This window comes from Entelurus aequoreus, linkage group LG24, assembly GCF_033978785.1.
Source record: "Entelurus aequoreus isolate RoL-2023_Sb linkage group LG24, RoL_Eaeq_v1.1, whole genome shotgun sequence".
NCBI lineage: Eukaryota > Metazoa > Chordata > Actinopteri > Syngnathiformes > Syngnathidae > Entelurus > Entelurus aequoreus.
Window position 1 is genome coordinate 29,000,885 of NC_084754.1, and position 142,468 is coordinate 29,143,352.

Consider the following 142,468-nt stretch of genomic DNA (forward strand, 5'->3'; position numbering starts at 1 on the left):
ATTTCATAGTTCTGGACTTAAAAATGATGTCTACAGGTAAAGTTCCCCCCAAAATAGACACAGTAATGATTTTAGGCTTGTTTTATAACGCAGTGTACTCCTACCACTGCTCTGGAGACCAGTACCTGTTCATTACACATTTGCCACCAGGCCATACAGAAACATTACATGATTTATAAACGCATTTTCTAAAATTTAACTTTCGCCTGTCCCACTATAAGCACTTGTTCATAGATGCACTGTATAATAAAACTCCTGATAGGAAGTCGTCATTTGTTATATCCTTGTTACATGGGACAATGCACATTAATGAACATATCAAATGTAAATATGCCAGATTGTAGCCAATGGCTATTTTTCCATTTGCAGTGCCGGGCAGGTTGATGGTATATAGTATATACCATCAACGCCCCCTTTCCATCGCCAGACTCAATATGCCACCTCCTCTTAGTGTGATGTCATCTACAGAACTGGAGCCCATTTCCCCACATAGACAGTGTGGATAAGGGCATATAAAACTATTACTTGAACCATTTATTTGCATGTTTTTGTCAACCTGGTCCATGATTACTTCAAAACTGATATGGTTAACATTGTGGTACATATACACAAACCCCGTTCCCATATGAGTTGGGAAATTGTGTTAGATGTAAATATAAACGGAATACAATGATTTGCAAATCATTTTCAACCCATATTCAGTTGAATATGCTACAAAGACAACATATTTGATGTTCAAACTGATAAACTTTTTTTTTTTGCAAATAATCATTAACTTTAGAGTTTGATGCCAGCAACACGTGACAAAGAAGTTGAGAAAGGTGGCAATAAATACTGATAAAGTTGAGGAATGCTCATCAAACACTTATTTGGAACATCCCACAGGTGAACAGGCAAATTGGGAACAGGTGGGTGCCATGATTGGGTATAAAAGTAGATTCCATGAAATGCTCAGTCATTCACAAACAAGGATGGGGCGAGGGTCACCACTTTGTCAACAAATGCGTGAGCAAATTGTTGAACAGTTTAAGAAAACCAGCTATTGCAAGGAATTTAGGGATTTCACCATCTACGGTCCGTAATATTATCAAAGGGTTCAGAGAATCTGGAGAAATCACTGCACGTAAGCAGCTAAGCCCGTGACCTTCAAACCCTCAGGCTGTACTGCATCAACAAGCGACATCAGTGTGTAAAGGATATCACCACATGGGCTCAGGAACACTTTAGAAACCCACTGTCAGTAACTACAGTTGGTCGCTACATCTGTAAGTGCAAGTTAAAACTCTCCTATGCAAGGCGAAAACCGTTTATCAACAACACCCAGAAACGCAGTCGGCTTTGCTGGGCCTGAGCTCATCTAAGATGGACTGATACAAAGTGGAAAAGTGTTCTGTGGTCTGACGAGTCCACATTTCAAATTGTTTTTGGAAACTGTGGACGTCGTGTCCTCCGGACCAAAGAGGAAAAGAACCATCCGGATTGTAATAGGCGCAAAGTTGAAAAGCCAGCATCTGTGATGGTATGGGGGTGTATTAGTGCCCAAGACATGGGTAACTTACACATCTGTGAAGGCACCATTAATGCTGAAAGGTACATACAGGTTTTGGAGCAACATATGTTGCCATCCAAGCAACGTTACCATGGACGCCCCTGCTTATTTCAGCAAGACAATGCCAAGCCACGTGTTACATCAACGTGGCTTCATAGTAAAAGAGTGCGGGTACTAGACTGGCCTGCCTGTAGTCCAGACCTGTCTCCCATTGAAAATGTGTGGCGCATTATGAAGCCTAAAATACCACAATGGAGACCCCCGGACTGTTGAACAACTTAAGCTGTACATCAAGCAAGAATGGGAAAGAATTCCACCTGAGAAGCTTAAAAAATGTGTCTCCTCAGTTCCCAAACGTTTACTGAGTGTTGTTAAAAGGAAAGGCCATGTAACACAGTGGTGAACATGCCCTTTCCCAACTACTTTGGCACGTGTTGCAGCCATGAAATTCTAAGTTAATTATTATTTGCAAAAAAAAAATAAAGTTTATGAGTTTGAACATCAAATATGTTATCTTTGTAGTGCATTCAATTGATTATGGGTTGAAAAGGATTTGCAAATTATTGTATTCCGTTTATATTTACATCTAACACAATTTCCCAACTCATATGGAAACGGGGTTTGTATACAAATAGTATATAATATATACATCTACATTGCAAAAACCATCTCATTGCAAACAAACAAGCTCAGGGCTCCCACTAATTCAACGGTTTGGAGAGTTGTATTTTCAACGCACTTATTGTAGCTGTATATCCGCCATAGGTGAAAGGCCACTCCGTAAAAATAATTGCCTATATTAAACTGATTCCTGGTGCAAAAAAAGGTTGGGGACGCCGGGTTTCAGCACATTTTGGAACGTCCAATTTTAGCTGCAAAATGTGGGCTGGCCTGCATCAGCCTGCTGACGTCACCTACAGAAGACTGGAGGCGATTTCATATATTTCATATTGCGTACTATGGGCCTGATTGACTAAGATCCACATACCAAACGCTATATAACGTGTGCAAAAAATAAAATGCTGTGTACTATTAGTGTGCGTGTTGCATGTGATCGACTAACACTGCGTGTGCAATTGTAAAGTGTGCAGACCGCCTTATTTAAATGAGGTTTGTGCGTGCATACGGGGCTTTTTTACCACGGAGACACTCTCACTGCACATTCATGTTTATTTTATACCTATTATTTTCTTTATGATCAATTATTACTTATTATCATTTATTATTGCTATTTCATTTGTATTTTATACTTTATACCTTTTGTTTTCGCCCTCTTTTTGTGGCCTTGTGTGCATTATCCTTTCCATCCTTTGTAACTGAGCTACTATGTGGAACAATTTCCCTTGTGGATCATTAAAGTTTGTCTAAGTCTAAGTCTAAGTCTAATGTTATCATGCTCAGACCTGTGTAAAACTTTTTCTGAATCGCAATCTAGACAACAAACATATGCACATTGACACTTTCTGACACTTTTCTTTCACTTTCACATTCAGCGTCCGGAATGACTCAAAGGCAAGAAAATGTGCTTAATGAAGACATACACTACCGTTCAAAAGTTTGGGGTCACCCAAACAATTTTGTGGAATAGCCTTCATTTCTAAGAACTAGAATAGACTGTCGAGTTTCAGATGAAAGTTCTCTTTTTCTGGACATTTTGAGCGTTTAATTGACCCCACGAATGTGATGCTCCAGAAACTCAATCTGCTCAAAGGAAGGTCAGTTTTGTAGCTTCTGTAACGAGCTAAACTGTTTTCAGATGTGTGAACATGATTGCACAAGGGTTTTCTAATCATCAATTAGCCTTCTGAGCCAATGAGCAAACACATTGTACCACTAGAACACTGGAGTGATAGTTGCTGGAAATGGGCCTCTATATACCTATGTAGATATTGCACCAAAAACCAGACATTTGCAGCTAGAATAGTCATTTACCACATTAGCAATGTATAGAGTGTATTTCTTTAAAGTTAAGACTAGTTTAAAGTTATCTTCATTGAAAAGTACAGTGCTTTTCCTTCAAAAATAAGGACATTTCAATGTGACCCCAAAATTTTGAACGGTAGTGTATATTATAGTAATCCATCCATCCATTTTCTACCGCTTGTCCCTTTTAGGGTTGAAGTGGGGCTGGAGCATATATATTTACTAAATAAATAAAAAAACAGCAGACACCAAAACGCATCAATTGATTGTGTTCTAATCAGCCCCATAAGTCATCCAGCAGCAATGACATTATAAAAGGAAATTGCTGAATAAACAACATGTCTAATATGTAGGGATGTCCGATAATGGCTTTTTGCCTATATCCGATATTCCGATATTGTCCAACTCTTAATTACCGATACCGATATCAACCGATACCGATATCAACCGATATCAACCGATACCAATATCAACCGATACCGATTTATACAGTCGTGGAATTAACACATTATTATGCCTAATTTGGACAACCAGGTATGGTAAAGATAAGGTCCTTTTTTTAAAAAATAATAAAATAAAATAAGATAAATAAATTAAAAACATTTTCTTGAATAAAAAAGAAAGTAAAACAATATAAAAACAGTTACATAGAAACTAGTAATTACTGAAAATGAGTAAAATTAACTGTTAACGGTTAGTACTATTAGTGGACCAGCAGCACGCACAATCATGTGTGCTTACGGACTGTATCCCTTGCAGACTGTATTGATATACTGTATATTGATACATAATGTAAGAACCAGAATATTAATAACAGAAAGAAACAACCCTTTTGTGTGAATGAGTGTGAATGAGCGTAAATGGGGGAGGGAGGTTTTTTGGGTTGGTGCACTAATTGTAAGTGTATCTTGTGTTTTTTATGTTGATAATTTAATAATTATTATTATCGGACATCTCTACTAATATGTTTTGTTTCTGACCGTCCAAAATGCGGTGTGTTGAACTGTCAGTTTGCATATCTTTCTGACACGTGCTAAATAAAACGCCAAATAGTGCTCGCAAAACAGTTATGAGTGTTGATAAATTACATTGCGCGTGCTAAATAATTATATTTGCATTTTCTCTTCCCTGTATTGTGGGTGTTTTGATTATTTGCGTATGTGTTGCATATTAATGAAGACAGAGACGCAAAATGGATGGCATTATTCTGCTCACTTTGCACACGTTTAGTAGATCAACTTTGCATGTGCTATCAGGTTTGCACGTGTTTTAGTACATGCAAACCTTTAGTAAATCAGGCCCTATATGTTTTGATAGCATTTTCATCCCGAATCACGTTATTTTCGGGCAGATTTTTGAAGGAAATTTTCAAGATATTTGCCAGATGCATTGTTGCAGGTTGTATCAATACAACGAAAGAAGGGGTCTGCCGGCATACATTTCCAAATGATGGGAATATGAGGAAAGTATGGATCTCTCCAGTCAAATTGACTCACACAAAATAGGACAGACCAAGCGAGAGGAGTGTCATTTGCAGCAATCATTTGAATGATTCTGACTTTGAAGAATAATGCTTTTGATCTGAGTTTGGAAGGAAAAAATGTAAACGACTCAAGTCAAATGCAATCTCGAGATTTAGTAGCACCCTCGAGGGAAGGAAGACTGAGTCAAAAAATTTGAAAAAATGGAGAAAAGAGCAGATCAAGCACTTAAAAATGAGAGGAAAACAATAAAGATGCCAGTGTTCTAGTTTTCCTCAAGATGCTTGAGGAAATGCAGAAAAATGAGGAAACACGAGCAATTGTGCCTATAGAAGAGCAGGGAAGTCCGAAAATGGGAGTTCTTTGATAGTTCTTTTTTGCTCATAATGTCAACCATATTAGTTTAAAAATAATTATGGACCAGGGCGACAAAAACATGCAATTATGGTGAATGATCAAAATAATAATTTTATATGACTTTATCCACACTGTCAGTGAAATGGGCTCCAGTTCTGTAATTGTAATATCGAGTCTGGCGATGGAAAGCGGGCGTTCCAAGTAAAGTTAGCTCTGTACTCATTACTCAAAAACGAATTGATATTATGGGAAATGACTTCCCGATTCATTTTCAGGGGCAAAACATATATAAAGAGGACTTCGTAGTGAAATTTTGATCATCTTGACGCTACGAGTTCTTTAAGTCTTATGAACTCTGCCTCGCAAACATGTGACGTAACCGGGAATAAAAATCTACTCATTGATTAAGGATGTTGTGCTAGTTTGCTGGCTTAAATATATGACATTTGGAAGATAAATTGAAAATAGAAAGTAAGTGAGAGTCGAGCAGTTTGTTAGGTGTCGCATTTAGATTTGTCTATATTCTCTCGAGTGTAGGACATACTGTACACTGTCGGTGTCTGAGGGTGTTGCAGGGTTTGCAGTGCATTTAGATTTTGTGTTTGCAAAACTCCTATGTATGTAACAAACGGTTATGTGTGTTGTACTTGTCCAGTACCTATTCCAATTGCCTTCAATTCAGCCTTTGTAGATTACACTGACCTGGATGATGAATCTACCCAAATAGACCTCCGAGACGTGCACATCATCAATAGTTAACACATTCTGTCACAACGAGGAAAAAAGGTGAGCTATTCAATAAAGATGTCTTCAGTAGGACAAGAGTAGCCAATGTGTTCTTTGTAATACTGCTGGAAGGCCTTCCTGTGAGACATACAAGAGTGCAGATATTAGACAAAACAGAGGATTCAAAGAAATATTCTGAATAATGAGTATTTGTATTGGTAAGGTACCTAGGACGTCATTATGCATGTGTACAAATGTGTCGCAATGGGGCAATTTTCTCCGGTTCAGTTCAGTAAAAAATCAATTTGAAAATGTTATACTTTGATTGAACCACAGGTTTCATTTGACCATCAATTTGTTTGCTGCAGCATATTTATCAGCCATTGTTACGGAACATATGAAAGACTTAGCAAAGTAGACCTTACCCAACTGACTTAGCCAGAGGATGTAAACTTGTATCTGCCATCATCACATGGCAGGCAAAGCGGTGTTGGTCAGGATGTTTGGTGAAGAAACCAAAATACCTGCAGCGCAATAATCAGCGTCACTTTTAGCTGGCACAGACATAAAACCAGACTTATGGGGGACCTATGAGGATTTCAATCTCAATTTAAAACACTTCATTGTGGTCTACAAAATGTACAGCAGGGGTGTCCAAACTTTTTCCACTGAGGGCGCCGCACACGGAAAAATTAAAGCATGCGGGGGCCATTTTGATATTTTTAATTTTCAAACCATAACAAAATATATGGATTTTTTTTGTTTTTTACCTTTAGGGCTTCCGGGGACCATAAAGGGTCTAAGTCATTAAAATTTTAAAAACAAGTCAAATTATAATTTTTTTATTTATATAACACTTACAGTAAATCTGTACAGTATATCAACTTCAGGTTGATATAAAGTTTAAAAAAACAAAAAGGTTTTATGCCTTTTCTGTCAAAGACAACTTAGTTTTTTATAATAAAACTGAAATATGCAGTATTTCCCCCACTGCCCAAAACATTCAGAAAGCAATGTTTGATGTGAAGTAATTAGAGCCTTAAACATATCAATAATGCAGGACACCATTGATTATTTTTGAGTAATCACAGTGAAAAGATAAATAAAATCCCATTAAATATATTTGGGATCCAAAAGGTGCCCCACTTAGAAAGTGATACATTTTTATTAGTTTTCTTTTTACTTTCAACACTTAAGTTACGAGCTCAACTTCAGATATATCTGTCGATTTTATGTTTGAACTATTATTTTGTTTGTTTTATGCTCTTTTGTCAAATAAAATGTTGATGTTTTTGTATGGTAACCACACAATATATGCAATATTTCCCACAAAAAAAACATTTTAAAGTGAAATATTTGAAATAATTGGTCAATAATTCATTATAACATTGATTTATTTTTTTTTGGAGCAATGGCAAAAAAAGAAAAAAGAAAGATAGACAAAAGGAAAAAACAGCCTGCATGGCAGCTTTGTGTCAACATTGCAACTTTTTCCAGTTAGATTTCACCTCATTCCACTTTTTTTTAATGTTTTTTAAATTTTTGCAATAGCATTTCCAGAATGTGTGGCGGGCCGGTAAACAATTAGCTGCGGGCCGCAAATGGCCCCCGGGCCGCACTTTGGACACCACTGATGTACAGTATGTATTGGATATGCTTTGGGAAACATTTGGCATAATTGTTGCTCCACTGTCACTCTTACAGCCCGATTTTGGAGTCTGTCTGCAATTCCAGATTGCAAATGAAACCACACGCCACCCTCTATAAAAGTACTATAATTAAGGATGTAACAGTATCGTAGATATCGCGGTATTGCAGTTTCGAAATCTTCACAATAATGTTGTGAAGTATGACGGTATCAAACAAAAACTTGGTGAGTGCAGTTTTTGGCAGATTCTCTCCCGGATTACAAGCCCAGCTGATCACCGCGTACTCGTATATATTGCCACGACTCGCTGCATTAACGACACTATAATTTTTACTTACATTACTTTTTTAAATAAACTATTTAAGAAGAACAAGTAAGTCTTTTATGCTACGCGTACCTTTTAGACTAAACCACGACGTAGGGACCGTAACAATAGCAAACAGACGAACACACCCTGGCGAAAAAAAACAAAAAAACTTTGACGGAGGTAATGAAGCGCGTCTCGAGCGTTCCAAGCCAAAACAGACACTCAATCAAGCACCAAGGGAATATGTATTTGAAGCCAGCGAGGCTACACATTAATTTCTGAGGTATTTACATTATTAAAAGTTAAATTGTGAGTTAACTTTGCTGAGAAACTGCATTTTCCATACTGATATAAAAACATGTCAACAATTTCTTAAAAAGTAAAATTTGAAAGACATCGAATTGTTTTACACTGCATGTTTACCCTGTCAATTTAATGACACTCAACTGTAGGTAATTTTTATTATTTTCTTGTAACATTGGATGTTCCTGCACTACTCTTTGTACTTAAAAATACATGTTTGAGGTAATAAATATGATTAGAACATTTGAGCATTATGTTTACGTTCAATTACAGTAAGTGTGTTTATCCTAAAATTCCTGCCACTTCAATTTACACACTAAGGCATTTTTAAGTCCTTTTTTGGGGGGGACATATACCACAATAATATCGTACCGTGACATTTTGATACAGTGATATCCCTAATCCTAATGTATCTTTTGAAAATGTACACTGTTTAAATATAGATTCACTTAGTCACAATATTAGGTATGAAGACCTGCATAGAAAAGGTGTTTCAGCAACATTTATATCACTGCATGCGCATACCAACATTATATGAAAATAATACTTTACCTTTTCTTCTGTTTCCTCACAGCCTGAAGCAGGAGCTCCTCCCCCTCTGGCTGAGAGCTTGACTTAAATTCTAAATAAGTACATCTACGTCCTTGTGACATCACCAATGTGGCCAGACTGCACACCTCCACGAACAGAGGCATCTAAAACCGCATGCAAGTTCACGCCAAAATGCATGAACCTCATGATTTGATGCGTCAGCATAGTTAAAACGACGATCCAACATTGTAACAACATTTATAAGTCAGAAAAGGCTACATTCATCATAGGTCCCCTCTAACAGACAGTGAGAGTAAGTAATACCATAACAAAAGTATGGGACATTAACTTACTTGCTGTGTTTTGGATGGCAGCCACAGAAGGAGATGTTCTTCAAATGGAAAAAATGGAAACACTGTTCTCCCTGACAGAGACCAAACAAATATGTAAATGATTATAGGGGGTCGCTCTGTGCTTCAAATTGAGGCTGTCACTTTTTTCCCATTCAAGCCGTATACTATGTGGTACACTAAAAACATAAGGTGTCTCATTTTATCCCATTGGGTTGAGTTTTTTCTTGCCCTGATGTGGGATCTGAGCCGAGGATGTCGTTGTGGCTTGTGCAGCCCTTTGAGACACTTGTGATTAAGGGCTATATAAATAAACTCTGATTGATTGATTGTATAGTTTAAGCTTCGGTGCTCCATGGGCTTTAAATCAGACCTATACCACGGTTACTGAGACTGAACAGTAAGTAGCATAATATTGCCAACATTTTATACATTATTGACCAACTATTTTCTAACTCTTATCCTGTTTATGGGTCAATATGTACACTTACCCTGTGAGCAGAGTGACACTGGTCCTGGACACTGATTTTCACACCCCTCACACTGACCTCGAGCACACAGGCTGTGGGAGGCTGTCCTGCTAACCGCCTGTTGTATGCAACCTGTCGGCACAGGAGTTCAATTGTCACATAATCCTTCACTCAACCTGTCTAACAACAATGAGCAGGAGCATAAACACTGTCGACTGAAATCTTATTATTCTGATATTTACTTACAAAATCACTTACAAAATGCATACACTAAGAAGATCCACTGCATGAGCTGAAATGTGCTGTATCAGAAATTAGCGGCTAACCAGAATAAATACAATCTAATCATCAGGAGACGTCACAATGTGTAATACTGATATTAGAACAATGGGTTATTCCTTCTAACATTTACACAAAAAGTTGAGAAGCACAATAAAATCATCCCTTCCAAAGTTAGTTAAGCCTGTTGCATGCATAATGAACAGCTTTAAACGCAAACAAATATATCTGCACAAATCCAAAGCTTTCCAGCTGTATAATCACGTGCCATAGAGCAATAGATGATATTTGTCTATTGCCTAACCGCTTCTATGTTAGCTACTTTTCTTTGTTTATAATGCATATTTTCTGCTGGATATACTCTTTATTTTATGCTGCAGCTGTTACATATACTGTAATATTGTACATGGTAATTGGGATTCGTCATATATTGTACATATTATATAATAATATAATATAATATAATAATATATCACATATATTACATATATGTTATATTTTATATTGCTACTATGATACATTTAAATTCTACTTTATACCTTTTGTTTTCGCCCTCTTTTTGTGTCCTTGTGTCACACCTGGGTGAAGTCTTGTCTGGGTTTCGTCTGGTTTCATGTTGTCTTGTCATTTCCTGTTTTATTTTGAAAGGTTAACTCTCCCTCTCGTTTCAGATCACTTGCCCTTCCTCCTGTTTCACTGGTCTGATGTCTCTCCTGATTGCCTGATTGTGCCCACCAGTGTCACCCTCCCTCATGTGTATAAATGTCTCATCCTCCTCTTGTCCTGTGCCAGAGTATATCGTCTTGTCATGTACAGTACCTCCAGCCGTCGTCCACAGTCTTGACCCAAGTTGTTAAGTATTGCCTCGTCTTATTTATTGATTTCTTTGTACCCTCTGAGGAAGAGTGATTTTGATTTGTTAAAGTTTATTGTAGTGATGGGTTGATGAGGCCTTAAGAAGCGTTTCGACACATTACAAAACTGTATTGATACTGTGTCGATACTGTGTCACTAAATACTAGTGATGGGTTGATGAGGCCTCAAGAAGCGTTTCGACACATTGCAAAACTGTATTGATACTGTGTCGATACTGTGTCACTAAATACTGACATCTGCTGGACATTAAAAATCCCTACAGGCAACCTATGGACCGACTCAACTGACACTGATTTTATGACCTAGTATATACAATAATATAAACCAAGTCATTGTATTTCATTTAGGATTATTTCATATCTTTATTTAAATAAAAATATATTTTTATCTTTTTTAGATACAGTCAATAAATAATGTGAACGTGTATCGTGACTAGGATGGTAGAAGGTGGGGATTGAACCCCGGTAACCAGCAACCCCCCGATTGCTGGCACGGCCACTCTACCAACTTCGCCACGCCGTCATTCCTGTACCTTCTCTAGTAACAGTAGTGATGGGTCCTGCAACACAGATGCATCGGCGCATGCGTCGAGCTCATAGAGCGAAACCCTGTGTCGGTGCGCGTACCGCTTTTAGAAAGTCACGTGACAGATCATGAGCTGCTTTGGTCACGTGACCGATACGCGAACTGTATCGCACTAACACCTCCTCTGCGCCCTGTGAGCAACGTTCCCTCTAAGGTGCGCGCCTGCGCAATTGCGCAGTGCTCAAGCGTCCTCCGCGCACACCGTGCGCCGCACAGCCAATTTATGCCGCGCACCAAATCAAACCCATCTGAATTCTAAACAAAATAAACACATTTATTCTGTGTAATTTTGAAATGCAACTTTGAGTGACAGTGACAACAAGCGGCCTTAACGGTGTTCGTCAACAACACGCATTGCGCCGCTTCCTAATAAACACAGTTTGGCGCGCAGGCGTCAGTGCGATACAGTTCGCGTATCGGTCACGTGACCAGAACAGCTCATGAGCGGTCACGTGACCAAAACAGCTCGTGTTCGGTCACGTGACTTTCTAAAAGCGATACGTGCATCGACACAGGGTATCGCTCTATGAGCTCGACGCATGCGCCGATGCATCGGTGTTGCCGGACCCATCACTAGTTTATTGGTCTTTTTTTTTTTAGCTAATTTCATAGTGCTTTGCCTTCCTTTTTTCCTCCTCTTGGAGCGCTTTAGTTTGTAGTTTTCTTAGCTCTTCATAGCGTACTTTCTGTTTATAGCTTCTTGTCTCCTCAGCATGAGCGATTTTCCTTTTGTGTAGTTTATCATAGATTGTTGTTTTTTCGTTATTAGATCAGTTTAGAATTGAGCTATTGCCTTTTTTCCTCCCTATGGAGTGATTTTCCGTTTATTGTTATATGCCTTATGCTACGTATCTTTTGTTACTCTAGTGCAAAAAGTATAGAGTTTGTAGCCATTGTGTTTGAATCACTCTGTCTAAAGAGAGATCAAAGAAACTGCTGAAATAAAGCCTGTGTCAATCGTCCCCCTTCTGCTCCTGAGTCCTCATTCTCGCCAAGGCTTAACACCTTGTGTGCATTATCCTTTCCATCCTTATGTCCATCCTTTGTAACTGAGCTACTGTGTGGAACAATTTCCCTTGTGGATCAATAAAGTTTGTCTAAGTCTCCAACCCTGTGTAATAAAGTCCTTCATTAGGATTGACAAAAGGTATAGCTTTCTAAATACAAATACATTTTGCAAATCCCACTGTTTTATTCCACAATGTCCCTTTTTGATAACCTACAGACTCTAAAACAATTTGGAAGTGGAATTGGAATTATGATCAGATCATCCAACCATTTTCTATACTGCTCATCCTCATTCTGGTCATGGGTGAGCTGGAAAAAAGTTATTCGCACAATGAGCAATTGGTAAACTACCAAGTACAATACCTAAGCGCTACAGCTGCTTACAATGGACATAGGTATTATTTGTTGCTATTTTTACTTTATTTTGATCTACATTCATCCCTTGTTTAAATTACTTTCTACAAAGTAGGATTATTATTGATAAATCAAATATTTTTGTAGTTAGACCACAAACAAATGGTTGACAAATGGCGCAGCCATCTTCTTAATGTAACTGCACATTGTCCTTCAAATAAACAAATACAAACAAACCTTATTAGAGCCCTCTAAACATTAAATAACACCCATATAGTCACCTTTACACTCGTTTCACCCAATATAGTAGCCTTGAGTGTGTTCCATTGTAGATTACAGGACTCACCAATAGCTCAGAGGATCCTCCAAGTTTCATTGCTATGATCGTCACCCAGCCACGACATGGAAATACTTCGCCACATTCTAGATAATTCCTCTAAGTTAGAACTGGGCTTTGAGTGCTAAAACCACAGGCGTGTGTTGTTCTACAAAAACTTGGTCAACTTGACAGTCGCAGTTACAACTATTTGATTCATTGTTAACCTTCCGCGTTGTTAGCAATACGTGTCTGCATTGTCATTCCACATCGCTCACGCCAAAACTGTGTTATTGATATCAAAGATTACATACACCAAAATAGTTAATCTCCACATTGGTCATGGAGCTGCTGATTGAAGTGCTGCGTCAAATCTGAAGCTACGTCCCGCTGTTTTGTGGAAATGTGTTATTGATGAGGCAGGAGTTGAAGATAAAGTCCAACAAAAAGCACCAAGCTGTTTTTGTTTTTACCTGGCCAAGCTTAGCCACCTGTTGTTATTAGTATTGTCACCCTTAAATCAGAAATGGAAGTCCCGCTTAGTGAATAGCTTTATCAATCCCCACAACATAATATTAGAAGATAAGACAAATACTGCACTACAATACATTTAATACTTAAATAAAACTTACTTTAACATTTAATTTAGGCCAAAAACATGTAGAATATGCTTTAAAAAAGTCCACAATGTAGTGAAGCGATATTTGAAGCGCAATATAGCGAAGGACGACTGTTATTCAACATTAATGAGCGTAATACTGACACATAGACTTGAGGTGGGATTACAGTGTTTGGTACTGTGTTTATTTACCTTCCTCATAGCAGCACACAGCACATTGTTGCCTTTTTGGATGGGAACTTGAACGGAACCCAAGAATCGCACCAGGAACTGTTCAATCCAACCATCCTTTTGCCCTGTGAAGAGACAGGTAAAGAAAAATTATAAGCCCAACCAAAAAAATGCCAAGTTTTCCTGTCTCCTTTTATGACTGTATAAGTCACAGTCATGTTCACATTCCATGGTTATGAATTATGAAGCTGCAATTACAGTCAGCCTGGAAAAACGCAAAACATATAACCCTTCTTGCTGTGAGGCATTGGACAACTGATGGCACCTATTTGGGGTCGGCGGATCGATCCAAATATCGGTCGTATCAATACCAAGGATAGTATCAGTAGCCACATGTACATGGACAATATTTATTTAATGTGATCATCATTCGGGTTAGAATGTTAATGTGTACATAGGCTAGAGGTGTGGGAAAAAATCGATTCGATTTCGAATCGTGATTCTCATGTTGTGCGATTCAGAATCGATTCTCATTTTTAAAAAATCGATAGCATGATTTAAATTAACTTGAAAAAAGACCCCAATATTTGGATACAAATGCAATCTTATTGTCAGAATGTCATACAGGAACTTTTTTTTTAAATTGGGGACGGCGTGGCGAAGTTGGTAGAGTGGCCATGCCAGCAATCGGAGGGTTGCTGGTTACTGGGGTTCAATCCCCACCTTCTACCATCCTAGTCACGTCCGTTGTGTCCTTGGGCAAGACACTTCACCCTTGCTCCTGATGGGTGCTGGTAGCGCCTTGCATGGCAGCTCCCGCCATCAGTGTGTGTGAATGTGTGTGTGAATGGGTGAATGTGGAAATACTGCTTTGAGTACCTTGAAGGTAAAAAAGCACTATACAAGTATAACCTATTTATCATTTATTTACTTGAATGCACATCATTTATTTGCTCAAAACGTGTTAACAGTTGTATCTAAAGTCCAGTCAGGGTGTATTTTGAAGTGACATTTGCCAGCCAGCACACCAGTCACAGTCTCCTCACTCCTCACTCATTTTTGCACTGATGTATGCATTTATCCGATCACTGACCATATAGCAAACAGTGCCGCCTTTCAGGTAACCATTCGCATAAATTGTGTGATTAATATGAGTATCTATATGATTAATGTGATATTTTTGTGATTAATCACATGAGGACTAACAGCCCTACTAAAAAGTATCGGTATCTGCAATACTGGCCATGTATTTACTTCGAATTAATCCCAAAATGTGACTGATCTACTGACCATGCTGGTCAATGTGCTCTTGATATTTCTTGAAAAAAAACTTATCATCCTATCAATCTGAATTTGTTTACCTTTGGTAGTATTTTTGGCCACCCTGACGGCGTAGAAAGCAGGGAAGATTCCAGTAGCCCCTGTCCTCATGTTGTAACCCTGACACCACAGATCCTCAGACTGCTTGAGAATTAAGACCGGGTCATCTGTCTCCAGGTACAGCTCATCAGCATGGCGGGGGACAAACCTAAACACAGGTAAAGAACTACATTTCAGTCTTGGTTGACACCAGTCAGCAGTTCCATTGTAAACCTGTTTAAATGTGTTAACCTGTATGCAGCCTTATGGCTCTGCTGCCTCTCCACTCCATCCAACACACAGGAAAACATGCTAAATGAGCCTGCACCTGAAAAATATGGATCAGTCACTCTCTGTATTCCTAGATCTATCCTTCTAAAAGAAACCACATACAGTTTTTGTGTGACTGTTAAGACTCAAGCATTTGTACCATTGTATTTCCTTTACAAATTTAGAAAAACATTTTTTTTTATTAGAATCACATAAATCAAAGAACAACATGCTGTTACTACAACTCCTGGAAAAATGGAATCACCAGACTTGGAGGATGTTCATTCAGTTGTTTAAATTTGACCAAAAAAAAGCACAGAGCAGATATGACACAAAACTATAGTCATTTCAAATACCTACTTTATGGCTTTAAGAAACAATAAAATAAATCAAGAAAATATATAGTGGTAGTCGGTAACAGTTTCCTTTTTACATCAAGCAGAGTGAAAAAAATAATGAAACAACTTAATTCTGAGTAAAACATTATTGGCTCACCCTGTAAATATCACCAGTTTCTGCCCATTGTTCTTCATTTGTTTTGCTTTACATTTTCTTTTTTCAATACATATGGCTTTAACTTTTCTGTGTTGACTGTATGTTTGCCTTTTACAACCTTCCCATGTTGTTTGTACTTGGTACAGATTTTAGACACAGCTGACTGTGAACAATCAACATATTTTGCAACATTGTGTGATTATTTACCTTCTTGAAGAAGTTTGATAATTCTCTCATTTGTTTCAATTCACATCTCCTGTGTTAGAGCAGTGATTCATGTCTGTCCACCTGGTGCAACAGCTCTCTGGGGTGTGAACACTGCTTTTTAACTGCAGACTAATAAACAGATGTAATCTGGTGCAGGTGTTAGCTTTGGAAATGAACATTTACAGGGTCATTCCATATTTTCCACAGAACTGAGTGATTCCATAACTTTTTCACTCTGCTTGATCCAAAAATGTATCTGTTATTGACTATCACAATTTATATTCTTGATTTATTTTTGTGTTTCTTAAAGGCAGAACGTTGGCATTTATACTGACTATAGTTCGTTTGTGTCATGTACGTTATCTGCTTTTTTCCAACAAAATCCAACAATTCAATGAACATATCTGAGTCTGGTGATTCCACAATTTGTGCCGGATGTTGCATACTATGTTACTATACTTTGTAAGGATTACTTAAATACAAGAGTGACAAACCAGTGGAACTGTAGTCCTTGTCAGTAGAAAACAGGTTTAAAAACTTCTTGCTTCTGGGTGCGCTTGCTTTTCCTCCATTAGATTCCTCTTCCTCTGCTGTTTTGGCTGATATTGCCTTGGGGTGCTTGCAGACCCTCGTCACCACTTCCCTCCTTCTTTTCACCTCCTCCTCCCTTCTCCTCCTCAAGTCTTCTTTCATCTTCTCCTCCTTTCTTCTCATTTCTTCCTCTTTCCTGCACCCTTGAAGCAAAAACAAAACAAAATGGGACTTTCACTTTTAGTCTTGACTCAACAAAAATTAAGGAACTACTTTTCTGTTCACCGTTAACAGGGGAGGACTACACTAAGGATGGGTACCTTTCACTTTTGAATCAAAACAGCACTAATTTACAGTACATGGGAATTGATACCGGTACTCAAAGTACATATTTTCGGTACTTCTGTGTGTTCATGTGTTAATAAATGTTAGTTTGTTTAATGATAAAATCTAATGTTTTATTTAACATTTACTATTTAACATTACTAAGTCCCGCCTTAAAGTTAATTTATATACACTAGCTTTTAGATAGATACATTTTTAGACCAGTTGATCTGCCAATTTTCTGCTCTGTCGGAAGAGGATACCAGGTGGCTGTGGATAATTTCTGGAGAGGTACCTGAAAGGTGGGTCCCGACATCTGCGACCACTTCTCAAGGTTTCTTCTTTTTCCCCAGCTGGGTTCTTTTGAGGTTTTTTTGCCTGCATGTGGGTTTCGATCAGGGAATGTCGTTGTAAGTTTGTGAAGCCCTTTTTTGACACTTTTGATTAAGGGTTGTATAAATAAACGTTGATTGATTAATTCATTGATTGATTATTTTTATTACAAAATTTGGAGGTGTTGAAATCGGCATGAAAAATCGCTATTTTTAATCAGCAGCATGTCTATGGCAAATCTAATGTAAATTAGCATTGAGCAAGCGCATTTTGAATTACACTTTCCATCATTGTAACTGAGCTACTGTGTTGAACAATTTCCCTTGTGGATCATTAAAGTTTGTCTAAGTCTAAGTCTAAGTCTTGAACAGCATTTTAAGTTAGAGTGTTTTCTGTCAGGCTTATTTGATTTGTTTGCATGGAAAATTGTAGTCTGTTTGAATTCGCTCTGAGTGCCAGCTGAGTCTGCCACCGGACGTGACATTACATGCCACAAATATGGCACCATTTGATACCCAATAGTACCATTGGAATTCAGTCGGTGCTGATCAAAGTACCAAATTTGGTACCCTTTTTCAAAGTATCCCACCCTCAGGATTTTGTGATCTGCTTTGTAACTGGAAATTTTTTTTTTCTACGTGAACTTTTGTTTTTTTTGCAGGAAAAATAGTCTAACCTTGCTTTTTGGCGTCCTCTTTTTTCTTCCTCTCTTCCTTATACTCCGGGTCTTCCTCCTCATTGGCTGACTGATAGACGGTCTCTTCATCGCTATCTTCATTGTGTCCGCTCTTACTGTGCAAGCAGTCCTTGAGGCTGACCAGCTCCAAATGAGCGTGCTCGTCAACCACCAGCGTGGGTTTAATAGAGTCATAATTTAACGCCGCAGAAGCTTCGCTCTTTGGTTTAGTCTGAGGAGCTGCAGGATCGCCCAGACAAACAGATTTGGTGCTCTCAGTTTCACTCTTATTATCACACTTTCCTCCTCTTGGGTCCCCCTCTGATTGGATACAGTCTGTCTCTGACTTTGTGTCACCTTCGGGTAAAGATTCTGGACTCTCATGGTCTTTCCCAGTGGAAAATAACGCTCCTTCACCCTCTTCTTCTCTGATGTCAGGGTTAGCTCGATGGGAAAGAGGGGGCTGCAGGGGTTCTGGTGGGGGTCCCTCTGTGTCTGAGCTGAGGGACATTCTGTTGGACCCCCCATCACTACTGGATTGGGAACGACTTTTCCTGTCATGGTTTTGGCCTACAAACACAAACAAATAGAAGTATTAGTTAATGCATGTCACACTTTTGTAATGGAAACAGAAGCTTACAATAGAGATGCTCAGAGACAAAAATGTGTGATAACAAAGTGGCATTATTGGCAAAATTGACATAACATAACAATGAGGTCATATCATATGACCCAATCAAACTGCTCAGTGCTTCACAGAACAAGCTTGTGAGCCCAGTGGGTCTATTATCCATCCACCCATTTTTTATCGCACATCCCTCTCGGGGTCGCGGGGGTGACTGGAGCCTATCCCAGCTGCATTCGGGCGGGAGGCGGTGTACACCCTGGACAAGTCCCCACCTCATCGCAGGGCCAACACCGATAGACAGACAACATTTACACTCACATTCCCACACTAGGGCCAATTAAGTGTTGCTATTTATGTTTATATTGTAACTGATTATTGAAAATAGTGTATTGAATTGAATTGTTGTTGTGAATGAGGTATTTTTGTTTATTGTTCATACATGATTATTTATTGTAAATACAAATCCTTCACATAACTTGTAATTTCTTAATATCTAATTACGGTACACACATATTTGAACTTCCCTTTGTTGGGTGTGTCTTTTATGCACACACTGAGGCTCCCAATCTACTTCTATGTTAAGGTAACGTGCGGAGTCCCCCAGGGTTCGGTTCTTGGCCCTGCACTCTTTAGTATTTACATGCTGCCGCTAGGTGACATCATACGCAAATACGGTGTTAGCTTTCACTGTTATGCTGATGACACCCAACTCTACATGCCCCTAAAGCTGACCAACACGGCGGATTGTAGTCAGCTGGAGGCGTGTCTTAATGAAATTAAACAATGGATGTCCGCTAACTTTTTGCAACTCAACACTAAGAAAACGGAAATGCTGATTATCGGTCCTGCTCAACACCGACATCTATTTAATAATACCACCTTAACATTTGACAACTAAACAATTACACAAGGCTATTCGGTAAAGAATCTGGGTATTATTTTCGACCCAACTCTCTCGTTTGAGTCACACATTAAGAGTGTTACTAAAACGTCCTTCTTTCATCTCCGCAATATCGCTAAAATTCGTTCCATTTTGTCCACTAGCGACGCTGAGATCATTATTCATGCGTTCGTTACGTCTCGTCTCGATTACTGTAACGTATTATTTTCGGGTCTCCCTATGTCTAGCATTAAAAGATTACAGTTGGTACAAAATGCGGCTGCTAGACTCTTGACAAGAACAAGAAAGTTTGATCATATTACGCCTATACTGGCTCACCTGCACTGGCTTCCTGTGCACTTAAAGGCCTACTGAAACCCACTACTACCGACCACGCAGTCTGATAGTTTATACATCAATGATGAAATCTTAACATTGCAACACATGCCAATACGGCATGGTTAACTTATAAAGTGCAATTTTAAATTTCCCGCCACACTTCCGCTTGAAAACGTCTCGGTATGATGACGTATGCGTGTGACGTAGCCAGTTTAACAGAGGTATGGCTTCCCCATTGAAGCCAATACGAAATAGCTCTGTTTTCATCTCATTATTCCACAGTATTCTGGACATCTGTGTTGGTGAATCTGTTGCAATTTGTTCATTGCATTATGGATAAAGAAGCTGAGCAAGCAAAGAAGAAAGTTGTCGGTGCGAAGGGGATATTTTGCGATGGAAGTCAGCAACACAACACAGCCGGTGTTTCATTGTTTACATTCCCGAAAGATGCAGTCAAGATCAAAGAACTCGGACAACAGAGACTCTAACCAGGAGGACTTTGATTTGGATAAACAGACGCGATACCGTGAGTACATAGCTGCGCTTCCAAACATTTGATCGCTTGCTATAACTAGCTCGAGCTAGTAGCTAGGAGCTAGGAGCTAGCATAACAAACACCTAGGTGTTTGTTATGCGGGATTAATTTGTGGCATATTAAATATAAGCCTGGTTGTGTTGTGGCTAATAGAGTATATATATATGTCTTGTGTTTATTTACTGTTGTAGTCATTCCCAGCTGAATATCAGGTCCCACCCGCGCGCTTCCAAACATTTGATCGCTTGCCCGTACGTGCGTGTCACGTACGTAACTTTGGTTAAATATATAAGCTTTATGAACCTTGGGTTAGGTGAACAGTCCTTTGGGCTGAGTGAGTGTGTGTGTTGTGCAGGTGTTTGAATTGTATTGGCGGGTTATATAGACGGGATCCCGTCTATATAACCCGCTCGAGCTATAACTAGCTCGAGCTAGTAGCTAGTAGCTAGCATAACAAACACCTATGTGTTTGTTATGCGGGATTAATTTGTGGCATATTAAATATAAGCCTGGTTGTGTTGTGGCTAATAGAGTATATATATGTCTTGTGTTTATTTACTGTTGTAGTCATTCCCAGCTGAATATCAGGTCCCACCCGCGTGCTTCCAAACATTTGATTGCTTGCCCGTACGTGCGTGTCATGTACGTAACTTTGGTTAAATATATAAGCTTTATGAACCTTGGGTTAGGTGAACGGTTCTTTGGGCTGAGTGAGTGTGTGTGTTGTGCAGGTGTTTGAATTGTATTGGCGGGTTATATAGACGGGATCCCGTCTATATAACCCGTTCGAGCTATAACTAGCTCGAGCTAGTAGCTAGGAGCTAGCATAACAAACACCTAGGTGTTTTTATGTGGGATTAATTTGTGGCATATTAAATATAAGCCTGGTTGTGTTGTGGCTAATAGAGTATATATATGTCTTGTGTTTATTTACTGTTGTAGTCATTCCCAGCTGAATATCAGGTCACCCCCGGCTCTCACAGCATCTTCCCTATCTGAATCGCTTCCACTCCCCACTAGTCCTTCACTTGCATTTTCCTCATCCACAAATCTTTCATCCTCGCTCAAATTAATGGGGAAATCGTCGCTTTCTCGGTCCGAATCTCTCTCACTTCTGGCGGCCGTCATTGTAAACAATAGGGAACTTTGCGGATATGTTCAATTGACTACGTCACGCTACTTCCGGTAGGGGCAAGCCTTTTTTTTATCAGATACCAAAAGTTGCGATCTTTATCGTCGTTGTTTTATACTAAATCCTTTCAGCAAAAATATGGCAATATCGCGAAATGATCAAGTATGACACATAGAATAGATCTGCTATCCCCGTTTAAATAAAAAAAATTCATTTCAGTAGGCCTTTAAAGGCCTACTGAAAGCCACTACTACCGACCACGCAGTCTGATAGTTTATATATCAATGATGAAATCTTAACATTGCAACACATGCCAATACGGCCGGGTTAACTTATAAAGTGCAATTTTAAATTTCCCGCTAAACTTCCGGTTCGAAACGCCTCTGAGGGTTGACGTATGCGCGTGACGTCAATCATTGAAACGGAAGTATTCGGACACCATTGAAGTCAATACGAAATAGCTCTGTTTTCATCTCATTATTCCACAGTATTCTGGACATCTGTGTTGGTGAATCTGTTGCAATTTGTTCATTGCATTATGGAGAAAGAAGCTGAGCAAGCAAAGAAGAAAGTTGTCCGTGCGAAGTTTCTATTTTGCGAGGGAAGTCAGCAACAACACGTACACAGCCGGCGCTTCTTTGTTTACATTCCCGAAAGATGCAGTCAAGATGGAAGAACTCGGACAACAGAGACTCTTACCAGGAGGACTTTGATTTGGATACACAGTTGCGATAACGTGAGTACACAGCTGCGCTTCCAAACATTTGATCGCTTGCTATAACTAGCTCGAGCTAGTAGCTAGGAGCTAGGAGCTAGCATTAGGATTAATTTGTGGCATATTAATATTATTAATTATTAATATTGTGTTGTGGCTAATAGAGTATATATATGTCTTGTGTTTATTTATTGTTGTAGTCATTCCCAGCTGAATATCAGGTCCCACCCGCGCGCTTCCAAACATTTGATTGCTTGCCCGTACGTGCGTGTCATGTACGTAACTTTGATTAAATATATAAGCTTTATGAACCTTGGGTTAGGTGAACGGTTGTTTGGGCTGAGTGAGTGTGTGTGTTATGCAGGTGTTTGAATTGTATTGGCGGGTTATATATACGGGATCCCGTCCATATTACCCGCTCGAGCTATAACTAGCTCGAGCTAGTAGCTAGTAGCTAGGAGCTAGGAGCTAGCATAACAAACACCTAGGTGTTTTTATGCGGGATTAATTTGTGGCATATTAAATATAAGCCTGGTTGTGTTGTGGCTAATAGAGTATATATATGTCTTGTGTTTATTTACTGTTGTAGTCATTCCCAGCTGAATATCAGGTCCCACCCGCGCGCTTCCAAACATTTGATTGCTTGCCAGTACGTGCGTGTCATGTACGTAACTTTGATTAAATATATAAGCTTTATGAACCTTGGGTTAGGTGAACGGTTGTTTGGGCTGAGTGAGTGTGTGTGTTGTGCAGGTGTTTGAATTGTATTGGCGGGTTATATATACAGGATCCCGTCCATATTACCCGCTCGAGCTATAACTAGCTCGAGCTAGTAGTTAGGAGCTAGCATAACAAACACCTAGGTGTTTTTATGCGGGATTAATTTGTGGCATATTAAATATAAGCCTGGTTGTGTTGTGGCTAATAGAGTATATATATATGTCTTGTGTTTATTTACTGTTGTAGTCATTCCCAGCTGAATATCAGGTCACAGCATCTTCCCTATCTGAATCGCTTCCACTCCCCACTAGTCCTTCACTTGCATTTTCCTCATCCACAAATCTTTCATCCTCGCTCAAATTAATGGGGAAATCGTCGCTTTCTCTGTCCGAATCTCTCTCACTTCTGGCGGCCATCATTGTAAACAATAGGGAACTTTGCGGATATGTTCAATTGACTATGTCACGCTACTTCCGGTAGGGGCAAGCCTTTTTTTTATCAGATACCAAAAGTTGCGATCTTTATCGTCGTTGTTTTATACTAAATCCTTTCAGCAAAAATATGGCAATATCGCGAAATGATCAAGTATGACACATAGAATAGATCTGCTATCCCCGTTTAAATAAAAAAATGTCATTTCAGTAGGCCTTTAAGATGTGACTTTAAAGTTTTACTACTTACGTATAAAATACTACACGGTCTAGCTCTATCCTATCTTGCTGACTGTATTGTACCATATGTCCCGGGAAGAAATCTGTGTTCAAAGAACTCCGGCTTATTAGTGATTCCCAGAACCCAAAAAAAGTCTGCGGGCCACAGAGCGTTTTCTGTTCGGGCTCCAGTACTATGGAATGCCCTCCCGGTAACAGTTAGAGATGCTACCTCAATAGAAGCATTTAAGTCCCATCTTAAAACTCATTTGTATACTCTAGCCTTTAAATAGACCCCCCTATTTTTAGACCAGTTAATCTGCCGTTTTCCTTTCTCCTTTGCCCCCTCGCCGGGTTATTCTGGTTTCGGTGACCATGGATGAGGTGTTGGCTGTCCATCGCCTGTGCATCGGTTGGGGACGTCTCTGCGCTACTGACCTGTTTCCGCTCGGGATGGTCTATTGCTAGCACCACTATGGACTGGACTCTCACTGTTATGTTGCATCCACTAGGGACTGTACTTAGAGGGGGGGTTACCCACATATGCGATCCTCCCCAAGGTTTCTCATAGTCATTCACATCGACGTCCCTTGTGTGGGCTCTGTGCCGAGGATGTCGTTGTGGCTTGTGCAGCCCTTTGAGACTTTTGTGATTTAGGGCTGTATAAATAAACATTGATTGATTGATTGATTGATTTACAAGTTGCAAACTTCAAAGCGTGATGTGGCAAGGGATGACTGTATTGCAATACTCACTAAGCTTACAGCCCCTAGCGTGTTACACCAGTAATATTAAAGACCAAAATGGGGCAACAAACAAAATCTTGTTTAAGGCCACAATAGGGCTATGGCCAGCCCTGGGCGTCGTCCTTAAATAATTCTAATCACAATTCACACCTTGGAAAGAATCACTGAGAGTCACTTGCAGGTTTTATGCTGCAAAATAATGAGAAGAAACAACAGATGGTACTGACAAAAACTACCCAGATAAACCTGGTTTATAATTTCACTGATTGTATCAGTCCACACTTTCATATTTTGCACCTTACTTTGTTCTTATATGGATGTTTGTGCCACAAATAAATGTGCAGTTTTCCCAATTGTGTAGTTGTCAGCCTTATCTAAATCGATTCGTATTGGGGACTTTATTTAAATACTAACCTCTCTTACTTGTTGATAGTAAGAGAACATGTTATTTTAGTTTACTTTGGTCATGATTTGTGTGCTACTGTCAATTTGACGTAGATACACTCTAAACTTGTAGCACTAACCCAGCGTATAAAAATGCTATAACGGTTTTCTGTGTTTGACAGCAATTAACAGCATCATTGATCATATTAGCAACTACATTCAATTAAGGCATTCCTAAGACTCGTTATTATAAAACATGCCTGTCCAACAATGCTTTGTCTCTTCCAGTCTTGTCCTGTTTTTTCTCTATCAACCTCTGGTGTCCTGAACATAATACTGTGTAAGTATAATTCATTACTAGTGTTATTAAAATACTTTTAATGAAAATATCTACAAAAAATCAAGTGTCAGGGTCTGTTTACACAGCAATCTAGCAAAAACAATAGTTCCTTTTTTTTTTTTTTAAGTTCACTGTACAGTCGGCCTTGTGTCAACAGCCCATGGTTCAAGGACACTTCAGCCAAGCAGATCCCTACTTTAAAGCTCAGTTTTCTACCATTGAGCCTACACTTAAAAGTAGTTCATTACCTTGAACCTTGCTCTTGTCCCCTTTTCTTGGTGCTACAGGTGTGCGTGGGACCACCATGGCTGTTAAGTAAACCTGGTTGGACAGTGAGTGGTTGAGTTTCCCCTTCCCTCCTTTGTTTTCCCCTTTAGCACATAGTTTCCCTTTTCCATCTGCCGCCGAGCTTTTTGGTCGATTTGATTCTTTAGGTCTGTAGTTGATGGTTTTCTCTTTCTCCTTGCCTTTGGACTCATCACACAGTCTTCCTCCTCTTCTTTCTTCCTTCGCTGATGTCGCTCCATCCTTTCCTCTGATGTCCCCCAAGTTTCTCCCTTCTCCTCTTCCTCTGCCTCCTCCCACTGCTCCCCCTCTCCGTTGGCTGCTTGGCGCTATGAATGACTTAGTGTGCATGGCCCCTGGCGGCTCTCTTTCCCGTGGACGGACATGTGTGCCGCCAGCTGCAGCTTGAGTGCTGGCTCTGCCATTGGATGTGCTGCCGGTTGGCGGTTTAGGGGCAGGGCGGCGGGTGCAAGGTCTGACTTTGTCCTCTGCTTTTGGTTGATCGCTTTGTGTTCGAGCCCCTTAAAAAAAAAGCAAAGTATTAGATAATGTACAAAGAAAACTGGTTTTGAACTAGAGACACTAAACCTCTGAAAAGAGGTGGCAAATACTTAGAGTTTCACCCATTTTTAAAGTTAAAAGTTAAAGTACCAGTGATAGTCACACACACTAGGTGTGGTGAAATTACCCTCTGCATTTGACCCATCACCTTGTTCCACCCCCTGGGAGTTGAGGGGAGCAATGAGCAGCAGCAGTGAGCAGCAGCAGTGGCCGCGCTCGGGAATCATTTTGGTGATTTAACCCCAACTCCAACCCTTGATGCTGAGTGCCAAGCAGGGAGGTAATGGGTCCCATTTTAATAGTCTTTGGTATGACTCGGCCGTGGTTTGAACTCACGACCTGCCGATCTCAGGACGGACACTCTAACCACCATCAGTTTTTGGTATGTTAATAGAAACTGTACTGATGAATGAAAATGAACTAAACTTTAAATAATAATCATAATTGTTCAGTGCTGGCCCTAACATGCTAACAAAAAACAATATTTGCCTTCTTTTTCTGTGCTTGCCTTAACATTTACAGTAGTGTACAAATACATGCTGATGTTATATTGCCACCTATGGGTAACACTTTTTCCAGGACTTATCATTACAAACATGTACTGTATGCTATATCATTGTGCTGTACGTGCTATGCTTTATGTCTTTGTCAAAAGGCCCCTGTAATGCTGAAAACATTGGCACTTATTTCATAGTTCCTGACCTAAAAATTATGTCTACAGGTTTTAGGCTTGTTTTCAAACACATTTTAGCACATTTTAGAAGGCTCACTTTGCCTGCTGATGTCACTAAACTGGAGGCAATTTATTATTGTCTAGTATGGGCCTGAGCTACTAAAATTCAAATACCAAGCACTAAACAGTGTGTGCGATCAATAAAATTGCATGTATAATTAATGGCCGTGTTGCGTGTGATCCAGTGTACTGAGACTGCGTGTACAATTGAAAAGCGGTGCAGACAGCCTTATTTAAATGAGGTTTTTGCCTGTACTATGCAGCTTTCACCACGGAGACACTACATCATTTACTAGTCCTGTTATCGTGTGGTGTTTTGCAATTTTTTCAAATAAAAAGCATGGACCACTTTTTCCTGGGTGTTCTAGAAACAGTCCTGCAATGGATCCCACTTCTTTCTTTCTTTTTGCGCGCTAAAGGTGCATTAATAAGAGAGGCTGGCACTCACTGCGAGTGTGCGCTCCAGTGTCCAGATGCAGAAAAGTACATATTGCAAGAGGTTTTTCTCAGATAGGCGATATGTTATAATATATCTTCTATATGAAAAAACAAACGTTATTAAAACGCCAGCAGACACCAAAACGCATCAATTAAATTAGTTTTAATCAGCTGCTATACAATTATAAAATTATATTATACAATGTGTCTAACATTTTTTAAAATTTTTGACAGCCCATATATGTTGACAAGCGTACGTAAAATGGAGCTGCAGCGCAATCGCCTCCTGTGCCAGTTTGCGCACTAAATAAGAGGCAAAGAGCGCCCGCAGTTGAGTTTTATTCGTAATAAATCCCACTGCGTGTGCTAAATAATTACATTTACATTCTCTCCTACCAGTATTGTAGGCGTATTGATGATCATCATATATTCTGCATATTCATGAAGACAGATACTCCCTATTCTGCTCACTAAAAAGACGCAATCCTCCGCACATAATTTTAGCAGATCAGCTTTGCATGTGCTATCAAGTTTGCACGTGATTAATACACGCAAACCTTTATTAGATCGGGCCCTATATGTTTTAGTAGCATCAAGAACACTTCAGCTATTTCAGCGCAAAATTTGAAGGAATTATCAAATATGTCTGCCCGATGCATTGTTGCAGGTTGTAGCAAAAAAAAAACTAAAGAAGTGATCAGCCTGCATGCATTTCCAAACGATGGGAATATGAGAAAACTAAGGACCTCTTCAGTCAAATTGACCCACGCAAAATGGGACGGACCAAGCCAAAGGAGTGTAATTTGTAGCGATCATTTGAATTATTCTTACTTTTTGGTAAGAGTTCACAGGGAATAATATCTGAACTCAAGCCAAAAAAAGTCTCAAGCCAGATGGGATCTTGAAAATTAGGAGAAAGACTGAGTCAGAACCAGCTGAAAAACGAAAGAAGAAGAGCAGACTCTGCGCTCAAAAACGAGAGAAAAAGAAGGTAAGCTGCTAGTATTCTACAGTATTTTGCATCCTCTTTTACTGTTGTTTTCCTTAACATGCTTGAGGATATACTGAAACAGCACGAGGAAACACAGGAGGACGAGCTGGAAGAGTGGGGAAGTCAGGAAATGGCAATTTTATATTTATTTTTTTATCATAATGTAAATCTTATCAGTTTTGAAGTGATCGTTGACCAGGGTGACAAAAACATGATGTTGATCAATCAATCAATCAAATGATCAAAAACAAAAGTTTTACATGCCTTTATCCACACTTTCCATGCAGGGAAATGGGCTCCAGTTCTGTAGATGACGTCACACCAATAGAGAGCGGGGTTCCAAGCACAGTAATCTATCGATTACTCAAAAACTAATTAATTTTATGGGAAATTGCTGCCAGATTCATTCAAACTGTAAGCATGCATTTAAGATTTTACTTTGTTTATATAAGTAGAAAAAAAAACACTCAGCGCTTTGAGTACCTTAAAGGTAGAAAAGCGGGTTATACAAGTATAACCCATTTAAGACACTGGGTGAAATATGACGGAAAAAAACAATTGTACTGAAATGATTAAAAACACAATAGAATAAAAAATATCATTAATGTAACATTAATAAGAACACAATTTACTGGATTACATATTGAGTATATTTTACTGTATATCCTGGGAGGCACGTGATAGTATAGGACTATGACAGTACTATGTATAATTTCCTGCAAAATTATGAGACATAATTGTAAATTACACATTTTATATACTCTTACTAGATAAGGAACTAGAGTATTTGAAGAGGTAATGCAAAATATCATTCCAATCAAATGTTCATCACAATGACATGAACATACTGATTATTTAGCACCATTCAAGTAATCGGATCCTATTGTCTAATGCTCAATATTGTTTTTACTTTTACACACATTGTGTCCATATACCTGTAATGTGTGAGGATGAAGACCTGGAGCCCTTCCAGCTGTCTTTCTTCCCCGAAGAGTTGTTGTTTATTGTGTCCTGGGGGGAGATGCGTGACAGAAAATTGTGAGAGTGAAAAAATGACTAAGTCGATGTTAATGTATTCATCACACATGGTTTACAAATATGCAGAATGTAGCAAAAAAAATAATCCCTTGATATTACAGCACAATTGCACAGCGCACATGTGATTTGTATCTATGCTATGTTTTTCAACTAGAAGCACATTTTGTCATATTGTCAGACTCACTGCTTTCACCGCTCATAATTTGCAGATTCAGATGCACGTATTTATGCTCTCAGACCCTAAAGAAGTCAGTATTAAAATTGTGTTAAGTGCTCATGCATGTGATCTGGCTAATGCAGGTCCTGGGGTGAATCCAGCTGGCTATGTGCTAAGTAAGTTGGAGAGTAAACAAGGTTACAGCAGCCAGTCAAACGTCTTGACCATGCAGGAAGATGATGTATGAAAATGACCTGATAAAACCTTTATTTGGTTAAATATAAACATTTTAGGCATGAATGAGCCTATGCATGTCAGCATTCTTTTCTTTCTTTCAAATATGCATTTCACCTTTAAAAGGGAACCGTGCTTCAATTAGGAAATAAGCACATTTGTCTCGAATCCTAGTAGAATCAGAAAAGAAAGGTTCAATTATAATATCAATCTGGATCCTAATATGTGTTATTTAAATATTGTAATCGTTAGATAGGGTAAGTACAGCACATATTCATTTAGTCAACACCATGCTGAATGCAGTTAGCAATCCATATTGAAACAAAGGCTCTATTGATTTGGAATGACACAATGATGCCTGAGGTAGCTAAGGTCACAGATCAACTCAGATATTTCTCATACACTGCCATTGACAATTCTCAACTGATATTTTAAAACTAAACTTTTAGATCTCTTAGCTTGTTCTATTCAGTGCAAGAACCATATTGATTTTCGATGACATCAACCCATGAACCAAAGATATATGATCCAAGTACCTTAAAATAGCTGAAGATTTTTGGTTTGTCAGCAGTAAACCAGCTTCAGTTTTCATTCAATATTCTTTGCGGGGACTTGACATATTCTATTTGTTCTGCAACTGTACCAGATTATTGCTTTTGTCCTTTTATTTCATTTTATTTATTATTTTGATGTAATAAGTTTAGGATGAATTACCAGTCACAGCCAAGATGCTTTGCAAAAGTACATGCCGTGTCATCCAATTCAGTGGTACCTCAACTTAAGAGTTCCCCAAGTTAGGGGGGTTTTGAGATAAGAGCTGTCTCTCAGCTAATTTTCATGCTTACAGTGGCAAGCAAAAATTTTAGTAACAAGCATTCCCGCGTAGCAAATGTCACAATGAACCCCGTAAGATCCGACCAAAACATCTAGTTTTACTCGCTGGCATTAGCTTATAGTTCGAGAACAACATTACTTTTTTCCAAAGCATGCAAGAAAGAAAGTGAGTGTAAAGGAGAGCGATGAGAAAAACAAGCAAATTATATTCATTTATTACAAAAATAAATAATCAAAAACATCACCGAGCATGTTGCCATCTTGGCGAGGCAATTAGAGCATATCAATGCTAGTCTGCAACATAAGGAAGCAGAATGAGTCTAATGCCAGCCAAGGATGTTTAAATTATATCTAAAAGGGCGTATATTCATCCATGTAAATATGAAAGAGCTGCTGATGGTGTGTTTGATGGAGAAGCAGGAGATACCGTATAAATTCATTCTCCACGGTTAATGGTGTACATGTTTATTACATTACTTCATAAAACTACTGTAGTTGTTAGTAAATACATTCTATTGGATTGGATTGGATTCTATTTTTTTCATGCAATATACACTACTGTTCAAAAGTTTGGGGTCACATTAAAATGTCCTTATTTTTGAAGGAAAAGCACTGTACTTTTCAATGAAGATAACTTTAAACTAGTCTTAACTTTAAAGAAATACACTCTATACATTGCTAATGTGGTAAATGACTACTCTAGTTGCAAATGTCTGGTTTTTGATGCAATATCTACATAGGTGTATAGAGGCCCATTTCCAGCAACTATCACTCCAGTGTTCTAATGGTACAATGTGTTTGCTCATTGGCTCAGAAAGCTAATTGATGATTAGAAAACCCTTGTGCAATCATGTTCACACGTCTGAAAACAGTTTAGCTCGTTACAGAAGCTACAAAACTGACCTTCCTTTGAGCAGATTGAGTTTCTGGAGCATCACATTTGTGGGGTCAATTAAACGCTCAAAATGGCCAGAAAAAGAGAACTTTCATCTGAAACTCGACAGTCTATTCTTGTTCTTAGAAATGAAGGCTATTCCACAAAATTGTTTGGGTGACCCCAAACTTTTGAACGGTAGTGTATGTTATCTAAAAAGTATGTTTTCTTTCTAAAAGGCATGTTACATATTAAAATTGTACTGTTTTGGGGGTGTCAAGCTCCATCCATCCATCCATCCATTTTCTACCGCTTATTCCCTTTGGGGTCACGGGGGGCGCTGGAGCCTATCTCAGCTACAATCGGGCGGAAGGCGGGGTACACCCTGGACAAGTCGCCACCTCATCGCAGGGCCGACACAGATAGACAGACAACACTCACACTCACATTCACACACTAGGGCCAATTTAGTGTTGCCAATCAACCTATCCCCAGGTGCATGTCTTTGGAAGTGGGAGGAAGCCGGAGTTTCAATTAAATTGATTTAAATTTGTTTCAGTTGCAGACATTGTTTTGAAATATAGGTGTTTTGGGTTCAGAGCTTCGTCACAGAACCAATTCGTAAGTTGAGGTACTACTGTATCACCAATTTCAAGCGAGATCATTGCGTGTATAGTGAATACACTAGGCTAACATTAATACACTCAAATCATCAACAAACAACAATGAACCTGTTCCACAAACAGCCAGACATGCTAGGGATCATGCTGGTTCTTTTGTTCTTTGCAGATTAGCCTTGTTATTAGTGAGATACAATTTGACCTTGGTTTAACTTGTCTAAAAGGTTCCACAAGTTATCCTGCACTACCATGGGTTTATGTAACGAAATTTTGTTCTTATCTGTGCTGTAAAGTTCAAATTTGAATGACAATAAAAAGGAAGTCTAAGTCTAAGTCTAAGTTGAGAATACTGTATGTGTGTCACATTGCTATACCATACTTATATGAAACATCTCTAATTTAGCTTCTGACGTATGCGGTAACGTATTGCATAATTTCTGGTTGTATTATTTTGTCAAAACTATTATTAATCTACTTGCTAATTTACTGTTAATATCTGATTACTGTTTTGTAACGTGGTTCTATCTACAATTCTGTTAAAATATAATAAGCACTTTTTCTTCTGTTTTTTGATACTTTACATTAGTTTTTGGTAATACTACACATTTTGGTATCGCTCCAATACCAAGTAGTTACAGGGGCAGTACTAGCCATACCGTTGCTGATTTTGATATTTCAAATTGTCAAGATCATTGAATCATTACATTCTTTATCATGATAAAAATCAGACAAAAACACAGGATTCTAAAGGGGTTGCCACAAGGATGAGGGGGAAAAAACATTAAAAGAGGGTTATTAAAGCTAGAACCACCACTATGTAAATATTATGTTTGAAATGATGCTTACTTACACAAAGCCAAGCAGACAACATGAGCAACGTTTTTAATCACATATGTGTGTTAAGAGTCGCAAGTGCGTTCTGTAGTTAAATAAGGTTTGATTACGTAAGTCGCACATTTCTTATGACACAAACCAAAAAGCTCTGTTTTACCTGTCCTTACACAAACACCGAAGCTGCATTTTTTGAAAATTCGAAAGGGACAAAAACCTATCTCTAAGTTTGGACGAAAAATCCTTGCCTTTGGAATATCTGTGTTGGTGTGACACATTGTAAACATGCAAGGGTCCACCTATACATAGAAAATGGCAAACACTGCATGTAATCAACACTTTTTAGTCTTTAACTGTTGACTTAATAACGGCCTGTCAGTGTCAGGTTTAGGCCATGTGATCTCAGACAAGTCTTAACAGACTAAGCTACCGTATATACTAGGGGTGTAACGATGGATCGATACCTATCTCCCGGAAGGCAAACTTGCCGAGCATAGATTTTTGAATTTTAGGAATATAACTCGATTTATCGACATATCAATCAATCGTTTTAAAAGGTAATCGATTGATTTTATCGATACTAGAACAAGGAAAACATTGGATTTAAGAACAGCAGACTATAAAAAGTTGAGCACTTTTAAAGTAAGGACTTTAAACATTAAGTCTGTGTTGTCAACACAACAAAAATGGCGCATAGCTAAAGTTGTCAAGAATGGTCATACCAAATGCAAACGCCACAAGACAATATCAATAATTACAACACAAAAGCTTTCGGTCACAGCACGATTACAAAAGCCCCAACAAAGACAAACGACACAACACAATAATAAAAAATGCAACACAACTTTAAGCCACAAAGACAACTCACGAAACACAAGATGAAGAGACAACAACAGCCAAGGAAAAGTAATTTAATCAGAAACAAACAAATAGAAGAGATGGATCCAGGAGGCTAAGGAAATTCGGATGCCAGGGACCAACACCATTAACAGGAATTAGGGAGCATACATGCTTCCGCATACTTCAGACACTGTCCGTCATCAGCTTCTTTTTTTTTAGCAGGTAAATCTACTGTTAAAATGTTGGTTAGTGTAGTGTTATTGAAAGTTGCTTGAATGTTTATTCAAATAAAATGTGATTGGTCAATAATTGTTGTTTACTTGCTTGTTTGTATCCACAATTCATTTATACCTAATTACCTTACAAGCATTAATAGGAGAATAGAAAACTTCACCCACAGTGTCTAGTATCCAGTATTTATTTCACAGTCACACGGGTTTTTTTTTTTTGCTAAAAAGTTACTGAATCGACTTCAACTCACTTAATCGTTTCGTATTGTATCATTCTGGACAAATTAGATTGTCCCTGAATCATATTGGCAACCACAAATATTGGGTCGAATCGAATCGTTGCTAAACAAAATCGTTAAACTTTTAATATATACAGTATACCCATACAGGCCTCAAATGTTCCCTTTTCAAGGTCAAGGCAAGTGTTGCCTTGAAGGAGGGCTCATATTTTAGGGCACCAAGGCAAGTTGGAAGGGCACCGAGGCAAACATTATTTTCTTTCGAGGCAGGGGCTCCAAAGCATGCATGCATATATATATATATATATATATATATATATACATATATATTTATATATATATATATATATAAACTGTATTTTTATTCATTATTAATATCAACTTGTCAGCTTTTTGTCATTACATGTTGCCTTTATCTCTATTTTTACATTTTGATAGAGGAAGGTATTTTTTAAAATTATTTATTTATAGAGATGTCCGATAATATCGGCCTGCCGATATTATCGGCCGATAAATGCTTTAAATTGTAATATCGGAAATTATCGGTGTGTTTTTTTTTATTATCGGTATCGTTTTTTTTGTTTTTTTTAATTAAATCAACATAAAAAACACAAGATACACTTACAATTAGTGCACCAACCCAAAAAACCTCCCTCCCCCATTTACACTCATTCACACAAAAGGGTTGTTTCTTTCTGTTATTAATATTCTGGTTCCTACATTATATATCAATATATATCAATACAGTCTGCAAGGGATACAGTCCGTAAGCACACATGATTGTGCGTGCTGCTCGTCCACTAATAGTACTAACCTTTAACAGTTAATTTTACTCATTTTCATTAATTACTAGTTTGTATGTAACTGTTTTTATATTGTTTTACTTTCTTTATTATTCAAAACATTATTTTATTTTATAATTTTTTTTAAAAAGGACCTTATCTTCACCATACCTGGTTGTCAAAATTAGGCATAATAATGTGTTAATTCCACGACTGTATATATCAGTATCGGTTGATATCGGTATCGGTCGATATCAGTATCGGTAATTAAAGAGTTGGACAATATCGGAATATTGGACATCTGCAAAAAGCCATAATCGGTCATCCCTATTTATTTATTTATGTTTTTAAGTACATTTATATGTACATGTAGATTCTGTATCGGGACAGATCCATTAAGCGTTTGAGCATAAATATGCCGTATAGGAATTGATGGAACCAGATCTTTTCCATATATCCATATTTAAGTGTTACTTTTTTACTTCCATAGTCATATTACAAAATAGCTAGTATTCTTCCTTCTTTCTCTCTCATAGTAATGTGTGTCGGCCTTCTAGCAGTGGAATGTAAGGTGTAGAGATAACTCAGTGAGTAGACAAAACAAGGAGGTGGAAGAGTACAGGGAAGGGAAAGCAAGGGCAGACGGGATAGACGCACGCATTGGGATAGATTATGCAAGGCTGGTCTCATTATTGTCAAAGCTTTGAGAATAAACCACAAAATACCAACTACTGCTTTTGGTGATCAATTTAAACTCCAGCTTGTTTGCCATTAAAAGAACTTGGGAGTGGACAGCAGCTTAAAATCCCTGGGAGGAAGAGCTGGCTATGCAACAGAACTAACTCTACACAATAAAACATTAACAAAATGATGTGTCACATGAATGGTTTTTGAAGTAACACCTTTGTGACATGAAAAAAAACACAAGAAATGTAAAAAAAAAACATGGCGTTTACTTTTTGATATTAATATAAAACTCAAAGCAGTTTGGCTAATGATGGTGAAGTCTAATAAACAAGCTTTGTTCTTCTCCAACAACGCCTCCTTGTAGTTCAGTGCCTGACTTCGTGATGCCTAAAATGCATTAATAAATGACGGTTTTTCGGTAATTAAAAAATTACACGGTATTACAAACCGTTGGGAATTTTATCGCAAATTATCATTATACCGTTTACCGTTACATCCCTTGTCCATTAACGAGTAAAAAGTCAAAGGGGGGTCACGGCATGTTCTTGCCGTCGATGTCGGTCAATTTTTTAGGGCATTACGGCAAGTCACAAGGGCGGTTGACGTGTTTAAAGGCCTACTGAAATGATTTTTTTTAATTTAAACGGGGTAAGCAGATCCATTCTATGTGTCAAACTTGATCATTTCGCGATATTGCCATATTTTTGCTGAAAGGATTTAGTAGAGAACATGGACGATAAAGTTCACAACTTTTGGTCGCTGATAAAAAAAGCCTTGCCTGTACCGGAAGTAGCGTGACGTCGCAGGTTGAAAGGCTCCTCACAATTCCCCATTGTCTACACCAGCAGCGAGAGCGATTCGGACCGAGAAAGTGACGATTACCCCATTAATTTGAGCGAGGATGAAAGATTTGTGGATGAGGTACGTGAGAGTGAAGGACTAGAGTGCAGTGCAGGACGTATCTTTTTTCGCTCTGACCGTAACTTAGGTACAAGGGCTCATTGGATTCCACACTTTCTCCTTTTTCTATTGTGGATCACGGATTTGTATTTTAAACCACCTCGGATACTATATCCTCTTGAAAATGAGAGTCGAGAACGCGAAATGGACATTCACAGTGACTTTTATCTCCACGACAATACATCGGCGAAGCACTTTAGCTATGGAGCTAACGTGATAGCATCGGGCTTAACTGCAGATAGAAACAAAAGAAATAAACCCCTGACTGGAAGGATAGACAGAAAATCAACAATACTATTAAACCATGGACCTGTAACTACACGGTTAATGCTTTCCAGCCTGGGGAAGCTTAACAATGCTGTTGCTAACGATGCCATTGAAGCTAACTTAGCTACGGGACCTCACAGAGCTATGCTAAAAACATTAGCTATCCACCTACGCCAGCCAGCTCTCATCTGCTCATCAACACCCGTGCTCACCTGCGTTCCAGCGATCGACGGAACGACGAAGGACTTCACCCGATCATCGATGCGGTCGGCAGCTAGCGTCGGATAGCGTCGGATAGCGCGTCTGCTATCCAAGTCAAAGTCCTCCTGGTTGTGTTGCTGCAGCCAGCCGCTAATACACCGATCCCACCTACAACTTTCTTCTTTGCAGTCTTCATTGTTCATTAAACAAATTGCAAAAGATTCACCAACACAGATGTCCAGAATACTGTGGAATTTTGCGATGAAAACAGAGCTTTTTGTATTGGATACAATGGTGTCCGAATACTTCCGTTTCAACCATTGACATCACGCGCATACGTCATCATACATAGACGTTTTCAACCGGAAGTTTCGCTGGAAATTTAAAATTGCACTTTATAAGTTAACCTGGCCGGTTGGCATGTGTTGCAATGTTAAGATTTCATCATTGATATATAAACTATCAGACTGCGTGGTCGGTAGTAGTGGGTTTCAGTAGGCCTTTAAATTTGAGCCCTGCCCATATTTCACATTAACGATACAATCTGAAATCATAGTTAGTCGAGTATTATCATTATTATACATAATATTTCAATCTGTTAAGTGATTTAAAAATGGATGCTAAAGGTAAGCTGCGGTTCATATGACATGACTTGCTGATAGGAACTGACACAGTAAACAGGATGCAGCTCATTTAAAGGGATACCACCACTAGGTTCAACTTATCGTTAAAAACTGCCAAATACCACATTGAGGGCCAAGGAAACAACGTTCAGAAACATAAACAGAAGGCCGCCCGGCCTGACTTACATGCATAGAGTGTGCTGAGGATGAGCGAACGTCACGGTCAGTATTACAGTAAACCCTACTTGAGAAGCATCCGATCTACTCTTCATGTACCAGACAACATGGGATGCATTTATGTATGTTTATATAATTTATATAAACACATGGAAAAGAGGGTGTGATGTCAGCACTGCTATTACATGTTGTATGCTTTTCAGAAACCGCAGACATACACACAACTGCAAAAACAGACAAACACACATTGCTGTATCATGCTGAAAGCAGGTTCTCACACACACACACACGCACACGCACGCACACGCACTGATGGGGCTAATGCTGCCTGTTTCTAATCACAGGAGCCACCCATACACACACACACAAACACACACACACACACACACACACACACACACGCACACGTATACTGTAAACATTATTTACTCAGCTCATTTCAATAACACAACAACATACCAATCGCCAGGGTGGACCCATCCCTGCTTCCTACCTGGGTGCCAGCTCGGTGTGGTATAAGAGCTAGCGTGGTGGGTCTCTTTGGTCGATATTTGTCCATGACAGCACGGATTAAACCCCCGTTGAGAGGTGACAGCCTCCACCCGCCCTCCTCCTCCTCCTCTTCTCCTCCTTTTTTTTCAAGCCGGTGAAGATGGTCCTTGTCCTCTGCCTCCCTTTTCTCCTCCTCCTCTGACTCCTCAATTAGCCCCCAAGCTAGTGGTGTAGCCACGCCCCTTGTGCGCCCTTCAGGCCTGATGATTGGTCAGCCTCGTTGTCACATCATCATCGTCACCATCGTCTTCGTGGCAGGAGCAGAGCAGAGAGGGGAGACGGAGAGACGATGATGGAGATAACGTAAAGGATGAGGTGAAAAGGGATGGACAGCTAGAAGAAGACAAACAGGAGGGAAGAGGGGGGGGGGGGGCTGAGAGGAAGTCATCATCGACCAATCACCGCGAGGCATGACGTCACAAGCTCCTCTGCTGATGCTGTATCCTGTAACTAGTGAGCAATTCAACAAATCATTCTGCCCCATACAAAAAAAAAAAAATATCATTTTACAAAAAAAGATGCTATTTCAATCCCTGGCTAAAATGATGGAATTACCAGACCTGGACGATGTTCATTCCGTTGAAAATTTTGTAGAAAAAAACAGATAACAGATATGACACTAGGGCTGGGCGATATGGCCTTTTTTTAATATCTCGATATTTTTAGGCCATATCGCGATACACGATATATATCTCGATATTTTGCCTTAGCCTTGAATGAACACTTGATAGAAAGTCAACAACTTCACTATAAAAGTGGGTGACATTGTATCACCAGGAAAGATGAGGTCACCTACCTAGGTTCCATTCTAGAGGCTAATCTTTCCTGTGATAAAATGGCAACCAAGGTAATCACAAAAGTCAACCAACGAATGAGATTTCTCTATAGAATCTCCTCTCTGGTCAACAAAAGCACCAAGAGGATTCTGGCGGGAACTCTCGTTCAACCCTTTTTCGATTACGCATGCACCTCCTGGTACCCTAGCACCTCCAAAACCCTCAAATCTAAACTCCAAACATCCCAGAACAAGCTAGTCAGGTTACTTCTAGACCTCCACCCCAGATCCCACCTCACTCCTACCCACTTCTCCAAAGTGGGCTGGCTCAGGGTGGAGGACAGAGTAAAACAATTTGCACTGAGCCTAGTCTATAAAATCCGCTACACCTCCCTGATACCGAAGTACATGTCAAACTACTTCCTTAACGTAAATGACCGCCATAACCACAACACCAGGGGGAGCTCCACTAACCACGTTAAACCCAGATTCCGAACTAACAAAGGTCTTAACTCATTCTCTTTCTATGCCACATCAATGTGGAATGCGCTCCCAACAGGTATAAAAGAAAGGGCATCTCTATCCTCCTTCAAAACCGCAATAAAAGTTCACCTCCAGGCAGCTACAACCCTAAACTAACACCCTCCCCGGATTGCTAATAATCAAATGTAAACAATCAAATGCAGATACTTTTTCTTATGCCTTCTGGTCTCTCTCTCTCTCTCTCTCTCTCTCTCTCTCTCTCTCTCTCTCTCTCTCTCTCTCTCTCTCTCTCTCTCTCTCTCTCTGTCCACTACTTGCTGTCCATATCCTACCAAGTCAGACCTACACTGTTCCAATATCCATTTCTCTGTTCTCAATTGTTGATGACTGATGATAACAACCAAACCTAAACCCCCCCCCCCCCCCCCCCCCACACCCCCACACCCCGGATTGTAAATAATGTAAATAATTCAATGTGATTATCTTGTGTGGTGACTGTATTATGATGATAGTATATATCTGATAGTATATATCTGCATCATGAATCAATTTAAGTGTACCCCGAATTAAACAAGTTGAAAAACGTATTCGGGTGTTACCATTTAGTGGTCAATTGTACGGAATATGTACTTCACTGTGCAACCTACTAATAAAAGTCTCAATCAATCAATCAATCAATACATACAGTATAATCACAGCAGTATGATGATTATGTGTATACATTAAAACATTCTTGTTCATACTGCATTAATATATGCTACTTTTAAACTTTCATACAGAGAGGGAAATCACAACTAAGTCAATTTACCAAAACTGTATTTATTAAACAGTTATTAGCAGTGGCACAAACATTCATGTAATTTCCAAAACAGAAAGTGCAAAATTGTCAGTCATTTTAAAACAAGCTATTAGTGCACTTTTGTGCATGATGTCTCGAAGATGACAAATCAAAACAACACTAAATTAAAGTGCACTTTTTGTACAGAATGCCACTACAATAGTTTAAAAAAAATAAAGTGCACTTTTGTGCATGATGTCACACAAGATATTTCAATAAGTGTCAAATAAAAATTAGCTGCTTAATAGGAAATCAAACTGTGTACGTCCTTCGCTATGTGGTAGGTTCCGGCGGACGTTATCTCTTTTGTTGTTGACTATTTTTTTCATACTGTGTTGATCTGGAAATGTTTGCCTCGGCATTTTGATGGTGTGGGCGTGTGGCACCGAACGGAGATGTTGACATGCGGAGTAAGCACTCTACATTCTCTAGCAGGTGACTTTTCAAATGATGCTACATATTAGCAGTAATGCTACTTTTTGTAGCAATGCTTTTCCCCCACACTTGACAAATTACGGTTATCTGTTCGACATATTCCCACTTGAAGCCAAACCACCGCCAGACGATGGACCCCCTGTTGTTTTTCTTGTGAATTAATTCTTCCTTCATTCTCTCGTATTACCACACACACCACAGCTAACTTTAGCCATGCTGCTACCTCTCTGCTGCGCGAGGGCGTATACGTATGTGACGTATGACGTGACAGTATATGACGTGTGTAAGAAGGTGCGCTCGCTGTCTGTGAGAAGGAGGGACAAGAAAGAGTGAGAAGAGCCTGCAGTGTAATGTCCGCAGCTAAAAGCAACTGCGTGAGAACGTATACTCGAATATCAAGATATACTCATTTTCTATATCGCACAGAGACAAACCCCCATATATCGATATATCGCCCAGCCCTATATGACACACAACTATAGTCATTTCAAATTGAAAGAAACTCTAATAAAAAATCACGACAATAAAATGTGGTTGTCAGTAACTGTTTCCTTTTAAGATCAAGCGCAGCGAAAAAATTATGTAGTCACTTAATCCATCCATCCATTTTCTACCGCTTGTCCCTTTCGGGGTCGCGGGGGGTGCTGGAGCCTAGCTCAGCTGCATTCGGGCGGAAGGCGGGGTACACCCTGGACAGGGCCAACACAGATAGACAGACAACATTCACACACTAGGGTCAATTTAGAGTTGCCAATCAACTAGGGCTGCAACTAACGATTTATTTGATAATCGATTAATCTGTCAATTATTACTTCGATTAATCGATTAATAATCAGATAAAAGAGAAAAACTACATTTCAATCAATCAATCAATCAATCAATGTTTATTTATATAGCCCTAAATCACAAGTGTCTCAAAGGGCTGTACAAGCCACAACGACATCCTCGGTACAGAGCCCACATACGGGCAAGGAAAAACTCACCCCAGTGGGACGTCGGTGAATGACTATGAGAAACCTTGGAGAGGACCGCATATGTGGGTAACCCCCCCCCTCTCCTTTCCAGTATTTTATTGAAAAAAAACAGCATACTGGCACCATACTTATTTTGATTATTGTTTCTCAGCTGTTTGTACATGTTGCAGTTTATAAATAAAGGTTTATAAAAATTTTTTAAAAAGGCCTCTGCGCATGCGCACAGCATACATCCAACGAATCGATGACTAAATTAATTGCTAACTATTTTTATAATCGATTTTAATCGATTTGTTGTTGCAGCCCTACAATCAACCTATCCCCAGGTGCATGTCATTGGAGGTGGGAGGAAGCCGGAGTACCCAGAGGAAACCCACGCAGTCACGGGGAGAACATGCAAACTCCACACACAAAGATCCTGAGCCCAGGATCGAACCCAGGACCATCGTATTGTGAGGCACATGCACTAACCCCTGTACCACCGTGCTGCCTAGTCACTTCCATCCTTCCATCCATTTTCTACAGTTTGTCCCTTTCGGAGTCACAGGGGGCGCTGGAGCCTATCTCAGCTGCACTCGGGCGGAAGGCGGGGTACACCCTGGACAAGTCGCCACCTCATCGCAGGGCCAACACAGATAGACAGACAACATTCACACTCACATTCACACACTAGGGCCAATTTTAGTGCTGCCAATCAACCTATCCCCAAGTGCATGTCTTTGGAGGTGGGAGGAAGCCGGAGTACCCGGAGGGAACCCACGCAGTCACGGGGAGAACATGTAAACCCCACACAGAAAGATCCCGAGCCCAGGATCGAACCCAAGACTTTCGCATTGTGAGGCACTTGCACTAACCTCTGTACCGCCGTGCTGCCTAGTCACTTAATTTGGAAAAAAAAAATGTAATCACCCTGTAAATTTTCCTTTCCAAAGCTGCTTTACATTAAATCACTTCATTAGTCTGCAGTTTAAAAAGGAGTGTTGACGCTTTGGAGAACTGTTGCAGCAGATGCACTGACATGAATCATAACTCCAACGCAACACATGTCAATCGAAACAGATGGGAGGATTGTCAAACTTCTTCAAGAAGGTAAATCATCACACAGTGTTGCAAAAGATGTTGATTGTTCTCAGTCAGCTGTGTCTAAAATCTGGACCACATACAAACAACATGGGAAGGTTGTAAAAGGCAACTAAGGAAAACATCAAAACGTCAAGAAAGAAAACTTAAATCAATATGCCCTAAAAACAGAAAATTCAAAACATAACAAATAAAGAACAAATGAAACTAGAGCCACTGTTTGCGACCAAACTGTTAGAAACCTCCTTGAGGAAATGGGATTCGGGTACAAAAATGCTCAACAAAAGCCATAGTTAACACACGAACATAAAAAAACTAGGTTACAATGGGCTGAGGAAAAGCACTCATGGACTACGGATGACTGAATGGAAGTCATATTCAGTAATGATTCGCAAATCTGCATTAGGCAAGGTGGTGATGCTGGAACTTGTGCTTGGTGCCGTTCAAATGAGATTTGATGAAGATTTGATGAAGACCACTGCCTGAAGAAAACATACACACATTTCCACAGTCATTGATGATATGGGGCTGCATGTGGTAATGACACTGAGCAGATGGCTGTCAATACATCTTCAATAAATGCACTGGAAAAAAAATTTTTTTTTTTTTTTCAGAATAAATTTTTCATTAAAAAAAAAACAACAAGCTTTTTAGGCAATCTCCACATCATACATCAGCAACCAAAGGGTGAAAAGGTTTTATTATAATTTTAAACCAAATAATCAGGGCTGTCAAAAATCACCTGCGATGAGCTGGCAACTTGTCCAGGATGTACCCTGCTTTCCGCTGGAGTGCAGCTGGGATAGGCTCCAGGCCCCCCGTGACCCCGAGAGGGACAAGCGGTAGAAAATAGATAGATGGATGGACTATTTATAGACAATGTTGTTAGTTCCAGACTTTAAGTGCCCTCCACATGGTCACCTCATCACTAACCTGCACCCATTGCCTGCTGTCACACAATTCCAAAATAACATTACTCCTACAGCAAGGGTGTCCATTAGTTTTCCACAGAGGGCTGCAAAGAAAAATGAAGGATGCTGAGGCCACTTTGATGCAATTTGTACAATAAAAATGCTATAACTAGCTCAATGTAGGTCAAAGTATAGTGAGTTATCTAAACAAAACATCCACAGCTTTTTGTTTTAGATGACAAAGTTAGTGTAATATCGAATATAGCTCAATAATGCATTTTTATTTGTAAATATTTTTCAACCAATCAAATATGCAGAGGACCATAAAAAGTGAGTTGAAGGGCAGAAAATAGCACTAAAAACTGGTGCAATGGGGAGAAATGTCAGGGTATGATTTTAGGAAAACATGTGTCAGTTACAAAGAGAACATAAACATTGACTTCTGTTGAATGAAGGGCTTTTTACTTTAACTTGAAATGCTCCAATTACATGTATGCCATTTCCATCCATCCATCCATCCATCTTCAACCGCTTATCCGGAATCGGGTCACGGGGACAACAGCTCCAGCAGAGACCCCCAGACTTCCCTCTCCAGAGCAACATTTGCGACTTCCTCCTGGGGAACCCCGAAGCGTTCCCAGGCCAGAGAGGAGATATAATCCCCCCATCTGGTCCTTGGCCTGCCGCGGGGTCTCCTCCCAGTGGAGTGTATGCCATAATTAAAAAACTGTTGCACAATATGCTCTGGATCCCATATGGTACTCATTCAAATCATTGACAAATGCAATACTGTATTGGTGTTTCAGTGGCAGAAATCGTAAGACTTAAGCATGTTCACAACAAAAGGATGGACTACTGTATGACAAAGGCCAAACTGTCCATTTAGGAAGATTTATGGTTTATACTGGACATTTGACAAAGTTTGCAGTTTAATTCATAAAATGGGTGTGTCATTACAGAATACCTGGTTTGAGACTCATACCACTCTTTCACAATATATCCTTTACTCGGACATTGGGACAAATAGATATTTTGATTAGGTTATATAACACTCTTACACCACTAGAGGGCAAAGCAGGACTACAGTACTTGCTGGGGTTATGCAGACGGGTAATACAAGTACCGTAGGTTACTGTACCTACAATATGGCAACTCCATTTGGACAGAAGTTTGAGTTGCTACACTAAGCATGCAAAAGACTGGTTAATAGAATATTGATGTATGTTGAATCCTACTCAAGGAACCTTGTCCCATCCATATAAGATTTCCAGGAATCTACACCAGGTGTGGGCCGGACTGATAAAAATCATGGCAAAATAATTTAAAATGAAAGAAAACTCCAAAATGGTTTTGTCTTACTTTGGCCAAAAATAAAAAGCACATTCTGAAAATGTACACATTACAAATGATCCTTTGGCAAAACACAATTTTCTACCGCTTGTCCTTTTCGGGGTCGCTGGAGCCTATCTCAGCTGCATTCGGGCGGAAGGCGGGGTACACCCTGGAGAAGTCGCCACCTCATCACAGGGCCAACACAGATAGACAACATTCACACTCACGTTCACACACTAGGGCCATTTTAGTGTTGCCAATCAACCTATCCCCAGGTGCATGTCTTTGGAGGTGGGAGGAAGCCGGAGTACCCGGAGAGAACCCACGCAGTCACGGGGAGAACATGCAAACTCCACACAGAAAGATCCCGAGCCCAGGATTGAACTCAGGACCTTCGTATTGTGAGGCACATGCGCTAACCCCTTTTCTACTGTGCTGCAAATATTGGTGCAGTTTCAAACACCATGAAGAACACTGAATTTAGACTTTCTCAGTGTACTTACAAATCCATTAAACTTTATGCACTCTGTTTAGCATCCTCATGTTGGCAGTTTACTATTAAAGACCTTTGGAAAAGCAACCACGTGTTCCCTCAAACCACCAAATTGGTGATATCCACAATTGCCACAACACATTTTATATATCAAAAATTATAAAATAAAAAAATGCCAAAATGACAATGCCTGAAGTAAAACCAAACTTAAACTTAACCAATGTGAACATGGTAGATTTAAGCATAACACCAAATCTAGAAACTTTACCATGGAGTTCAGGGCACACATTGTGCCAGTAACCAATTGTGAGCAGCAGAGAACTGACTACAAAGACAACGGTCAAGTTGACTTAAGTCTTTGCCTGTTTCATTATTTTATCCTTTGAGTGCAAAAAAAAAAAAAAAAGGTATGTGTTGCTACAGCATTAGTCTGTAGCCAACCACAACATGAGCGGCTGATGGCTTGATCCAGCGCCGATTGGAGTAGCGGCAGCAAATAGCCAAATACATAGGGTGCTTAAAGTCAGTCATGTGTGACATGGGTTACTTGCTATTGCAACATCCAGTGGACACATTTAGAACAGGTTTCTTTTGTTAATTGCAGCTCATTTTCCTGGCAAACTCATCCTGCGGTCCAGATTAAACCCATTCACAGGCCTGTAGCAGCCTGCCGACCGTACATTACCCATCGCAAAGCCCACGCCGTAGTCAGGACTTAGTTGCTACATGAACCGGCCTAAACTATTCCAGATCCTTACATTTGGAGTCCAGTGTTAATTTAAATTCCTCTGCAAAAACACAGCATTTTTCCAAGCTCAAGGGTGACTGTTTTGTGGCCACCACACCCTTCTAAACAGGTTAGAGCTAGTTTTGTCTCAATTCAAATTAAAAACACATTCAAAATGTATATTTTAGTTTTTATTAGGATGTACTGTATTCCAAGAAAATCCTCAGAACAGAAGCTGCAGTCAGTCCTCACCAGATCTGCAGAACAAAAAACATGAGTCAATATTATAGTGATGTTAGGGCAGTTGTAAGCTTACCTGCAAAATCTTTTCAGAAGTGTCAATATTTAACAGGATTCTTCCAATAGGTTTTGCGGACATTTCTGGATGCTGGCCAAAAGGGAAACTTGGGCTCCCCAGGGACGTAATGCGCTTGAGCAAACACAGCTCTTCCTCGCTGATATCTTGAGCGAGAGTCAAAAGCATAGACTGGCGTCAGACCAGAGACATCACTGAAGACTGGATTGGAGACCTCATCATTGGTACTCTGACCAGCAGCAACATGCCATGGTTTCTCCACGGAAGGTTGCACAAACCCATTGGAGTGATGCCACACATGACCATCTGAACCATCATTGCTACCAGCTGGAACGCCATTGTACCCACTAGAGTGAGCAGGATGCCCTTCCCACAAACCAGCATTGCCACTTTGAAACTGGTTTGCGTCATACATGTTTTGGCTTCCATGACTGCTAGGATGAGCATGAAACTGGTTTGCATCATACATGTTTTGGCTTCCATGACTGCTAGGAAAAGCATGAAACTGGTTTGCGTCATACATGTTTTGGCTTCCATGACTGCTAGGAAAAGCATGAAACTGGTTTGCGTCATACATGTTTTGGCTTCCTTGACTGCTAGGATGAGCATGAAACTGATGTGGAGCAGAAGAGCCTTCTCGCCAATATCCCGAGGAAGACTGGTAGGGTACTGGGACAGCAGCAGCATAGGAGCCATAATCTGGAACAGACAGTATTTAGTACAAGGAAGCAACCATGTTTTAAAGACTTAGACAGCATACCTTTTTGTAAGAGATTACAGAACATGCTTCCAAGCAGCAAACAAGAAATCCACATCCTGTGTAGACAAAGGGAAAAAAATGCATTCAGGCAAATTTTAAACATGATATTCATCGTAGCAGCAGAGTTACTCACATTTTGGTTCAGTAGATGTTTTCTGGATATGCCTGCAAACAGAAAACATACCCTCTAAAACTTCCAGTTTCCATACTACTGTATTACTGCAATTTCTCCAATTTAGTGATAGAATTCCAATTAGTTGGAGTATGTATGCAATGGGCAGATATACATTTGCAAACTGCACAATTCCATTAAACAGATTACAGACAGCTGTACAGTAGACAATGCTGTGTTTTTTTCCTTTCAAATAAATTGTTGATTTAATCAAAAAGTTGTCAGCCATTAAAACTTGAGTGATTAGTCATACAATTGCTCATCTAACTTGTGCACAATCTGAACACAATACCCTGGCCAATCTCCTATAATCATGTCAAAGTGCTCTTAATGTCAGATGTTAGACATGATAGCACACCATGTCATTTAATTTTCTGCAACTGTTCCTCACATTTAAAAAATGAAAGCCCCCGCCCACCGCCTGCCACAATAGAACTAACAATTTAAAACTATGAACAGAAATGAACCACAAAGTTCAGGAAGTTACAGTAATACAGAGCAACACAATGAAGAAATTGCATGTAGAACAAGCAGTGTATGCATGGATTCTCTTACCTGCTGCACAACCACCAAGAAACTTCCACAGGAGCCTGTCTGCAGTACTGTTGCAAACCCAGAGATCTCCCTTTTAAGGGACTCTTGCACCTCCTAATTGATTGTAAACTAACAACAGCTGGTGTCAATCACCATGGAGGGGCCTCCATAGTGTTTTTTTAATTCTGTTCCTCTGTCTAGCCAGCCGTGTTTTAGCTGTGTTTGTTTGTACATTGATTTTGATGTTTTTTTTAACATGTGGAGCACTTTACGAGACATAATTTAAGTTTGATTTGAATAAAATATTTTTTGTAATACTTAAGGGGATTTGATTGACTTGTCCAGAATATACCCTGACTTCCGCCCAAGTGCAGCTGGGATAGGCTCCACCCCCCGACCCCACCACCACGACCCTAAAAAAGGACAAGTGGTAGAAAATAGATGAACGAATGAAGGGGATTTGATCAGATTGTTTTCCCACGAAGGAAGGAAGTTTGCAGGAGCCCACTTTCCTTGACATTCACCACCTTTACTTATTTAGATAGATAGGATAGATAGGTCTTTATATATTGTCATTGCACAAGTACAACAAAACTTTGTTTTCAGCACAAATTTTACACACTAAAACCAAATAAATGACTTGGACTTAGACTTAGACAAACTTTATTGATCTACAAGGGAAATTGTTCCACACAGTAGCTCAGTTACAAAGGATGGAAAGGGTAAGGATGGAAAGGATAATGCAGGTATAAAGTAGACTAAAAATGTACCATAATAGCAATATAAAATACAACATATGTGTAATATTTACATATTATATATACAGTATATAATATATACTGATATATTATATTATATTATATTTTTTTACAATATACACAATATATAACAAATCCCAATTACCGTGTACAATATTACAGTATATGTAACAGCTGCAGCAAAAAAAAAGGGCAGCATAAAATAGAGAGTGGATCCAGCAGAAAATATACATTATAAACAAAGAGAGGTAGCTAACATAGAAGCGGTCAGGTAATAGAAATATATCATCTATTGCTGTATGGCTAAAAAAAATCTGGAGGCACACCACCAGAAGAAAACGTTAAAAAATGTAACTCCACCAGGTCGTCGTGCCTTATTTTGAGTGTGTTAGTGTCTTCCTACATGTGTGTAGTGCTTTAGTTCTTGTCTTGCGCTGTTATTTTGGTGGCCCTTCCTGTTTTGTCTGTGTTTTCCTGTAGCAGCTTCATGTCTTCCTTTGAGCGCAATTCCGCGCACCTGCTTTGTGTTAGCAAGCAAGGCTATTTACATTGTTGCTATCCTTCTTTGTGTGGACATTGTTGATTGTCATGTCACGTACGGATGTACTTTGTGGATGCCGTAAGTTTTTGCTGTCATCCAGCATTCTGTCTCTGTTTACTTTGTAGCCAGTTCAGTTTGACTTTCGTTTTGCATAGCCTTTTCCTTTCCCTTTCGTTCATTTTGGGTTTTGGGGTCGCGGGGGTTTATTCAAATGCCATGGGTAAATAAATAATGTGCTGCGACCGAAAATTACCCCTTTGCCAGACTTTGGTTACACTTGACATTGGGGGCTATACGGTATTCATTGACTTTCTACCGCTTGTCCCTTTCGGGGTCACGGGCGGTGTTGGAGCCTATCTCCGCTGAATTCAGGCGGAAGGCGGGGTGTTAATCTGGGAAGACAAAAGGCCAGGGGAGCACACCCTGAGAAAAAAGCAAGAGCCGGTAGGCGCACCATAGGCGGTCCTCCGACAGACCTCCTGCAGCTGTGAGGAGGTGCCGATCGTCCTGGGTTTCCCTTGCCACCGGATACAGCTCCCCACAGCGAAGAAGTGACGTTGGAGTCTGCACATCTCCCTCGTCGAAAAAGACCTCAACGGCGGAGTGGGCGGATGATGGCTGCATAGAAGCTCCACAACGGTCACAAAGGCGGAAGAAGGCTGCAGCAAAGATGGGCCCCCAATTGTCTTGGTCTCCATGCCATTGGACCCTGGCCTTCTCTTTGCCAAGGACAGTGTGCACCAGTCTCCCCACTTTAAAAGATTCCACGCACAGGCGTTCTCCTGAAGGCAATCACACCAACAGGAGGACAATCATCATACTTGCCAACCCCCCCGGATTTTCCGGGAGACTCCCGAAATCCAGCGCCTCTCCCGAAAACCTCCAGGGACAAATTTTCTCCCGAAAATCTCCCGAAATTCAGGCGGAGCTGGAGGCCACATCCCCTCCAGCTCCATGCGGACCTGAGTGAGGACAGCCTGTTTTCACGTCCGCTTTCCCACAATATAAACAGCGTGCCTGCCCAATCACGTTATAACTGTAGAATGATCGAGGGCGAGTTCTTGGTTTCTTATGTGGGTTTATTGTTAGGCAGTTTCATTGACGTCCTCCCAGCGCGGTAACAACACACAACAACAGCAGTCACGTTTTCGTCTACCGTAAAGCAGTTCGTCTGCCGTAAACAGCAATGTTGTGACACTCTTAAATAGGACAATACTGCCATCTACTGTACATGCATATGTGACAATAACATCTACGGCTTTTATAGCGTGCACAACTGCGCACACAACAAGGAGACGAAGCAGAAGAACGAGGAAGATACAGCCGTGGCGACGCCGACGACGAGTAAGATGGAGAAATACGCTTGTAAGTTCCAAGCTGCAGCTGGGATTGAACCTGGATAGCCTCCGGGAAGAAGTAGTGGAGTACCAAGTGCTTGGCAGTGAAGATCTTCCTCAGGAAGCAAAGATTGACCGGTTTTGGGCCATGCTAGGGAGAGATGGAAGATTCCAGACTCTAGTGCATTTGATGAAAGCACTTTTGTGCGTGCCACACAGCAATGCATCATCAGAGAGGGTGTTCAGCATGGTTAGAAAAATAGTGACAGAGAATAGAACAAGGATGGACAATTCAACCCTTAACTCAACAATGAGTAGATGAGTGTTATGTGTGTGTATATGTGTAAATAAATGAACACTGAATTTCAAGTATTTATTTTATATATATATATATATATATATATATATATATATATATATATATATATATATATATATATATATATATATATATATATATATATATATATATATATATATATATACACATTTATATATATATAACCCCGAAGGGAATAAGCGGTAGCAAATGATGGATGGATATATATATATATATATATATATATATATATATATATATATATATATATATATATATATATATATATATATATATATATATATATATATATATATATATATATATATATATATATATATATATATATATATATATATCTAGGATTCACTGAAAGTCAAGTATTTCTTATATATATATATATATATATATATACAGTGTATATATATATATATATATATATATATATATATATATATATATATATATATATATATATATGAAATACTTGACTTGGTGAATTCTAGCTGTAAATATACTCCTCCCCTCTTAACCGCGCCCCAAACCAGGCCCTCCCCCCACCCCACCTCCCGAAATCGGAGGTCTCAAGGTTGGCAAGTATGACTCATTTCGAGTTATTGCCGACGACACCCTGGACAAGTCGCCACCTCATCACAGGGCCAACACAGATAGACAGACAACATGCACACTCACATTCACACACTAGGGCCAATTTAGTGTTGCCAATCAACCTATCCCCAGGTGCATATGTCTTTGGAGTTGGGAGCTAGCCGGAGTACCCGGAGGGAACACACACAGTCACGGGGAAAACATGCAAACTCCACACAGAAAGACCCTAAACCCGGGGATCGAACCCAGGACCTTCGTATTGTGAGGCACATGCACTAACAGAATGTCTTCTTTACATAAGGACCGTCAGCTGTAGAAAAAAAAAATAACAGGCTAATTTATTCAAAATCAAACCAAAGTATGCATTTCGCTATAGATGGCCACAAGTGCTGTAGTATGTGTAAATGGAATATATGGTCAGTGTTGTGAACATTTCCGACATTTTATAACATGTCACTGGTCTTTTTCCACCAGTCCACCGATGTATTCCCGCAAACCAATCAAATTTTGACTTTCTTGTTGATGATTTATCGACAGCCAATCAGCGAAGCTGGGAGCGACCATGCCCCTCCTACATGGTCTTGTCCCCGCCTCCTTCAAAGTCGCTTCTATTTTGACAGCTAGTAAACTTTAAGGGTCTCGCGTCGGATTTATCCCCTTTCCACCCTTTTTCCGGTATCGTTTTCACCGTCCACCGTGGATTTGACCCCTAGGATGGAGTGAAAAGCAATAATGGTGGTGAATTCGGTGCACTGGTTTCGCAAATGTCTTCGTTTACACGATAATCCGGCCTTGCAAGAGGCCCTCAACGGAGCGGATACCGTGCGTTGTGTTTATATCTTGGACCCCTGGTTCGCCGGCGCCGCTAACGTGGGAATCAACCGATGGAGGTTTGCAACACTCAAGTTTTTCTTCTGAATGTTACATTTGTTGATTGCAACGCTTATATTCACACAAACACGGAATTTTTATGATTGCATACGTTATAGCTATGCTGCATCTGGAGTTTAGGGTGTAGGCCTGTTAATGGTCAGTTAGATAGCTAATGCTAGCCTGGACTGGAGAGCGGATATAAAAGTATGATGTTGTCTGTTTCAATCGACTATTCATTTGTGATTTGAAAATATTTATTCATTAAATTCTTACTTTTGCCCCCTCTGACCTGAATTATATAATAATGTTTTGAAAAAGCTTATTGTTAAAATGTGCCGCTATATGATATCGGACTGATTCTTAACACTCAATTTGTTTAGATTGACGCAATACTTCCGATATCGGCATGTTTTCTTATCGATTCTATACTGAAATATGTCCAACCGAATGCGTTATATAACGTTATAAAGCTATAAATAAATGGGTTATACTTGTATAGCGCTTTTCTACCTTCAAGGTACTCAAAGCGCTTTGACAGTATTTCCACATTCACCCATTCACACACACATTCACATGTGTGTGATGGAGGGAGCTGCCATGCAAGGCGCTACCAGCACCCATCAGGAGCAAGGGTGAAGTGTCTTGCCCAAGGACACAACGGACGTGACTAGGATGGTAGAAGGTGGGGATTGAACCCCAGTAACCAGCAACCCTCCGATTGCTGGCACGGCCACTCTACCAACTTCACCACGCCGTCCTATGACCAGTAGGGTTGTAATAGAGTACCTTGCTGACAAGTATTCCACCAGTAGAGAAGATATGAATTAATTGATGAGCCTCTAGGCGTTGTTGTTGCACAATCGCCCAGAAAGCATTTAAACGTCATACGAGGTGGCGACTTGTCCAGTGTGTACCCCGCTTTCCGGCCGAATGCAGCTGAGATAGGCTCCAGCAGCCCCCACGACCCCGAAGGGGACAAGCGGTAGAAAATGGATGGATGGATTTCATGGTTTCGTTGTTTTGGAAGGCGTTGGCAATGATGCTTTCTAATTGGACAATTTGTTTTATTACTTCTCTGTAAAATATACGCATAAAAGTGTGATATGTAAGTTCATCCATCCATCTTCAACCGGGACAACAGCTCCAGCAGAGACCCCCAGACTTCCCTCTCCAGAGCAACATTAGCAACTTCCTCCTGGGGGATCCTGAAGCGTTCCCAGGCCAGAGAGGAGATATAACCCACCCCCCATCTGGTCCTTGGCCGGTCTCCTCCCAGTGGGACGTGCAACCAGGACCTCCCTAGGGAGACGCTCTTGAGGCATCCGCACGAAATGCCCGAACCACGTAAGCTGACTCCTTTCCAAGTGAAGGAGCAGCGGCTGTACTCCAAGTCTCTCTCTGGGTGACTGAACTTCTCACCCTATCTTTAAGGGAGGTGCCAGCCACCCTTCTGAGGTAACTCATTTCGGCCGCTTGTATCCGCGATCTTATTCTTTCGGTCATGACCCACACTACATGACCATAGGTGAGAGTAGGAATGTAGATATGTAATGATATGATAGGTAAGTTTGTATCTCAAAACATTGGACGCCTGCCATTATTTCAAGAACAGCGTAATTATTTTCACATTTATTTAAAGTTAAAGTACCAATGATTGTCACACACACACGAGGTGTGGCGAAATGATTCTCTGCATTTGACCCATCACCCTTGATCACCCCTGGGAGGTGAAGGGAGCAGTGAGCAGCAGCGGTGGCCATGCCCAGGAATTATTTTTGGTGATTTAACCCCCAATTCCAACCCTTGATGCTGAGGTAATGGGAGGTAATGGGTCCCATTTTTATAGTCTTTGGTATGACTCAGCCGGGTTTTGAACTCACGACCTACCGAGCTCAGGGCGGACACTCTAACCACTAGGCCTAAACTATTGTTTAGGGAACAGATTGTTTCCTTAGTTGTTATTCGTTTAGAAATGTTTGCCATAGTGTCTTTTAGGGCTGCAACTAACAACTACTTTGATAATCGATTAATCTGTCGATTATTACTTCGATTAATCGATTAATAATCGGATAAAAGAGACAAACTACATTTCTATCCTTTCCAGTATTTTATTGGAAAAATCAGCATACTGGCACCATACTGGCAACATACTTATTTTTATTATTGTTTCTCAGCTGTTTGTAAATGTTGCAGTTTATAAATAAAGGTTTATAAAAAATAAATAAAAAATAGCCTCTGCGCATGCGCATAGCATAGATCCAACGAATCGATGACTATATTAATCGTCAACTATTTTTATAATCGATTTTAATCGATTTAATAGATTAGTTGTTGCAGCCCTAGTGTCTTTGGATTTCTTGAGATGACACTCATATAAAGTAAAAACAGGTAAATAGTCAGTGATATCACATATAAATAGGCCACTGGTGATTTGATTTCCCATAATGTTAGTAAAAATGTTGTCGATGATTGTGGCACTATGTGTTGTTATTCTGCTTGGTTTGGTTATGGTTGGATATAGAGACAAGCTGTACATTGTGTCAATGAAGTCATCATGTTTTTGCTTGGTTGAGTTTAACAAATCAATGTTAAAATCACCACAGATAAATATGGTTGTATGGTTCACATAGGAAAATAGTTTACCCATCCACTCATTGAAAGTTTCTATGCTTGAACCAGGTGCCCGGTATACACAACTCATGAAGATATTTGTCTTTTTGTCATTTAGGATTTCCACTGTTAAACATTCAAATAATCCAATTCAAATAATAAACTTAGACTTTGTCTCAGTGTATTTTACAAAGCCAGGATTACACCTTAAATCACAGCCTATCTGGGATTGAACAAAATACACAATAAATAGATGGAAACTTGTGTAGGTATCAAAAACATCACTTGTCATGTCCACATATTAATTTTGTGCTAACTCAACAAACCATAAGAAACGGATGTAGAACAAGAGGGTTGAGTTACATTCTGCGTTGACTTTTCTCATTTTTGACAGAGACATTTTGGGCCAATGAGGTTGCCAAATAACAATGTGTTTAAAACCTGCCGTTTTACCTTTCGATTGGGTTGGAGGGAGAAGAGCCGCAGCCACACTTTACTGTGTACCTCTTGCTTGGCCCTGGTATGAACCGTGTGCTTGCCTAACAGAATTGCTATTGTGACATCCAGTGGACACATAAAACAGCAGTTTCTTTAATAAAAAAAAAATCAGCTAATTTTTAAACTTATCACGTGGGCCGAGGTCCAGATAAAACCAGTTTGTGGGTCTGATTCGACCCGCGGGCGATATGTTTGACACCCTTGGTCTATATAGACAGTGAAAGTGTAAACTGCACCAATATTTTTTATAATCATTAAATTACAGACAGCAGTAATTCTCACAGTGAAAATGCTTCAAAAAATTTAAAACATAAACAAACTCTAGCATTTCACTTTTTAACAGTAGACATTTCATAGTTGGATTCAGTAGAATTAAAGCAGTATTGAATCACTGAAACAACTACATTGTATTACCATGATATTAAGCAGTGATGGGATGGAGATTCGTACAGCTGGAGTTACCATTTAAAGCTTATGAGCTGCTTGTTTCCCACCAATAAACAACTGAGTTTTTGCTTTAAGACTTAATGCAGCAATAAATCATTACAATTTAAGGAGCATAGTAAGTATAAAAATGTACGCGCAATGCAAGGTAGTTGAAGCACCAAACTACAGTACATATAGTGCAACCAATGACTGTATTCACTCTGTCACTACTCTTCTGCATAATAGCACAATTATCTCTAAAGCACAGTTCTTCTGTGACGGTTTACTTCTTTCCCTGCAGGTTTCTGCTGCAGGCGCTGGAGGACTTGGACTGCAGTCTGAAGACGCTCAACTCCAGATTGTTTGTAGTCCGAGGGCAGCCTGCTGAGGTTTTTCCCAGGCTGTTTAAGGTCTGTATTGGTGGTTACCTCATTATGTTTGAATATGCAGCTCACAGCATGTCACAACACATTTAGTCTGAGCATGACATGTTTCCATTACTTGGTGGCAATCTTGAAATTCAAGGATTCAAAGAACTTTACTGCCATATAAGCCCACATGAGATGGCACAAAATTTAGTGCCCGAGCTCACAAATTTAGCCCAATGAGTACCACAAGAACAATAGTGTGTACATAATAAGTTAAATTTGAAGTGTTATTTATAATTTGTCTATGCTATGAATGGAGTTTATTATAAATAGCACAGGTTAGTAGTAATGTATTGTATATAAAATGCCCTCTAGTCCTTCACTCTCACTTTCCTCATCCACAAATCTTTCATCCTCGCTCAAATTAATGGGGAAATCGTCGCTTTCTCGGTCCGAATCGCTCTCACTGCTGGTGGCCATGATTGTAAACAATGTGCAGATGTGAGGAGCTCCACAACCGGTGACGTCACGCGCATATCGTCTGCTACTTCCGGTACAGACAAGGCTTTTTTTATCAGCGACCAAAAGTTGCGAACTTTATCGTCGATGTTCTCTACTAAATCCTTTCAGCAAAAATATGGCAATATCGCGAAATGATCAAGTATGACACATAGATTGGATCTGCTATCCCCGTTTAAATAAGAAAATCGCATTTCAGTAGGCCTTTAAATCATTTATCATCACCAAGAGGTTACTGCTCGCGTGACCTCACTTTGTTTGACCCTCATGTTATTTAGAGAAGAAAAGATTGGAGACACATCATAGTTTTACTTTTGGAGGGGTCCACAAATTAAACATTAATCCATAAAAGACAAGTTGGACTTATTCGTGCATCGCTAAGTAACGTACTTGATTGACATAAGGAGTGCCGTGCTGCTCTGATCGTGATGCCAATGAGAAAAAGGATAAGTTTGTTTGCCGTTGATTTTCTGCAACGAATATTAGTCTGTCATCTTCAATTAATGTCTGCAGTTGTTTTATGGTGTGAAGTTCATATATGTATATATAACTTTGTGGTTTTATTATTGGCTGATGTTGACATTTAGTTTTTTTTCTCATTGTGTTTCTTGCTGTTTTCCCAAATTTTGCAGGTGTTTTTTTGTAATGTGCCTATAGGGCCAATGACAAAGGAGTCACAGGCCACAGATGGCCCCTGTGCATTTTGAGCACCCCTGCTGTAGAAGCTAACTTTTTATGGCAACTGTAGGCCTAGTGCTGTTCTATATTTGTTCATGCTATAGTCACATATGGGACACTAGTCAGGTTACGTCAGCACCAGAAATAGTCAAATCAGCTGTTCACCTGGCAGGTTTTTACCTTTTGAGAGGGGATAAACGGGGAAGTCCTTCTTTAGCTGTCACTTTGTTTCATCATATATTACTGCCTTAGCACATGTCAGTGTTTACTTTAGTATATAAATCAACACAAAACCCGTACTATGGAGAAATGTTTACAGACTCTATTATTTGGCTTGTGAGCTTCCTGTTGCACTCGAGCGTTGATGATGATGATGGTGGGCTCTGTGATCGATGAAAGCGGGCCTCGATCGGCCCGACGGCGGCGCGTCCCGACGGGCTGCTCGCCTTTACAGAACCTTACAGTTTGTGGAAGACGTGGCAGAACTTCCAGCAGAGCACCACCATTGCTGGAGAGAGGAAGCCGGTTTATTGCTGCCCAGAAAGTGTGGGCGCCTTTTTAATAATGCGTCCCCAAAATGCAATTCCTCGCATGCAGAAGATGCTAGAAAATGTTCGATACGTTGCAACAGTGAGCCTTAATGCATTGTTGCAACTCAATGATTTTTGAGGACGTCATAAAATGCGCGTTTGCGAGACGAGCAGGTGAAGTGTGCCGCTATGCTAGTGGGGTGTGGCAACGGTGTCGAGAGCGGAGGATGTGAGGCTGAAGAGCGTTCCTTTTTGGGGGTCTGTTATTCACTCTTTGGGTGGGGGTGTCACAGATGTCATATTAATGCGTTTTTTTTTTCTTTCTAATATTTTCGCGATCGACCGGTAGGGTCCCAAAGATCAACTGGTCGATTGCGATCGACGGGTTGGCGACCCCTGTTCTACAGCAATGAATGGGAAATACTTTTCACCCTTTCAAATCATCACCCTTTTCCATCAGGTCCTATTTGTTAGTTAATGCCTTTTTTTAATACAAATGTTTAATACATTAGGGTCAATCAAGGAGTTTGACCCTAATTTTGTCGTAAGCAAATGAACTGCAGCTTCACAGAACCCGGTTTATTAGCCTGTCAGAAGATATTATAAGAATTTTGTCATGCATGTACAGTTTTGGTCAGGTCAGAAGTATATTTTTGCTGGGCCCTAATGAATTAACTTTTTTTCCACATCGATATAATAATTTCAAGAATTATCTTTTTTGTACAACTGTTGTTTTGAACATGAATGTCTATACAACAATGATTCTCAAACTGTGATACGTGTACCACTTTTGGTATGCAGGCTTAATTAAAGTACAGTGTTTTATTTCCCTGTAAAATGGATGGATGGATAAACAGTGTTACTGTTCAAACTGTGTCTAATGTTACAGTGACCAAAAATATTAAATATGCTTGTTAAATAAACCTCCTTCATCCATCCATTCTTTCATTCTCAAAAATAATCTTACTTATCATATGAAATATAACTTACTTCACCAATTGGAAGTAAGTTGGGACGGCGTGGCGAAGTTGATAGAGTGGCTGTGCCAGCAGTCGGAGTGTTGCTGGTTACTGGGGTTCAATTCCCACCTTCTACCTTCCTAGTCACGTCCGTTGTGTCCTTGGGCAAGACACTTCACCCTTTGCCTCTGATGGCTGCTGGTTAGCGCCTTGCATGGCAGCTCCCGCCATCAGTGTGTGAATGTGTGTGTGAATGGGTAAATGTGGAAATACTGTCAAAGCGCTTTGAGTACCTTGAAGGTAGAAAAGCGCTATACAAGTACAACCCATTTATCATTTATTATTTATCAATTATTATTTATTTATTTATTTTTTATTGTGATTACTTATGGAGTATATTGTGAATAAATTGAGAACAGGAAGTGAACAAAAGTTTTAGCAACTGTTATGTAAAAGAAAAGGGGTAGGATTAAATAATCTCTGCTTCTTCCTACTCCTTTTTGAACATGTTGAAAAGAGAAGCTGGAAATTGTGACGTATCATGTTGTATGTTCGAAATAAACTAAAACTCAACTCAACAACTCAACTCAACCTCTACCTTGTTTTTAATGAATACTAGGCCTACTATGCTGCTGTATTTTATAGTTGGTCATTATGACGGTACTTGGAGAGCCAAGTTTTTTCTGAGGTGGTACTTTATGAAAAATTATTGAGAACCACTGATATATGACACAAAAACAACAGCAGCCAAGGTAAATACATTCAAGCCTCTTTACATTAAATGTACACCTGAAACAAAATGTATTTACATTCAGCACACTGGTTCTTGTGGAGAAATATAAGTCAGTGTGTGCACCTATATTAATGACATTCATAACAAAATGTTTTAATTTCAGTTGATAATGTAAATCTTCTGGTCCCTCTTTAGGAATGGAAAATGACGAGGTTGACGTTTGAGTACGATCCAGAGCCGTATGGGAAGGAGCGGGACAATGCCATTATCAAAATGGCCCAAGAATTTGGCGTGGAGACTGTTGTCAGGAACTCTCATACCCTCTATAACCTTGAAAGGTGCGTGACACACACACATTCACAAACACAAACACAGATAGACTGAATAATTTTAGACTGAATAATTCTGGACATGGAAGTTTTTGTTAAAATATTTTTAAAAAATTTAAATATCGAAATTTGAAAAATCTTCTAACACAATGTCTTTTTAGTCTTTTGTCCCTTTCTTGTGCCATTTCCAAATACATAAAAAAAACAGTCACTAAATACAATTCAACTATTATTTGGTTTTTGCAAGATTATCATAATTACTAGGGATGTGTAGGTACCTTTTAATTTTTTAATCTGGGAATCATACTCAACGGTACCAATTTTCTGTACTTTTGTGTGTTAATGTTTTAATAAATTTTTAATTTGTTTAGTAATAAAATAGATTTTTTCAATTCAACATCTAACACTGTTTTGATAATGATAACCATGCTACCCATTTGTTTTATTTAGTTTTCTTACAGTTCTGACTGTCATTTGCAATTATGCGTTCATTTCAGTTTGACCTAGGCGTGTTGCTGTAGTCGGGAAGTAGTCTATTGACAATAAGTTGAATGTACCAGTCTTGTCTTTTGTTGAGCTGTACAAAGTGTTTATACTGTAAGTATTGTATGTATTACACACCAGCTGTTTGATTGTAACATGCTTTTTTAATGTAGTCTTCAATACCGAATTTAGATGTTGAAATTGCCATGTAAATCAGTAGCATGTAGTATAAGGCATATTCAATGTAAATTAATGGGCAAGTTAATTTTTAAAAGTGGAGCCTTATTTTTAAGTGCTTTCTATCATACATGCTTGCTTTGTTGTCATGGAAAATTGCAACGTTACCAGGCAGTCCGCTACAAATAAGCCTGTTTGCTGCCAAGTACTTGAGCCGGTGCCGAGTCTACAACCGTACATGGGGTCACATGCAACAAAGGTATCGAAATATGTTACTGTTTGATATCACATGAATCGGTACCTGGTAGTACCGACTGAATTCAGTTGGTTACCATCCCTAATAATCATACTTTCTTTTTTGTCACATCCAAGACCGAGAACACAGTTCAGGTGTTGGCTTCTGAGGTGATATAGTGCTTAAATACCAGCAAAAATTGCACCTCATGCTGCTTTTAGGTAGACCTGCTCTCCAAATGCCGGGACTAGATTATATGGAGTGTGCGGGGTAAGCAAATTACACTTATGCAAGAGCTCTCCTCATGTCTGCTCAGCTACACAGAGAGAACTCAGTTCAGTTCTCTCTTGCATAATGATACTGGGTGAGGCTGAAGGAAGCTTATCGTTTGTGTGTGCTCACTGAGTTGGAGGGTTTTACTTTGGTGCTTGTAGACATGTGCTTACTGCGTTCGCTCAGAGCTGTCACGGTGAAGTGACCAATAGGAAGCCATGTCTGCTGCAAATCCACCAACCCTGGATCCAGTGCTGGCAGATACACACTGAGGTTGTATAAGATAGAAACTAAAAATACAAAGCTTCACTATCAGCCCCAGCGGCAAGACAGAAATAAGCCAAGTATGTTGAAATGCAAACAACACCTTATATAAACCACAATTAACATTTTTTTAGAGTACAATTACACATTTTGATGCTTTGAATATTTTGTAATATTGCAAACAAAAGGACCTTCCTCAGCACAACTAGAAGTAGTTTATTTCGGACATAACAATTCCGTAAAGTAAAGATACAAAGACAAATGGTTCAGAATAAAAACATGTAAAAAATTAAAATTATTAGGTTTTTATTGTGGGGGAAGAAGTGAAACTTCTTTAGTCTGACCCCTTATTCATGAATTAATAACTATCTCGCTTTCTTGTAATCATCATCTATAAAATTATTAATTTACTGATCCTAATCTAATATTATAAAACATATGTTTATCTCACATAAACACATTTTTGGCACAACCATACATACGTGACTATACACATATACTGTATAGGCATATACAAATACGAAGTGACAGTACCGTAACACCAACAAATAATGAATACTGGTAAACATTAAAAAAAAAAAAAGATAATAATTATTTAATGAAAAAAAAAAAAAAATCTGAAATCAGAATATATGAAATAAAAGTTTAAAGAAAAAATATGTACAATATATAAAAACGATAAAATAAGTAAAATACAGGAAAACCTAAAAATTAAACATTAAAATATAGCTAAGAAACAGAAGTAATGTTCAAAAATATGTTATGTAAAATTTGGCTGATTTTAGGATCAATAGCCAAATGTATAGATCAACTTTGTTCTTTTGTCTAAGGCAGTGTTTTTAAAATAGTGGTTTGGGACTTCCTGCGATGATGTGTCAGCGGTGTTGTGAGCAGCACAGGACATTTTCATCTTTTGTGTTCACACTGTATTTTTTATGTTAGAACGATACACAAGCATGCAGCTACGTGGCAGCAATGCTCAATCTAATCAACAGGGTCCCTCTGCTACGCAGTAGAAGTAGTAAGTACACAGGGACATACAATATGTGTACTGTGCTAATGGTGGCGCAGAGATAGAGAAGTTTGTGTCATCAGCAGCATGTATAAAGAATGTAACTCACACAGTCCGTTGTGCAGATAAATAACTTCTCAACAGTAATTATATTCAGTGGGGGGGGGTCGGTTCGTGGAAAATTTCTGTCTCCCAGGGGGTCATGACAAAAAATAATTGAGAAGCACTGGTCTAAAGTGTCTAAGGTGGTTCTGTACACTTACACTCACTGTACATTGTTTGGAATTTTGCCTTTGACAAGACTGTTAAAGTGTTACATTACCTTCTATTTTCCTCCTTCCTTGCAGGATAATAGAGATGAACAACAACAGTCCTCCAATGACCTTTAAGCGTTTTCAGACCATTGTAAGCAGACTAGAGTTGCCAAGGCGACCCCTGCCTCCCATCACCCAACAGCAGATGGACAAATGTCATACTAAGATAGCTGACAACCATGATCAGCTCTACAGTATACCTTCTCTGGAAGAATTAGGTAGACAGTACTTTTACTCTAATGGCTAAATGTATTGTTCTTTTGTATTGGGCCGAGTGTAACTCACAAATCTGGTATTGCTATTAGTTGAATTATTAGAATTTTTCGTTTAGTAGGGGTGGGCAGCATGGACCTAAGGTTCTGGCTATATGACAATACCCGTTAGATATCTGTAATTCCTTCAAAATTGGAATGTGTTCAAATTAAATTTAAAACATTTGATATATGTAACAACCACTTCTTTCGAGACATTTGTTTTTTGGAAATGTGTCTTAAAAATTCTACATACCACCCAGCCCTATTGATAAGAAAGTTTTTACCATTCTTTGCACACATTGTCTTAATGTGCAAGTCTGGATCAAGCTAGTTTGAAATCATTGAGGTTTATGTGCTTCAAAATATGTAGTATTAAGGGGATACTAAAGCTCTTACCTTTTTAAGGTTGAATGTACTTTGCATGGTTAAGTGGCTATGTGTTGGAACTGATGTGTGCAACTATATGTCCAGGTTTCAGGACCGAGGGTTTGCCGCCAGCTGTGTGGCGTGGAGGAGAGTCAGAGGCATTGGACAGACTCAACAAACATCTGGACAAAAAGGTAGACTTCGACTAGATACAGTCAATTGCAATTAAATTGTTGTAATATATAGATGGCCATTCAACTAAATGTTCTTGATCAACAATGGGAAAATCTAATAAAATTAACAATAGATTTAGCTTTTTTTCATATTATTTTGAATAGGGTAGGAGAATCCTGTCTAAATGTTTTGAATTCCTAATCACTATAATTTTACCTGAAGTTAGAGCTGCCATAGTGGAAGTCTTTGTGTTCTGATGTCATATTCGCTTTTTTAGACAGCACATTACGGTAGTTGAGAATAAATTAACAGCACCTCAATACATGATTGAACTACAATCGTATTAGATGCAATCAACCAAATTTGAAATGATCAGTTAGTTGATTAATGAGTTATTATGCCCAACCATTGGCTAATGTGTGCACGTTTTTTTGTGTTTTTGTAGGTGTGGGTGGCAAATCTTGAGCACCCTCGGGGCAACATGTGCTCTCTGTATGCAAGTACAACAGGCCTCAGCCCCTATTTGCGTTTCGGCTGCTTGTCCTGTAGGGTCCTCTACTACAACCTCAGGGAGCTCTACATGAAGGTACCACCAATCGTTACTCTTGAACAAAATCTTTTGATCAAGGGAGAATTACAAGAATTCACATTTTGGGATGGTGGATTATACCCAGATTGTAAGTACTGTAGATCATAAAAATGCAACAAGAAGAAACCAGAGAAAAATACACAAAATACAGAGTAAAGAAATTATTGAAGACTGCATTTAAATTCAAACAGGCAATGCCTCAGTTGATGGCTTTGTGTTTGTTCTGCTTCAATGAAATTCACAAGTGCCCTCTCTTCTCTTTTGTGTTTACCATTAGCTCCGCAAGCGTTGCAGTCCTCCGTTGTCCTTGTTTGGACAACTCTTATGGAGGGAATTCTTCTACACTGCTGCCACAAACAATCCAAACTTTGACCGCATGGATGGAAACCCCATTTGTGTTCAGGTGGGCATAATTGTATTCTCTGAGCCTGTCATTTGATTACTATGCAATACCGTGGAAAATCCAAACTAAACACACTGGTCGACTTCCAATTTGTTCGGATTTCTTTTTATATACTGCACTCAACTGTAGTATATATTTGATGTAAACTGTACTGTACTGTAGTATATTTGAAATAATTTGTTCCAGAGCCAAAACTATGTTGTCATGAATAAAACCTTTATTAATAACCTCACAGGCAACATTTATTAAAAAGTGGATCTATGATGATTTCATTCTAAATTTTAATCACTTCCTTGTGGTCCAGATAATGTGTATTGGATATGCTTTGGTGTAAAATTTGTGAAAATGTTGCTCCATATTTAAAGTTAAAGTACCAATGATTGTCACACACACACACTAAGTGTGGGGAAATTTGTCCTCTGCATTTGACCCATCCCCTTGTTCACCCCCTGGGAGGTGAGGGGAGCAGTGAGCAGCAGCGGTGCCGCGCCCGGGAATCATTTTTGATGATTTAACCCCCAATTCCAACCCTTGATGCTGAGTGCCAAGCAGGGAGGTAATGGGTCCCTCGGCCGGGGTTTGAACTCACAACCTACCCATCTCAGGGCGGACACTCTAACCACTAGCCACAAGCAGTTTCTTTTAGTCTGTCTGCAAGCTGTCTGTTGTGGAGGTGTTTTCAGATTGCATCCTCTCCAAAAGTATAATCATTTATCTTTTGAAAATGTACACTGTTTAGATATACAAATTATATTTGTCACTGCTATTTTCTTTCCAGACATAATCGAAAATAAACATTATAAACATTATATTGATTTTCCTGGTCACTACATTAGGTACACCTACCCATACCGAACGAGAGTGTATACAAACAGCTGTTTTACCCGCATTTATGTCACTGCATGTCACAAGTCTGTGCTATTATGCGCATGTCACGGTTAGATGAAAATAATACTTTGTCTTACTTTTTTGTGTTTCCTCGTGGCTTGAAGCAGAAGCTCCTCCCCCTCCGGTTACAAATGATAATAATAAATACATTTGTCTCTAGATTCCTTGGGACCAGAATCCCAACGCACTTGCCAAATGGGCTGAGGGCCGGACTGGTTTCCCCTGGATCGATGCCATCATGACCCAGCTCAGACAGGAAGGCTGGATCCACCACCAGGCTCGGCACGCCGTGGCTTGTTTCCTCACCAGGGGAGACCTATGGATCAGCTGGGAAAGTGGCATGAAGGTAGGACAAAACAATTAAATTAATGTGTTTACCTGTTCATACAGAAGAATTAGTTCACTTCGGCATACGGGATAGTGCACTTGGAGAGACTCTTACGGCATGTGCTTCTGTTCCTTCAGGTGTTTGAGGAGCTGCTGCTAGATGCAGACTGGAGTGTAAATGCTGGCAGCTGGATGTGGCTGTCATGTAGTGCCTTCTTTCAGCAGTTCTTCCACTGCTACTGTCCTATCGGCTTTGGAAAAAGAACTGACCCTACAGGAGATTACATCAGGTCGGCATTTTTTCCATATTCAATTTCTGAAGGTTTCTTTCACAAGGCTGCATGTGTTTTAAAAATGACAAAAGCTGAATTTAACTTATGATCATCCCGTAGGCGTTATATCCCCATCTTAAAGGACTACCCAAACCGCTACATATATGAGCCCTGGAATGCCCCTGAGTCAATCCAGAAGGCGGCAAACTGTGTAGTTGGAGTGGATTATCCGAAACCAATGATCAACCACGCTGAGGGCAGCAGACTCAACATTGAGAGGATGAAACAAGTTTACCAGCAACTCTCACATTACAGAGGACTGAGTAAGTCAGCTAATAACTCAGTTACTGTCTTTAACGCACACACTCTCATTAAGACCATTCGTAAATTGATAAATACATTTTGAGTTCTCCTGCACTCCCATTTCCTTACACTTTTCAACATTGCATATAGATTTCCTCACCTTCCTAAGAATCCAACACAATACAAGAACATTACCACGCTCATTTAGTTAAGTAAGGCTACCAAAGATATGTTGAAGATAATACTACCCAGTTTGACACCATTGCAACTACAGCTATAAAGATATTGTTCTGAAATACTTCTCTGACATTTTCAATCAGATTGATACACTAGATCAAATTAGAAAGTGCATGTGTGCCTTGATCCTAAGCAGACATGTGACTACCACTCTGCATTTTACAAAAAACCTGTCAATCATCTTTATTGTCGTTTTTGTATATGAAAGGGCATTTCTCGGGTAGCTTTACAAACCATGATTTTTAAAGTGGAGTGTTTGTTTTCTCTAACAAATTTTGCACTTTTTTTGGAAACCGACTTTTACCTGCTTATGCCTAATTAACCCGTTTTTGGACAATTCTGGTCAGAGGTTTTTTACACCCATCCTGGGAATGATTTTCTCATATATTTTGGGCTCTGGACGATTTATTTGTATTGTTGGTTATATGGGATGTAACAACTAAACATTTTCAGTCATTTTAAAAAAACAAGTATTGGATGCATAAGTTTGAATTGATTTTGAATTGCTGAGATAGGCTCCAGCCACCCCGAGAGGGACAAGTGGTAGACAATGGATGGATGGATGGATGTTTACTATTGTGCAGTCGTAGGTGACTTACAATTCCAGCCCTCGATTTGCAAGTCCTTTAAAGACTGAGCACTCAGTAATAGCTTCTTTCTTCTCCTGATGGTGACTAGGCGTATACTTTTTACGTGATGGCTGCTGCCTAGAGCAACTAAATGCCTCCAGACTGTGCAAGATGTGGCTAGATAGTCCCATTTGTCTGCATCGAGGCTGCATCTCTTGAGATTATACTTCAGTTTGTCTTTATATCGCTTGCGTTGGCCGCCCTGTGTCTGTTTACCTTGGTGTAACTGGGAACAAAAAAGTTGCTTGGGCGGGCGATTATTAGGTATGCATAATAAATGCCCTGTCCCAACGCAGCCGATTTTGGACAATGATTGTCTATAGTAGTCATACAGTTGGCTTGCACTAAGATGCTGTTGTTTGTTCGTTTATCTCGCCCACTGTTGCTTAACATCTTGCGTAGAGAGCGTTGGGGATACATCTCAAGACTTTTCAGGTGGCGTCTATAGGTGGTCCATGTCTTGCTTGCATACAGCAGCATAGCCATAACGATGGATCTATACATATGAATCTTGGTATTTGTGCAAAGGCTCTTTTTTTTTAATACTCCTTATCTCAGATGTCCAAAAGCGCTGTTGGCACTGCTGAAATGGTGCTTCACTTTCGTGTCAATTTAATTGAATTTAATTGAATAGCTTTATTTGATTAGGACAATGCATATTGATCATCATATGAGCAAAGCATCACAATAAATATGCCAGAATTAGCTACAATAGTTAAATATCATCTGTTGTCCTAAGGAAGGAACCATAAAAACAGACACATTTAGCAACAATATCATACGTACATTAAAATATGACTCACAATAAATATTGACAATAAAACAAGCAACACAAAATGAACAGTTGAGCATTCACATTACACACGGGTACAAGATTGGTTTGTCTTTAACCACTGTATTACTGTTTTTTTGAAAGTTGAATAGTTGACACAGTTCCGAATATGGGCTGGTTGTGTGTTCCATGTATGTGTGCTTCCAATTGAGACAACCATTTGACTAAATTTAGTCCTACATCGTTGAATGTTACCTCACCTCTGGTTAGCGCTCTAGTATTGACTCGATTGCCAGGGCAAGGGATGTACTGATAGGAACATTTAATATCGCATTGATTATCATTATTATTGCAGTATTGTTGAATGTGCTCAAAAAATACTTATACATACATTGAAATCTCTTTTTTTAAATAACTAAAATAAATAGACCCGCTGTTAGAAAGCCCACTAGTTTGAATATTTGTGTTTCTTATGCTGCACTAGTAAGAGTATTCTAGTGGGCGTTGTGGTGTCCTTCTCTGTTTAGCGGTTCTTGAATCCACTGTAAAAACACTTCCATGTCATATTCCTCTGAGTATGTATCATCACTCTGTACTAAGAGAGCACAACTTGTAGGTTCAATGTGCACAATTGAATATCTTAGTTGCTCAGACAGCAAGGCGTTTATATACGTTTAGAATAGGGTATGTTGTTTCTTAATGGGGAAATACATTAATGTCTCTCCTGGATTCATATTAGCATTTAAGCTAGCTCCAGTCTGTCCGTGAGTTTATCAAAGTGCTGTAATAAATAACGTTTTTTCAATAATTTTAATTAAAAATAAAAATACTGACTGTTGAGAGTTTTACTGTGGTTATCATTAATACCGTTTATCGTTACCACTTACAACTCCTAGCCATGGGGATGAATTACTTCATGCATGACTTTCTATATTTGATCTTGTATGCATAAATCTGACCCTGTGTAAATTACAGGAACTTTCAAATAATTCATCTTCTTGATTTTAGAAATCACTGAAGAATCGATAAATTATACAGTATTATCATTGCATCCTGGAACAAGAACCATCCATAGATGTTCAAAAGACACTAAGTAACCCATTTCCACTGTTTGTTTTTTTAAATACTTTTCAAGTGGCCACGGCTGATTTATTACATGACAGGCAAGTTCAGTAACATGCTTATAACCTTCCAGCACAAAGTCATATTTTTAGTAGTTTGCGTATATTTGTGTTGAGAATATGAGTTGTGGGGGTGATGTGTCTCCACTTAAATGAAAATGTGTCGAACAACCGGACAATTATTAGGCTCATTATCTGGTGGCACACATACAAACATAATCCTGTTGTTATTTTCAATGTCACGTACTTGAACATGCGCATGCCCTCACAAGAATGTTTTTCAGTGTTTAAAAGATAACAGTGTTTTTAAGATCCATTTTCATGAGTTTGCAGTCCAATGTAGTGCCCTTTTGAGCCAGGAGGGAGACCACCATCTGGCATGTCATGTTAACCTTTGCAGAGAGCTGTGTTTTCCTGAGTGCTTTTGTTTGCAATGTTAAGTAAACATATGAGACCAGTAGTGAGTTTCTGTGTCTGTTAGGTCTGCTCGCATCAGTACCAACAATCCAAGAAGAGGCAGAGCCACCAATGACTGATGAGTCTCAGACCAGCAGTGGCCCTGGTGGGAGGAAACACTATTCTTTCTCATATTGAGAAAAGCTACAATGTAATCCTTATTGGTTTCATTAAACAAACACTGTGCTCATATGTTTTGCTTCTGTATTCCTAGACTCTCCCTCCAGAGTTATTGATGATGAAACAGCTGGCTGCTCTACAGCTCCTGATTCATCTACTGTCTGCGCATCTTCCACTGCTGTTCCAGACCAAGAACTGGAAAAAGATGGAATGTTTTGCCAATACCAGACAACCCCTAACTCCTTAGATTCTCACTTACAGCCTTTTGCAGCCATAACATCAACATGTGCAGGCTATTTGGCAGCTGCAGAGCCCCCTCTATCTTCAGGATTGACAACAGGTCTGAACCCCTTATCACGGTCCAAAACAACCCCGCCTTCCTCATCCTGTTTCACTTTGCCGCCATCCCCAAGTCAACCTCCAGCCCAAACTCAAATGTCTTCTTTGGGGTTAAGGAAGAAATGCTTTACCCGTAAAGTGCACCGTGGTCAGAGACAACGAGGGCGACAGAGTTGCTTTCGAGGGGTCAGAGAGGGAGCGATTGAGATAGCGAGAGGGGACGAGAAGATGGACGAAGGTGTAGAGACAGACGAGGACAGAATGGAAGAGGAGACTTATGCAGCACATCGGTAGTAATATACATTACAGAAACACCTTAATTTCTGGAGGAAACACATCAAAGCATGATATTATTGCATTTTGGATCAATCTCCCATTCTATCCATTATGTTTTTATATGATAACAAACTATATAATGCTGTTAACGGGTTTCTCTTATTGACTCGCTTGTGTGAGCAAAAGTTAGAGTGGTTGGTGTGGCAGCGTTTTCTTAGTGGCAAATATTATATTTTCCAATGTGGTTTCAGGACAAGATTCTATATTTTTATCCGGGTAAACTGGACAAATAAGCTGAAGGAGCTGTTTTCTCATTATGCAGACAATAGACACTCATTGGAAACATCGTACACATGCACAATGTCATTCTATCTCACGCAATAGCTACAGTGTGAGAGGGACGGGTTACTTGGTTGGTCACCAATGATCCTGAAAAGAATAAGGTAGAGGATAAATAAACAAGACCCATATCAAATTGTATCTCTTTACCAAGAAATGCTAAGTACATTATTTCAGTGGTAGTTTACTGTGTTGTACGTAGCGCTGCACTGTTTAATACTGGGAGCTGTTTCTTTTCTATGTATAAAATAAGGTAACCAAAATTCTATAAATTATACAGTATAAATGCATTCAACTGTCAATATGATGCACTTGTACAGATTTACACCAGTGCAAACTTCAACTGTGATAACACACCTATTCATTTTCTTTCTCATTGGCAGTCAATCAAAACTGAGCATTAGTATCTTTGAATAGAAGTATTTATTGATATTGTGTGTGTGTGTATATATATATATATATATATATATATATATATATATATATATATATATATATATATATATATATATATATATATATATATATATATATATATATATATATATATACATATATATACACACACACATACAAAAAAATGATTTGAATGAGAAATTATTCAAAAAGACAAAACAAAATGAGTCAAATCATAATTCAGGGATGGACACTTAAATGATTGACATTGCCTTGTTTAAGTTGCCCTATTAACAGAAGATGCCCTTTTTTCGCTCTCTTGCCTACATATAACTCCTGACACCACAATATAACCTGAATTATAGGTGCAATACTATTTTTATTACATAGAAAAATGACAATGTTGAGTTGACTGACAAGCTAAATCAGTGTATTTTTGTTTTGTTGTGTAATTATATTTTATACTGAAAGTTTGTAGTCTGCATTGCAACTGGGGCAAAACCCAAAACGGAGGCAGGCTAAAGGATGCTTGAGCAGCCAAATGAAATGCATTATGCTCTAATTAAGTTGAATTGTCCGTTAGTGTATAGCTTTTGGTCGCACACGTATACCCACTGTATACATGAAATAAGTATTTGACCCCTTGCTGATTTTGGAAGTCTACACCCTTACAAAAACATGACAATGTCATATTTTTATGGTAGGTTTATGTTAACAGAGAGAGTATATCAACCAACAATTCCTGAAAATGTATTTCATCCCACACCAACCAACAAGTATTCTGCCAATTAGGTTTTTGCCAACACCTGAATGCCTCAAATAAGGCTTGAGATAATGTGATGTAATCGTGTTCGCTATCCCCCCCTGTCACCCATGGAGGTGAGAAACACTGCAGCTGTTTCTCCGCCAAGGGTGAAACGTTTCGCCTCATCGAAGAGCTGATGAAAATGGCCATGTACCATAGAATCTTAGATGAAAACATCTGGGTAAAACACTAAAGATAGGTTGCAGATAGATGAGATCTAAAACGGGGAAACGAAGGGAGTGGATGAAAATGAAGACTGTTAGGATTCTGGAACGGCCCAACCAGTCTCTTGATCTCATCCCATAGAAAATATGGAGTCTTAAACTCCTTGGTACCAAGTGACAGCCTCAAAACAGTCAGGATTTGGAATGACAATGGTTTATTCACCAAATACTAAGTCATGGTTAGCTTAGGAATCAAATCAAATACATATTCTCTTTCTAACCTTAGTTTTCTTTGCTGGGATAACCCCCACCCCCTCACCCCCTCCTCCCTCCACACACACCCTACACCCACACATTCAGTCTCTGTTAAATAAACCTACTGTTAAAAAATCTGTTCATATATATAAGAGGGTACACTTAAAAATCCCCCCGCCCCCCAGGTCATACTATACAGAAGAAGTCAAGTCCATGTTTGAATATTTGCTCCAATTTTCTCTGGTGTTTGAAGATACTTCTTGTGCTCTATTGAATGTAGAGGAAAGGTGTGTTTGCCTCATATACTGTATCAGAGATTGTACTTAAAATATTTGAACCCATTAACTATATATTTTCAAGTCTTATTTTACAATTTTAATCATCCATTTTTTTGTAAATGCTCTGCATTATTTATAGCTTCTGTTTGTCAGTCTTTTCTCAGCCTCTGCATGTGGTACTCAGTGAACAAATGACAATTAAACTTTTAAGTGACCAAAAAGGTGTAACCACAATTTATGTACAGTACCTATTATATAAATCAAATAAATACACAGTATAATGTACTTTCTTCTAGAAATTGACTTGCACTCATGTATTTTTTTTTTTTTTGTCAATTTATGTATTTTTTCAAGGTTCTGAGAATTATTTTGTTTATCCATACACTAGATTTTCCAAAAATACAGAATTGAACGACAGCATCCTAAGAATAAAGACATCAGAAATCGTTGAAAAAACATTTGCAGGTGGAAACTAAGTAAGTATTGGTAACTAAGTACATAAGTAATGGAAGTTCCTACTTCCGTCAACACACCACCCACCCCTCTATTTATTAATGACATGAAACTTGCAGTTACAGTGTTATGACGCACAAATGATTGTCAAAAACGTCAAAGCAGTCCTGATTTGGAGTTATGAACAGAAATTACAGATTGTACATACCGGTAATCGTTTCTTTTTGTTACCTAATACTGAAAGCCAACCACTAATAATTGTCCCTGATACTTTCATAAAAAAGACATGATTTCACGAACATAATATACCTACATCGGTAAAGATAAACATTGATATTTTGAAGTTTCCAATCAGTTCTTGAACACAATATAGCTGCGTTTTGGCGTGTGAAACGTTTACGGAACGCCGCGGGTAACAAAACAGATACATTTGCTTATGCGGTTCATGCATCCATCCATACCGCTTGTCCCGTTCGGGGTTGCTGTCTTAACCCTAAATGTAACCGTTAAATATTATGTTGAATTGTATGTACGTAGCTATTTGCAACCATGGCTATAAAAGTGGCTTTTTAAAAATTTGTATTTGATTATTTTATTTTATTGTATTTTATTTTTTTTAACTTTTTTTTAAATGTTATAAACCTTTATGATGTTCAACATTTACAAACAAGTACAAAAACAGTACAATACAGCGTCAGAGGGTTGTAAACTCAATAACGCAACTAGAATGCAAAATATATATATGGGTTAATTTACACAAGTTCTGTAAATAGTCCCAATTTGGATCACAGCATCATAGTTTTCACAGCTTTTTGGTTGTTAGAGGTAGAAAGTGTTTTAAAGTAAAGTTCTAATTCTAGTTTAACTTCAAAGGCACAAAAAACAGGTCGGGTATTGAGAAACTTACATTTATGAATATAAAACTTAGCCAATAGTATAATGATGTTGCAAAGGTAAAATTCATTTTCAATTTTTTTCTCATACTGTTTTTTCTCAAACTGTGTATATCCAAATTAGGTGGCGACTTGTCCAGGGTGTACCCCACCTTCCGGCCGAATGCAGCTGAGATTTGGCTCCAGCACCCTCGCGACCCCGTAAGGGACAAGCGGTAGACAATGATGGATGGACATTTACAAAAGTGGGTTGTTTTTTATTTTATTGTTATTTTCTTTAGAAAAATCTTTATTTATAATGTTTAACATTTACAAACAAGCAAAGAAACAATAATAATCAAAACAAGTACAGAAACAGTACAAAAACAGAACAATACAGCGCCAGGGGCAAAAGAGAATGTTTTGTTGGTTTCCGACAAATAAAGTTGTCGCGAATGACGTCACTTCCGGTGACGCGCGGTTCTGCGATTGTCCCTAATGTGTTGCCGTAGTTTGTCCCTATGGCTTCCTCGTAGCGAAAAGCTAACACGCTTCTGACAGAAATGGCACACAAATAAGTTGTGTAATAATTAACAAGATGACTGCGGAAATAATTTCGCTTCTGAATGTGCTCACAAAACCTAGTAGTGGTAAGTGAATATCAATTTTCGCGACTTATTAAAGACACGGACACCTTTTGTGTCAACCAAACCCATCACAAGGATAGATAGAACGCACTTGTGAGGTTGGTTGCCATGGTGTTATTTTCATGGATTAAATGTGTTTTTAGTTAGCAAGGACCTCCAAAGACATGCACCTGGGGATAGGTTGATTGACAACACTAAATTGGCCCTAGTGTGTGAATGTGAGTGTGAATGTTGTCTGTCTATCTGTGTTGGCCCTGTGATGGGGTGGCGACTTGTCCAGGGTGTACCCCGCCTTCCTCCCGAATGCAGCTGAGATAGGCTCCAACACCCCCGCGACCTCGAAAGGGACAAGCGGTAGGAAATGGATGGATGGATGGAAGAAGGTGGACCTTAAATTTTAGTTGCCATTTTAACACAATGAGCAAGGCCAGCCTACTGGATGCGATACATGTGACGACCAACCCTAAATGGAATTGTTTGCTAGCATGAAGACTAACAACCTTGTCAAATGTGTTACGTAATATTAACCCAATCTAAAGCTTTCCCTTCACACTGTCGACGTATTTGTTTAATCTGGAGCCAGAAGATGTTTAAAGAGGACACGATGCATAAACTTAAAATCAGAAGTATTTATTCCCTATTGGATACAATTCTAATACAATTTGTCTGAGCACTATCTGTCCCTAGTAGCGTTCAACAGGGAGACTTACACAGGCCTGTCCGGACGCGCCCTTCCCCTCGCGCTCTTACAATATACATCACAATGTATGAATATGCAATGAGGTGTCTGCTTCCAGGCGTGGAATCTTCCTCTGATTTCTCCTTCCTGGACTCCGACTTCATATCTGTTGTTGTCCTTCAGACCTCGGTAAAGAAGCCATGTCAAAGGTGGCAAGAATGTGGGCGATAAGAGTGAATGTCCGTAGGCCTGAACTTGGACCCAGTTTCAACTGAAATTTAGAGGATATGATTAGTTGCACGGCCTATTCTAAGCATATCTATACTAAACATTTCTTAATCACTTCATCCTTCATTATCTTAACAATATCCCAACATAATCTCTCCCAACAACACTTTATAAGGGTAACACATGAATGAATGAATCAATTTAAGTGGACCCCGACTTAAACAAGTTGAAAAACGTATTCGGGTGTTACCATTTAGTGGTCAATTGTACGGAATATGTACTTCACTGTGCAACCTACTAATAAAAGTCTCAATCAATCAATCAACATTTCCTTCTCTATGTGATAAAGTATAACATGAGTGGTGTGGCAGCCTTTAGTTTGACCTCAATTAGTAAATCATGCTTTAATCCAGTGTTTTTCAACCACTGTGCCACACTGATCAGAATCAGAATCAGAAATACTTTATTAATCCCCGAGGGGAAATTAAAACTGTTAATTAAATTAAAATTGTGATGTGCCGTGAGATACAGTCTGGTATGCCGTGGGAGATTATCTAATTTCACCTATTTGGGCTAAAAAAAAATTGTGCAAACCAGTAATTATAGTCTGCAAATTATGTGTTGTTGAGTGTCGGTGGTGTCTAGAGCTTGGCAGAGTAACCGTGTAATACTCTTCCATATCAGTAGGTGGTAGCCGGTAGCTAATTGCTTTGTAGATGTCGGAAACAGCGGGAGGGAGCGTGCAGGTAAAAAGGTGTTTAATGCTTAAACCAAAAATAAACAAAAAGTGAGTGCCCCTAAGAAAAGGCATTGACGCTTAGGGAAGGCTATGCAGAACGAAACTAAAACTGAACTGGCTACAAAGTAAACAAAAACAGAATGCTGGACGACAGCAAAGACTTACTGTGGAGCAAAGATGGCGTCCACAATGTACATCCGAACAAGACAATCAATAATGTCCCCACAGAGAAGGATAAAAACAACTGAAATATTCTTGATTGCTAAAACAAAGTAGATGCGGGAAATATCGCTCAAAGGAAGATATGAAACTGCTACAGGAAAATACCAAAAAAAGAGAAAACCCACCAAAATAGGAGCACAAGACCAGAACTAAAACACTACATGCAGGAAAACAGCAAAAAATTCTAAATAAGTCATGGCGTGATGTGGCAGGTCGTGACAGTACACCTACTTTGAGACAAGAGCTATATTGATGCATCAATCAATCAATCAATGTTTATTTATATAGCCCTAAATCACAAGTGTCTGCATGGTTGATTATGGTTTAAAGTCATATCCAACAATTGCGACAACGCCTTTTTACTGTCAACTGAGTTTCGTTTTTTAATGATTTCTTCTGGTGGTGTGCCTCCGGATATTTTCAACGCAAAAAATGGACCTTGGTTGAAAAACACTGCTTTAATCAATTGTTTGTGTGTTGACATGCTGTTTATGTAATGCACACCATCTAGTGAGGCTGTGGTGATAGAATGTTTTGTAAGCCTCGCCCCCTGGTACCTTAAAAGCTGCACTGGACAATGAGTTGACAGCCCTGGGCCTTTAGCTCCTTGACTAGTGCTGCTCCACTTAACTCTCCATCAGTGGAGATGTGTGGCTGCCGGTTGGAGCACTGTTACACTTAGTTGGAAATACTGTATATTATGTGTAATGAAGGACTCTTTTGTGCAGAGGCATCCGGGCTTGATGCAAAGTTGTCGAAGGAAGAGGTGCTTCAAGCAGCACTGCTGGCCAACAGAGATGCTCTCTTGGAGCGGCTGCACAGTGACAGCAGCTTGACGGATGTGAGGCGTTTTAGAGAGGAGGTGCTGGCCGGGGCAAGATGGTTCTTAAATGACACCGAAGATGTGATGTGGTGCTTTGTCCAAGAGTGTCTCCTGTTGCTTCTCACCTTAGCACGCCACCTTTCTGCTGAACTTGAGCTTTTCAATCGAACACATTCTAGCCCTGCCACCAAACTACACACACCTGAGATGGCGCCACCCTTACCTCCAGATGTGCTCAGTGTCACCCAGCAGAAAACACTTGGCTCAGTTCTTCAGTTTGTGGTTTCTTTAGGGCTCTGCCCGTACTTGGCTCCCGGAGTAGGCGTACCTCTGGGTCACAGGTCAGCATTTGGTGCAATGCTGGAAAAAATGATATGCTCTCAAGCAGCTGCCGTGGCGCAACGCCGGCTCCAGACCACGACAAATGTCTTGTTGCAATGTGCTGAGCAGTCATCTCTCGCTACACTGGTTTTCACCCGGCACCTTGGAGATGTGATGGCCGCGCTCTGTCAGCTTGGTTACCAGCCACAGCTGTCCGAGGGGAGCACCACAAAGGATGTTAAGGTAGCACATCCTCATTTTCAATTTGCTCTATTACTTTATATTACACTTTACTCAGTACTGCGGTCGGTCACATTTTTATCTTAAAAATTCAGAAATAGTTTCAAGACCCTCAGTTCAATTATTTCATAATTATGTGTACACCGCCTTCCGCCCGAATGCAGCTGAGATAGGCTCCAGCACCCCCCGCAACCCTAAAAGGGACAAGCGGTAGAAAATGGATGGATGGATTGTCAAATTGTCCATGTGCATGTGATTAAAGGTTTTCTGATTATAGGAGCTCCATGAAGAGGAGGAACGCAGAAACTGCCAGGAGACTTTGAAATGTCTTTTGGGGAAAGTCTATCAGCCAGTTGTAATCAAAGAACTCCTCATATTACAAGGTGGAAACAAACAGGTAGGTGTGTCTGATATAAGTCATGACCTCAGTGACATTTTATGCCTGTATTGCAGAGGTTTTGTTTGTGAGATACAAATTGCCAGTTCCTTTTAAATAGTTATGTCGGAAAACAGTAATTTCAGTTCTAGTGTTCAATAAAACAGAACACAACCTGAGTAATATGCTGTGAAAATGCCCGTTTCATGTGATATATTTGGTAGTAGTAGTTATTTCATTAAGTATTTAAATCTGGTCTTAAGGTTGAATATTAGAATTTCACTTTTGCAAGTACAACTTTTTGTACTTATTTGAACTTCTGTTTTTCCCCAAATTAGCTATGCAATATACAGTGTATTTGTGTATACTGTATGTCATTTTTGGTTTTGCCTTCGGAGGGTTATACTGTAACTAGGGCTGCAGCTATTGATTATTTTAGTAATAGAGTAATCTGTGCATTAATTTGCATCTTTAATTTATGTACATGTGTCTGCTGGGAACGTCTAGCAGAGTCTCCTGTCAGAGAGATTTCAATTCCCGCCTCCGGAAGAACTTTGAACATGTCACGAGGGAGGCACTGGATATTGAGTCCGAGTGGACCATGTTCTGTGCCTCTATTGTTGAGGCGGCTGATTGGCGCTGTGGCCGCAAGGTGGTTGGTGCGTGTCGTGGCGGTAATCCTAGAACCCGCTGGTGGACACCAGCAGTGAGGGATGCCGTCAAGCTGAAGAAAGAGTCCTATTGGGTCCTTTTGGCTCATGGGACTCCAGAGGCAGTGGACAGGTACCGACAGGCCAAGCGAAGTGCGGCTTCAGCAAAAACTCGGACATGGGAGGAGTTTGGGGAAGCCATGGAAAATGACTTCCGGACGGCTTCGAAGCGATTCTGGTCCGCCATCCGCCGCCTTGGGGGGGAAACAGTGCACTGTCAACACCGTGTATGGTGGGGGTGGTGTGCTGCTGACCTCTACTGCTGCTATTGTGGATCGGTGGAGGGAATACTTCGAAGACCTCCTCAATACCACCAACACATCTTCCTGTGAGGAAGCAGTGCCTGGGGAATCTGTGGTGGGCTCTCTTATTTCTAGGGCTGAAGTTGCCAAGGTAGTTAAAAAGCTCCTCGGTGGCAAGGCCCCGGGGGTGGATGAGATCCGCCCGTAGTTCCTTAAGGCTCTGGATGCTGTGGGGCTGTCTTGGTTGACAAGACTCTGCAACATCGCGCGGACATCGGGGGCGGTACCTCTGGATTGGCAGACCGGGGTGGTGGTTCCTCTCTTTAAGAAGGGGAACCGGAGGGTGTGTTCCAACTATCGTGGGATCACACTCCTCAGCCTGCCCGGTAAGGTCTATTCAGGTGTACTGGAGAGAAAGCTATGCCGGATAGTCGAACCTCTGATCCAGGAGGAACAGTGTGGTTTTCGTCCTGGTCGTGGAACTGTAGACCAGCTCTATACTCTCGGCAGGGTCCTTGAGGGTGCACGGGAGTTTGCCCAACCAGTCTACATGTGCTTTGTGGACTTGGAGAAGGCATTCGACCATGTCTCCCGTGAAGTCTGGGGAGTGCTCAGAGAGTATGGGGTGTCGGACTATCTGATTGTGGCGGTCCGCTCCCTGTATGATCAGTGTCAGAGCTTGCTCCGCATTGCCGGCAGTAAGTCGAACCCGTTTCCAGTGAGGGTTGGACTCCGCCAAGGCTGCCCTTTGTCACCGATTCTGTTCATAACTTTTATGGACACAATTCCTAGGCGCAGTCAGGGTGTTGAGGGGATCCGGTTTGGTGGCTGCAGGATTAGGTCTCTGCTTTTTGCAGATGATGTGGTCCTGATGGCTTCAACTAGCCAGGATCTTCAGCTCTCACTGGATCGGTTCGCAGCCGAGTGTGAAGCGACTGGGATGAGAATCAGCACCTCCAAGTCAGAGTCCATGGTTCTCGCCCGGGAAAGGGTGGAGTGCCATCTCCAGGTTGGGGAGGAGATCTTGCCCCAAGTGGAGGAGTTCAAGTACCTAGGAGTCTTGCTCACGAGTGGGGGAAGAGTGGATCGTGAGATTGACAGGCGGATCAGTGCGGCGTCTTCAGTAATGCGGACGCTGTATCGATCCGTTGTGGTGAAGAAGGAGCTGAGCCGGAAGGGAAAGCTCTCAATTTACCGGTCGATCTACGTTCCCATCCTCACCTATGGTCATGAGCTTTGGGTTATGACCGAAAAGACAAGATCGCGGGTACAAGCGGCCGAAATGAGTTTCCTACGCCGGGTGGCGGGGCTCTCCCTTAGAGATAGGGTGAGAAGCTCTGTCATCCGGGAGGAGCTCAAAGTAAAGCCACTGTTCCTCCACATCGAGAGGAGCCAGATGAGGTGGTTCGGGCATCTGGCCAGGATGCCACTCGAACGCCTCCCTAGGGAGGTGTTTGGGGCATGTCTGACCGGCAGGAGGCCAAGGGGAAGACCCAGGACACGTTGGGAAGACTATGTCTCCCGGCTGGCCTGGGAACGCCTATGGATCCCCCGGGAGGAGCTGGAAGAAGTGGCTGGGGAGAGGGAAGTGTGGGCTTCTCTGCTTAGGCTGCTGCCCCCGCGACCCGACCTCGGATAAGCGGAAGAAAATGGATTGATGGATGGAATTTATGTACATTGATGCAGTTTTACATTTATTTTTGTTTCACTAAATAAGCATTTGTCACTCGCAACTTTCAAAAACAGTGTATTTGTAATAAGAAACAGTTAAATTAATTCCCATCACATTTATTAAATTATTGGAAATGTGTGCTTAACTGGAACATAAATGCCCTATATGAAAGGAGCTGGTTGAATCTCTTGTTGAGGTGGCTCGCTGCAGTCAGACACATTTTAGAACTGTTTGCATTACTTTTACAATAAATAAATCGATTATTGATTATTGACGTTTACTAATCAATTCTATAATTGTCCATATCCGAATTGCCATTGCATCTAAAAATCAATTATTTCCCCCACCTCTAATTAATTGAGTAATTGCATAAAACACACTTTAAAGCCTCAACATGTATTTTTGGGAAAATGGTTACAATAACAATTTTTCTGCTTGCCATAATTTTCATTCTTTTTTTCCAATAAATGCAGATCATCAACATAGAAATTGCACAAAATGTCTGCATTGATAAAAATATCAAAAAATCTCCGCTGTTCGCTGCCTCTCAGATTACAGACCCTGCACACCACCCACCGCTCTCGTGCGCTCTATTGAAGTGGCCATGCAGAAACTACCTGTATGTCCATATATTTACGTTTTCAGTCTGGATTTGATAGATTTTTATTAATTACAACGATTAATCAAATTCAATCAATTAATCTTGCAGTCCCAGGTATAACAATACCTGGGACAGAAGCTCGGTTTCATTTGTCAATGACAATTGACATTGCCATTTTCTCATTCTTAAGAGCAGGGGCCAGGAAGCTTTTTGAATGAGAGAGCCATGAAACCCTTATATTTTTAAAATGTATTTCCGTGAGAGCAATATATTTCGTAACACTAAATACAATTTACATGCATGCATTTTTAAGACCAACACTTTAAGTATAAGTCGACATTTTCCTTCATAACTACATTATATGAAGTGAACCAATTTCAAATCAAACTTTACCTTTTACTGCGGCGTGAGTCGAAGTGCTGCTTCACAATGGACCGTTTCATTGAGGAAATATCTATGCATATTAGACACACCACAGAACCTGCTCTATCCACAAAGGCAAATTCTCTGTCCATTTGTACATTCACCCCCATATTGCAGAAAGACGCATTTGTCCCTCCCAAAAAAATACATACAGCGGAGGTATACATGATTTTATTTTGAAAGCGCAACACAGCATCATGTGACTGACCGGCCTCAGCAGTGAGAGAAAGACGGAAAATAACAAGCTCTGAGGGCAACACTAGCAGGCGGTCTGTTTGGAATGTTGCCTTGAAAATTGCTTGTTCATAACGTCTTCCCAATTATATTCAAATTCATATTCAAACCATGTCTTTTGAGTTAAATCATCTTAATTTTGGCATGGCCCCTTGTCCATTATTTAATTGCTAACTTCATCAGTGTTACCAAGTAATGTTATCCTTTTCCAGGTAGCAATATGCCAACACCAAAAAAAAGAGTGAAACAGCAGCAAGACTTACTGTTATTTAAAAAAGAGTAGTCAGTCAGTGTAACGGTTACAATACAACATAAATACAACACCTAATTGTACTTGACCATTTATCAACATTAGATATGATGTACAATTATGTCTTGTGTTACTGTAGAATAACAGTGCATAGAATAGTGAGGCAGTTGAAGTAATGAAAGGCGGAGAGAGCTCTGGTGAAGTCATAAATGAGTGAAATATACTTAGCATGCTATTACTTTTTAAACAAACAATTGTATTTTAACCTGACAATAACTAATACAATCAGGAATGTAGAGATTGAAATGTCAAGTGGAGCTTCAGGGTGTAAGTAAGATTTCAAAATCTTTGTGATTGTAAGAAGAAAGGAGAACAGCTGATGACTGATAAGTGGATTTTTTTTAAAGATACAGTTTATTTGATTTAATAATTAAACATAACTTAAACAAAAGTGGCTTGTTGACCTTACAAGAGTTGGAAGAGACACTTCTGAGTGGAGAGATTTATGCTGCAGTCATTAAAAAATGCCCAGAATTGAACAGAAAGTTACTTTCAGTGCAGCTTTTAATGTTTCTCCTGACCTACTTATTAGCAGCAGTACAGAGATCCTTGGTAGATTTCCTGTAGAAGTGCGTAGATTCTTTTTGCAAGATGAAAGCCTGGTCAGGTTGCTTTTGGGTGTCTGTTTCATCTTCTGAGGCATAGAGAAGTTTGAGTGCCCTCCACAGGCTCAAAACAGACTTGTCATGTCCATCATGAAAAACCTGGTTTACTGGACAAAAAGTCAATTTGCAAGCAATTTGTGACAGGTGGAAAAAACATTTTGCTTCTTTTGCCTAAACCTATGTTTTTTTTAGTTCAGCACTTTAAGTTGTCAAAAAAACCCTAGCATGCGTCACCAGACCTACGGTGGCCGAGGATGGACGAACGACAATTCTCAGACAGACAACTTTTTCACATTCAACATTCCCTCTGTATATGAATAAGAGTTTTTCAACTGCCTGACGCTTTGTACTTAACTTGCTATCTACTGTACCCATTTTAAAATTGAGAGGATGTAAAATACAATATATTCAAGATGTTTTATTGACTGAGCTTATTTTTAATGCATCTAAATTATGCAAATATAATTTTATGTCTCTCTTTTTTAAAGGAAGAGTAAATGTAGATGTAAATACTGCACTATGTAAAGTTGTTTGAGTGTGTTTACTATCTGTACCTTGTTTGCTATAATATAAAAAAATACTTATATATATATATATATATATATATATATATATATATATATATATATATATATATACACACACACACACTACCGTTCAAAAGTTTGGGGTCACATTGAAATGTCCTTATTTTTGAAGGAAAAGCACTGTACTTTTCAATGAAGATAACTTCAAACTAGTCTTAACTTTAAAGAAATACACACTATACATTGCTAATGTGGTAAATGACTATTCTAGCTGCAAATGTCTGGTTTTTGGTGCAATATCTACATAGGTGTATAGAGGCCCATTTCCAGCAACTATCTCTCCAGTGTTCTAATGGTACAATGTGTTTGCTCATTGGCTCAGAAGGCTAGTTGATGATTAGAAAACCCTTGTGCAATCATGTTCACACATCTGAAAACAGTTTAGCTCGTTACAGAAGCTACAAAACTGACCTTCCTTTGAGCAGATTGAGTTTCTGGAGCATCACATTTGTGGGGTCAATTAAACGCTCAAAATGTCCAGAAAAAGATAACTTTCACCTGAAACGCGACAGTCTATTCTTGTTCTTAGAAATGAAGGCTATTCCACAAAATTGTTTGGGTGACCCCAAACTTCTGAACAGTAGTGTATATATTTATATATATATATGTGTTTATATATATATATATATATATATATATATATATATATATATATATATATATATATATATATATATATATATATATATATATATAAATATATATATATATATATATATATATATATATATATATATATATATATATATATATATATATATATATATATATATATATATATATAAATATATATATATATATATGCACGGTGGTAGAGGGGTTAGTGCATCTGCCTCACAATACGAAGGTCCTGGGTTTGATCCTGCACTCGGGATCTTTCTGTGTGGAGTTTGCATGTTCTCCCTGTGACTGCGTGGGTTCCCCCCGGGTACTCCGGCTTCCTCCCACCTCCAAAGACATGCACCTGGGGATAGGTTGATTGGCAACACTAAATGGTCCCTAGTGTGTGAATGTGAGTGTGAATGTTGTCAGTCTATCTGTGTTGGCCCTGCGATGAGGTGGCGTCTTGTCCAGGGTGTACCCCGCCTACCGCCCAAATGCAGCTGAGATAGGCTTCAGCGACCCCAAAAGGGACAAGCGGTAGAAAATGGATGGATGGATATATATATATATATATATATATATATATATATATATATATATATATATATATATATATACAGTATATACCGTATTTTTCGGAGTATAAGTCGCACCGGAGTACAAGTCGCACCTGCCGAAAATGCATAATAAAGAAGGAAAAAAAACATATATAAGTCGCACTGGAGTATAAGTCGCATTTTTTGGGGAAATTTATTTGATAAAACCCAACACCAAGAATAGACATTTGAAAGGCAATTTAAAATAAATAAAGAATAGTGATCAACAGGCTGAATAAGTGTACGTTATATGAGGCATAAATAACCAACTGAGAACGTGCCTGGTATGTTAACGTAACATATTATGGTAAGAGTCATTCAAATAACTATAACATGTAGAACATGCTATACGTTTACCAAACAATCTGTCACTCCTAATCGCTAAATCCCATTAAATCTTATACGTCTAGTCTCTTACATGAATGAGCTAAATAATATTGTTTGATATTTTACGGTAATGTGTCAATAATTTCACACCTAAGTCGCTCCTGAGTATAAGTCGCACCCCCGGCCAAACTATGAAAAAAACTGCGACTTATAGTCCGAAAAATACGGTATATATATTTATATATATATATATATATATATATATATATATATATATATATATATATATATATATATATATATATATATATATATATATATGCACATTTGAAAAACACTTTTTTTTGTTCTTCTTTGGACCTTAAACTCATTCCTACGCCCCTGGGCCTGTAGTCAATCAAACGGTAAGTAAAGGATTTATGGATTATACTGCATTAAGGCGCTGAAATGTATATACGAGCCAGATGCCGTCATCCACAGGTTACCTATCCCTGAGTATTGCTAGTCTTGTAATTCTGGCTTATTTTGAGATCATATCACAGCCAAGCACAGCACAAATCAACAAAAACAGAAATCCAAACTATTGCGCTGATGCTGGTACATAGTGTGGAAACTTGAAATCCAAATTCTTGCTGGGTGTAAACCTGTAAAATGTTTCATACTGATTTTAATAAACAAAGGGAACACCGTAGGATGTGTTATTTTGTTAATGGTATATGTTGCCATGTAATATAAATATTGTAATTCTCTCCAACAGTCTGGGACAGTAGGAAGCTCCAGTGGTTCCAAAGACAGAAGAACTCCGAGCTGGCTAAGGCGACTATGTGGTCATTTGCTCTCTGAGCGTCTGATGCAGCCGAATGGGGTTCGGGCTGTCATTAGGGCCATCCTGGAGGGAGGAACAGGTGAGCAAGTGTGGTACTGGGTGATGATGACATACATTTCCTGAGGGAACTCTCCTGAAGGAATCAATAAAGTACTATCTATCTATTGTCTCTTATCTTCGCTGTGATACTTCCCATGTCCTTAAGGGGGTGAGTCAGACTGGAGGAAATGTGACGGTATAGCCAGGATCCTGGCAGCATGCCCCCAGCAGTCCACATCAGCTGACACTTACTATAGGCAAATCTGTTCTCAGGTCAGTGACACACGCAAGCAGAAGCTAGCATTATGTAATTAAAATCATGTTTCATTTAGTCTGGGAGTTTAAGTAAGTGCACTGAACTACATCATAATTTTGGGTCAATTCTCATATTTAAGTTCATTATCATCTTTGGGTCTAATTTTTTGTATTTCATTGATGTGTGTTGGTGCAGATCCTGGATCTCCTGCACCTTAAAGGCAAGCTTACAGCCCAGCAGTTCCAGCGAGTGGCCACTAGGACGGTTCTGTACTTGTTGCAAGAGAAGCCCACTTTTGCTCAGCCATACTTTCTGGTTCCTCTGTTGAGTCCTCTCCATCGCTGCATTACTGCTGCTGGTTAGTCAACATCACGACACATTTGTATGTGAAATATCTTATACTCAATTCAGGATCATTACACTGTGTACAACAAAATATTTTTGCGAGGAAATTAATGCATTTCTATCGGATTTGCATTATGTCATCCCAGTAGTTGGTGGTTTGGGTTGGTCACTTAGTGACATACAATTTGAAATAACTCAAGAAAATAAGTATTTAGAAGAAAAATGGACCACAAAATAAATGTCCATTTTGACTGCATGAAACAAACTGATGTTGTTCTCCAAATGTCCTAAGTTTGCAGAATTTGAGTTATAATAGTTTCTTCTATGACTCATATGAGGTATTAATTTAGTGCAGTGGTTCTCAACCTTTTTTCACCAAGTACTACCTCAGAAAACACTAGGCTCTGTAAGTACTACCAAAATGACTAATAGTAAAATACAATACTGGAGTAGGCCTAAGTACTCATTAAATACAAGTCAAATGTTTTATTTAGCAAGTATATTGTAACATTACACACAGTTTGAACAGTAAAACTGTTTGAATATAGGAAGATAAAACTGTTGTATTAGAATGTTTAAGTCATTTTTTGGCGTACCACGAGATCGAGCCCGTGTACCACTAGTGGTACCTGTACCGCAGTTTAAGAATCACTGATTTAGTGATTATGTTATGTACAAGGAGTACAACTGTAAATACTTCATAATTGGTTGATGTTTTTCTGATAAGATACATTGTTGCTTCAACTATGCCTATTCATTTTTAGCGGAAAGGAAATCCAAGTTGCCGAGGGTTGCTGTACCACACTAGACCAGATACATCTTCTACTGGGGCGCATTCTTCTTAAAAATAGAATGGAGTTGTTGTTTTTTAAGAAGTCAGATGACAATAAAACTGAAGAGTGGCGCCTTTGTGTTTTTCAGATGTTAACTGCCAAGTTGTTGTGGAGGAATGGGAGCTGATGCAATGTGTGGAGGACATCAACAAGGTATGCAATGTCTGTATAAATTGAATAACAATATTTTTTTATGTGATTAATCACACTTTTGAATTTGGGTTAATTGTGATTAATCACAGCAAATTAGTGGCGTACATAATTTTAACTCACCTGAAAAAAGACCACCATTTTTTGACAAAAATGCAATTTTATTGCTAGAATGACAAATAGTTATTGGTATTTTATTTTTTTGTTTAAATTTACATTATTTATTTGCTCAAAACTGGGTAACTGTATTATTTAATGTCCGGTTGGGATTTATTTTGAAGTGAAATTTTCCAGTGAGCACACCAGTCAGTCTCCTCACTCAACTTATGCATTGATTTGATCACTGAAGGCATAACAACCCATGCCGCCTTTCAGGTAAGCATGTGCTATTAAGGTTAAGGAGCATGTGGGGTCAAAATATATTGTGTGATTAATTTTCGCATATACATGAACCATGCAGCCATTTTTTGTGATTAATCACATTAGTTAATTTATTTTTCACTGCTCTAATTTAAACAAATATACCTTTCACCTTAGTATGTTGATCAAACATCCAGACACATGCCCTTTAGAAGAAGAAACTGGTTTTATATGTGTTACTGTTTTAGTTGGAGTTAAACCAAGTATTTCTTAAGTGTCTTTTTTTTTATGGTCAGATCTGGGTGGTGGGCAACATGCCGTCAACCCTCCTCCTCAAAGCGTTAGAAGAAGTTCTACCTGTTGTCTTCACACTCTTCTGTTTCACCAAGCAGAACGTCTCCAACCTACGGTACTTTTTGTCTCTTCAGTCATTTGTGGTAAAATGCATTCATTAAACATGTGTCTTGTTTCTTCTCTACAGAGTGCCATGTCAGGATATTTTGCTGTGGTATCTCAGCCACATGGAGAGCTCCACAGCACTATCAGTACTCAGGCAACTCTCAGGTCTTCAGGCGCATGCTGAAGTAGCAGCAGGTTTTAGTTTCACCCCTGGCAGCTGTGGTGGAGTCCAACTTAGTTGCAGAGATGACTGCAGGTGTTGGACCCACTCTAAAGTATTGCTTTGCCAAAAAAACCTTGATAGAAATCTTAAACAATAGTTTTTCTTTGTTTGGTCAGCGATGAAGATAACGCTTTGTATGAGAAGCTGTCTGGAGAGCAATGGAGGTTGGAGTGTCTAACGGACCTGTTGGCTCAACTCAAAGATAGTGATGTGCCTGGAGACTTCTTCCTGGACTTGTTACAGGTGAGCAATTAAGATTTTCTTTATTACATTTTTTTATAAATCCAACTCTAGACATTTGTTTACCGTATTTTTCGGAGTATAAGTCGCACCGGAGTATAAGTCGCACCTGCCGAAAATGCATAATAGAGAAGGAAAAAACATATAAGTCGCATTGGAGCCCGGCCAAACTATGAAAAAAAACTGCGATTTATAGTCCGAAAAATACGGTACATGTTTATTTATACATTTTTTAAATACCACCTTAAAATGCATTTTGAGGGCTCTAAATCAAGGAAAAACCAATTAAATAGTGTGAATTAGGCATATTCAACTAAATTGTTTTGGGGGACACATTTCTAGAAAGCTATAGACCAGGAGGCAGGACTTCCCCCTTCACTGTTAGACCAACCTCTACAGTAGACATTTGATTTTGGTTTATTTATTTTGTCAGAGTTACAGGAGCACTCTGCTCTTTGGTTTTCTGCTAGCTAGTCAGAGATCATCTCTGTGACAACACTAGTGTTGTTAAGAATCTGCTACAAAAATGTAAAACTTTTTGAGTTTTTTGAGTTGAACTCGCGGGCCACCAGTTGAAAAGCCCAAAAATTGAAAAAGAGAGAACCTGAGGAACTTCAACAAATGACGACTGGATGCATCTGAAGTAACAAGCTACAGCAACATTTTAGTTACATAAATTACATTACCAGAAAAATTGTAACTGCCTAAAAGGAGACGACCTAAAATGGTGCCTTTCGGAACACATCAGGTATGCAAATCCCAAGTTTCGACCCCAGTGTTCTATGTTTGTTAGAAAGATTACAATTTAAATGCAAGGACCTGCCATTGTGTTACAAGTGGTCCAAGTTTGTCTATATAACAGGAGCACTGTAATATTTTTAGGAATTTGCTGCAAAAATCCCCAAAGTTTTGAACTGAACTGGTGTCATACCCGGGCCGGATTTGGTCCCAGGTCAGCCAGTTGAATAGCTCTGGTGTAAATAGACTTTACACACTAGTAATATCATTCTGTTTATTAGCTTTAAAATCGTTAGGGGTGAATATGTAAATTCTGTATATAAAGAACATATCTGACCCTTGTCAAAATGTTTTCATTAAATTTAATGTTGTTGTCCTTGTCAGGATTTCGCAAAACTTGAAATGTATTTTAAAAATACTCTTGCTATTTTAGGATCGCTGTTTATAAGAGGTGGTGTTCTGTTCAGGAGTTAACCAGGTGGACAACAGTAGCAGCAGAAGAAGAGGAGGAAGATGGACAACAGTTAAACATATCAGCCATGACGCTCCTGGAGGCGGAGCAGCAGGGCTGCGTCGCAAGGCAAGCCTACACACTTGCTTTGCTTCAAGTGCTGGCAATAATGGTGGAGACCCTGCAGCATACTGTGCTGTTGAAAAAAAACATACAGGTTTGTATAGTGTCACGTGACACATTTAAGAGGTTATTTACCTCGTACGAAAATGCTAGTTACTGTATTTCCTTGTGTGTCAATGTTTTTATCTCCAGGTAGTCGGCTTTATAGTATCCCTGCTTGAAAGGGCTTGCATTGGTCTGGATCAGACTAGTTGTCTCAGTATTGGAAAACCAATAGAGAGCCAAACACTGACTATGGGGATGGGACTGGTGGCTACTCTGCTATCTGAACCACAGGTACTCAGTTCTATATTTACCTTATCCATGTCAGTCACAGGGAAAAATGTTTAAAATGTTCCGATCTTTACCGCAACTGTGTCCCAGTATTTACATGACTAAAGATTGTACTTACATGAAAGATTCCTTCAAAAATGATGCATGCTGAGGGAGACACGGTTACATTTTCGGATTTCTTGTTACACACATGAAGAGTGCATGAATTCCAGCTGAGTGCAGGATATATTACCAGAACACTGGCAAGAATTTGAGAGCAAGTTCCAAGCAACCCGTTGTCTCAGTGCAGAGCCACTTCCATTACTAATTTTAAGCCTCCATGGAGGAAAACAAACCAGTTTTTTAAAATGTAGACACTATTCTCACTGCAGGACTCGAGGACGAGGAATGGCTAAGCATGTTGCATACCAAGCTGGACAACACAAGAAGCAATGCTAACTGCTAAAGCTTCAATGTAAAGTAGGGGTGATTGATCCAAGCATACTATCAAAACATAGTATAGTATCAGTATATATATATAAACAATACTAAAGGTTTTAGGTCTTTTTTGCATTATTAATATTAGAAAATAATTATTTGGCGTTGTTTTTGTATTTTTTACAAACTCAAGGAGTACGTCCCTGGATACAGGAAGCCTTTGACGGCAAACCCAAATTATTTAAATGGTAGCCAATTGTAGTTTTTCCTTTTGTTTAGTTATTGTTCATTCTCCACTTTATTTTTCCTCAAATAGTATGTAGCATTTAAATACTATAAATTTAAAGTCATCTGATTTACAACAAAACTAAAAAAAATTAAATTAAATGAAATAAGTTTTATAAAAAACAGATAATTTTGTTTGTCATGGTCTGAGAGTCCATCCATCCGTCCATTTCATACTGCTTGTTCCTTACGGGGTCGTGGGGGATGCTGGAGCCTATCTCGGCTGCATTTAGGCGGAAGGCGGTGTACACCCTGGACAAGTCGCCCCGTCATTGCAGGGCCAACACAGATAAACAACATTCACACTTGGTCTGAGAGTCTTTCAGGTGAATTTTGGCAAACTTTTACGAAGGAATAGTTACCGTTTGGCCTCTATACCATATAGGCCTGATTGGTGGATTGCTTCAGAGATGGTTGTCCTTCTCTAAGGTTCTCCTCTCTCCTCAGTCGGGTTCTTTTTCATCTCGCTGTCTAGGACCCTTCGTCCCTTATCGCTCAGTTCAGATGGCTGGCCATCTCTAGGAAGATTAATGGTGGTTCCAAACTTCTTCCATTTACGGATGATGGAGGACACTCTGCTCCTTGGGTCTTTCAAAGCAACAAATATTTTTTTTGTATCCTTCCCCAGATTTGTGCCTTGAGACAAACCTATCTCGGAGGTCTACAGACAATTTATTTGACTTAATTCTTGGTTTGTGCTCTGTCATGCACTGTCAAGTCAAGTGAGGGACCTTATATATAGACAGGTGTGTGTCTTTCCAAATCAAGTCCAACCAACTGAATTTACCAACAGGTGGACTTGAATTAAGCTCGAGGAACATCTCATTGATGATCAGTTGAAACAATTTTTCTCATGAGCCCACTTTTGAGCTTCATGGCAAAAGCTGTAAATATTTATGTAAATGTGATTTCTTGTTTTTTTATTTTTAATAAATATAAAAAAATAAATAAAATTAAAAAAAAACTCTTCACACTGTCATTACACCCCCTGTGGCCCTGAGAGGGACAAGCTGTAGAATATGGATGAATGGATTATGGGGTATTGTGTGCAGAATTTTAAGGACAAAAATTAATTTATTAAATTTTGGATAATAAGGCAGTAACTTAACAAAATGTGGAAAAAGTGAAGCGTTGTGAATCCTTTCCGGATGCACTGTACCTAACATCATCTTCTTTTTTCAATACTAACCACAGCTCAGCGTGGAGCTCTATTCCTCCATGTCAAGGCTGCTCCAGCCACTGGGAACTCTATCCCAGAAACACCCAGAGCTTTTCATCCAAGAGCTGGCCTCCAACTTAAGAGCTGTCATTGCTACCCAGGGTGCTTACCGTCCAGATAACCTCTCTACTCGTGCTGCTCCAGGCTCCAAAGACAGTGGGATGTCATCAAAGGACAACTACATGCCCAATAATAAGACAGAAACAAAGGAATCACAGACTCTTTCTGTCAACCACGTGCACAAAAATTCTGTTACCAGACAATCAGCATCCTTTGGGGACTCTGTGACAAGTCAAATTTCACATCCCTCGAAGAGATTTTCTGATTGGTTACTAGAGGCGTGTGACCCTGACATTCCAACCAAAGCATTTGCTCTAAGGACTTTAACCCAAAAGGTGCAAAGCAACGATCCAGAGACTCTACAAGACGTGGAGAGAGTCCTTATTGTAAGTTTTTTTTTAATTCTTTGTTTTCTGACATTTTTAAGAACATAATTGCAAAATTTAAACAGCCCTTTACAGTATGTCATTAAGGGAACCGTCAACACTTAATTTAGGTGTTGGCTCTGTTCACTCTGAATAATACTTATCATTTTAATTATATTATTAATAATGGTAATTATATGTTTTATTTGAACAGTGGGGCAGTATGATGGAAATGTTTAGCATATCTCTGGATTTTCATTCTTGTCCCCAGCAAGGGGTTTTAATTCAGGTACTGCAGCGCCTCCCACAGTCCAAAAACATGCATGTTAAGTTAATTGGAAACTCTAAATTGCCCATAGATGTCAATGAAAGTGAATGGTTATTGTCCTACATGTGCCTTGTGATTGACTAGTGACTGGTTCAGGGTGTGCATCCCCTCTTGTCCCAAGTCGCTTGAACCCTGCACTCTGTCTCTCCCTGTTCGATTCTTGGTCCTATGAGGTTGTAATATACTGAACAAAAATATAAACGCAACAATTTTGCTTTCACTCCCATTTTTCATGAGTTGAACTAAAAAATCTAAATGTACACAACATACCTATTCCTCTCAAATATTGTTCACAAATCTGTCTAAATCTGTATTGGTGAGCATTTCTTCTTTGCCAAAATAATCTATCCCACCTCACAGGTGTGACATACAGTATCAAGATGCTGTTTAAACAGCATGATCATTGCACAGGTGTGCCTTAGGCTGCCCACAATTAAAGGCCACTCTGAAATGTGCGAGTACATTGACTACATTGTTAGCGGACTTTTTATGTATTTTTTTATTTACGACTTAGAATGCATAAAAAAAGAGACCTTTGTGTTCACGTTTTATATAGGGATTGTGAATGATAGACAACACATCTCTCTAATTATTGCGTATTTCCAATATGATTGATCTGATACTATGGTCAGAGTGCAGAAGTGTTACTACAGTGACGTCAATCTACAGAAATTACAGAAGACGTTCAGGGCGGAATATTCAAAATGGTTGACAGAATTTGTGACAATTTGTGATGTTTAGACGGTATTTTCACATACTTTGTGGATTGTAAATACAATTGGATATGGTTAAATGGGTACAATGAAACGCAATTAAGCATATAAAGTCAACTTGTTTTTTGACTCTACTGGTACTTTAAAGAGCGAAGACAGCAATATGCAATGTGGCAGTGGAGTATGACTGAGCGACAACAGACCTGATTATGGAAGTATTTGTCGGTAAGAATGAGAATTTTAAACGTGCTGCATTGTGGAATGTATAGTGGCTAGAGGAGGTACTGGAGGTCAGGGATAGCACAGACTCTGGCATGAGGAGGGAGACTAGTATTTTGGATGAGAGATTTGCCCCTGATTTTCAAATGTAGTCGCTGAGGTAAAGTAAGGTGTACATTTATTATGAGTGAAGTAGATTGTAGTGATGGCCTGTTTTTCTCTTAAAACTATGTTACTATAGTATTTTAACAGTGCCAATTTATTTGATGTTAACTTAGTCAAAAATGTACAAGATATACTGACGCTATAATGTGCAAGACATGCTGCCTTCTCCCAAAATGTGATATCCACATTAGATTCAGTTCAGTATCACAACTTCACAAGCTGCACGAACATGTGTTTGGTGCTGCATGTTTTTTTACATGGCCTTCTGGAACATGTGAATAGTAAATGAAGCACTTGAAACTGCTCTGCTGTGGGGCAAGGTGCTGTTATCTAGGGACTTGTTAGGTGGCTTGAACACAAAAAGAGTGATTCATCTAACATTCTCTGTGTCCTCTTTGTCTGCACATTGGAAATCTGTTCACTGTCTATCAGTAGGAAACCCCCTATATTGATTTTTCCTGCGTTTGTCATATTACGGGGAAGGTTTTTCCATATCACAAGCCAAGGGTCCCTTTATACTTGGTGGTGCATGTTGAAATATTCCCTTTGATAGCCCTGGATAGTGTTTTTAACGTTGTCATAGTAGTATTGTATTAATCCCTTTGAATTTGATGTCTGTCATGCAATAAAGTAAAATATCTATTCGTAATAAATTCCCTTGTGCACAGTTTTTGATTATTAATAAAACTATGATATTATGTACTCTAGCTCTTCCTTGAAAACTTGGAACATGAGGAGTCTTTCATCTACCTGTCAGCTATTCAAGGTAACACTGCACAATTATTCCGCTGTTTTGTGTATTATACTTATTTTTAAAATGTACAAACTTTAAAAAGATGACCAATTAATATATATGTAGTGACTTTTTGTAATATTGCATCTATTTAGCTATTTCAATTGGATTTGAGGTTTTTTTTTGCTAACAAATGCTAAGTTTGTACACTTGGAGCCTGATTTACTAAAGGTTTGCGTGTTCTTAATCACATTCAAACCTGATAATACACGCAAAGCTGATCTAAAAATCGTGTGTGGATCGTGTCTGTTAAGTGAGCAGAATAAGGCGTGCAATCCATTTTGCGTCTGTCTTCATTAATATGCAAAATATATGCTGATCATCAAAACACCCACAATACTTGGATAAGATGCAAATATAATTATTTAGCGTGCGCAATGTTATTTATCGGCACTCATCACCGTTTTGTCAGCACTATTTTGCATTTAAATAAGGCGGAATGCACCAGTTTTCAATTGCACATGCAGTGTTAGTCGAACACACGCAACACGACCACTCATAGTACACGCTATTTTATTATTTGCACACGCTGTTAGCGCGTGCTACCTGATCTTATTAAATCAGGCCCAAAGTAAATTATTGAATTGACAGTGAGAATTGCATTGTTTTGAGTGCAATTGTAGATATTGTTATAATACCAGACGTTGTATATTAATAACTCTTGAGGATCTGAGTACTGAATGTATTCTCCCTGCAGGACTTTCTTCTTTGGCTGATTCCTACCCTGAAAGGATCCTTAAAAGACTCCTGAGAGACTTTCAACATGGTCCTTCACTCTCGACCTCCAACAAGTATCAGTCCTTGGAGTTTCGCCTAAAAATGGGCGAAGTCTTAATGAGGGCAAGCAGAGCTATGGGTGAGCTACTTTATTCAATATTTTTCATCAAAACTTTCATCCGTATATTAGCGCCAATAATTACATATGGTATTTTTGAAGAATTAAATTGTACATATAATGTGAAAACATAATTTTTCAAGGATGTATTGCAGCCGTTACTGTGCATTTTTACAGAAACTCACCTACTATTCTGACACTACCTGAAGCAAATCCACAGAATTTGAGACTTTTCTGTTTGAAATAACCTAACTCAATTATTATAATTCATCATTAAATATACTAGGGTTGTCTTAAAATAGTCGAAGATTCGACAATTCGATTTGGAGGAGTCTAATTCGAATATCAACCTCACAGTCAAATCGTCTGCTATTAACCCCCTCTCTTCCCTCTGTGGGAGGAAGGCAATTTCGTATAGCAGGTGTGTTGTGAGGCTAGATCGATTGTGTTTATCATGTCTTCTTTATATAAAAAGACTCATGATAACTGACAAATATTTTTTAAAGTATAAGAGACATTTCATATCTGCTTACAATTTTGCCTGTCAGAGCACTGTTGCGGCTTCCTGGTGTGACGTCACGTAAACAACTAGCTGTATTTTGGCCTTTTATAATTATAATTATTAACTTTAGGAAATTCACTGTGTAAGACAAGTGTTAGAGCCCATCCCAGAGTCTTGTATAGAAAGAGTATGGCCGACTAAACAAGAGCAGCTGTGTCCGGAAGCATGCAGTTTCAGTCATTCTGACATTAGTTTTCCTGAAGAACTCAACCAAAATAATAAGTCTAAATATAGTTCGAAATATAATCCAGCTCATTCATTTACAATAAAACATGATTTTATTTTGTCAAAGTGTAATATTGAGGCCATATTTGAGGCACTTTGCTGCTACATGCAGCGTTGTGTAACCAGCAGGCTATATACCGGTAATACGTACCGGACGGCGCAAGAAACGTAAAAAAAATAAGCAGAACGACCAAACAAAAATAACGTATTTTCCTCATTTTGCTAAAATTTTCATTAGCTTTGGACCAAAAATCACGGAGAAATGATGATTTATGTGTGAAGTCAACTGTGGTGGATGCCTCCAATGTATTGTTTGTAATCATATGCATGTGCTTTATGACTTAGACAAACTTCATTGATCCACTATCTATTATTACATCCAAAATTTGGTTTATTTTACTATTTCAATGTCTACTCCGTCTATTTGTATTTGTGTTTGACTTTTTCTTCTGCTGTTACCGAACAGCATTATCTTAGTTTTACTTAGATTCAAGGACTGTCCGTGTTTGTCACACCATTTCTTAAATTTTTTAGTATTTGTTTTAGCTTTTGTGTGTTCTTTCCTGAACAAAACGCAGATGTTATGTTGCTTTTACCTGTGGCAGTGTTGACGACGAACCTTAACTTCCCATACTTGTCTACTTTTCTGGTTTGAGTTTGAGTTTGAGTTTGAGTTTATTTCGAACATGCAAGCATACAACATGATACATCACAATTTCCAGTTTCTCTTTTCAACATGTTCGAAAAGGAGTAGGAAGAAGAAGAGCTTTTTTAATCCTACCCCTTTTCTTTTACATAACAGTTTCTAAAACTTTTGTTCACTTCCTGTTCTCAATTTATCCACAATATACCCCATAAGTAATCACAATAAAAATAAATAATAATTGGTGAAGTAAGTTACATTTCATATGATGAGATAAGTAAGATTATTTTGAGAGTGAAAGAATGGATAAATTAAATAAATTTAGTATTCTTCTTCTTTGTACTTTGTAAACACTTTAAGTTTGAAGAGTTTCTTGAAGTGGATCATATTAGTACATTCTTTGATTGATTTGCTTAATCCATTCCATAATTTAATTCCACATACAGATATACTGAAGGTCTAAGTGTTGTACGTGCATACAAATGTTTTAAATTACATTTCTCTCTAAGATTATATTTCCCCTCTTTTTTTGAGAAGAATTGTTGTATTTTCTTCGGTAGCAGATTGTAGTTTGCTTTGTGCATAATTTTAGCTGTTTGCAAATTCACTAACTCGTGGAGTTTCAGTATTTTCGATTCAATAAATAAAGGGTTTGTATGTTCTCTATATCCGACATTATGTATTATTCTAACTGATCTTTTTTGTAACACCGTTAATGAATGAAGTGTACTTTTGTAATTATTTCCCCATATTTCTACACAGTAGCTCAGATATGGTAACACTAGTGAGCAGTAGAGAATATGAGGTGATTTTTGGTCTAGAACATGTTTTGCTTTATTCATTATTGACGTGTTTCTTGCTACTTTATGTTGTATATTTTTTATGTGAGATTTCCAGTTCAATTGATCATCAATCATTATACCTAGAAATTTGGTTTCATTTACTCTTTCAATTTCTATTCCGTCTATTTGTATTTGTGTTTGACTTTCTCTTCTACTGTTACCAAATAGCATTATTTTAGTTTTACTGAGATTCAACGATAGTCTGTTATTGTCAAACCATCTTTTTAATTTGTTAATTTCTTCTGTTATTATTTGTATTATCTTCTGTGTGTTCTCTCCTGAACAAAACGCTGTTGTATCATCCGCAAATAATACTAACTTTAAATCTTTTGTAACTTTACAAATGTAGTAGTTGGGAGCTGAGTTAAAGCTTTCCACATTTCTTGCTGCTGGATCAGCTCCATGCTGCACAACAGGGCATTTTTACACTTCGAAAAACGAATGTAGACGCGCCGCAGACACATAGCATCAGGCAAAGTTGGTAACAATCATGGCACCCTGTAGTCATGTGAGTGACTTTTGACCAATCATTGAGGAGATTGCCTGAAACCGGGTTGCTCATACTCTCTTTATACATGACTCTGGCACATCCAGCAAGTTACTGGCATCTAGTGACCGGTCAGTATACACTACTACATGTCATCATCTGTTTATTTCTCTTCAAAAAATGTGGTATATTTATATTCGTCGACCATGGGCAAAATCTAACCCATCAGTTCTGTTCAGTTAGACCAGGGGTCGGCAACCTTAAATGTTCAAAGAGCCATATTGGACCAAAAATACAAAAAACTAAGCTGTCAGGAGCCACACTAAATTAAAAGCCTTATATAATTCCTATAATGAAAGCAAAACATGATGTAAGTGTTTATAAGACTGCAAGCTCTTACCGCACCTGCCTCACAGATATTTGGATTTGATGTTGTTAGTGATGTCGTTTTTAGAATATCTGCTTGCACAGGTATTTGTTTTGTTTGCAACAGCCACCTGCCTGGCACCACGCCGTACTAAAAGAAACGTGTGTCACAGGTGTACGCAAATCTTCGTTGACAGAAATGTTGAAATGTAATATTTATTCTACACATTTTTACAACTCTGGAGATCATTAGTAAAACGGAGGGTATTCAGAGGGTGAGATAACTCCTGGAAATTACTGGCTTAGAGTGGCCAAAAGGTATAGATGTGTGTGTGTGTGAGTTAAAGGAAACGCCAGGCCATGTTCTTTAATGGATTTATTATAATCTTTACAAGCTAGGTAACAACTGCTGTGGTTTGGAACAACTTGGCACACAAACAACTATCAGAAATGCAGCCAATATTACATACAGTGTCATGAGACATGCAAATACAAAATAAACACACAGAGGACATAAGTAAAGCAAAATAAATGAGCTGAAATATACCTACAAACAAGACAGCCCTAAACAACATCGATACGCATTTAAGAGGCAACATATGAGACAAAGTAATAATTCCTCACAGTTTAACATTTCATTTTCTGTTATATTTTATGTTGTACAAATCACATTTTGTACAAAGCCACATATATTTTTTTTATTGTTTTATTTATTGAAAATGGTGCACTCTGGTGAATTGCTTATCATTTGTGAAACAAAGGTAATGTTTTCCACTAGTGCTCATGCATATCCAAACATTTCAAAACTGTACATTTAGGATTTCCTAAATATTCCTTTAAAAAAAAAATCTTAGACATTGTCAGGACTTGGACTTTGGCGTGGTTTGTTCTCCCGTGGTGCAAATGATTTGGACCGGACATGGCGTGAAGATGAATACATATTTAATTCTAACTCAAAAAAGTACAAACAAAAGGCGCTCACAGCGGAGGTACAAAACGTGGCTATGAAAATAAAACACTAGCACGAAGGCAGAACTATGGACATAAAACAAAACTTGCACAACTATGGCCTGAATAAATAAAACTTACTTGGAACGAGAAAAAGCATGAAAAAAGAGCAGCATGGATCATCAGCATGAGGGTGTGTAGAGGGTGAGTCAAGAGTGTGATGTCGCCAGGGAGACTTCCTGGCAACAATCGGTTTAAATAATAGTGACATGATTAGTGAAAACAGGTGCGTGACTCAAAACGTGAAACAGGTGCGTGACATGACGATGTGAACCAGGTGAAACTAATGGTTGCTATGGTGACAAACAAAAGTGCACAAAAAGTCCAAAAACAAAACCGAACATGACTAAAACAAAACATGATCACACAGACATGACAGACATAGAGACTTAACAGCATAGCATAGGAACCAGGGGGGACGTGTAATCATATTTTATGAGGAGGATGATATTAGACAGATTAATGAAGCAGTTACAGCAATGAACATTGTAGAGACTGAAGAAGCTGAGCTGAAGTCATAAATTGATTAGTGAAATATGTATTAGCCCATTATTACTTTTTAAACAAACAATGTTAGCAATGAGAGAAACTGTATTGCAGTCAGGAAAGAGATAGGATTGCCAGGGGGAGCTTCAGAGTGTGAGGTAGGATCATAATCATTAAATGATGTGCCAATCATTAAATCGATCTTCCACTAATCAGTATTGGCCGATTTTCATTAAAAGTACCTGATCGTCATTGCCGAATAATGCCTTTTAATGGCAATCACAAAAGCCGATCCCCTCTAGCTGTCACTGTACAGTATTTATTTTCAGTCACTTGACTTAACCTTCTGGGGATTACTTAATTTGATTGACATAGAGTAGGTAAAGGACAAAAAAGTTCTGAAAAAGTTGAGTGTATAAAACATTATTTGCCATTTGCTCTGACAAGTTTAATAAAAGATAATAAGGAACTAGTTTAGATATTGTGTTGATATTGTTAAACTGTCAATATCACTCACCATAAATACATTGAAAATGTTGCAGTTAATACATGTGATCGGTATAGGTATCGTCCGATCTCACTCACGGATGATCAGAATTAGCAGCATAAAACTCTGATCGCAAGATCCCTAAAAAGTATATTATTGATTATAATTAATCCAGAAAGGAGAACAGGTGAGGACTTTTTTGAAAGATGTATTTTGAATACCGTATTTTTCGGACTATAAGTCGCTCCGGAGTATAAGTCGCACCGGCCGAAAATGCATAATAAAGAAGGAAAAAAACATATAAGTCGCACTGGAGTATAAGTCCCATTTTTTGGGGAAATGTATTTGATAAAACCCAACACCAAGAATAGACATTTGAAAGGCAATTTAAAAAAAATAAAGAATAGTGAACAACAGGCTGAATAAGTGTACGTTTTATGACGCATAAATAACCAACTGAGAACATGCCTGGTATGTTAACGTAACATATTATGGTAAGAGTCATTCAAATAACTATAACATATAGAACATGCTATACGTTTACCAAACAATCTGTCACTCCTAATCGCTAAATCCCATGAAATCTTATACGTCTAGTGTCTTACGTGAATGAGCTAAATAATATTATTTGATATTTTACGGTAATGTGTTAATAATTTCACACATAAGTCGCTCCTGAGTATAAGTCGCACCCCCGGCCAAACTATGAAAAAAACTGCGATTTATAGTCAGAAAAATACGGTATGTATTTCATTAATTCCACAGGTTTTGGATTAGGTTGTGTGTCCCACACCCTTGTTTGGCAGTGTAAAATATGGTGCTCACTTTGCCAAGTACACCGTAATCAAGGGAGTTTTGCAAGTGTGCATCACGTCACATTCTTGGGGACAGTCACGATAGGCTTGAGCATGATTACTTTGCCCCTCACTGGCCTGCCCTTACAGTCTGCATGTTTAGGTGTGTGATCATTTCATTTAACACACTTTTTGGTTTTGTAGATTATTTTGAGTTGTTTTGTTCATTTCTATTGTACAAGGTGATGCTTGTCAATCATAATTGGAACTGCCATTTTTTTATCAAATATTTTTTTCCATGCATAACGTACCCGTAGTTCAGTTCGGCTTTCTTGCCTTTTCTGGGTTTTATCTGCCAGATTGCCATTGTTTCGCTTCCCTGAAAGAGACATTTTTTTATTTGTCTAAAGGTTGAGTTGACCTTCAGTTTTTTAGCTTACTTGAAAACATTAAACACTGTTAAACTGAAGAGATAATAGCAGAGCTTTGTTTGTCTAGTTTGTGATCTTGGATAAATAGATCAAAGAACAGTTTTGTTCCTCTGGCTTTAGACAATTTAATTGTAATTTACAGACAGTCTTCACAGATCTTAACACTATTAGCCAAATCTCGGCTCCTTAGCCAGCTCTCTTTTTTTGTATGGCTGCCAGTGCAGCAACATTCACAGCTTGTTGTTAAAGGACTTCGATTTATAGCAAGTGTACAAAATAAAGCCTGAAACTGTCTTGGCTGGCGGCTTGTATTGGAAGTGGAGGCAAGTGACAGATGTACATGACTGAGGACTAGAGTTCCTTCTGGCTTGTTTGCCTCAGATTGATACATTTTAAACAATTTTGTGGCATGTTGATTTGTTCATAGAGTAGGTCTCCTTTCACTTCTTACACTGTCTTTATGTGATATGGAGGAAACCAGCAATGTTTGATGTTTCATGGCACTAAAAACTTAAAGGGGAACTGCCCTTTTTTGGAATTTTTCTTGTCATTCACAATGCTTGTGTGGGACAAAAATGCAGATGTCATATTTTTTGAGCATTCTAAACTAAATAAACGCTCACAGTATGCAGCTAACATTGCAGCTAATGTGATTCACCTATGGTGCGTATAAAGCACTCTAAAAAACCTATATCAACATTTTATATACAACGTTGTAAGTATGTAGGTAATGTAGTAACAGGCACATTCATAATGTAATGTAATATTTACGTATTAAGTAGTATATACGTCATTTTAATTGGGCGCATTGATTTTACAGAGCACAAAGCGACATACTTCCTACATCCGGCAACAAACGTGTGTGTGTTCTAATCACGGCAGACTTGGTAATAGACAACAAAAACTACTTCTTTGGGACAAATGAGGATCCACAACCTTATCTTTCTGAACCTAAATAGAGAATAAACTACTGGTTATTTAAGCTGAGCGGGTGCAAAGACATGATAAAACGGAGCAGACAGGGCCGAGAGAGTCATGAATCTAATGGGAGAAAGGCTGGAAGAGGGAATTGCAAACATTTGCTATCGTGTATTGTTAGTGCCTTTCGTGAGAAATATCCTTCAGCAACAAAGACGCAATGGATCTTCTGTAGCTGCACGTTTCCCACACCAGACATTACTGAAGTGAAGAGAAGTGAATTATATTTTTATAGCGCTTTTCTCTAGTGACTCAAAGCGCTTTACATAGTGAAACCCAATATCTAAGTTACATTTAAACCAGTGTGGGTGGCACTGGGAGAAGGTGGGTAAAGTGTCTTGCCCAAGGACACAACAGCAGTGACTAGGATGGCGGAAGCGGGGATCGAACCTGCAACCCTCAAGTTGCTGGCACGGCCGCTCTACCAACCGAGCTATATCGCCTCAACTGAAGTTCTAGTACTCAAGGATGAGCTGCACAACATTCAGCTAAAGAACAATTGCATAATGTATCCTGATTAATATTTGTAATGATTAAAAAAACTTCTGTTTCATCAGCCAAATAAAGGTTTGAATTTGTAGAAAAAAATGACAAAATAAACCAGGAGCAAAGTTATTAAATATTTTGTGAACATACTCTTAAATAGGAGAGTGATTATTTTATGAATTAACATCACTTAGCAACCTAAATTAATATACATAGGGCCGGACTTACTAAGATCCAAACACCACTTGGTAAACAGCATGTGCAATCTATGAAATTGTGTGTACTATTAGTGGGCGTGTTGCATGCGATGTACTTACACTTTGTGTGCAATCATGAAGTGGTGCAGACCGCCTTATTTAAATGATGATTTTGCATGTACTATACAGGGCATTGCCCTGGAAACACCCATCTACAAACTGAAGAAAATTTCACACATTTGAGAATGATGTACATTAGGCTAGTACAGGGGTGGGCAATTAATTTTCACCGGGGGCCGCATAAGCAACCCGAGCACTGCTGGAGGGCCACACGACAATATTTCAATTAAATTTTGCTCAATATTATTTTTGATATACCATAAGATAAATAATAATGATGATAATAATAATAATAATTAATAATAATAATAATAATTTAATTTAACCTAACTTAACTTTATACAAAAGCAGATTGCTTTTGATGGTCACTTTATCCTGCATTATCCAACATTTTTCCCCATCAGATTTGGACAACCATCTGTTGTTAAAAATAGTTTTTAATCATATTTATTTTATATTGTTTTTTATATTGGTTTTATATGTAATTGTTTTTTCTTTTTATTCAGTCATTGGTGGAGCTAAGGATAATATTTGAATATTCTTTTTAATATTGTTGTGCAGCACTTTGGAAACATTTTGTTGTTTAAATGTGCTATATAAATAAAGTGGATTGGATTGTCACACCTGCCAGCTTGTCCCATTTCAGTCCTAACATGTCCAAACACGCATTTACCTATGTGAACAAGTCATTACCTGTGGTTGTCTCTTTAATTGACTGCATGGCTGCCAGCTACTCCGTGATTTGAAAGTCTGCAGTTATCCCACGTAAGAAGAAGAGCAGCTGGGTGGTGTCACGTACATCGCAGCTCTCATCCAAAGTTAGCGAAAAACAGTCCATGTCTCCGGGCATATCAGCGCAACAAAGTCCAATAAGCACTCCTTAATAAACTCTCCGTCAGAAAACGCCTTACTTTTTTTTCTGGCGCTTTTGTGAGAAATGACGAAACTTGTCCTGACGGCTGCATCTCTGGGGGGGTGAAATTTGGCAAAAAGTCCTTGTTGGGTTTGCAGTTTTACCATCAACGCATCAGCCTCCCTTGCGCGTGCTTCATCAGACACATTCCGGTATTTTCCCTCGTGTTTCTTCGTGTAGTGGCGATTAAAATGATATTTAAACACAGCAAGCTGTGTACCACAAATTAAGCACACGGCTTCACCATTAATTTATGTAAAGAAATACTTGGCAGTCCATGTCTTGTTGAAAACACGCCATTCGTCATCAACTTTTCTTTTTTTAGCGTCTCATCACTTGTCTCTATGCACCTTCACTCACAGGTTCCCCCTGGACATACGGCATAAATAACACATTTCAAAATAAAAGCAGCACAGTTGTATTGCGCGCACGACATAGATGTTTTTTAAACTTTATTTTGTAATTTGTGATTGCGCAGTTCAATTCACTCACAATCGCACACGCGCATACGTCCACACGGAAGTAATACAAATAACGCTTTTCAAAACAAAAGCAGCACCGTTGTATTGCACACTCGACATAGATACTTTTTGAAATTTATTTTGTAATTTATGATTGGCCTAACGCGGGCCGGACAGGGATGCGCAAAGGGCCGGATGCGGCCCGCGGGCCGTACAATGCCCAGGTCTGGGCTAGTATGTTATTTGGGAGGTGGACATAGATGGAAATAATAATGACGCGTGTAACAAAAGAGGACAGGGTGTCAAATACAGACATAAGACAGAAATCAGGAGTGCAGGCTACTATGTTGACCTTCAAGGAGATGGGCAGGACATCTAGCCAGGAGGTATGACAACAGATGGACACACAAGACAACATAATTGACTCGTAGACATCTAATCAGAAAAAGAGGGAGACAAAGCAGAAGATGGAGGGATGAGTTAACAGCACAGCGTGGCATTGCTTGGCAGAGAATAGCTCAGGATAGAACAAAATGGAAAATTGGTGAAGAGGCCTTCCTCCTGCAGTGGAGTGCAGTAGGCTGAAGAAGAAGAAGATATAGAAGTGAAAAGTGAACTATAATAACTATACGCACATATACACATGTTACACGTCACAATAACCACTTATGAGGGAGTGTGTATGCCAAAATGGGTCACAAATGTGTTGTAATATGTAAAAAATTAATGGAATATGGATTGACAATTTTACATTATGACTTAACTGTCCCTCTGATTAGCATTTGTCCATCATCACATCACAAAGGGCTTGAAAGGCTGGCAAGTCATCTTACAGCCCCCTCTTCTTTCTTTGCTCGTCTACTGACAGATCCGTGTGGTAGCATTTGTAGGCAGCCATTTTCCTCCAAGCCATGGAACCCACAGTTATGACAGAGGATTGATTTCCACTGTCGTTGCAACTCCTGACAACATTCAACCATAAGCAAAATTAATTTGATAATTTCTGTAACATTCAATATGACTCACAAATCTGCAAATTAGTAACATCACTGCATGCCACAAATAGCTGACAGTAAGATGTGGTGCTAAAAGGTCACTGCAAAAGAGAGGTGATGACAGTAATGCACCCTTCAGACTGTTATGCAATCGCCACGATTGCCTATACTAATTTGAAGCACTCTTGCACGTTCTCATACATCAATTACGTTGTGTTGCGATTAGAGATTATTATGGGTACCGATTGAAGACCTTGTGTTTAAAAAAGGCTGATGTATGGTCCTTGCTCATTTTGTTGAGGACATTAACCATGGCAGCAGCTCCAGCTGAAGACAACATCAGATTTAGCATGTTATTGTATGTTTACGTCACTGGCGTATAGAGTAAGAAGAGGGAGACATAGAGTAGAATAGAATTTTATTAGAACAGGGATGATACAGTTCAACATAGTTTCATGAATGCAGCTGATGTGCTGCGCTGAGAGTTCATTGCTAATGCTATTTTCCAACTATTGTCCCTAGGTGGGCTTTTAGAAAGTTTAACAAACTCTTAATACACCATACAATCCATCAATATTCTAAAATATTGCATAGTGAAAAAAAATACAAAGTACAAGGTAAGACGTTAAAAAAAAACAAGGTCAACCAGGGCCAAGTTTTCCCTCTAGCTGATACTTTACCTTTGATGAGAACAGATTCATATCTGAGCTTAATTGATTTCTTTTGGTAATGCCTTCCATAGTTCAGTCTGTGATGGAAAAGGCATATTGTCCAGATGTCATGCCAGAAAGAAAGGCCAGAAGAAAAATCCTAATTGCAATTTTTTTCGCCAAAATTGCATAAGCGATTTGATTTCCGATTTTTAATTTTAGTAATTTAAAAGCATAAACCTTCTAGAATGATGAGTGAAAGAAGTCCAATTACTTCTAATCAATGAACATATTATTGTCTCAAGTTGACACACATTAGAACAATATCAAATTATGTTCTTTCAAAAATATTTGGGTTAACGCATACAACACCACTGTTTGCGTACACAATGTTATGCAGAGGTGTACCTAAAATAATTTTATAAACAAATGATACTGTTTATTGTTGTGGTGGAAAATTGGGGGTGCAAAATATTTTCTTCTTTCTAGTGGGGGCGTAACAGAAAATAATTGAAAAGCGCTGGTTTAAGTAAAGGAGCATGTGCCTAAAAAATAAATTATGTGATTAATCTATGTTTATACATGATTACTCTATAATATTTTGGAAACAATCACCTGAGTCGATGCAATAAATTTAACAGTCCTAATTTTTTGTTAAACGAGTTAATCATCTTAATCTAAACATTTCAACAATTTGAAGTGAAGTGCATAATGTTTATATAGCACTTTTTCCTCTAGTGACTCAAAGCGCTTTACACTTAGAAACCCATGAACTGCATTAAGCTACATTTACACCATGTTGGGGGCACTGGGAGCAATGTGGCTGAAGTGTTTTGCCCAAGTACACAACAGCAGTGACTAGAATGATGAAAGCTGGATTTGAACAAGGAACCCTTAAGTTTCTGGTTGGCCGCTCTACAAGGTGAGCTACACAAGTGTGATTTATGTTCTCCAGTCTTTTTCCTAAAATGTTTGGCACTGTACAACAGATGGTCTGTAATAGGGATGGGAAAAATAATCGATTTTTAGATGCATCGCATTTCAGACATGGACGACTATAAAATCGTTTACTAAATGTCAATGATCAATCATCGATTTATTTATTGTAAATAAGGTAATGCAGACAGTTCTAAAATGTGGCTGACTGCAGCGAGTCACCTCACTGAGAGATCTGACCAGCTCCTTTATTTTAGGGCACTTATCTTCCAGTTTTGCTCACATTTACATTAATTTGATAAATGTGATGGGAATTAATATAACTGTTTCTTATTAAAAATGCACAGTTTTTAAAAGTTGCAAGTGATAAAAGCTTATTTAGTGAAACGAAAAGAAATGTAAAACTGGATCAATATTCATAAATTAAAGATGCATCAGTAATCGATTTTTAATCGAATCGTAGTTCCTGAATCGTAATCGTTTTCGAATCGTGAAGTGCCCAAAGATTCCCACCTCCACTCTGTAACGTCAAAAGTCATGAAAATAAAGTTCATATTCCTTGTCATTTTACTTTACTTGAAAATTAGTATTGAACAGGAAAATGCTGGGGTCAGAAGTCACATTGTATGTTCAGGGTTTTTGGCATTGTTCTAATTGCAACTTTTATCCCAATTTTCCCCATTGCTTGTCAATCATTGCTTTGCAGGGAAACACACACTGTGTGACAGTATTTGACTTCAACCTCATCTTTCTCACCTCTCATCTGTAGGCGATTTGGCGCCGCACCTGGGTCATCCCCTGGTGGCTGTGTTCCTGAGAGGAACGAGAGACTCGGACCAAAGCGTCCGGGCCAGCAGTCTGTCTAACCTGGGGGAACTCTGCCAGAGATTAGACTATGCCCTCGGTCCACTGGCTCAGGAGGTGAGTGGAAACGCATTGATGGACACCATTAAAAATTATTTCTAATAATACTACAATAATAAAATATGCATCCAAAGTGCTTGTCTTTTGATAGAGGTCTGACATTGGCTTAGCTACTATTGACTGCAGTGATGCCTCTTTTGTGTTGTGCAGCTGAGCTCCTGTTTAACTGCTGTGATAAAAACCGAGAAGGAAGCAGAGGTGAGGCGAGCTGCAGTCCATGTTATTACCCAGCTGATCCGAGGCCTTAGTCACAAAACCACTCAGGTAACTCACAAAGACAAAGTGTGTGAATGAGCGAGCCGACGAAGATAAAATGTAGTATAGTTGTTGAGGACACGGTGTGCGATATCTGGTGTGCTGCAGCCTGATATTCCTTGCTTCTGTCAGAAGGCTTTGACAACTACTCCAATGAAGAAGATTTCCGACTTGTCTTTCGAAATTGTATATATTTCAGTTTGTTGGTATAGATCAGGGGTGTCAAACTCATTTTAGCTCAGGGGCTGCATGGAGGAAAATCTGTGCACACGCGGGCCGGACTATTAAAATCATGGCATTAAAACTACAAAATAAAGACAACTTCAGATTGTTTTCTTTGTCTTACTTTGGCCAAAAATAGAACAAACACATTCTATAAATATTACAATAAAAATATTTTAAAAAATACGGCAGCGTAAAGTTTAAATCCATGAAGGAAAGAAGAAAGTGAATAATTGTTGAATAATTCGTTTATAACTGAATACATTTACATATGAATAAAAATGTGTTTTCTTTTGTATTATTTTTTTATGAATTCAGTAACGTTTATGACAACCTTTTTCCAAACCACAATATAGAATGTGAGATATAACAGGATATTGCATACATTTATCATTTGTTTTCAAAACGCTTACAAAATAGTGGGACCCTAAACATGTACTGTGGGACCCCATTTTTGTGACTTGATTGGGTTCCTGGGACCCCATTTTGAAAATTCCTAGCGCCAACACTGATGGAGTATTGGTGCGTGCAAAACAGCAGCAGGCGGCTGTGGCCTGCGGCCCGGTTTTAATAGTCAAATATAATCCTGGGGGCCATAGATAATTAATTTGCGGGCCGAATCTGGCCCGCGGGCCTTGACTTTGACACCCCTGGTATAGATCAACACATATTTATCCATACGTGGCTGTGTATGTGCTGTATATGTGAGTGAGAGAGTGTGAGTGTGAGTGTGAGTGTGTGAGGTCTATCATCAAGAACGCACACAATGTCCACCAACAAAAAGAGGAGGAAGAGTGCGTGTGAATTATATCCGGGCACCTCTTTCACAAGGATTTGTGTCAGCTGTGCACATGACTCTCAGGGTATGTGTTCCTGGTCTTATCGATGACCTCACGGGTAAGTCAGGTGATTGACAGCCAATCACAGGAAGTTTTATACAATAGTAATATTAGTTAAAAATATTTAAAAAATGTTTGGACAAAATCACCATTTTATTAAATTGTTTAAATCTAATAGCTGTTGCTGACATACTTTTATTTATTTGCTAAAGCAGCACATTGATTATGCACCATGAAAAGTGCAAGCATAAAACGTGAGTCAGAAAATTATCCCAGCTAATTGGTTGACATGTGCTTAATTGACATTTAAAATATATTCCGTACATTAATTCCATCATTTCGTAATGTCTGTTTAGTAAAACAAAAATGGCCTCAGAGTATGAGAAAGTTCTGTTCACAACACTGCTTTAGAGTTGCCCTTCTTTTGATGTAAAAAACACATCTAGCTGGGATTTTTCTATTTTTCCCAATATTGTTTCCATACAGGTTCAAGCAAGCATTTTTTCCATTTATATTGGTTGGAATGCTTTTCATAAAAAATGCAGGCTTATTGAACGGTTATCCAAAGAAGCATGTCAAATACGGTATATATTTTTTTAGCAGATTTCTTTAACTAATTATTATTGGTGAAATATACAAAGTTGTGCTGGTGTACTCACTACGCTGCTTTAAGTATTGTGTTTTGGAAAGTGGGAGGTGTCAGAGTGACAGGTCTTTTAATTTAATGTGGTGTCTTCTGGAAAGGTTTTACCTTTCGTCAGCTTTTCACCGAACGAAACAATGTTTTACATTTACTCCACTTCCTAGTTTGTCAGTGACCGTAGAACAACAATGGTGGTGCACTGACCCGTCAGTCAGTTATACATTTGCTGTCCCACTCATTTTGACACAGTAAAACAGGAAATGGAAGGACACACAATTATCAGGATTACACTAAAATACCAAATGCACCAATCAATTATAGTGAGTTAAGGATCTGGATGAAGATGTTCATAGAGGAATTTAGTACAGTTTGAGTCACCACTATGAACGTTCAACACCCCAGAATATACCATCACACATACCCTGTCTAACTAAGATGTGGACAACAAACACAAAATGACTACAATAATTAACAGACCTTTGAAGATGTCAGCGCTCTATCTACGCGAGGACATTCTACTGTAAACAACACAATGTGTATACGCTTTTCACATAACTTGTCTTTTCACCAAAGCGCTTCCACTTTAAAATAGCACATAAAAAAGGTATAGTAGGTCCACGTTGTGGATCAATGTATGTTTAGAAAAACCGCAAAATGAAACATGATTAATATAGATTAAAATTGAATGTAAATATGATTAAACTAAATCAATCCACATCAACACTGTGATTAATCTAAATAATTCTTATTCAACACCACTTTTGGGACTACAAATTAAATGTATTCTGTAACTTCGTATTTTTTATATCATAAAAAAATGGAACGGTGAGGTTAAGTTAAGTTAAAGTACCAATAATTGTCACACACACACTAGGTGTGGTGAAATTTGTCCTCTGCATTTGACCCATCCACTTGTTCACCCCCTGGGAGGTGAGGGGAGCAGTGGGCAGCAGCGGTGCCGCGCCCGGGAATCATTTTGGTGATTTAACCCCCAATTCCAACCCTTGATGCTGAGAGCCAAGCAGGGAGGTAATGGGTCCCATTTTTATAGTCTTTGGTATGACTCGGCCAGGTTTTGAACTCACAACCTACCGATCTCAGGGCGGACACTCTAACCACTAGGCCACTGAGTAGGTCTTTTAGATGGGGGAGGGGTTCACAGCAGTACCAGCTGCTGGTTGAAAAGAGCTAATACATGCTTTTTTGTCAGTCTCTGCAGTAGATGTGTGCTGTTGCTTTAAAAAAATTTTTTTTTGCTGAATATAGCAACAAAATCGCTAAGTTGGCAACAATGTTCTCTGCTGTTACATCTTCTTTGTGCTAAAAAGCAGAGTTATGATGGCAGCTATTGCATAGATATGACTACTAACGACAACTACATTCACAGACAGTCCTCTTATGTGTTTATGACAGTCCTCTTATAATGGGTGAGGGCGAAAAGGTAGCGCTAAATGTGTCTGTTATGGCCCCCCACAAATGATTAATTGCATGTATGGAAAGACTCTCATCACCCTCGAGTTGGTGTCCTAACCCGGTGGCTCAGGTGTGGCTGTAAAGTGAGCTGTCTGCTAAACTCAGACCAGGGCCTGTCATTACATTGCAGAAAGGCAGCAGTGCACCAGCTGTGCAGAGTCTAATGATACCTGCAGACATGAGAACAGACCACATCACAAAGGTTTAGGCCAGTCAGTGGGGGTTTGAGTGGGGTGTAAAAGGTCACAAGGGAGGATTATCCCAGTCGATTCTTCAGTCAGTTGCTCTGTCAATATGTTTATTAACCAAGACACGTTACTGGCTGGGAGGGTCTCCAGATTTGTTTCTTTGTGTGCGCATGCAATTGTTGTATTATGAAGTGATTGTATTCTTGCATTAACTCTGTTGCAGCCAGTCCTCTGTTCTACTTGACCATTTTGTCTGTCCTTTGTCCAGGTCCTCAGGGATGTTTTGTTGGATCTGTACCGAGCGCTAAAGTGGGTGGTTCGCTCCGACCCAGATGAGGTCACGGTGCTTCATGCCCAGCTGGCTCTGGAGGAGCTAGACGCCGTTATGAGAAGCCTCATCTTTCCCAAGCAAAAGTTGGAAAAGAAGATTGTTGTCCTGCCTTAAAACTGTTTTTGAATTCTTATGCTTCCAGCACCAGTTTTGCCTTAAGTTATGTACATTAGTATCATAGCAAAAAGTGGCCAGACAGAAGTACGTCTTTAGTATTGCTGCGTGGTTTGCTTTGGAATGATGTATTACCTACAAGCATGCTTGCAAAAGTTGCAAACCTTTAATCAGAATTTACAGCAATGACGTTGAAATTTGCAAGTTTGTCTACAAATAGAGCATAATTGTTGGGGGGAAACATCATGCAGAATAATCATGACTAGGGATGTCCGATAATGGCTTTTTGCCGATATCAATATTCCGATATTGACCAAACCCTTAATTACCGATACCGATATCAACCGATACCAATATATACAGTCGTGGAATTAACACATTATTATGCCTAATTTGGACAACCAGGTATGGTGAAGATAAGGTCCTTTTAAAAAAAAAATAAGATAAGATAAATAAATTAAAAACATTTTCTTGACTAAAAAACAAAGTAAAACAATATAAAAACAGTTACATAGAAACCAGTAATTAATGAAAATTAATCAAATTAACTGTTAAAGGTTAGTACTATTAGTGGACCAGCAGCACGCACAATCATGTGTGCTTACGGACTGTATCCCTTGCAGACTATTGATATATAATTTAGGAACCAGAATATTAATAACAGAAAGAAACAACCCTTTTGTGTGAATGGGGGAGGGAGTTTTTTGGGTTGGTGTACTAATTGTTAGTGTATCTTGTGTTTTTTATGTTGATTTAATTAAAAAAAACAAAAAACTATTACCGATAATAAGAAAAACGATACCGATAATTTCCGATATTACATTCTAAAGCATTTATCGGCCGATATTATCGGACATCTCTAATCATGACTATACAGGGGTGTATATGTTTTGTATATTGGGCTGAATATACAAAATGAATACAAATACCACATATTTTTGTTAAAATATTGTATTTACATCTATTCAGGACATTTCTCTGCTTTTCCTGAGGGTATAGCATCACCCCCACTTTTTTAGTGTTTCTCCACTGTTCAGTCATTTTGAACATATTTAAAATACATTTTGTATTGAAACTGTCTAAATGTCATATCTTTGGGTGGGTTGGGAAGTCTTGATCTGAGGAAGGGCTTTGTTTTAATCATACCCTCCATTATTTCTCTGGGTTTTGGGGGGTGTAGTTGTTGAGACGACATAAGGATAAGTTCTCAGAAAAGTAAGCAATATTAAAGAACAAAAACATTGAACAAATTACCTTTTCAACATACAAATTACCACCATGCTGCAAAAATGTACCAAACCAGGTGTTCAAAGTCACTCATTTAAGTCTGCAAAACCTCACAGACAAACTAAACATTTACGCTGAAGATATAACAATTCTACCAAAAAATAAAACAATTACTCTCAAGGGACGTATTTTAAAAATTACACTGGCTAAAGCACATTAAAGATTTGTTTCTAAAGTTGCGATGACAAAATTCTGGGGAGTCTGTTTAATGCTAAAGTGGAGAGCGACAACACTGCGCTAAATAAACATTCTCGAATGACTTTTGGGGTTTGAACTGACTCATGAGACATTCCTTCTTTTGTCCTCCCATCATGCCGCTCGTCCATGCAGTGAATGAAGCGCAACCTCGCCTGTTCTCCCTCGGAGGGCAAACATGGCAGTCTTCGGCCTCGTTTCCATGGATTTGTCCCTCAACACAGAATCCAGGCTTTCTGCAGGCTTTTCAAATGCAGACTCTTTCAGGCTGCTGGCAGATTTAGTCCTCTCTAAAATATCACTAAACCCGGCTCTTAAATCAAAGCTGTGTTCACAATGGGGGTTTGCTATTGTTCTGTTGGTTTGGAGCTACAGCTGACCACTTTAGCAGATATACACTTGCACTCAAAATTCTTCAACCCATTTTTAAATTACAGTCATTTTCAAAATCTCCAACTAATAAAAAAAAAAAAGTGACTACTCGTATATTAAATGTGTTGAAGTAGTTCAAGTGGGTTTGTTTATTCAAATTACAGTAAGACTGAGACACAACAAAGTTCCAACTGTGGGTTTGTTTGCACAGAAGGACAAACTTCTATGACCTCTGACCTTACAAGTATTCTGCATTAATAGGAAAAATTGTCAATAAAATTTCAGTGGCAAAATAAAATCCTTGTCTATATAGTTTAGTGCAGGCCTGGGCAATTATTTTGACTCTGGGCCAAATTTAGAGAAAAAAATGTGTCTGGGGGCCGGTATATCTATTTATATATCTATGTATACATATATACACACACACACACACATATATACACTACCGTTCAAAAGTTTGGAGTCACCCAAACAATTTTGTGGAATAGCCTTCATTTCTAAGAACAAGAATAGACTGTCGAGTTTCAGATGAAAGTTCTCTTTTTCACAAATGTGATGCTCCAGAAACTCACTCTGCTCAAAGGAAGGTCAGTTTCGTAGCTTCTGTAACGAGCTAAACTGTTTTCAGATGTGTGAACATGATTGCACAAGGGTTTTCTAATCATCAATTAGCCTTCTGAGCCAATGAGCAAACACATTGTACCATTAGAACACTGGAGTGATAGTTGCTGGAAATGGGCCTCTATACACCTATGTAGATATTGCACCAAAAAAGTTATCTTCATTGAAAAGTACAGTGCTTTTCCTTCAAAAATAAGGACATTTCAATGTGACCCCAAACGTTTGAACGGTAGTGTGTATATATATATATATATATATATATATATATATACATATATATATATATACATATATATACATATATGTAAGCTGTGAAAATCTGTTGTACAATATGTGTGCTTGGGTCCTATTTTAGGTACACTAATACAAAACCTCACAATAACGTCTGGTTGAATGCTAAAAACGTTATGACAGTCCGCCTTAAAAAACAGAATGGAATTTAAAAATTTTTACTGAATGAGACACCCAGAATGTACATGAAAATAAAGAATGTGGGATTTACAATATTAACTATGAATGATAAAACACTGAATATTGACAACATATGAACATCACAACCCCTCTCGATTGACATATTTTACAACCTACCAACCAATGCAATAAACACAGCGAAATATGAACGCGAAGGGTAAAAAAAAACAATCTGATATATCACTAAGCTTTACAACTTTGTTGTAAAAAAAATGTTCCTCATCTGTCCCTGACCTAAATTTCAGGCTGGCCGCTCTAGAAACACTCTGTGGAAACAAACCACGCCCACACTGCTTGGTGCCTCGTCTGAGCTGCCTTGACTTCCATTACCATAGTAACTAATTAGAATACCATAGTAACTAATTAGATTACCATAGTAACTAATTAGATTACCATAGTAACTAGTATATCATGCAAAAGCGCAGATTCCAACCATTGAAATACTTTGTATAGTTCAAGACTTACGGTCATTTGAAGACATCACTGCACATCATAATGGCAGCTACACTTTCCATATTAAAGATCTAAGAAAATGATTTGGGAATGTCCAGCGGGCCAGATTGAAAAACTTAACGGGCCGCATGTGGCCCCCGGGCCTTAATTTGTCCAGGTCTGTTTTAGGGTGTCCAAAGTGCAGCCTGCAGGCCATTTGTGAAAATGCAATGAACAAAAAAATTACAATCGCGGAGGGAAAAGCAAAAAGGGGAACAAAAGTTAAAATGTTGATGCTTTATTAACAATCTTTTCTAAAGCTTTTTTATTATTATTATTATTTTATATAATTAACTAACAGAGCGGCTTAAATTCAACATTTTATATAAAAAATTAAATAAAATCGCCCTCGGATGAGCCCTTGATTTTCACTATCTGACCTTTAGTAGAAAAAGTTACAGTAGTACAACTGAAACATAAGAAATCATTCAAATCCAATTCATTCGTTCCAAAACTATTTAGACAACACGTGTCGCGTAGAGTTTTACGTGCAGAAAACTATGTGAAATACAGTACATACAAACCCCGTTTCCATATGAGTTGGGAAATTGTGTTAGATGTAAATATAAACGGAATACAATGATTTGCAAATCATTTTCAACCCATATTCAGTTGAATATGCTACAAAGACAACATATTTGATGTTCAAACTCATAAACTTTTTTTTTTTTTTGCAAATAATAATTAACTTAGAATTTCATGGCTGCAACACATGCCAAAGTAGTTGGGAAAGGGCATGTTCACCACTGTGTTACATGGCCTTTCCTTTTAACAACACTCAGTAAATGTTTGGGAACTGAGGAGACACATTTTTTAAGCTTCTCAGGTGGAATTCTTTCCCATTCTTGCTTGATGTACAGCTTAAGTTGTTCAACAGTCCGGGGGTCTCCGTTGTGGTATTTTAGGCTTCATAATGCGCCACACATTTTCAATGGGAGACAGGTCTGGACTACAGGCAGGCCAGTCTAGTACCCGCACTCTTTTACTATGAAGCCACGTAAATGTAACACGTGGCTTGGCATTGTCTTGCTGAAATAAGCAGGGGCGTCCATGGTAACGTTGCTTGGATGGCAACATATGTTGCTCCAAAACCTGTATGTACCTTTCAGCATTAATGGTGCCTTCACAGATGTGTAAGTTACCCATGTCTTGGGCACTAATACACCCCCATACCATCACAGATGCTGGCTTTTCAACTTTGCGCCTATAACAATCCGGATGGTTCTTTTCCTCTTTGGTCCGGAGGACACGACGTCCACAGTTTCCAAAAACAATTTCAATTGTGGACTCGTCAGACCACAGAACACTTTTCCACTTTGTATCAGTCCATCTTAGATGAGCTCAGGCCCAGCGAAGCCGACGGCGTTTCTGGGTGTTGTTGATAAACGGTTTTCGTCTTGCATAGGAGAGTTTTAACTTGCACTTACAGATGTAGCGACCAACTGTAGTTACTGACAGTGGGTTTCTGAAGTGTTCCTGAGCCCATGTGGTGATATCCTTTACACACTGATGTCGCTTGTTGATGCAGTACAGCCTGAGGGATCAAAGGTCACGGGCTTAGCTGCTTATGTGCAGGGATTTCTCCAGATTCTCTGAACCCTTTAATGATATTACAGACCGTAGATGGTGAAATCCCTAAATTCCTAGCAATAGCTGGTTGAGAAAGGTTTTTCTTAAACTGTTCAACAATTTGCTCACGCATTTGTTGACAAAGTGGTGACCCTCGCCCCATCCTTGTTTGTGAATGACTGAGCATTTCATGGAATCTACTTTTATACCCAATCATGGCACCCACCTGTTCCCAATTTGCCTGTTCACCTGTGGGATGTTCCAAATAAGTGTTTGATGAGCATTCCTCAACTTTATCAGTATTTATTGCCACCTTTCCCAACTTCTTTGTCACGTGTTGCTGGCAAGAAATTCTAAAGTTAATGATTATTTGCACAAAAACTTTTTTTTTTTATCAGTTTGAACATCAAATATGTTGTCTTTGTAGCATATTCAACTGAATATGGGTTGAAAATGATTTGCAAATCATTGTATTCAGTTTATATTTACAGCTAACACAATTTCCCAACTCATATGGAAACAGGGTTTGTACATCTCATTGCAAAGAAACAAGCCGAGGACTCCCACTAATTCAGCGTTATAGTGAGTTGTATTTTTCATGCACTTATTTTTGCTGTATTTATCTGGCACAAGTGGAAAGCCGGTACCTAAAAATAATGCCTACAAACCGGTCCGTGGTGCGAAAAAGGTCGGGAACCACTGATATAAATGACAAAGGAAATGGATAAATAAATATGTTTTAAACTCACTTTTACTTTCACTTTTGTTGGCAAAGACCACAATGAGTGGAGAGCGAGGAGGGGAGGGGACACTATCTTCATACTTTTACTTGGCTGCGAGTTCTTGAATTCAATAATATTTCACACTTTCTTTATCAAAGTGCTGGAATCCACAACTTTCTTTGGCCCCACTGTGATTTATTTTGCAGTCGTAAAGAAAAAAAACCCACAGATACCGTGAGATTGTTGTTGATTCTGCAGAATGATAAGCGGGCAAACGTGCAATGTTTGTACGAACAATCTAACTGAGACGGTGTACAAAAAAACAGGGCAAACTTTTGGTGTGACTTTTCATTGAACACCAAATCTTTGAGAGAGTATCTTTTCCGGAATTTTACCAATTAAAAACTCAGTGAAAACCATTGTAGTTATTTTAATGGAAGTTTTTTAATAGGCTAAAGCCTAAAGTGATACAACATATTCCTCCCATTTGAATATAACATCAATTATTAGCATACAAACTGGTAAAAAACACCAGCTGTTTGTCAAAATCTGACAGGTTAAGTTGTGTAAGACAGGTGTGTGCTGAGATGGAACATGCAAAAAGAGCCTCACCACCTTCTTAATTCCAATTTCTAATCCCAAACACTGCAGTTACCTTTGAAAAGATTTCACCTCTTTCAGGTGACGTCTTCATGTGTCTGTCATTACGGTGAGATAATCATTCCACAGCTTTAGTTTTAGCTGAAGTGCCGCTAAATATTCTCACTATTTGATAAGGGAATTTGACAGCATTTACTTGCCTGGATACACCACATACTATACAGTCATGAATAATTGTTTTATTATTGAAAACATTGTGCCACTTTTTCTCCACATCACTCTGATATGACAACGGCTGCTTACATTTATGTATTTTCTATAAATATTGTGTTTTTCTGTCTTTGCTATTTACTTTGACATCACTATTACTAATATGTTCTGCATCACACATAATAATAATGTGTTGCAATGACAATAGAGGTTGGGACACAAGCTAATAATATTGTACATGATTTTAAAAAATCTATATGATTTTTTTTTTATTTAATATAGATCCTCCTGAGAGCCAGCATTCAATGTAGTGGACATCTGTTTTATTTATTTTTTTACCTGAAATTAACTCTGACAAATGAAACAGATACAAAATAAATGAACACCATGAATAAATAATATAATACAAAATATATATCCATGTTTAAATGTTGTTGTAATAAAATATTTTTTTAAATTATTCAATTCAAATATTAGTTTAGATCAGGGGTCAGCAACCCGAGGCTCTCGAGCATTTAAAAAAAAAATTGTTTTAGTATGTTTTTTGTTTGAGGACAAACATGACACAAACCTTCCCAATTGTTCGAAAGCCCACTGTTTAATATTTGTGTGTGTATGCTTCACTGATGAGACTATTTGGTGAACATCGTTTTGTCCTACTAATTTCGGCGGTTCTTGAACCCACCATAGTGTGGACTGTGACGCAACAGTTTGTTTACATGTAAAATCTTCCACTCCTTCTTTGTCTCATTTTGTCCACCAAACGTTCTATGCTGTGCGTGAATGCACAAAGGTGTGCTTTGTTGATGTTATTGACTTGTTGGAGTGCTAATCAGGCATATTTGGTCAGTGCATGACTGCAAGCTAATCAATGCTAACATGCTATTTAGGCTAGCTGTATGTACATATTGCATCATCATGCCTCATTTGTAGCTATATTTGAGCTCATTTAATATCCTTTACTTTTATCCTATTTGTGTATAATTTTTCATTCATTTTTTTTTCATTTATTTATTTATATTTCCATGCCTCATGACACATTATCTGTATGTAATATTGGCTGCATTTCAGATAGTTGTTTGTGTGCCATGTTGTTCCAGACCACAGCAAACATTACCTAGCTTGCCAAAGATTGTAATAAATCTATATAAAGAAGACAGCCTGCCGTTTCCTTTAACTTGGACACACATAAGTTGACATAACTATACCATTGGCCATTAAAAGCCAGCTATTTCCAGGAGTTATCTCACCTTCTGAGTAGCCTCTGATTTACTAATGGTTTCTAATGTTGTAAAAATGTGTGGAATAAATATTACATTTCAACATTTCTGTCAACAAAGATTTGCTTCAGCCTGCGACACATAATCATTTTGATAGTAGGCTAATATAGCCAATATAGACACTTACGTCATGTGTTGCCTTCATTATAAGACTTATATAAGGCTTTTCATTTTTTGCGTCTCGGGACGGATTACTTTTTTGTATTTTTGGTCCAATATGACTCAACATTTTGGGTTGCCGACCCCTGGTTTAGATAAATGTATGTTTAATTACTGCATGAATTAATGCACAAAGTTTGTTGTTGTATTTACATATTGTAAACATATTACATATTACATATGTAACATAACATATTACATATATTACATATATGTCAAACGATTGCTTTTTTAAATCAGATTAATCACAATTTGAATTTGGATGATTCCTGATTGATCACAAGTGATTACTTGCGTGCATAATTTAAATCAACTTAAAAAAGACCTCCATATTTTGTCGCAAATGCAATTGTATTGTTAGAATGTCATTCAGGAACATTTGTAAGTGTTTCACTTTAACACACTATGTCTATTTGTTTAAAACGTGGTAGCAGTTTTATCTTAAGTCCCATCTTGGTGTGTTTTGAAGTGAAATTTGCCAGCGAGTACACAAGTTGGAGTCTCCTTAGTCCTGATCACTGACCAAATAATACACCTTTCAGGTAACCATCCACAGTTAAGGTAAAGGGGCATGCACGGTCAAAATAAATTGCGCGATTAATCTGCTTATATACATATATTATTTTGTGAATAATTTATTTTACATCATACACATATTTCAATGATTTAATTCAAACCATTTTTCAACGATTGATATGTTTTATTTAAAGTATAAATTAGTGCATTCATTTGATTGTTTTTTATATTATAAATCATCCATCCATCTATATTCTACCGCTTGTCCCTTTCGGGGACGCAGGGGTGCTGGAGCCTATCCCAACTGCAATTCAAATCATTTTTTAAACTTGTTTTTAATCATGACATTTTTTTAACTTGTATAATCCTTTGAGCAAATTACAGCATGTGATTGTTTTTTTAAATGTTCCAAATAAAATTGAAAAAAAAAATGATGCATATTGTACAGGTGAAACTCCAAAAATGAGAGCATTGTGCAAAAGTCAATTCATTTCAGCAATTCGACTTCAATTGTGAAACTTGTATGTGATATCAAGCAACGTGAGATATGTCAAGCTTTTATTTGTTATGATTTTCCTGATCTCAGTTTTTTGGAAACCCCAATTTTTCTTATTTTTCTTAGATTTCATAAGCTGTAAACCATAATCATCAAACTGTTTTTGTTTTGAGTTGCATGTTATGAGCCTATGTCATATACATGTATATATATATACACAAAACCCAAAACCAGTGAAGTTGGCACGTTGTGTAAATGGTAAATAAAAACAGAATACAATGATTTGCAAATCCCTTTCAACCTATATTCAATTGAATAGACTGCAAAGACAAGATACTTAACGTTCGAACTGGAAAACGCTTTTTTTCCCCCAAATATTAGCTCATTTGGAATTTGATGCCTGCAACATGTTTCAAAGAAGCTGGCACAAGTAGCAAAAAAGACTGAGAAAGTTGAGGAATGCTCATCAAACACTTATTTGGAACATCCCACAGGTGAACAGGCTAATTGGGAACAGGTGGGTGCCATGATTGGGTATAAAAGCAGCTTCCATGAAATGCTCAGTCATTCACAAACAAGGATGGGGCGAGGGTCACCACTTTGTCAACAAATGCGTGAGCAAATTGTCGATCCGTTTAAGAACAACATTTCTCAACAAGCTATTGCAAGGAATTCAGGGATTTCACCGTACAAGGTCCATAATATTATCAAAAGGTACAGAGAATCTGGAGAAATCACTGCAAGTAAGCGATGATATTACGGACCTTTGATCCCTCCGGCGGTACTGCATCAAAAAGCGACATTAGTGTGTAAAGGATATCACCACATGGGCTCAGGAACACTTCAGAAAACTAATGTCAGTAACTATAGTTTGTCGCTACATCTGTAAGTGCAAGTTAAAACTCTACTATGCAAAGCGAAAGCCATTTATCAACAACACCCAGAAATGCTGCCGGTTTTGCTGGGCCCGTGCTCATCTAAGATAGACTGATGCAAAGTGGAAAAGTGTTCTGTGGTCTGACGAGTCCACATTTCAAATTGTTTTTGGAAACTGTGGACGTTGTGTCCTCCGGACCAAAGAGGAAAAGAACCATCCGGATTGTTATAGACGCAAAGTTGAAAAGCCAGCATCTGTGATGGTATGGGGGTGTATTAGTGCCCAAGACATGGGTAACTTACACATCTGTGAAGGCACCATTAATGCTGAAAGGTACATGCAGGTTTTGGAGCAACATATGTTGCCATCCAAACAACGTTATCATGGACGCCCCTGCTTATTTCAGCAAGACAATGCCAAGCCACGTGTTACAACAGCGTGGCTTTATGGTAAAAGAGTGCAGGTACTAGACTGGCCTGCGCTGAAAATGTGTTGCACATTATGAAGCCTAAAATACCACAACGGAGACCCCGGACTGTTGAACAACTTAAGCAAGAATGGGAAAGAATTCCACCTGAAAAGCTTCAAAAATGTGTCTCCTCAGTTCCCAAATGTTTCCTGAGTGTTGTTAAAAGGAAAGGCCATGTAACACAGTGGTAAAAATGCCCCAGTGCCAACTTTTTTGCAATGTGTAGCTGCCATTCAATTCTAAGTTAATGATTATTTGCACAAAAAAAAAAAAAAAGTTTCTCAGTTCGAACATTAAGTATCTTGTCTTTGCAGTCTATTCAATTGAATATGAGTTGAAAAGGATTTGCAAATCATTGTATTCTGTTTTTATTTACGAATTACACAACGTGCCAACTCCACTGGTTTTGGGTTTTGTTTTATATTTTAGTTTTTTCACCTTGTAACTCTGTATGTGCATACAATATATATGTATATCCTTCATAGAGCTGTACTTTAATCAAGACTACACTGCAAAAACTGACATCTAAGTAAGATTAAATATCTCAAATAAGGCTGATATTTGCTTATTTTCTGTCTGATAAGATCATTCTTCTCACCAAGCAGATTTTATGTTAGAGTGTTTTACTTGATTTAAGGTGTTTTGGTCCTAAATGATCTCAGTAAGATATTACAGCTTGTTGCTGAGATGTTATGACCTATATTGAGTAAAACATGCTTGAAACTAGAATATCAACTGTTGCAAAGCTGTGTCATCAACACTCACAAGTATAAAACTACTTTTTAAAGTAATCATTTCTTATTTCAAGCATGAAATACAAAATCATGACTTTGACACAATTGTGTCTCATATTAAAACAGATGACAGCCAAATGGACTTTGCGGTTTTATTTTCAATGAAACAATAGAAAATACGTACTCATATAGTAGTACAGTTGGCACAGTACAGTAAACTGAGAGTTAATATTTAAACATTTAACATGTCACATTTTAAACTATTATGAACAGAAATAGTTCATGCACATTCAGATGAATTCTTCAAAATTACAATTAAAAAAAAATTTGTCCTGGGGCCGGGCTGTAAATATATATATATTCGAATTCGAATCGCGACTCTCATGTTGTGTCATTCAGAATCGATTCTCATTTTTAAAAAATCGATTTTTTAATTTTTAATTTATTTTTTTTATTTTTTTTATTTTAAATTTGTATTTTATTTTAAATGAATCAATCCAACAAAACAATACACAGCAATACCATAACAATGCAATCCAATTCCAAAACCAAACCGACCCAGCAACACAGAACAAACCAAAAGTAGTGAAACAAAAATGAATATTATCAACAACAGTATCAATATTAGTTACAATTTCAACATAGCAGTGATTAAAAATCCCTCATTGACATTATCATTAGACATTTATAAAAAAATTTTAAAAAGAACAATAGTGTCACAGTGGCTTGACAACACACTGTGTCCAATATTTTCACAAAAATAAAATAAGTCATATTTTTGGTTCATTTAATAGTTAAAACAAATGTACATTATTGCAATCAGTTGATAAAACATTGTCCTTTACAATTATAAAAGCTTTTTACAAAAATCTACTACTCTGCTTGCATGTCAGCAGACTGGGGTAGATCCTGCTGAAATCCTATGTATTGAATGAATAGAGAATCGTTTTGAATCGGGAAAATATCGTTTTTGAATTGAGAATCGTGTTGAATCGAAAAAAATCGATTTTGAATCGAATCGTGACCCCAAGAATCGATATTGAATCGAATCGTGGGACACCCAAAGATTCGCAGCCCTAGTTATTTGTCATGATGATAGAGATCACTGCATAAGATGATTAGAATTTATGATCCCAGCACTTTTACTGTAATTGATAGGAATGTTATCCATCCATCCATTGAGTTCAGTTCAGTTCAGTTTCAGTTTATTTCGAACATGCATACGATACAATGTAATGCATCACACAATTCCAGTTGTTTCATTACAGCATGTCCGAAAAGGCCACACCGCTTGCTGGATTGTCAGCGCATTACGGCTATCATAGTCAAACGTACTGTGCTTCAACAAACAGGTATTATTATGGTGTGTGTGTATAAGGACACCCAAAGATTCACAGCCCTAATATATATATATATATATATATATATATATATACAGTATATATATCCCTTGCGCACTATGGACTGAAAGAGCCATGCCAAATGCCATGTCATGTTACCGATGGGAAAATGCATTTTTAGACAATATGATTTGCCTGAGCGGCTAGGAGACCCCGAGAGTAACAAGCGGTTGCTTTGTTGCCTTTCTATTAAGAAAAATAAATTTGTAGTATAAGTTTGCTGATTTCAAGAAATGTAATGCCGAGCGCATAGCATTATGTCAAGATAATGGCACTAGCATTTACTTCATTTAAGAACATTTGTCTACATATTGAGAGAAAAAAGGTCTCATATTTGTTTTTTCTATCAAGAAAAGTGCACTTGTTATTAGTGAGAATATACTTATTTTAAGGTATTTTGGGGTTCATTGAGGTTAGCTAATTTGACTTGTTTTGGAAAGTCTTGACAAGCCAAATTTTCTTGTTCTATTGGTAGATAATTTTGCTTAGTTCAAGTAAAATAGCCCTCATTTTTGTATTTTTTTTGTTCTCGTATTTGAACACTGACTTTTTGCAGTGGCATGTTGATCCCATGTAGTGAGTTCCAGGCTGCCATGGAACCTGCAGCGTGTCAGCAGCTACACCTCAGAGCAGGGGAGGAAGAGGAGGGCGTGTGGATAAATAAGCCCATAAAAGATGCTTTGAGTCAGGGTAGAGAGGAGGCGAGAGGTGGTTCCGTGCAATCAAACAGTCCCCTGGTTTGTTCCAGTCTGTTGGCTGCATTGCAGGGAGAAAGGAAAGGTATAGCAGTTGTGTGGAAGCAGGAGGGAGGGAGGCCACCACACTGAAGGCTGCGGGGAGATTTTTCAAGGGGAAGAGCTCCGCGGGATGGAAGGTGTGGGAAAGAGTGGGAAGGATGATGTTTAACTCACAGAAGGAGATGACCGACCTCCTTGACCTTTTTGACCTCAGGTAGCTTCTTGGCAGAGCAGCCAGGAGTGACGACTGGGAGAGGACCATCACATCCAGGCTTCATCTGGGAGACAGAAGGCGGGGGAGAGGTGTAGGAGGAGGGGCAGGCAGAGGCTGGGGGGTCGCAGGGGGGGGGGGGGGGGGGGGGGTGACTGAAGTGGTTTAAGGTCTCGCGGCGGTTTTAAGCTGCCGGCTGTATTTTTGGGAGCCTGCGAATGAAGCTGGAATAAAGATGCAGTGTGAGCCGGGTGACGGAACAAGGGAAGCACTGTGCTCAGGGAGGCAGAGGACGTCCTAGCTGGACCTGAGGACCAGGAGGACACTTCTTTTGGGGGGAGAAAAAGAGCCAGTGGATCAGGAAGGTAAGCTCGGCGTTCGATTTTCCTACTGCAGTGTGCGTTGTCATGGAAATTGATGGCCAGCGGGAGTTTAGCATTTCAACTCCTCGGCTGATTAAAGCCACAGGGTCTCGGTCCTGATGAGAACAATGTCCTGCTGGGCGGCGTTAGAGGACAATGAAGGAAGGTGTTCCTACACGTGAGCAAACGTCTTCTCCAAGGGGGGGGGGGGGGCGGAAAGTTTATGAAAGTTGAGGGAAGTGACTTTAAAGGTGGAAGACTCGGGACAAAGAAGCGAGTGTGTTCATGTTTGCAATGTGAGGTCCAGACAACATTTTTCCATGTGTGCTTATTAGCATAGAAGACAAGAAAGGATCCTCAGGGAGTGTACAGTGAAGATCATACTCTATTACGTTGAAAAAAAGATGACGTGTGCTATATTGCATATTAATAGAGTGTGCTTGTCTGAACATGAAAATGTCGCTTTTTTTTTTTTTACAAATTTGGATTAGCTACAGAAAAATGGAATGATGCCTTGATAAATTGTGTACATTAATAATGCTGAAAGCAGTACAATGTGGATCAATGTATGCTATGCTATCGACAGCTTAACTTTGTAGAAGACCTACAAATATATCTTATTTAAATGATTTATTACATTTCTAAATTAATTTTAAATAATACATTGTAACCAAGAAATATATTTAAGGATAAAAATGTATATATAATACATATGTATACATAATGCGCATATATATATATATATATATGTATATATATATATATATATATATATATATACATATATATACAGTATATAACTAATGCGCATATAATATATATATATATATATGTATATATATATGTATACACCCACATATATATATATATATACATATGTGTGTGTATACACATATATATATATATATATATATATATATATATATATATATATATATATATATATATATATATATATATATATATATATATATATATATATATATATATATATATATAAAACACATATATGCATACTTTTTAAATCATATTGATCACACTTTTGAATTTGAATTCATCATGATTAATCACAGGTTGTATACTTCAAATTAATTTTTTTTTTAAAGCACACTGTTTTTACAGAAATGCGACTTTATTGCCAGAATGTCATACAGGAGTATTTTAGAATGTTTTACTTTATGCAAGTAATTTATTTGTTTAGAGTATTTTAGAATGTTTTACTTTATGCAAGTAATTTATTTGTTTAAAAGTTAATGTAAAGTACCTTCAGGGTTTATTTTGAAGTAAATTTTCCAGCAAACACAACAGTCAGAGTATCATTCATTCATGTTTGTACTAACATACTCTATGTTTTTACCTGATCACTGTATATATATATATATATATATATATATATATATATATATATATATATATATATATATATATATATATATATATATATATACTGTATCACTGTATATATATATATATATATATATATATACACATATATATATATATATATATATATATATATATATATATATATATATATATATATATATATATATATATATATATATATATAAATATACACACACATATATATATATACACACACATTTATATACATATATATTTATATACTCTGTATATATATGTATGTAAGTACAGTATGTATATATGTATATATATATATATATATATATATATATATATATATATATATATATATATATATATATATATATATATATATATATATATATATATATATATATATATGCATGATGCACACTAGTGTTGTTATTGTTGTTGTTGAAGGAAAAAGCGAGCGTTGTGACGCATCTGTGAAATTAATACGCGGCCGTATGCTTAAAATTAGTAAAATACGTAAATATTATTATCAATGTGCCGGTTACTACATTAAATATATACCTATAGCATGTACATAAAACAGTGATGAAAGCTTTTGGATGTTTCTTTGTTTTTAGAACTCCCATTGGCTCCATTGTTAGCTGACTTTTGTTAACTTTTATTTACTGGTTAGAATGCATTAAAAAAAAAAAACATATGTGTGCTTGTCTTACATGAGGATTGTGGTAGGGAAAGGTCCCGAAAAAGTCCAGTTCCCTTTTAAGCAAAGGCTGGGTTAAACTGTATTTGTTATAGCAGTGGTGTCCAAAGTGTGGCCCTGGGGGCCAATTTCAGTCCGCAGCTTGTTTTTTATTGGCCCTAGACAGATTGTAAAAATAAAATTAATTCACTATCAATAGGATAGTGAATCAATTTTTAATAGGTAGTGCCGTCAAATGACACATTTTTTTAAAAATCAGATTAATCACACATTTGAATTTGGGTTAATCATGATTAATCACAAGTATTAATAGTTGTATTACTTTCGTGTATAATTTCAATAAACTGAAACTTTTCAATTTACTTGAAAAATGTATATATTTGGTCATGAATGCATTGTTATTGTTAGAATAGATTGGAAGGTCAAGGAGCATGTGCAGTACAATGAAATGGGGTGATTGAGCTGTGTTTATGCATGTTTAATGCAATATTATTTGTGATTAATCGCATGAGTTAACTCATTATTTTAGTTGTTACCTATTACACTCATTTCCATAACACAAAGCTAACCTGGGTGTTTTGTTCAGCTAGTTTAGCATCAATTGACATACATTGGTTTGCGATTAGCATGTTTAAAACCTCCAAAGGCCTTAGTGGCCACATGCGTGGACAGCACCTTTTAGCTCTTATTTCCAAAATAAAAATAAAAATAAAAATAAGAATTAGCATGCCACTAAACATGAAGTACACAACAAGAGAAGTATCCTACACTTCTCTTTTGTAAAGTAAATCTGAACAGCCGATATGGGCATCTACATCTGCTATATGATTTGCCTGAGAAGCTGGACAGGACAAAAAAAACAAAAACAAAAAAAACATGAAGTACACGTATGTGTACTTATGGACTAAGTCAGGGGTCGGCAACCCAAAATGTTGAAAGAGCCATATTGGAGCAAAAATACAGAAACAAATTTGTCTGGAGCCGCAACAAATTAAAAGCCATATTACATACAGATAGTGTGTCATGAGATATACATTGAATTGAGATGACTTAAAGGAAACTAAATGAGCTCAAATATAGCTACAAATGAGTGATGCAATATGTACATATAGCTATCCTAAATAGCATGTTAGCATCGATTAGCTTGCAGTCATGCAGTGACCAAATATGTCTGATTAGCACTCCACACAAGTCAATAACATTAACAAAACTCACCTTTGTGCATTCATGCACAACGTTAAAAGTGTGGTAGACAAAATGAGACAGAAAAAGTGGCATAAAACACGTCCTAGAAAGTCGGAGAAAGTTATACATGTAAACAAAGTATACGGTGAGTTCAAGGACCGCCAAAATAAGTAGGACAAAACGGCGCTCGCCAAATACTCGAATCAGTGAAGCATGTTTAATATAGACAGTGTGATTTATAACAATTAGGGAGGTTTGTGTCATGTTTGTCCTCCTACAGAAACCATACTAAAACAAAAAAAATATATTTTTTCCCCTCATCTTTTTCCATTTTTCATACATTTTTTAAAAAGCTTCAGAGAGCCACTAGGGCGGCGCTAAAGAGCCGCATGCGGCTCTAGAGCCGCGGTTTGCCGACCCCCGGACTAAGTACATCATATAAAAATATGATTCTTAGTTTTTTATTCTAATTAGGGTCCAATAAGCCCAAATAGCAAAGCGAAATACAAAAAAGCATGTAAACAAACAGCTTGGGCCTGTACAAAAGGCATCAAAGTGGCCCCAGCCCCATCTTTAGAGTTTTTTTTGGAATGCGGCCCTAGGCGGAAAAAGTTTGCACACCCTGGTTTAGAGTAAACACGAGAACGTGAATGAAAAATACTACTCAATACCTCAATCTCCATCCATCCATCCATTTTCTACCGCTTGTCCCTTTTGGGGTCGCGGGGGGTTGCTGGAGCCTATCTCAGCTGCATTCGGGCGGGAGGCGGGGTACACACCCTGGACAAGTCGCCACCTCATCCCAGGGCTACCTCAATTGTCACATGAACTATGTTGTCAGACCTCCAGCAGAGATGTTGTGATGAGTGGTAAAGTGGTGTGTATTGTCATGCCAACAAGCTGCACGTGTGAACGTAACGCTATAAACCTGCGCCTTCTGTCAGGTTTGTGGTTAGTTATGTCAGGGAGGTTCAAATGGGGACAGTAGAATTTACCTCCATCTCAACTGCTCACACCCGGACTGGCCTTTAATTAAAGCAACTCACCCTGGAGTCAAGTAAGGGGGTGGGGGGGGGGACATATTCTCCTGCAACATCCCCCTTCAAACTACCTTTTACAACCGAAGACACAGTGCAATTAATTCCAAAGTGCTTAGGGTTGCAGGTTATTGTGACACAATTCAACAATGTTAAACAATATGTCCTTTTAAAATGAGATTGAAATATTGATCAATATTCTCATATAGGCACACGCCGAGGAAGGCAGTGCCTTCCATAATACTTGACTACATAAAGCTAGGAGTGTGCACTCTTTAGGTGTTTTACGTACTCATTAAGTCAATCAATCAATCAATCAAAGTTTATTTATATAGCCCTTAATCAATCCTCGGCTCAGATCCTACATCAGGGCAATAAAAAACTCAACCCAATGGGCTACAATGAGAGACCTTGAAAGGGACCGCAGATGTGCTCCTCCCCCCCTTGGACGACCGGTGCAATGGACGTCGAGTGGATCTAGTTCAGCGGTTCTTAACCTTGTTGGAGGTACCGAACCCCACCAGTTTCATATGCGCATTTACCGAACCCTTCTTTAGTGAAAAATAAAATGTTGTTTTTTTTCAAATTGAAGACAAAGTTATATGTTTTTGGTAACACTTTAGTATGGAGTACATATTCTAAGTAACAAAGACTTAATTTAGAGTTATTTGGACACTAGGGGAACATATTCTAAGTAATAAAGACTTAATTTAGAGTTATTTGGTTAGGGTTAGGGTCAGGGTTAGAGGGTTAGGGTTATAATAAGGCCATGCCGAATAAGGCATTAATAAGTACTTAATAATGACTAGTTAAGAGTCAATATGTTACTAATTTGCATGTTAATAAGCAACTAATTAATGGTGAATATGTTCCCCATACTAAAGTGTTACCATGTTTTTTTTACTGGTGCACAAAATGAACCGTGCATGAACATCACCTTGTTCAAAGAACAAAACCAACACAGTCATAAACTCACAACAAATTACACACAGTGTGACTTCTGCTGTTGCCGTATCCGTAATACGCCGATAGGGAGAAGTTTGTATTTACACGAGTGTTTTGACCTCCGCCGAACCCTTGAGGCCGACTCACAGAACCCCTAGGGTTCAATCGAACCTAGGTTAAGAACCACTGATCTAGTTAATAGTGTGAGAGTCCAGTGTTTTACTTACTAATATATGTAACCCCAACAGCACTTTTTAGGAATTTTGCCTATCCTTCACAATCCTTATGTGAGACAAGAACACATGTAATTTAAAAAAAAAAAGCATTCTAACTATCATCATGTACCCCAGCACCTCCAAAACCCTCAAATCTAGACTCCAAACATTCCAGAACAAGCTAGTCAGATTAGTTCTAGACCTCCACCCCAGATCACACCTCACTCCTACCCACTTCTCCAAAGTGGGCTGGCTCAGGGTGGAGGACAGAGTAAAACAACTTGCACTGAGCCTAGTCTATAAAATCCGCTACACCTTCCTGATACCGAAGTACATGTCAAACTACTTCCATAACGTAAATGACCGCCATAACCACAACACCAGGGGGAGCTCCACTAACCACGTTAAACCCAGATTCCGATCTAACAAAGGTCTTAACTCATTCTCCTTCTATGCTACATCAATGTGGAATGCACTCCCAACAGGTATAAAAGAAAGGGCATCTCTATCCTCCTTCAAAACCGCACTAAAACAAAACCTCCAGTCAACCTCAACCCTTGACTAACACCCTCCCCCCTCCACATTCCACCTCCCCGGATTGTAAATAACCAAATGTAAATAATCAAATGTATATACTTGTTCTTATGCTTTCTGAACTCACTATGTTCTCTGCTTGCTGTACATATCCTACCAAGTCAGACCTACACTGTTTCAATGTCCATTTCTCTGATGATGCAATTATTGATGACTGAAGTGCTGATATCAACTAAACCCTCCTCACCCCACCCCCCGGATTGTAAATATTGTACATAATGTAAATAATTCAATGTATATACTCTGATGATTAACTTGTGGGATGACTGTATTATGCTGATAGTATATATTTGTACCATGAATTGATTAACGTGGACCCCGACTTAAACAAGTTGAAAAACGTATTCGGGTGTTACCATTTAGTGGTCAATTGTACGGAATATGTACTTCACTGTGCATTCTACTAATAAAAGTTTCAATCAATCAATCAATCAACATCATCGGCGGGCACTCGAAGCAAGTATGACGATCCTCCTGGTAGGGGTGTATCCCTTTATGAGGATGCCTGTGCGTGACTTTGTTTAACAGACAGTCACCACACGATCCTTGACAGATCCGGGTCAGGGTCCAGTGGCATGGAGTCCAAGACGACTGGGGACCCTTTTCTGCTGCAGCCTTCATCCGCCATCCCAGCGGTTGTGAAGCTCCATAGGGTTAGCAGTCATCCTCCGCCTGTTCCACCGTTGAGGTCTTGGGTTGTTATTTCCCCATAACTGGGTCCACATGGATGTGGGGGTGCCTTCTTCCGCCATCGCAGCCGTTGGTGTGGTTCTTACATCTACCGTCTTCCGCCTGCTCCGCCGTTGAGGTCTTCACCGTATCCCTGGCTACGGGGCAGTCAGGCACTAGGCCTTTGCCAAGGGCCACCTGGGGTAACAGTAGTAAAGGAGTTAACCTCCTAGTGCCCCAAGACCCCATAGAGGAGCCTCCACTGCCGGATGCACTTTAACGTCATGCCCAGGACACATTCTAACTATAACGTTAGCAAAAGTCATCTAACAGTGGAGGCAATGATATTCGCTGTATTTCGCCTATAAAAGCGCTCTAAAAACATGCAAAAACTCCATCAATGTTTTATATGCACGCTCTAAGTACGTATGTAATGTAGTAACAGGCACAGTAATAATAACATGCTGTAATATTTACGTATTTTGCTCATTTTAAGTACAAACCCTGTTTCCATATGAGTTGGGAAATTGTGTTAGATGTAAATATAAACGGAATACAATGATTTGGAAATCATTTTCAACCCATATTCAATTAAATGCACTACAAAGACAACATATTTGATGTTCAAACTCATAAACTTTTTTTTTTTTTTAAATAATAATTAACTTAGAATTTCATGGCTGCAACACGTGCCAAAGTAGTTGGGAAAGGGGCATTTTTACCACTGTGTTACATGGCCTTTCCTTTTAACAACACTCAGTAAACGTTTGGGAACTGAGGAGACACATTTTTGAAGCTTCTCAGGTGGAATTCTCTCCCATTCTTGCTTGATGTACAGCTTAAGTTGTTCAACAGTCCGGGGGTCTCCGTTGTGGTATTTTAGGCTTCATAATGCGCCACACATTTTCAATGGGAGACATGTATGGACTACAGGCAGGCCAGTCTAGTACCCACACTCATTTACTATGAAGGCATGTTGATGTAACATGTGGCTTGGCATTGTCTTAGGAGAGTTTTAACTTGCACTTACAGATGTAGCGACCAACTGTTGTTACTGACAGTGGGTTTCTGAAGTGTTCCTGAGCCCATGTGGTGATATCCTTTACACACTGATGTCGCTTGTTGATGCAGTACAGCCTGAGGGATCGAAGGTCACGGGCTTAGCTGCTTACGTGCAGTGATTTCTCCAGATTCTCTGAACCCTTTGATGATATTACAGACCGTAGATGGTGAAATCCCTAAATTCCTTGCAATAGCTGGTTGAGAAAGGTTTTTCTTAAACTGTTCAACAATTTGCTCACGCATTTGTTGACAAAGTGGTGACCCTCGCCCCATCCTTGTTTGTGAATGACTGAGCATTTCATGGAATCTACTTTTATACCCAATCATGGCACCCACCTGTTCCCAATTTGCCTGTTCACCTGTGGGATGTTCCAAATAAGTGTTTGATGAGCATTCCTCAACTTTATCAGTATTTATTGCCACCTTTCCCAACTTCTTTGTCACGTGTTGCTGGCATCAAATTCTAAAGTTAATGATTATTTGCAAAAAAAACATTTTTTTATCAGTTTGAACATCAAATATGTTGTCTTTGTAGCATATTCAACTGGATATGTTTTGAAAATGATATGCAAATCATTGTATTCCGTTTATATTTACATCTAACACAATTTCCCAACTCATATGGAAACGGGGTTTGTATACGGCGGCGCATTCCTTTCACAATGTTCCCTATTTCCTTCCACAACACTACTAATCATGGCAGACTTCATGAGAGACAACAAACATAATAAAACAATCACTGCAACAATCAACGACTGCTCTCACTGGGATTCCGACTGATGGGGGGTTTCAAATCTAAACATAATAAAACAATCACTTATTGTAAAATGTCTGCTCTCACTAGGATTCCGACTGATGGGACGTTTCAAATCTTGCCGTTTAGATGAAGAATTAATCATAATCCCTGCGAAGGGTTCGGGAAATAAAAGACGGTGCCTCAAATTAGAGTCTTTTTGCGTCTTTCCCATCATGTCCGGGTCGAAGTGAAAATGTCAAAGTTGACCAACTTCTCGGTTTATACCATACCATACTATACCAACTGTATTTATAAAGCCCTTTAAAAACAAGCACAGTTGAAGAACAAAGGGCTGTACACCACAAAGAAATAGAGGCAAAGGACAGACTAAAAAACAACGTTTAAAACAGAAGTAAAACACACATTGAAAAAGCAAATACAAATTACCCTGAGAACAATTTGTTAGATAAAAAGCAGTTAAAAAGTTAAAAACAGTTAAAAAAGTTAAACAGTTTAAAGTCTCATGCTGGGTTAAAAGCCAGTGAATAAAAATGGGTTTTTAACTCTTGTGTGGTGTTCGGGTCTGTGGGACCCGTTTTCAATTTTTTATTAAAAGAAAAATTATACAATTAATACATTTTTCAAACTGAGACTCACTGACTTTCGTTCATTTTCTGTGAAGAACATATATCAGAATACATATTTAATGACCACACACCATACAACCCCCCCTACACATTTCTATTACATATAAGATGTCCGGCTCCACTGGACCCTAGGCTAATAGAAGTGCGGAAATTGGTGTTCTGTGTACCACACTCAACCAACCCACCCACACACACACACACACACACACACACACACACACAGACAGACACACACACACACACACACACACACACTCACACACACACACACACACACGCACGCACACAAACACACCCACACACACACAAACACACACAGCAGGCCTAGACAGGAGGAGGACAGAGCGTAGGTACACAAAACATCAGAGGATCAAATGTGCGAGAAAATGAGAGCAGACAGTGTTGACAAACAATGTTGCAACCTTATGTGGGAACCGCAGGTGCAGAAACACAAAAGAAGAATCCCCGTGGAATGCAGAAACTGGCAGATAAATTTTCCGTGCAACGTTCATATTGTTGTTACTCAGCCAGCGTTTGTGGGTCTGATGGACCCGTTGCATTTTGTGGCTTTTAATGCCTCACAATCTGTGAATATTGCCAATACTTGGTTAATATTCGGGCGGCACGGCGGACCAGGGGTTAGTGCATGTGCCTCACAATGCGAAGGTCCTGGGTTCGATCTCCGGTCTTTCTGTGTGGAGTTTGCATGTTCTCCCCGTGACTGCGTGGGTTCCCTCCGGGTACTCCGGCTTCCTCCTACCTCCAAAGAAATGCACCTGGGGATAGGTTGATTGGCACCACTAAATTGGCCCTAGTGTGTGAATGTTGTCTGTCTATCTGTGTTGGCCCTGCGATGAGGTGGCGACTTGTCCAGGGTGTACCGCGCCTTCCGCCCGAATGCAGCTGAGATAGGTTCCACAGCACCCCCCGCGACCTCAAAAGGGACAAGCGGTTGAAAATGGATGGATGGATGGATGGTTAATTTACAGGTCACAAGATTTAAATGAAGTATTGTTGGCGCTTTTTAGATGCATTTAAACTGATTTAGAGGCAAAATGGATTGCTCACATTCGCACCATTGCTAGCCACCAAAAAACGAGCCGATTATTACAAATTAGAATGCAAAATAAATGATAATAAATCCCTACATCTCTGTACTGTATGTCTTTTTGTCTCTCATAAGGATCATGAATGATAAGCTAAATTCCAAAAGAATGCAGTTCCCCTGTATGGGAAGAAGCAGGGGCAGGGGTCAGCGAGGGCAGAGCCGTGAGCGGGGGGGGTGATGTCATACCCAAGGGGTTAGGGGGTGTTGTTACCTTTGTGATAGCAGACAACAATCCCAAGTCCTTAACAAACTATTGTGAACACACACAAAAGTGATAGTGCCATCCAACAGAGAATTGTGTAAATAATAGGGCTGTCAAAATGAACAAGTCAACTCATTTCATTAATCACGAAAAATTATCGCATTAATCATGAACACACTCAGATTAATTGTGCAATTTATTTTGACCGTACACGCTCTTTTACCTTAGCCGCTATACGGTCAGTGATCTGATCCGTGCAAACATCAGTACAAAAATGAGTGCAGTGCTCGCTGGCAAATGTCACTCCAAAACACAGCTTGTGAGGACTTTAGATAAAACTGTTATCAGGTTTTGGGCAAATAAACGACATGCATTCAAGAGTTTAAAAATGTTCCCGGATGACATTCTGAGAATTGCATCTCATTCGTGTGCAAATATTGGGTTCTTTTCTTAGGCAAATATTAATCATGCAAGTGATTAATAATGATTAATCCAAATTCCAAAATGTGATTAATCTGATTTTAAAAATGTATCATTTCACAGCCAAACTTCTAGCATGTTTTTCAACACAGCGTATTTAGTCATTTGACTGCGACATAAGAAAAACATTGTTATTTGTAGGGGTGTGTGAAAAAATCGATTCGAATTCGAATCGTGATTCTCATGTTGTGCGATTCAGAATCGATTCTCATTTTTAAAAAAATCTTCTTTTTTTTTCTTCTTTTTTTTTTTTAAAAATTAATCAATCCAACAAAACAATACACAGCAATACCATAACAATGCAATCCAATTCCAAAACCAAACCCGACCCAGCAACACTCAGAACTGCAATAAACAGAGCAATTGAGAGACACAAACACGACACAGAACAAACCAAAAGTAGTGAAACAAAAATGAATATTATCAACAACAGTATCAATATTAGTTACAATTTCAACATAGCAGTGATTAAAAATCCCTCATTGACATTATCATTAGACATTTATAAAAAGATAAAAAAATGAACAATAGTGTCACAGTGGCTTACACTTGCATCGCATCTCATAAGCTTGACAACACACTGTGTCCAATATTTTCACAAAGATAAAATAAGTCATATTTTTGGTTCATTTAATAGTTAAAACAAATTTACATTATTGCAATCAGTTGATAAAACATTGTCCTTTACAATTATAAAAGCTTTTTACAAAATCTACTACTCTGCTTGCATGTCAGCAGACTGGGGTAGATCCTGCTGAAATCCTATGTATTGAATGAATAGAGAATCGTTTTGAATCGGGAAAATATCGTTTTTGAATTGAGAATCGTGTTGAATCGAAAAAAATCGATTTTGAATCGAATCGTGACCCCAAGAATCGATATTGAATCGAATCGTGGGACACCCAAAGATTCGCAGCCCTAGTTATTTGTCATGATGATAGAGATCACTGCATAAGATGATTAGAATTTATGATCCCAGCACTTTTACTGTAATTGATAGGAATGTTATCCATCCATCCATTGAGTTCAGTTCAGTTCAGTTCAGTTCAGTTTCAGTTTATTTCGAACATGCATACGATACAATGTAATGCATCACACAATTCCAGTTGTTTCATTACAGCATGTCCGAAAAGGCCACACCGCTTGCTGGATTGTCAGCGCATTACAGCTGTCATAGTCAAACGTACTGTGCTTCAACAAACAGGTATTATTATGGTGTGTGTATAAGGACCCCAAAATGGCCTATGAGGAGACATATTGTGCAAAACCAAGTTTTCTTACCTAATGGTACCTGCTGATGTGTATTAAAATCAACATTCAATCAAGTTTAGGGCATTGTTTTAGATTGATATTTTGTTAGCGCAGTTGAATCGCATGTGACGTGTAGCACTGTCATTGTGAAGGCCTCAAGCATGTGACTGGTGTGAAAAAGAGAGTGTTCAAATAAAAACAAATGTTTTCGTGATGTTTTGGAGACCCTGCAAATCTCGGTGTGTGTTTGCCCAATGGTAAGTCCGCCCATGGCCCCACCAGAGATTATAAACCCTCCTGACTGTGAGGCCAACATGCTAAGCACTAAGACAGTCAATTCACACAATTCCAGGAATTTTGCAAACCAAATGCTATAATTGTCTTTTATAAAAATGATTATTTCTGTTATTCTCATGTTCACCCACAGATGCCCTCTCGCCTCAGGAATGCGTTGAACATTGGGGTCACCACCCTTTTTGCAGCGGTGGTCCTTTTCACCGTCCTGCTGGCCTATGTCACAGGTAAGCTGCAGATAAGGATCGCATATTTCTGCTATGAAGAAAAAAAATGTGTGTTTGATTCCACGTTCCTGTGCTATAAAGGCTACCAGTTCATCCATACTGAGCAGCACCACCTGTCCTTTGGCCTCTATGGTGCCTTCCTCTCCCTCCACCTTCTCCTCCAGAGCCTTTTTGCCTACCTGGAACATCGGCAAATGAAGGCGCCCATCTGTCCTCAGCACCTGCGTCGCTCCGTGGCCCTCTGCGTCGCCGCCTACCAGGAGGACCCGGACTACTTGAGGAAGTGTCTCCGCAGCATCAGGCGGATTTCTTACCCCGGACTCAAAGTGGTGCTGGTGGTCGATGGTAACCGACTGGAGGACCGTTACATGATGGACATTTTCCAAGAGGTGATGGGCGGGGCCGATCAGGCCGGCTGCATGGTGTGGAAGGGGAACTACCACAGTGACGGGAGCGGAGGGGGGAGGAGCACGGTTCACATGGAGGAGGCGGCGCGGGTGACTCGGCTGGTCAGAGGCTGTCGCTTTTCCTGCGTCATGCAGGAGTGGGGAGGGAAGAGGGAAGTGATGTACACAGCCTTTAAAGCCCTGGGGGACACTGTGGATTATGTGCAGGTAAGAACTACTCACTCCGATTCTTGCTTCAAAGACTGATGGGCATAATACTCACTTCACTCATAGGTCAGAATTCTGTCAATTGTGTTAAAGTGGACCTATTATGCAAAAGTAACTTTTCTTACCTATTGGTACCTGTTTTTGTGGATTTGGGATCTGCTTAAAGGCCTACTGAAACCCACTACTACCGACCACGCAGTCTGATGGTTTATATATCAATGATGAAATCTTAACATTGCAACACATGCTAATACGGCCGGGTTAACTTATAAAGTGCAATTTTAAATTTCCCGGGAAATATCTGGCTGAAAACGTCTTGTTCTCGATGTTCTCTACTAAATCCTTTCAGCAAAAATATGGTAATATCGCGAAATGATCAAGTATGACACATAGAATGGCTCTGCTATCCCTGTTTAAATAAGAAAATTTCATTTCAGTAGGCCTTTAAGTCCTGAAAAAGGTATTCACTTAGGTTTTTTTTAATCAAACACACTACCACCCATCCAAAGGATGAGAATCAGGTGTCCTAACCACTTGGCCCGGTGTATAAAATCAAGCACTCAGGCATGGAGACTGTTTCTACAAACATTTGTGAAAGAATGGGCCGCTCTCAGTAAATTCCAGGGTGAAACAAATCCAGTCCTGAAATTTCCTTGCTCCTAAATATTCCAAAGTCAACTGTATTATAAGAAAAGTGAAGAGTTTGGGAACAACAGCAAGTCAGCCACCAAGTGGTAGGCCACGTAAACTGACAGAAAGGGGTCAGCGGATGCTGAAGTGCATAGTGCAAAGACTTTCTGCACAGTCAGTTGCTACAGAGCTCCAAACTTTATGTGACCTTCCAATTAGCCCACGTACAGTACGCAGAGAGCTTCATGGAACGGGTTTCCATGGCCGAGCAGCTGCATCTAAACCATACATCACCAAGTCCAATGCAAAGCGTGGGATGCAGTGGTGTAAAGCACGTCGCCACTGGACTCTAGAGCAGTGGGGACACCTTCTCTGGACTGATGGACTGTCACGCTTTTCCATCTGGCAATCTGATGGACCAGTCTGGGTTTGAAGGTTGCCAGGACAACGCTACATTTCAGACTGCATTGTGCCGAGTGTGAAATTTGGCGGAGGAGGAATTATGGTGTGGGGTTGGTTTTTCAGGAGTTGGGCTTGGCCCCTTAGTTCCAGTGAAAGGAACTTTGAAGGCTCCAAGATACCAAAACATTTTGGACAATTCCATGGGATGGCACTTCAAGTTCATATGTGAGTAAAGGCAGGTGGCCAAATACTTTTGGCAATATAGTGTAGTATGTATAGTAATAGTTGACAATGAAGGCGGGTTGTCAAGCTCTGGCTTCTCCTTTGGGATGTGCATAGGTCCAAAAAATGTGAAATCAAACCATGGAGGCATGGCGGAGATATTTTTAAAACAATCTTGCCTTCCCTCATACTTCCATTAGAAATTTTCCCCATTTGTGACCATTTTCTCATTGGTGATGTCAGCGGACATCTCCATACATCAGGGGTGGGCCATATTTTTGGCTCAGGGGCCACATTTGCTTTTGAAATTTGACTGACGGGCCGGGCGAGCACATGATGCATTTCCAAGAATATCATATCTGTTGGAACTAAGAGTAGACTTCTCAATCATGGGCTATTTTAATCATAATCAACCAATTTTGCCAGTGCGTCGAATTCTAGTTTCAGTTTTGTTGTGGCAATTCTCAAAAAAAACAGATCTTTGCTCAATTAAAGGGACCAACGCAGCCGTAATTTTCCCACCTCTGCCATACATGGTAGAAATGTGCCCAAATATCTGTTCCCGAGTCTGCCATTGAAGTCTGACGTAATCAATAAGCCTTTTCTCTATCTTCTTGTTGTGCGGCAGACTGGCTCGTACATGCACGTGCATCCTCTGCTGTTGCCACTTCTTAATACAAAGAAAGTAGCGTGTAGTTCTAACTTGTATCTGTCAGTGGACTCGCTATGGAAACTACAACAAAGATGGCGGGAGAAGACGCTGTCAAAGTGGAGGCATATAAAAAAGACCGCCAACGGCATGGCGTGGTGGGTTGAGCAGCCTAGCCAGAAATTTGAGGGTTGCAGGTTCGTCTCTTGCCATCCAAATCACTGCAGCTGTGTCCTTGGGCAGGACACTTCATCCTTGCTCCCAGTGCCTATATAAATCGAATCCATTATTATTATTATTATAAACGGTGCATCCTGAAGAGACTGTCAGAAAGCAGCTTGAAGATGATCTGTAAAACATAATCTATGCAATATTTTGACCAAAGAACCACCATTACATGTTATGTAGACCACAAAGAAGTGTTTTAACTCTTGTGTAATGTTCATATTGTTGTTACTCAGCCAGTGTTT

The 142,468-nt window shown here is 38.8% G+C and overlaps 4 protein-coding genes and 1 long non-coding RNA gene across 7 annotated transcripts in view; 3 read left to right on the forward strand and 2 right to left on the reverse strand.

The window, feature by feature from the left end:
* Nucleotides 1-2,073: 2,073 nt before the first annotated feature.
* On the reverse strand, nt 2,074-38,312 carry LOC133641936 (C-Jun-amino-terminal kinase-interacting protein 1-like). 2 transcript variants are annotated; one of them, XR_009824352.1, is made up of 13 exons: nt 38,213-38,312; nt 29,061-29,136; nt 25,366-25,923; nt 18,049-18,618; nt 16,679-16,918; nt 15,465-15,540; nt 15,215-15,381; nt 13,875-13,978; nt 9,667-9,777; nt 9,179-9,249; nt 6,462-6,560; nt 5,994-6,174; nt 2,074-5,853 (listed from the first exon to the last, which is right to left on the reverse strand). XR_009824352.1 is itself a non-coding variant. In XM_062036067.1 (12 exons), exons 1-12 carry the CDS (start codon nt 38,276-38,278, stop codon nt 6,102-6,104), a joined length of 2,211 nt encoding a protein of 736 aa, XP_061892051.1. In that variant the 5' UTR covers nt 38,279-38,312; the 3' UTR covers nt 2,074-6,101. The 2 variants fall into 2 exon arrangements, 1 of the variants encoding a protein (XP_061892051.1); XM_062036067.1 differs by having other exon boundaries at nt 2,074-6,174.
* An 8,329-nt stretch (nt 38,313-46,641) lies between these two features.
* On the reverse strand, nt 46,642-48,192 carry LOC133641537 (uncharacterized). Of its 2 annotated transcripts, XR_009824298.1 has the most exons (5): nt 48,123-48,192; nt 47,529-47,560; nt 47,396-47,451; nt 47,211-47,334; nt 46,642-46,781 (listed from the first exon to the last, which is right to left on the reverse strand). It is a non-coding gene; the product is annotated as an uncharacterized LOC133641537 (long non-coding RNA). The 2 variants fall into 2 exon arrangements; XR_009824299.1 differs by lacking the exon at nt 46,642-46,781 and having other exon boundaries at nt 47,189-47,334.
* Nucleotides 48,193-52,254: 4,062 nt separating this feature from the next.
* On the forward strand, nt 52,255-71,286 carry cry2 (cryptochrome circadian regulator 2). Its single transcript, XM_062035441.1, has 12 exons — nt 52,255-52,555; nt 56,374-56,482; nt 60,055-60,197; nt 62,980-63,164; nt 63,672-63,760; nt 64,186-64,326; nt 64,607-64,732; nt 65,781-65,966; nt 66,086-66,237; nt 66,340-66,542; nt 69,763-69,843; nt 69,952-71,286. The coding sequence occupies exons 1-12, from the start codon at nt 52,398-52,400 to the stop codon at nt 70,488-70,490; spliced, it is 2,112 nt and encodes a 703-aa protein (XP_061891425.1). The 5' UTR covers nt 52,255-52,397; the 3' UTR covers nt 70,491-71,286.
* Nucleotides 71,287-74,203: 2,917 nt separating this feature from the next.
* tango6 (transport and golgi organization 6 homolog (Drosophila)) lies at nt 74,204-115,562 on the forward strand. Its single transcript, XM_062035440.1, has 18 exons — nt 74,204-74,684; nt 77,278-77,936; nt 78,211-78,330; nt 85,977-86,124; nt 86,251-86,357; nt 86,536-86,698; nt 87,607-87,671; nt 88,325-88,437; nt 88,510-88,683; nt 88,767-88,893; nt 90,096-90,296; nt 90,395-90,538; nt 92,432-92,902; nt 95,015-95,072; nt 95,797-95,955; nt 108,771-108,922; nt 109,076-109,189; nt 112,814-115,562. The coding sequence occupies exons 1-18, from the start codon at nt 74,633-74,635 to the stop codon at nt 112,988-112,990; spliced, it is 3,204 nt and encodes a 1,067-aa protein (XP_061891424.1). The 5' UTR covers nt 74,204-74,632; the 3' UTR covers nt 112,991-115,562.
* Nucleotides 115,563-139,387: 23,825 nt separating this feature from the next.
* The window catches only part of has3 (hyaluronan synthase 3), a 10,809-nt gene continuing 7,728 nt past the window's right edge, over nt 139,388-142,468 (forward strand). Inside the window, exons 1-2 of the mRNA XM_062035351.1 lie at nt 139,388-139,481; nt 139,563-140,095. Of these exons, the coding sequence (XP_061891335.1) occupies nt 139,388-139,481; nt 139,563-140,095 (627 nt within the window). The remainder of the gene's footprint in view (nt 139,482-139,562; nt 140,096-142,468) is intronic.

What these genes read in the sequence shown, in the direction of transcription:
- LOC133641936 (XM_062036067.1), bottom strand. Translation starts at nt 38,278, where the DNA reads ATGGACAAATATCGACCAAAGAGACCCACCACGCTAGCTCTTATACCA. An exon ending in TGTGTGCTGCTATGAGGAAG is followed by an intron (nt 9,778 to 13,874) that starts GTAAATAAACAC and finishes CTGTGCCGACAG; the next exon opens with GTTGCATACAACAGGCGGTT. An exon ending in CCTCTGGCTAAGTCAGTTGG is followed by an intron (nt 6,175 to 6,461) that starts GTAAGGTCTACT and finishes TATGTCTCACAG; the next exon opens with GAAGGCCTTCCAGCAGTATT.
- cry2 (XM_062035441.1), top strand. Translation starts at nt 52,398, where the DNA reads ATGGTGGTGAATTCGGTGCACTGGTTTCGCAAATGTCTTCGTTTACAC. An exon ending in TTTTTCCCAGGCTGTTTAAG is followed by an intron (nt 56,483 to 60,054) that starts GTCTGTATTGGT and finishes GTCCCTCTTTAG; the next exon opens with GAATGGAAAATGACGAGGTT. An exon ending in ACCTTCTCTGGAAGAATTAG is followed by an intron (nt 63,165 to 63,671) that starts GTAGACAGTACT and finishes CTATATGTCCAG; the next exon opens with GTTTCAGGACCGAGGGTTTG.
- tango6 (XM_062035440.1), top strand. Translation starts at nt 74,633, where the DNA reads ATGACTGCGGAAATAATTTCGCTTCTGAATGTGCTCACAAAACCTAGT. An exon ending in CTCTGCTATCTGAACCACAG is followed by an intron (nt 90,539 to 92,431) that starts GTACTCAGTTCT and finishes TACTAACCACAG; the next exon opens with CTCAGCGTGGAGCTCTATTC. An exon ending in CTACCTGTCAGCTATTCAAG is followed by an intron (nt 95,073 to 95,796) that starts GTAACACTGCAC and finishes TTCTCCCTGCAG; the next exon opens with GACTTTCTTCTTTGGCTGAT.